Source organism: Cetorhinus maximus, chromosome 15, assembly GCF_964194155.1.
Source record: "Cetorhinus maximus chromosome 15, sCetMax3.hap1.1, whole genome shotgun sequence".
NCBI classification, from domain to species: domain Eukaryota; kingdom Metazoa; phylum Chordata; class Chondrichthyes; order Lamniformes; family Cetorhinidae; genus Cetorhinus; species Cetorhinus maximus.
In genome coordinates this window covers 61082583-61204597 of record NC_135893.1, presented here as the reverse complement: position 1 = coordinate 61204597, position 122015 = coordinate 61082583, and the positions used below count along the sequence as shown (strand labels likewise).

General features: G+C 44.7%; 1 protein-coding gene across 3 annotated transcripts; it reads left to right on the top strand.

Annotated features, from left to right (window-relative positions):
- Positions 1-1633: 1633 nt before the first annotated feature.
- On the top strand, positions 1634-94638 carry iqce (IQ motif containing E). Of its 3 annotated transcripts, XM_078558536.1 has the most exons (23): positions 1634-1778; positions 6046-6093; positions 8257-8299; positions 14775-14921; positions 21326-21457; positions 21973-22043; positions 23379-23492; positions 30750-30800; positions 39185-39255; positions 54119-54191; positions 66124-66173; positions 68158-68321; positions 71257-71312; positions 71430-71644; positions 73049-73147; positions 74235-74331; positions 74969-75124; positions 79062-79085; positions 80651-80764; positions 82061-82191; positions 84085-84182; positions 88987-89094; positions 94326-94638. In XM_078558536.1, the coding sequence occupies exons 1-23, from the start codon at positions 1743-1745 to the stop codon at positions 94439-94441; spliced, it is 2214 nt and encodes a 737-aa protein (XP_078414662.1). In that variant the 5' UTR covers positions 1634-1742; the 3' UTR covers positions 94442-94638. The 3 variants fall into 3 exon arrangements, with proteins under 3 accessions (XP_078414662.1, XP_078414663.1, XP_078414664.1); XM_078558537.1 differs by lacking the exon at positions 80651-80764 and having other exon boundaries at positions 94326-94636; XM_078558538.1 differs by lacking the exon at positions 74969-75124 and having other exon boundaries at positions 94326-94582.
- Positions 94639-122015: the final 27377 nt, after the last annotated feature.

Genomic DNA, 122015 nt, shown 5'->3' with positions numbered 1-122015 from the left:
GCTATCAAGTGGCACTTGCTTAGCAATAACCTGCTCACTTACACTCAGTTTGGGTTGTGCCAAGGCCACTCAGCTCCTGACCTCATTACAGCCTTGGTTCAAACATGGACAAAAGAGCTGACCTCCAGAGGTGAGGTGAGCATGTCTGCCCTGCACATCAAGGCAGCATTCAAACGTGTGTGACATCAAGGTGCCCTAACAAAACTGGAGTCAATGGGAATCGGGGGTAAACTCTCAGGTGATTGGAGTCACACATATTACAAAGGAAGATGGCTGTGATTGTTGGAGGTCAATCATCTCAGTTCCAGGTCATCACTGCAGGAGTTCCTCAGGGTAGTGTCCTAGGCCCAAACATCTTCAGCTGCTTCATCAATGACCTTCCGTCCATCATAAGGTCAGAAGTGGGGATGTTCGCTGATGATTGCACAATGTTCAGCACCATTCGCGACTTCTCAGATACTGAAGCAATCCATGTCCAAATGCAGCAAGACCTGGACAACATTCAGGCTTGGGGTGCTTAAGTGGCAAGTAACATTTGCACCACACAAGTGCGAGGCAATGATCATCTCCAACAAGAGATAATCTAACCATCACCCCTTGACCTTCCATGGCATTACCATCGCTGAATCCCCCACTATCAACATCCAGGGGTTTACCATTGAACAGAAACTGAACTGGACTAGCCATATAAATACTGTGGCAACAAGTGCAGGTCAGAGGCTAGGAATTGTGCAGCGAGTAACTCATGATCCTGACTCCCCAGAGCCTGTCCACCATCTATAAGGCACAAGTCAGGAGTGTGATGGAATAGTGTGATGGACCTGGATGAGTACAGCTCCAACAATACTCAAGAAGCTTGATACCATCCAGGACAAAGCAGCCTGCTTGATTGGCACCCCATCCATAATCATTCATTCCCCCCACCATCGACGCACAATAGCAGCAGTGTGTACCATCTACAAGATGCACTGCAGGAATTCACCAAGGTTCCTTAGACAGCAATTTCCAAACCCACGACCACCACCATCTAGAAGGACAAGGGCAACAGACACATGGGAACACCACCATATGGAAGTTCCCCTCCAAGCCACTCACCATCCTGACTTGGAAATACATCACCGTTCCTTCACTGTCCTTGGGTCAAAATTCTGGAACTCCCTCCCCAACAGCACTATGGGTGTATCTACACCACATGGAATGGAGTGGTTCAAGAAGGCAGCTCACCACCATCTTCTCAAGGACAATTAGGGCTGGGCAATAAATGCTGGTCTAGCCAGCGATGCCCACATCCCATGAATTAATTGAGAGAAAACTCGTACCCTATAGCCAACAATCTCTGGCTATAGGGGACAATCCCTGAGAACAGACTGCGATATGAAGGATCACAACCTGGCCCTTAGGGATAACGATAACAGTGGTGTTATTCCCAATTGCATCATGTGCAGGTGAATGTTTCAGCGACTGCTAGTTTGCAGGGGTTATCCTGTTCATTCAATTCCTCAGTCCCTCTCACCCGCACTTCGGTTATTGTTTTATTTTTTATAATGCACTCATACCGCTGACAGATTCATTCTCACACTCACTCCCCATAAACTGTCAGTCGGCCAGCGGTGTCGGGTCGGGACTCGCTCCCGTTGCTATAGCCTCGCCGACAAACACCCGGAGCCTCGACACGGAGCGGAAGCAGGGCCGCTGGACAGTCCGACCCAGACCCCACAAGCCTTGGTTATCCTCTGGCCGAGATGTCGTTCAGTGACGGGACCGAAGAGGATCTGGGAGTAAGAGGCCGGAATCGGGAAGAGACAGCTAGGATTTCATTGCCTGAATTCAGAGATAAACATCTAATTTATTCGTTCCCACCCCCCTTCCCTTCGCCATTCCCTTTGTCCCCTCGTCACCCCCTCCATCCCCTCCCCTCGTCCCCCCTCCCCCGCATCCTTCTTCCTCCTCCCCCTCCGTCCCCCCTCCGTCCCCCGTCCCCCTCCTCCCCCCCCTCCTCCCGTCCCCCTCCTGTCCCACCTCCCCCCTCAGTCCGTCCCCTCCCCCCTCAGTCCGTCCCCTCCCCCCTCAGTCCGTCCCCTCCCCCCTCAGTCCGTCCCCTCCCCCCTCAGTCCGTCCGCCCCCCCCCTCAGTCCGTCCGCCCCCCCCTCAGTCCGTCCGCCCCCCCCCTCAGTCCGTCCGCCCCCCCCCTCAGTCCGTCCGCCCCCCCCTCAGTCCGTCCGCCCCCCCCCCCTCAGTCCGTCCGCCCCCCCCCCCTCAGTCCGTCCGCCCCCCCCCCCCTCAGTCCGTCCGCCCCCCCCCCTCAGTCCGTCCGCCCCCCCCCCCTCAGTCCGTCCGCCCCCCCCCTCAGTCCGTCCGCCCCCCCCCCTCAGTCCGTCCGCCCCCCCCCCTCAGTCCGTCCGCCCCCCCCCTCAGTCCGTCCGCGCCCCCCCCCCTCAGTCCGTCCGCCCCCCCCCCCCTCAGTCCGTCCGCCCCCCCCCCTCAGTCCGTCCGCCCCCCCCCCCCCTCAGTCCGTCCGCCCCCCCCCCCCCCCAGTGCGTCCGCCCCCCCCCCCCCCTCAGTCCGTCCGCCCCCCCCCCCTCAGTCCGTCCGCCCCACCCTCAGTCCGTCCCCCCTCCCCCGCATCCTTCTTCCTCCTCCCCCTCCGTCCCCCTACCCCCTCCGTCCCCCTACCCCCCTCCGTCCCCCTACCCCCCTCCGTCCCCCTACCCCCCTCCGTCCCCCTACCCCCTCCGTCCCCCTACCCCCTCCGTCCCCCTACCCCCCTCCGTCCCCCTACTCCCCTCCGTCCGCCTACCCCCCTCCGTCCGCCTACCCGCCGTTCCCCCTCCCCGCCGTTTCCCCTCCCCGCCGTTCCCCCTCCCCCCCTCGTTCCCCCTCCCCCCCTCGTTCCCCCTCCCCCCCTCGTTCCCCCTCCCCCCTCGTTCCCCCCTCCCCCCCTCGTTCCCCCTCCCCCCTCGTTCCCCCTCCCCCCTCGTTCCCCCTCCCCCCTCGTTCCCCCTCCCCCCCTCGTTCCCCCTCCCCCCCCTCGTTCCCCCTCCCCCCTCGTTCCCCCTCCCCCCTCGTTCCCCCCTCCCCCCCTCGTTCCCCCTCCCCCCCTCGTTCCCCCTCCCCCCCTCGTTCCCCCTCCCCCCCCTCGTTCCCCCTCCCCCCCTCGTTCCCCCCTCCCCCCCTCGTTCCCCTCCCTCGTTCCCCCTCCCTTCCCTCGTTCCCCCTCCCCCCTCCTCTCGTTCCCCCTCCCCTCCACTCGTCCCCCCTCCCCCCACTCGTCACCCCTCCCCCCTCGTTCCCCCTCCCCCTGTTCTCTCCTCCCCCCATCGCCCCTCCCGTTCCACCTGGACCCGTTCCCCCTGGACCCGTTCCCCCTGGACCCCGTTCCCCCTCCCTTCGACCCCGTTCCCCCTCCCTTCGACCCCGTTCCCCCTCCCTTCGACCCCGTTCCCCCTCCCTTCGACCCCGTTCCCCCTCCCTTCGACCCCGTTCCCCCTCCCTTCGACCCCCCTCGCCCTCCCTTCGACCCCCCTCGCCCTCCCTTCGACCCCCCTCGCCCTCCCTTCGACCGCCCTCGCCCTCCCTTCGACCGCCCTCGCCCTCCCCTTCGACCCCCCTCGCCCTCCCTTCGACCCCCCTCGCCCTCCCTTCGACCCCCCTCGCCCTCCCTTCGACCCCCCTCGCCCTCCCTTCGACCGCCCTCGCCCTCCCTTCGACCGCCCTCGCCCTCCCTTCGACCCCCCTCGCCCTCCCTTCGACCCCCCTCGCCCTCCCTTCGACCCCCCTCGCCCTCCCTTCGACCCCCCTCGCCCTCCCTTCGACCCCCCTCGCCCTCCCTTCGACCCCCCTCGCCCTCCCTTCGACCCCCCTCGCCCTCCCTTCGACCCCCCTCGCCCTCCCTTCGACCCCCCTCGCCCTCCCTTCGACCCCCCTCGCCCTCCCTTCGACCCCCCTCGCCCTCCCTTCGACCCCCCTCGCCCTCCCTTCGACCCCCCTCGCCCTCCCTTCGACCCCCCTCGCCCTCCCTTCGACCCCCCTCGCCCTCCCTTCGACCCCCCTCGCCCTCCCTTCGACCCCCCTCGCCCTCCCTTCGACCCCCCTCGCCCTCCCTTCGACCCCCCTCGCCCTCCCTTCGACCCCCCTCGCCCTCCCTTCGACCCCCCTCGCCCTCCCTTCGACCCCCCTCGCCCTCCCTTCGACCCCCCTCGCCCTCCCTTCGACCCCCCTCGCCCTCCCTTCGACCCCCCTCGCCCTCCCTTCGACCCCCCTCGCCCTCCCTTCGACCCCCCTCGCCCTCCCTTCGACCCCCCTCCCTTCGACCGCCCTCCCTTCGACCCCCCTCCCTTCGACCCCCCTCCCCCTCCCTTCGACCCCCCCTCCCCCTCCCTTCGACCCCCCTCCCCCTCCCTTCGACCCCCCTCCCTTCGACCCCCCTCCCCCTCCCTTCGACCCCCCTCCCCCTCCCTTTGAACCCCCTCCCCCTCCCTTTGAACCCCCTCCCTTCGTCCCCCCCTCCTTCCCTCGTCTACCGCTACCTCCCTTGTCCTCCGCTACCTCCCTCCCTCCTCCCCTCCCCTCCTTCGCCCCCCCCCTCCCCTCCTTCGTCCCCCCCTCCCCTCCTTCGTCCCCCCCTCCCCTCCTTCGTCCCCCCCTCCCCTCCTTCGTCCCCCCCTCCCCTCCTTCGTCCCCCCCTCCCCTCCTTCGTCCCCCCCCTCCCCTCCTTCGTCCCCCCTCCCCTCCTTCGTCCCCCCCCTCCCCTCCTTCGTCCCCCCCCTCCCCTCCTTCGTCCCCCCCTCCCCTCCTTCGTCCCCCCCTCCCCTCCTTCGTCCCCCCCCTCCCCTCCTTCGTCCCCCCCTCCCGCTCCCTTCGTCCCCCCCTCCCCCCTCCTTCGTCCCCCTCCTTCGTCCCCCTACTTCGTCCCCCCCACCTTCGTCCCCCCCCTCCTTCGTCCCTCCCCTCCTTCGTCCCCCCTCCCCTCCTTCGTCCCCCCTCCCCTCCTTCGTCCCCCCCTCCCCTCCTTCGTTCCCCCCTCCCCTCCTTCGTCCCTCCCCTCTCCCACCTCGTGCCCCCGCTCCCCCTCGTGCCCTCGTATTCCCGCCCCCCCCACCTCGTGCCCCCCCCCCCACCCCACTAGTTCCACATTGTTCCAGCATGCCCTATTGCCCCACCACCACACCTTGGCCTCCTCCACACCTCCCCCCCTCCCGGCTCTGCCTCCATTTACCACCCCTGCACCCCTCACTCCTTGCCTTGTACTCCTTTCACCCTTCATAGCTTGAATTAAATGTGGTATCTTTAGTTAATCATAAATGTAGATGCCATCAGATGGCAATTTGTGACCAAACATAATGCTACTGATCTGAATAGGTATCCTCTCACATCACACAATGAGTAAAGTTTCATGGCGAATGCGCCAGCATATTTGAAGGCAGGGGACATATAAAAAACTTCGGGTGGGGGTAGCTCACCGCCTCCCCACCTGTGTCTCATATTTTGGGGGAGTGATTAATGGCTCTGCTCCGGCCTCTAAAACCTGAAGCCCATCACTACCCCACCCCCACAACCCCTGCATGCCCAACCAAAATGCTTGGACTTTAAGTCACCGAGTCCTTCTCAAGACTCCTTTGGTCCCAGTTCTGACCCTGCTGGGGCTACCTGAGGGCTGGAGGTCCCACATTTACCTCATTAAGGCTACCCCCAGAATATTATCGCTGCTGGGCAGCCAGTTTTAAAGTTGGTGTGGTGCCGACCAACCTTTCGACCTGGGGGGTGGCAAGGAATACGTCTCCCTTTAAAATTCACCCGACATATGGGGCCTTGGTTTAATTCAAATGACAGCATCTGGGACAGTGCAGCGTTCCTTCACTACCACAATCGAAGTGTCAATATATATCTTATACTCAAATCTCTGTAGTGAGACTTTAACCCTCAATTATCTGACTGAGGGAATAAGAAAATCCATGCTGCAATGGGAGTAAGAATGGGACAAAGAGCTGCTTTCCAGTGCAATGAAATTCAGTCCAAGCCCAATGATATGGTATTTTTCTGTTTCAGGGAGAGGATGAACTTTCGATCATCACATTGGAATCCAATATCGAAAAGGTACTGTACCGTGCAGTGAGAACTGCCTTTTGTTCATCTCGATTGACACACTGCCTGTAAAATCTCCTTCCCATACTTCCATAGATACTGACACATTCCTTGAAATCCCCCACCAATGTTGACATGCTGCTAGGGATCACCAACAAATATTGACACACTCCTCAGGATCACTCGTAGATATTGATGCTCAAAATTCTCCTCTCTTTCCCCTTCACCCAGAAGCCACTGGCACACTCCAGGGCTCCATTTGACAGACACTGCCAGTGCCAAAAGGGAAACAATTTCTATCATTCCAGAAAACATTTTTTTACAGCGTAGACCAATTTAAATATTGTGCTAGTATGTCAACAAAAATAGAAGGAAATATCAAATGTAGAATTCTGAAGATTGTGTGCTTACAGCTTATGATATGGCACACCCCAGGTAGGCAAATGGTTGAGATGAAATCTAATGACATTGTGAATCACACAGGATCTCCTCGCTATCCCCACCTCAGATCCCGAATCTGAACATCTCCGTTTTGACATGACGAACAGCAGCAGATCAGCGCTGAAAATAAGTGGGAAGGCTGTGCTAATTTAAACAACTAATTGCGAATGTAATTCAGGCAGCAACTACAGAGTCACCTGAAAGTGTCAGTAACTTTCAGGGTACAAATCAGAATTTAAAAAAGGAAAGAAAGACAGACCTGCATTTTAATAAGTACCCTTTATGATCTCAGATGATCACCAAACTTTACAGTCAATTCAGAATTTTTTGAAGCATGGAGATGCTGGAGATGGCATTACAGAAACCAAAGCCCCTTCTAATGGAGCACCACTGCTCCTCCAGCTACTTCTAGTGCGGCCTCCACTGCACCCCATTCTGAGAAGAGCATTCGCTTGGCTGTCCCTTGCTTATGGCAGAAGCTGGTGCTGTCGTGTACACCAATCACCCCTACTGGCTGATTTTATGGAGGCTGGTGGTTTATGAGCATGTGATGTGATGTGAAGACGCAGTTGCTAATCTTGAACACTCATGAAAGGTCATTAAACTTCTTTCAGTAGTGCTGCTCGGTGCTGTGGGCCAGACTTCAGCATCTTCCTCATTTGCCAGCTGCTCCCATCAGAGAATCTGTCGTGCGCCTGGCCCCTCATGGAAAGATGGCCTCTGTTCTGTCTATCTCTGTTACTAATGTCTCCAGTGCCGCATCTGTGAACCTGGAAGTCCTCTCTCTGGAGTGGTGTTCCATATCCCTTGCTCAGATTTGCATCAATATCAATCTACAGCAGCCTTCTGTTATCCAGTTCAGCTTCCCTTTAAGAAAGACTGCTTTTGAGAGCTGGAGACTAGCTGGAGTATGTGCTAGCCTCATACACTGTTAGGTTCCTTGTTAAGTGTGCAGCCAGCCAGCAGTGTCAGTAACTTTCAGGGCATAAATCAGAATTTAAAAAAGGAAAGAAAGACAGACCTGCATTTTAATAAGTGCCCTTTATGATCTCAGATGATCACCAGCAGTGCAGGTCACACCGGGCTACATGCTCCTATCAATTAAATGAGGAAGTAGTACAAAATTTGGGTGCTGGCTGACTCCAGGCAATGGGCATCCATAGGTCACAAACTACTGATCAATTTTGAAAAACTTTTTTTGATGTTGGTTAAGGGTTAAGCAGACGCCTCACCGCTCCCTTACCCTCTTCAAATAGTGCCAGAGGACAGATGGAACTTCAATTTTATCATCTGTTGTATGTTGGTTGTGAATGGCTAAGGAACGACTGCTGAGACATAGGTATGTCTGAACAATAATAGGTTTATTGGATGAACATAACGATATACAGATATACAAGACTTGGTGTTATTCAGTCTAAGCCATGAGCATTCTCCCTCTCTTGGTTGTGTGTCTCTTCTTACATCATCATGTAGGTGGTACTGTTTCTCCAGTGCCTTTCAACCCTGAACACCCTAATGCTACTTGAAAGGACAGACAGGACCTCAATTTTATCATCTCATACAAAAGGCTATACCTCCAAAAGTGCATCACACTCAGTACTGTACTGGAGTGTCAGCCTAGATTTTATGGACAAGTCTCAACACTCAACCTTCCGGTACCACTGAGCCACAGCTAATAACAAAGTGAAATATTCATAAGTTAATTTACTGATGCACTTTGTTTTTCATATTTAGAAACCCAAGAAGAAGAAATTAAATAAACCACCCTTGTCTCCAAGTGAGTAACACTAATTCAAGTTCACAATGCAACTGTATTCATATCCTATCTTTGTCGTTTGGTGGTACAGAACTTGAATATTGCTGAAAAAAGAGATTTTTTGTCAAAGCTTTTCGTCTTGCACTCATCAGGACATTTTGCAAGAATACAATTCCAAGAGGGACAACAAATTTATTCTGTATGAGAAGAATGTGCTGATTAGCTGGCAAGTGGACTCTGATTGGTAGAGTTATTCCCATGGAGAATGGTAACTGACAGTTAACTGCCAAACATTGTTTGAAATTTAACCCAGGCAGCTTGACTCTGATTGGTCAAGGCACTGCCCTGAGAAATGAACCAGCAAATGGCTGTCACTTATTTTGTTTAGCAGAAACAGGCACAATTTATATACATATTCTTTCTGTCTGCAAAGAACAGGGCCCTGTATGTTAATATATGCAGCTTCCAGTACATGCAAATGTGCCACATTGCGAGCCTGACTGCCAATCTTAAATTGGTTGTCAGCGTAATTCTCAGGATTATTTAGCAAATGTTGTCCAATCATGGAATTACATCTAATGTTGGACACTTTTTTGAGTTTTGCAAGCACGAGCTGGTTGGTTACAATCTGTACCTTCCCTGCAGCAAACAGTGGAAGGGACATTCTGCTTGATACAATCCGCCAGTCTTTGGGATGTATGGCCTAGATATCTAGCATCACACCAGCACTGAAATTCATATATCACGTTGCTCATTTGTGTGACAGGCAGAATGTCTTTTTGGCTTGACGGCAGCATCCTGTTAGTGGCGAATACCACTCATGTTGCTACTGCATCGTAGCAGCATGAAACAGCTAGCTTCACCTGTTGCTCCAATTTTTGAGATATCTTGCCCTTCTAGGGTAATCTGAGGTAGACTGGGCACTTTTCAGGGCCAAAAGTGATGGTCTTGGGGCCCGTTCCTGAGTTTGCGTGATATACAGCACAACATAATCTGATCAGGGTAGCCATTGTCCCGCACGATGCTTTTGATGTGCCTCATTTCAGCATCAAGCTTGCATGGTGAGCCCTATTTACGAGGTTGCTGATAAGTTCAATCTTATAGCGCATGGAACTGTAAGAATCCCAATGTGTTTTTGACCAGTGAAGGTAGGTTTGCGGTAGACCCTGCTAGAGAACACCCTGGCAGAGTTCTCAACTAGTATGTCAAGGAAAGGGAGTTCATTTGACGGCTCCATTTCAAAGATGAATTTGAGCTCAGGATGGGAGCCCATTAAGATATGTAAGGAAATTATTACATGCAGCTGCGGATTTAAAAATAGCAAACGTTTCATCCACTTATAAGAAATATGCAAGGGGTAGGAGGTTAGGTGTCATTCCATCGAAGACATGTTTTTCTTGGAACCCAACAAGATGTTTGCAAGAACTGGGCCTAGAGGAGATCCCATGGCAACACCACCTATTTGGGCATACATGGTGTTATTAAAACTGAACTGAACAGAATCGGCGAGCTGCCGAGTTCATGAGCTCAATGAATACTGATTTGCGCAATGGTGGCAGGTCTAGATCGGCTTGATATGGTGCTACAGCACAAATATCTATGGCTTCCTTAAGTGGAACATTGATGAATAGGCTAGCAGTGTCAAATGAGCACATGGACATGGCATTGCTATCGATATGCAAGTCCTGTATGACCTTCTCAAATGTGAAGGAATTCTTCACTGTGTATGTGGAAAACTTGTTCTAAACTGGTTGTAACAATTCACCCAACCATTTGGCCCAATTCTTGTTATGCAGAACCTGTCATAGATAAGACAGGGCGGAATGGGATATCGCTTTTGTGTGTCTTGGCCAGCCCATACATTGGTGGATGCAACGAGCTGTGAAGACGAACCCTGTTTATAAATATCACGCAGCAGCTCATCACTCTTACACAAGTCCAGCAAACGTTTTTTTAGCTTACTTTTGAGCAAAGCAGTCTGGTTGTGTTGAGTGTCAGGTCCAACGGATACAAATTTGGACCCATCATTAAGAGTGGTGTGCATTTTGTTGATTTAGTCACGCTTGTTAAGGATGACCATTACCACCCCTTTGTCATGTTTACTGATGTGTATGTTGTGTATAAGGTTGGTCTTAAGGCATCGCAACGCTGTAAGACATTAGCGTTGCATGTGAAAATCTGACAGCTCACAGAATCACAGAATTGTTACGGTGCAGAAGGAGGCCATTTGGCTCATCATACCTGCACCGGCTCTCTGAGCATTTGAACTTCGTGCCAATCTCCTGCCTTTTCCCCGTAATCCTGCACATTGTTTCTATTTAATTAATCATCCGATGCCCTCTTGAATGCCTCAATTCAACCTGCCTCCACCACACTTCCAGGCAGTGCATTCCAAACCCTAACTACTCGCTGTGTGGAAAAGTTTTTTCTCACCTCGCATTTGTTTCTTTTTCAAAACAATTTAAAACAGTGCCCTCTGGTTCTCAATCCATTTACGAGTGGGAACAGTTTCTCCCTGTCTACTCTGTCCAGACCCCTCATGATTTTGAAAACTTCTAAGCCTCTTCTTAGCCTTCTCCTCTCCAAGGAAAATGCTCCCAACTTCTCCAAACTTTCATCATAACTGAAATATCTCATCCTTGGAATCATTCTCATAAACCTCTTCTGCACTTTCTCCAATGCGTTCACATCCTTCCAATAGTGTGGTGCCCAGAACTGTACACAATACTCCAGCTGAGGTCTAATCAATGTCTTATATAAGTTCATCATAACCTCCCTGCTCTTGTACTCTATGGCCCTATTAATGAAACCTAGAATACTATATGCTTTAAAAAAAAAGCTCTCTCTACCTGTCCTGCCACCTTTAATGATTTATGTACATATACACCCAGGTCTCTGTTTCTGCCCACCCTTTAGAATAGTATCCTTTATTTTATACTGTCTCTCCATGTTCTTTGTACCAAAGTGTATCACCTCACACTTCTCCGCATTGAACTTCATCTGCCACCTATCTGCCCACTCCACGAATGTCTCAATGTCCTTTTGAAGTTCTACATTGTCCTCCTCACAGTTTACAATTCTCCCAAGTTTTGTGCCGTCTGCAAACTTAGAAATTGCCCTCTGCACACCAAAATCTACATCATTTATATATATCAAGAAAAGCAAGGGTCCCAATGCCCACCCCTGGGGAACTCCACTACAAACCTTCTTCCAGCCCGAAAAGTACCCTTTTTTTCATTAATTCACGGGATGTGGGCTTCACTGGCTGGGTCAGCATTTACTGCCCATCCCTAGTTGCCCTTGTGATGGTAGTGGTGAGCTGCCTTCTTGAACCACTGCAGTCCATGTGGTGTAGGTACACTCATAGTGCTGTTAGGAAGGGAGTTCCAGGATTTTGACCCTGCGACAGTGAATGAACGGCAATATATTCTGAGGTCAGGAAGGTGAGTAACTTGGATGGGAACTTCCAGGTGATGGTGTTATTTAACCATTAACTATTTCTGCCTGTTTCCTATCCCTCAGCCAATTTTGTATCCATGTTGCTACCGTCCCTTTTATTCCATGACCTATGACTTTCCTCACAAGTCTGTTGTGTGGCACTGTATCGAACGCCTTTTGGAAGTCCACATACACCACATCAACGGCCTTGCCCTCATCAACAGTCTCTGTTACCTCTTCAAAAAACTCCAGCAAGCTAGTTAGACGTGATTTTCCTTTAACAAATCCATGCTGATTCTTCTGAATCAATGCATATTTTTGCATGTGACTATTAATTCTATCCCGAATAATTGTTTCTAGAAGTTTCCCCACCACCGAAGTTAAACTGACTGGTCTGTAATTGCAGGGCAGGTCTTTACAACCTTTTTTGTACAAGGGTGTAATGTTTGCAATTCTCCAGTCCTCCAGCACCTCCCCCGAATCCAGGGAACATTGAAAGATTATTGCCAGTGGCCTCTGCAATTTCCACTCTCACTTCCTTGAATATTCTTGGATGCATCTCATCCGGTCCTGGTGCCTTATCAATTTTAAGTGCCAACAGCTTATCCAATACCCCCTCCTTGTTAATTTTAAACCCTTTCAGTGACTGAGTTTACTCCTCTGTCACCATGGCCTGGGCAGCATCTGCCTCATAGGTAAAGACAGATGCAAAGTATTCACTTAACTCCTCAGCCATGCCTCTTGCCTCTATGTGTAAATCCCCTTTTTGGTCCCTAATTGGCCCTACTCCTCCTTTTACCACCATTTTACAATTGATGTGCTTATAGAATACTTTGGGATTTCCTTTTATGTTAGCTGCCAGTCTTTTTTCATAATCCCTCTTTGCTTCTTGTATTTGCTTTTTCACATCCCTTCTGAACCTTCTGTATTCAGCTTAGTTCTCAATTGTATTTGCTACCTGATACCTGATAAGCACACTTTTTCTTCTTTAGCTTAATTTCTATCTCCTTTGTCATCCAGGGAGCTCTGGATTTGTTTGTCCTACCCTTCCCTTTTGAGGGAACATACCTTGACTGTGCCCAAACCATCTCCTCTTTGAAGGTAGCCCATTGTTCAGCTACTGTTTTTCCCACCAACCTTTGGTTCCAGTCTATCCTGCCCAACTCCGTTCTTGCCCCATTGAAGGTCATTTGGAATTCCGCAATATGCGTGTGCTAGATTAGCTAGGCATGCTTTCAAGGATTCTGCATCTTCAGTGGAAGCTGGTTTATGGAGGGATAGTTGGGAGTAGAAGAGTTCAAACTCAGCAAATACCTCTTTCCGCTTGATTTGGCATGAAGGTACACCAAAATTGAAACCATGTGCAAGAACAAGCTCCTCGCTTTCTGAGAGTACATGGTCAGAGAGATTTGTTATGTGTTTAGTGGCATCGTTAATTGTGTTGCCAAACCCCTTCCGCTTAAGTGAGTTTACGGAGCAGACATGTTTCAAACGGGTACTGTTTATGGTGCAGTCATCTTTTGAAGTAATATGGCGGCATAAGCGGATCAAATCGAAAAATTAAAGAAATTTGCGCACCTCAGACCAAGCGCAGTGAAGGGCAAGGCATAAATTAGTAACCCTATTAGCAATCTGTTCAATCTCATCTCATATAAAGGCTCGCTTGATTGTGGGACTGTCTCTCACTTTAGCATTATCGATGCATTTAGAAATGAAAACTGGCACAACCTTGGGTTTAATACACTGTTGGAGAATTTCAGTAGACAGCTTACCCATTCTTAACTTATCTGTAAATTGAACTATGTTGTTGGTATCCAGAATTTGGTCTTTGTTGTACTTTTGTCTCAGGTATACAAATAGTTGTTTGGTTGTACAGAACTTGAGTATTGCTGAAAAACAGACACTTTTTGTCCAAGCTTTTCATACAGTATATATACTCATACAGTATAAATTTGTTGTCTCCCTTGGATTTGTATTCTTGTGAAATGTCCTGATGAGGGCAAGACGCAAATCTTCAACAAAAAAGTCTCTTTTTTCAGCAATCCTATCTTTGATATATTTTTCCATCTAATTTTCTCCCTTCCTGAAACCATTACATTATATGTGGAATGTCAGGGTGCAGGAAGAGAGAATGCATGAGAGTAATCTCAACCTAACTGGCTGAGAGAAAATCCTACAGGATCAGATGGAATACAAGTTTTATATCCAGCACGATAATTCTAGTCCATTGACTTCAGTCGAGAGTAAAATCGGGTTAGTTGTAAAACCCACAGATTCATAGATGAGACTAGGCAGTAATTCATGTGAAGGTTCTCAGATATGGATCTTGTGCCACACAGCTCAAGTGTCCCTTCACTGGATTTTCTGTTTGTGTATTTGTTTGGATTCCATGTCCAATGTCATGTAAAGACCTGGCAATGGTGCACTGCTTTTTAATGGCTTCAGGTGCCCCAAAGTGCTTTGCAGCCAATTAAGTACTTTTGGAGTATAGTCAGTGTTTTAATGCAGGAAACAGATGGGCATAGACCAGGAGGAGAATAGGATTGATTGGATTACTCTGCATGGACTCAATGGGCTGAATGGCCTCCCTCTGTGCTACAATGACTCTATGACTCTAAATGTGTCAGCCAATTTACATACAGTAAATCACGCAATGTGCTAATAACCAGATAACCTGTTTTTAATGATGTTAGTTGAGCGATAAGTATTGGCAATGTTGGAGAATTCCCTTGCTCTTCTTTGAATAGTGCCATAGAATCTTTTCCATCCATATGTCAGGACAAATGGAGCCTTTTAATGCATCATCCGAAAGATGACACCTTCAATAGTGCAGCACTCCCTCAGTACTGCATTGGACTGTCAGTATGGATAATGTGCTCAAGTCTCTGGAGGGAGAGTTGAGCCCACAATCTTTTGATATAGAGACAAGGGTACTACCATTGAGCTGCAGCTGACATCTGGAGGCAGAAGAGCCACACTATATTGTTCCAGGTACAGCTGTCCGGGGCATCTTCCAAACCTTGCTTACTGACTGAATTTCACCTCATTCATCCTGCAGAATCCCCTTATCTGTCAAACACGTACCTGCATCCAAAGAAGGCAGCAGTATGGAGGCCATTGAAAGGCACAGGGCTCATGCATGTGGAAAACCCATCAGCCAAGGTGCCTAGAGAGATGTGGGTGGCATCACTAAGACAGGGTGTTGGTAAGTGACTGCAATATGGGTTCATCTAGTTTTTTCCTCTCCCCTCTCTTCCCCCTCCCTCTTAATTCTCTTCCCCCGCACTTCTCAGCTCTCCTCTCTGCCGTCTCAACTCTCCTTCTTCCCCATATTGATCTCCCCTACACTGCCCTCACCTTCACTGTCCTATACCCTCCTCCCCTCCTGCCAATACTCTTTTCCCCCTTTCCCAATCCCACTCCCTTCCCCCTATCATCTCCTTCTGCTTTCCACCTTTCCTCTCCCACCCTTCCATTCGCTCATCCTCCCCTCTGTCATCCCCCTCTCCCAGGTTGGATTCATGCTGGGGAACAGTACCCCCTGGTTCCTCCATAAAGTAGCCACTTCTGACTTGTCAGTTTGAACATTGAGGCATCACAGCTGAACCTGATCTTGTCCTTATGATAAAAGCAAAATACTGTGGATGCTGGAAATCTGAAATAAAAGCAGAAAATACTGGAAAAACTCAGCAGGTCTGACAGCATCTGTGGAGAGAGAAACAATTAACGTTTTGTGTCCGTATGACTCTTCTTCAGAGCTAAAGAGAATCAGAAAGGTAGAATTTATACTGTTTAAGGCAGGATGGAGCAGGTAAAGCAGGATAGAAGGTCAGTGATAGGTAGGGGCTAAGGAGGGAAGGAGAGATTGACAAAGATGTCATGGACACAAGACAAAGGCAGTGTTAATGGTAGTGGTGAAGACCAAAGAAGGTGCTGATAGTGGCATAAAGGTGAGAAAGTGAAATGTGTTAATAGCAGAACAAGGGTCGGCACTCTGTGAAAGAGCAACATAGAACAAGTGACATATGGCCATTTTGGAGGAGGGGGTGAGGAGGAAGGGGCGGTGGGTGGGGAAAAAGGATAGAAAATGGGATTAAAAGGCGATAAAGCAATGAGTAGAAATGAGTGAATAAAAAACTAAAATATATATTTTTTAAAAGGGGCGAAGATAGAGGAGAGATTTCATGGTCTGAAGTTGTTGAACTCAATGTTGAGTCCGGAAGACTGTAAAGTGCCTAATCGGAAGACGAGGTGCTGTTCCTCCAGATTGAATTAGGTTTCACTGGAACATTGCAGCGGGCCAAGGATGGACATGTGGGCATGAGAGCAGGATGGTGTGTTGAAATGGCAAGCGACAGGAAGGTCTGGGTCATGCTTGGTGGCAGGCAGAAGGTGTTCTGAAAAACGGTCAACCAGTCTGCGTTTGGTCTCCCCAATGTAAAGGAGACCGCATTGGGAGCAGCGAATGCCATAGACCGAATTGAAGGAGGTGCAAGTGAAGTGCTGCTTCACCTGAAAGGAGTGTTTGGGCCCTTGGACCTTGAAGAGGGAGGAGGTAAAAGGGTGTTGCATCTTCCTCGATTGCATGGGATGACGCCGTGGGAAGGGGATGAGGTGTTGGAGGTGATGGAGGAGTGGACCAGAGTGTCACGGAGGGAACAGACCCTATGGAATGTTGCTGGGGGGCAGGGTGAGAGGAAGATGTGTTTGATGGTGGCACCATGCTGGAGTGGCGAAAATGGTGGAGGATGATCCTTTGGAGGATGATCCTTTGAATGCGGAGGCGGGAGGGGTGAAAAGTGAGGACAAGGGGAACCCTATCATGGTTTTGGGCAGATGGGGAAGGTATGAGGCCAGAGGCGTGGAAGATGGATTGGACACGGTTGAGGGCCCTGTCAATCACAGTGCGGGGGGAGGAACATCGGTTAAGGAAGAAGGACGATATGTCAGAAGCGCCATGTTGGAAGGTGGCATCATCAGAACAGATACAATGGAGGCGAAGAAACTGAGAGAATGGGATGGAGTCCTTACAGGAAGCAGGGTGTGAGGAGCTGTAGCCGAGGTAGCTGTGGGGATTCAGTGGGCTTGTAATGAATATTGGTGGACAGTCTATCACCAGAAATGGAAGCAGAGAGGTCAAGGAAGATAAAGGAAGTGTTGGAGATGGACCATGTGAAGGTGATAAAGGGGTGGAAATTGGAAGCAAAATTGATACATTTTTCCGGGTCCTGACAAGAGCATGAAGCTCTTTTTTATGCTGAAAAAAAAGTGGTGGGAGGGGACCTGAGTAGGACTGGAGCAAGTAAAGTTCCACATACCCAATAAAGAGACAGGCATAACTGGGGCCTGTGCGGGTACCCATAGCCACATCTTTTATTTGGAGGCAGTGAGACAAGTTAAAGGAGAAATTGTTCATTGAGAGAACAAATTCAGCCGGACAAAGGAGAGTGGTGCCACTTCTCTTCCAGGATGTCTACCTTGAAGAAGTACTGCTCTTCTCTCCAAGAGGACTCCCGTTTGCCTCTTTCACCCTGTTCATCTTTATTGCTTTCCATTTTCCTCCTAGTGTTTGACATGGTGTTTACCAAAACTCACTTTCACAGTCATATTTCCCTCCTTAGCAACTGCCTCCATCTCCGACTTAGTCCACATGGATTCGAACTGATTCCATCCCTCATGTTTTGAATCTGCCCAGGATTACAGGTATCTCCGGGACATACAGCGTTCCTTGGACTGCTGTTCCTGGCGCATCCTGAGATCCATGCTCAGTGCCATGCGTCGCCATATGAACATACTCAACCTCTCTCTCCAGCAGCACCGACTCACCCTATCTCAAAGCTGTCCTTGTCCCCAGTTTCATTTTATTCTTCGTCTCATCCGATGCCTTAAGAAGCTTTTTCTCTTCCTTTCAGGTGGTTAAGGAACGCAAGCTCCAACAACTTATTGATACCAATGCTCATTCAGGACCCTCCACCATTTCTTGTCCCTCTGACCCCATCCCTTCTACTAACCCCAGCCCTTGCCATCTATTCACCAAACCCTTTGACCTCCCCCTCTCTGATGCTGAACGTTCTGTATTCAGCAAAGGACTCTCATTTTCATATTCTTATGCCCTTACCTTAATGAATTTTGGGGTTGGCACGATGTTGAACTCTACTTCCGCTACCTTCGTCTCCATGTTCATTTCTTTGGGCAGGAGTCCTCCCGCCATTCAATGGATCCTTTCACCCGCCTCCAGTATTCTCCCTCCACCTGGACCCCTCCCTCTGGCCTCTCACCTGCTCTTGATTTTTTCATTGAGAACTGTTGTAGTGACATCGGCTGTCTCAATTTCTCTGCTCCTCTCACCCACTCCAGCCTGTCTCCTTCTGAGCTTGCTGCCCTCCATTCTCTCACGTCCAACCCTGACTTTGTTATCAAACCTGCTGACAAGGGTGGAGCTATTGTTGTCTGGCGCACTGACCTCTACAATGCAGAGGGTGAGTACCAACTCTCACACACTTCTTCCTATCTCCTCCTGGACCATGACCCCACCAGCGAGCATCAAGCCATTGTTTCCAGGACTGTCACTGACAAAGAACCATCGAAAAGTTACAGCACAAAAGGAGGCCATTCAGCCCATCTTGTCCATGCCTGCCCGAGGACACCCAGGTGCCCTTTCTAATCCCACCTTCCTGCACCCGGCCCATAGCCCTGCAGCTTACAGCACTTAAGGTGCAGATCTAGGTACTTTTTAAAAGAGTTTAGAATTTCTACTTCTACCACCAACTTGGGCAGCGAATTCTAGACACCCACAATCCCCTGCATAAAAAAGTTCTTCCTCATGTCCCCCCTACACCTTCTGCCACTTATCTTGAATCTATGTCCCCTGGTTCTAGAATTCTCCACCAAGGGAAACAATTTTATCCTGTCCGCTCTATCTATTCCCCTCATAATTTTGTACACCTCAATCAGGAAAATAACCTCAACCTATCCAATCTCTCCTTGTAGCTACACTTTTCTAACCCTGGCAACATTCTTGTAAACCTCCTCTGCACTCTCTCCAGAAATATTACGTCCTTCCTGTAATGTGGTGACCAGAACTGCACACAATACTCCAGTTGTGGCCTCACCAGTGTTTTATACAATTCCAACATTATATCCTTACTTTTATATTCTATACCTCTGCCAATGAAGGAGAGCATTCCATATGCCTTCTTTACAACCTTGTCTACTTGAACTGCTGCCTTCAGGGACCTGTGTACATCATCAGCTGTGGAGATCTTCCCTTCACATCTTCCAACCTCATAGTCTCCCAACCCCGGACAGCCCACTTCTACCTCCTTCCCAAAATCCACAAACAGGATTGTGCCGGTAGACCCATCATGTCAGCCTGTTCCTGCCCCATGGAACTCATTTCTTCCTATCTTGGCTCCATTCTCCATCTACGGCCGCGATTCCTCTGATGCCCTATGTCATATCAACCATTTCAGGTTCCCCAGCCCTAACCACCACCTCTTCACCATGGACGTCCAATCCCTCTGAGGGCTCTCCTCTTCTTCCTTGAACAGAGGCCCGAACAATCCCCATCCACCCTTCTCCTCCATCTGGCTGAACTTGTTCATTCACTGAACAATTTCTCCTTTAACTTGTCTCACTACCTCCAAATAAAAGGTGTGGCTATGGGGACCCACATGGGCCCCAGTTATGCCTGTCTCTTTATGGGATATGTGGAACATTCCTTGTTCCAGTCCTACTCAAGCCCCCTCCCACAACTCTTTCTTTCGGTACATGGATGACTGTATTGATGCCGCTTCATGCTCTCGTCTGGACCTGCAAAAATTTATCACTTTTTCTTCCAATTTCCACCCCTTTATCACCTTCACATAGTCCATCCTTGCCACTTCCCTTCCCTTCCTTGACCCCTCTGCCTCCATTTCTGTTGATAGACTGTCCACCAATATTCATTACACCCCACCGATTCCCACAGCTACCTTGACTACAGCTCTTCACACCCTGCTTCCTGTAAAGACTCCCGTTCTCTCAGTTCCTTCACCTCTGTCACATCTGTTCTGATGATGCCACCTTCCAAAACGGCACTTCTGACACGACTTCCTTCTTCCTTAACCGATGTTCCCCCCCGCACTGTGATTGACAGGGCCCTCAACTGTGTCCAACCCATCTCCCACGCCTCCGGCCTCACCCCTTCCCTTCCCTCCCAAAACCATGATAGAGTCCTCCTTGTCCTCATTTTTCACCCCTCCAGCCTCCGCATTCAAAGGATCATCCTCTGCCATTTTCACCAACTCCAGCACAATGCCACCATCAAGCATATCTTTCCCTCACCTCCCACCCCCGTCAGCATTCCATGGGGACCATTCCCTCCATGACAGCCTGGTCCACTCCTCCATCACCCCAACACCTCATCCCCTTCCCACAGCATCTTCCCATGCAGTTACAGAAGGTGCAACACCTGCCCCTTTATCTCCTCTCTCCTCACTGTCCAAGGGCCCAAACACTCCTTTCAGGTGAAGCAGTGCTTCATTTGCACCCTTTCAATTTGGTCTACTGCATTGGCTGCTCCCAATGCGGTCTACATTGGGGAGACCAAATGCAGACTGGGCGACCACTTTGTGGAACACCTTCAGTCTGCCCGCAAGCATGACCCAGACGTTCCTGTCGCTTGCCATTTCAACACACCATCCCGCTCTCATGTCCACATGTCCGTCCTTGGCCTGCTGCAATGTTCAGTGAAACCCAACACAAACTAGAGGAACAGCACCTCAACTTCCAATTAGGCACTTTACAGCCTTCTGGACTTAACATTGAGTTCAACAACTTCAGACTGTGAACTGTCCTGTATCTTCATCCTTTTTTAATCCCTTTTTAAATGTATTTTTTATTTACTTATTTTTTATTAATCTATTCATTGTTTTATGCCTTTTAGAATCCCTTTTTCTATCCCTTTTCCCCAAACACCGTCCCTCCCCACCCCCCCACCACCACAAACAAAAGGGCCACCTGTCACTTGGTCTATGTTGTTCTTTCACAGAGTGCTGACCCTTGTTCTGCTATTAACACATTCTGCTCTCTTACCTTTATGCCACTATCAGCAGTATCATCATTACCATTAACACTGCCTTTGTCTTGTGTCCATGACATTTTTGTCAATCTCTCCCCACCTATCGCTCACCTTCTATCCTGCTTTACGTGCTCCATCCCCCTTAAACAGTATAAACTCCATCACTGCTACTTCTCTTTAGCTCTGAAGAAGAGTCATAAGGACACGAAACATTAACTCAGCAGACCTGCTGAGTTTTTTCAGCATTTTCTGTTTTTATTTCTGACCCTGTCCTTGCTCAACATTCCCACATCTGGGTTCTGAGGCAAGTGTGTTTGCAAAGCTGAAACTTAAAGGAACTGACAAAAGAGCATCAGCAGTGGAGCCTATGGCTTCATTTGACAAAACATGGGAAACCTCACCCAGCCCACTTTGTGTGCATGTATGTACATGTATGTGTACATGTACACATGTGTTTGATGTGTTAGCATTTTTGGGTGTAAGGCTTTAGCATGGAATGTTATGATCCGCACTCTTACCACATTTTAAAAATATAATTGTTCCCACAGCTCTGTCCCAGTCACTGAAGTCTGAGTCTGACTCTGTGTGTAGTAGGAACTCAAACTACATAAGTACACCAGAATATCTGAAAGAGGCTCTTGGTATGAAAAAACCAAAGCATTCCCGGTCAGCCAGTAATGGTGAGTATCCTGCATGAACTTCTCCCTTTAAGAATAAACCCAAAATGAGAACTCATCCTTTCTAATAGTTCACTTCAGATGGAAGTTTTGCAAGGGTTTTTCAACCTGTTGCTCTCCACTCTCCAACACAAATAACTGAGTAACAACAGACAAGGGCACAAGGTGTTTAAAGATAACGGGCCATAAAGCTCATCTTGGTTCGTCCGTCCAAAAAGAATCAACAGTATCCACATCACTACGTCCGACCTTTCTTGAATAATTACATGGTTTTGGCCTTTTCTGCCCTACACTGAAATCTTTTCCATGGTTCCATGGGATGTTTGAGGAGCCTTGTAATTCAGCTCACTAGTAACCATCCATTGTGTTAACTCTGTCTCTTTTATTTTCCTTTCTCTCTCGCTTACCCTCTCACTCCTGCTTCCTTCTCCAATTTTCTTTCTCCTTTCTCTCTCATTTTCTCTCTCATTTCCCCTCTCTCTCTCCTTGCTCTCATTCCTCTCTCCCTTGCACTGTAGGTTATGTCCCTGGCACTCCTGACTACAAGGAGAGAGAGGACATGTACGATGAGATCATTGAACTGAAAAAGGTAAGTGCTGTCCTATTGGGGACCAAAAGTTCCTCACTAGTTTACAGTTGATGGGATTCTTGTAACAGGGTTGAAGAGGGGCATTGAGCACTTTTATGTTGCAGCACTGCTACTTGAGACTACAGCAAGAATAGCAACCAGGAGGAACCACAGTGTCCTGCAGCATGAAAACTGTATGATTGCTAATGCTGCCATCACCAGCAAACACAAACAATATCTCTAGCAGTGCTGAATGCCATGTGCCTTCAATTTTTTATGAACTGCAAGCAGGACTTCCTACCCATTTGTATGGACAAAAAATGGCATTTTTGTTTGCATCAGGGATAGTCAAACTATTAAAAGAAACATTTGCATTTATGTAGCACCTTTCACAACCTCCAGACATCCCAAAGCATTTTATAGTGAATGAAATACTTTTGAAATGTAGTCACTATTTTAAAGTAGAAATTGATGGTAATTAGTTTATGCACAACAAAGTCCCAGAAGCAGTAATCTGTTTCAATGATGTTGATTGAGGGATAAATATTGGCCTGGACATCGGAGAAAACTTTTCTGCTCTTCTTTGTAACAGTGCCATGAGAGGACAGTCAGATCTTGGTTTATGTGTCACTGCTATCCTACACCAACATGATTGATTCTTAACTGCCACTCAGTTGTATCAAACTGCTGCAAAGAATAGCTACTCCCTACCTAACAGCACTGTGGAAACACCTTCACCACACAGACTGCAGCAGTTCAAGATGGCAGCTCACTACCACCTTCTCAATGCATCTTGGGATAGGCAATAAATGCCAGCCTTGACAGGGATGTGTGTATTTCGAATAATTATTTTTTTTAAATACAAATGAATTGGACTCTGTTGAATAGCCCCCACCCTTCCTGCTTTCCCCCTGGCACTCATTATCCCACATGGATAAGAAGCACCTGGGAAAATGGAGAATACCTGAGGAATACTGTCACTTCTGACAGCAGAGTTTAATTACAGCATGATAAGCTTATATACGCAGATTTTATGATCAAGTCTCTGGAATGGGGCTTGAAGCCACAACCTTCTGACTCTAAGGCACAACTGACACCTATGAAAGCTAGTAGGGTGCTATTCAAAGAACAACAGCTTTCCTCCCTGAGCCAATACCACCTAAGGAACAATATCTAAGCCTGTCAAATCCTTTCAGAGAGTAGAGAGAGGGATAAAATGCATCCAAATTCAAAAGTGGAATTATTACTTGTGATATAAGCATGTGCAGCATCTTTTAGACCATCCATTGCAAGCACTCGGTGACTAATTTCCCTCAATGTGCTGCATTCGTCTCCAAACTCCCCTGCTGCCCACAGATGATTCAAGCACAGAAGACTGAGAACGATACCTTGAAAACAAAGCTCAGACGATCAGAAGAGGAAAATAGCAGAAAAGAGAAACTGATTGACCAGCTGTTGGACCCTTCCAAGGTAAATGAGACACCTGCAACAACCAGTGGTCTAATCAGGTTACATAGAATTATATAGACTGTGGAGCACAGAAACGGGCCATTTGGCCCAACTGGTCCATGCTGGTATTTCTGCTTCATGCAAGCCTTCTCCCGCTCTATTTTAGCTAACCCTATCTGCATAACGTCACTGATCTCATCTTCTCAGGAGATCTTCCCTCCACAGTTTCATTGACCCCTGAACAATCTGCTTGTCCAGTCTCTTACACCTACATCCATGAATGACTTTTTCAACACTCTACGTCATTTCGACAATTTCCAGTTTCCTGGCCCGAACTATGTGGATGCCCAATCTCTCTACACTTCCACCCCCAAGGGGAAAGGCCTGAGGGCTCTCCGCTTCCTCCTTGAACAGAAACTCAACCAATCCCCATCCACTTCCACCTTCCTCTGCCTGGCTGAACGCTTATTGAATAATTTCTCCTTTAACCTGTCTCACTTCTTCCAAATGAAAGGTGTTGCAATGGGTGCCCATGTGGCTCCTAGTTATGCTTGTTTTTTTGTTGGAAATGTGGAAAATTCCTTGTTCCAGTCCTACTCGGGCTCCCTCTCCCAATGTTTTTTCCGGTACCTTGATGACTGTATCTGTGCCTTTTCCTGCTCTCACCTGGAACTGGAAAATTTCATCAAATTTGCTTCCAATGTCCACCCTTCTCTCAACTTCACATGGTCCATCTTAACTTCTCTGTCTCTATTTTTGGGGATAGGCTGCCTACTAATATTCACTGTACGACTCCCGCCACCAGCCTCCACATTCAAAGGATCATCCTCCACCATTTCCATCACTTCCAGCATGATGCCCACACCAAACACACCTTCCCCTCCCCTCCCCTCAGCATTCTGAAGGGACCGTTCCCACCACAACACCCTGGTCCACTCCTCAATCACCCCAGCACCTCAAAACCTTCCTAAGGCACCTTCCCATGCAATCACAGGAGGTATAGCACCTGCCCTTTTACCTCCTCTCCTCACTGTCCAAGACCCCAAACACTCCTTCCAGGTGAAGCAGCAATTTACTTGCACTTGTTTCAATTTAGTATACTGTATTCACTGCTCACAATGTAATCTCCTCTACATTGGGGAGTCCAAACGCAAATTGGATGACCACTTTGTGGAATACCTCCGCTCAGTCCGTAAACATGACCCTGAGCTCCTGGTTACTTGCTATTTCAATTCACCACCTTGCTGTTACGCTCACATTTCTGTCCTGAGCCTGCTGCAGCGTTCTCGTGAAGCTCAATACAAGCTCGAGGAACAGCACCTCATCTTCCGATTAGACACTTGACATCCTTCTGGACTCAAAATTTAATTCGACAATTTCAGACCATGAATTCTGTCCCCATTTTGATTCTATTTTTTGCCTTGTGCGGTCCTAATTTTGTTTTTTATGTTTTTGCTTTCGGACAGAGCTGTTCATTATTCTGGCATTTACACCCAGGACAAATGCTTTCCCTCTTTGCTACAACCATTACCAATCCCTTTGCCTTTTGTTTCAAATACATCTTTGTCATTTAAACTTGCGCTTCCTCTGCACTAGCCCAGACCTTCCCTTTTGTTCTTCCTTCCCCTCCCGCCTTTCAGCTGCATTCAGTAAATGTATGGTATAGCCAATACATATTGTGAAGATGCCCTAGGTAGCAGTGATCATAACATAATTGAAAAGAGAACCCAAGGCAGTCAGCAGCACCGAGAAAAGCTATCCAATCCAGTCCAGTCTGTGGCTCCAGAACAGGGCAGCCACATTCTGAGAGAAAGTATGACATCACAGGAAAACAGATAAGTGATTGGTGGTGAATATTTTGATCGTTTTTCTTTAAAACTTATGTAACTTATTAGTGGTAATTCTTTAATTTATTAGTTGTGAGGTTTGCTAGCAGTAGTAAAGGTTATTGGGAATAGCAATGTTTGTTAATTATAAATTTAATTAAGAAAAATAAACTAATTAACACATAATAAAGATGGCAGGGCAGGTGATGTATTGCGACTGCAGAATGAGGGAGCACCTGGATGGCAGTGTGAGCCAGGGCAAAATGTCTGCAGTAAGTGTCTGAAACATGAGGAGCTTCAGCTCAGAGTCATAGAGCTGGACGCTGAGCTGCGGATGCTGCAATGCATCAGTGAGGGGGAAAGTTACCTGGACACTTTGTATCAGGAGGCAGTCACACCTTTAGGATAGGGTCTTCTGATTTGTTCAGTGGTTCGGGACAGGAGGTTGTGACTGCGAGTGACGCAAGTATGGGGCCCAGAAGATAGAAGTGGAGGAGCCTCAGTCTTTGCAGTTGTCCAACAGGTTTGAAGTTCTTGCAACCTGTATGGATAAAAACAGTTCCTGCAGGATGGATGTGCAAACTGACCATGGTACAAGAAGCCATTCAAGTGAAGGGGTTAATAGGAATGTAGTGGCAGTGGGGGATATTAGGGGATAGAACAGAGAGAGGGATAAAATGCATCCAAGTTCAAAAGTGAAATTATTACATGTGATGTGAGCATGTGCAGCGTCTGAGGTATTGCACATCTTTTAGAGCATCCAATGCAAGCACTCGGTGAATAATTTCTCTCAGTATGCTGTATTCATCTCCAAACTCCCCTGCTGCCCGCAGATGATTCAAGTCCAAAAGACAGAACAATAGTATGGTCAGGGGGAGAGACATAGTTCTCTGCAGTTGAGAGTGGGAGTCCAGATGGCTGTGTTGCTTGCCTGGTGCCAGGATTTGGGGCATCTGCTATGGACTGGAGAGTAACTTGCAGTGGGAGGGGGAGTATCCAGCAGTGATAGTCCCTGTAGGTACTAATGACATGGATAGAATTTGGAAAGAGGTTGTGTTGAGGGAGTATGAGCAGCTACGGGCTAAATTAAAAAGCAGAACCTGAAAGGCAATAATCTCTGGATTACTACCTGAGCCACAAGTAAATTGGCATGAGGTAAATCAGATTAGCAAGTTAAATGCTTGGCTCAAAAGATTGGTGTGGGAGAAATGGGTTTGGATTCATGGGGCACTGGCTCCAGTACTGGAGAAATTGGGAGCTGTACCATTGGGACAGTCTTCACCTGAACAGTGTTGGGACTAATGTTCTGGCAAGTCGTAAACCTAGGGCAGGAGAGAGGGCTTTAAACTAAATAGGGGAGGCAAGGGATCAAGTTTGGGAAGAGAGAAAGGTAGGGATAAGGGAAATGATGATCAGAGCGTGGCAAGAAGGGGCAGAGTGTACAAACCTAAGAGTGCACCAGCAGATAAGGCTAGAGGTTACAAAAAAAGTAGAAAGACAGATCCAGAGGCTCTGTATCTGAATGCATGTAGCATTCATAGCAAAGCAGATGAATTAACAGCGCAAATAGAAATAAACATGTATGATCTGATAGCCATTACAGAGACATGGCTACAGGATGACAAAGACTGGGACCTGAATATTCAAGAATACATGACATTTAGGAAGGACAAGAAGCTAGGAAAAGGTGGACGGGTAGCTCTGTTAATTAAGGATGACATTGGTACAATAGAGAGATGACCTTAGTTCTGGAGATCAAGATGTAGAATCAGTTTGGGTAGAGATGAGAAATAGTACAGGTAAGAAATCACTTGTGGGAGTGGTTTATAGGCCCCCTAACAGTAACCACATTGCAGGATGGGGTATACAGGAAGAAATAATAAGGGCATGTGAGAAAGGTACAGCAATAATCATCATTGATTTTAATCAACATATAGATTGAACAAATCAGATTGGCAATGAAAGCCTGGATGATGAGTTCATAGTGTTTTCAGGAGAGTTTCTTAGAGCAGTACATTCTAGAGCCAACCAGAGAACAGCCTATGCTAGATCTGGTAATGTGCATTGAGACAGGACAAATTAATGACCTCATAGTGAAGATGCCCCGAAATAGCAGTGATCATAATATGATTGAATTTCACATTCAGTTTGAGGGAGAGGGGAGTGGATCCAAGACTACTGTTTAAACTTAAAGAAGAGCAATTATGAGGGCATGAAGACAAAGCTGGTTGAAGTGAATTAGGAAATTAAGTTAAGGGATAGGTCAGTAGAGATGCAGTGGCAGACATTTAAGGAGATATTTCAGAATACACAGATACATTCCAGTGAGAAAGAAAGACCCTAAGGGAAGGACGCACCAGCCATGGCTAATGAAGGAAGTTAGAGATAGTGTTAAATTGAAAGAAAAAGCCTGTAATTCCGCAAAGATGATATCAGTCTGTCATCAGTGTAGAGGATACAAATAACATCCCAGAAATAATTGTGACTCAGGAGATGAAAGGGAGGGAGGAACTAAAATAATTACAATCACCATGGAAAGGATACTAAGTAAATTATTAAAACTAAAAGCTGGAAAGTCCCCAGGTACTGATGGATTTCATCCTAGAGCCTTAAAAGAAGTGGCTGCTGAGATAGTAGATGCATTGGTTTTAATTTTCCAAAATTCCCTAGATTCTGGAATGGTCCCATCAGATTGGAACATAGCAATTGTGATTCCTTTATTCAAGAAAGGAGGGAGACAGAAAGCAGGAAACTATAGGCCAGTTAGCTTAATATCTGTCATAGAGAAATTCCTGGAATCTATTACTAAGGAGGTTATAGCAGGGCACTTAGAAAATCTCAATGCAATCAGGCAGAGTCAACATGGTTTTGTGAAAGGGAAATCATGTTTGTCTAATTTAGTGCAGTTCTTTGAGGAAGGAACAAGCAACATGGATAAAAGGGAACCTGTGGATGTGATTACTTAGATTTCCAGAAGGCATTTGACAAGGTGCCACATCAAAGAATCCTCCACAAAATAAGAGCGCATGGCGTATGGGATAACATACTAGCATGTATAAAAGATTGGTTAGCTAACAGGAAACAAAGAGTCGGTATAAATGGATCTTTTACAGGTTGACAAGATGTAACGAGTGGAGTGCCACAAAGATCAGTACTGAGGCCTCAACTAATTACAATCTATATCAATGATTTGGATGAGGGATCAAATGTATAGTTGCTAAATTTGCTGATGACACAAAGGTAGGTAGGAAAGTAAGTTGTGAAAAGGACATAAGGAGTCTGCAGAGGGACATAGATAGGTTAATTGAGTGGGCAAAAAATTGGCAGATGGAGTATAATGTGGGAAAAGGTGAATTTGTCCACTTTGGCAGGAAGAATAGAAAAGCAACATATTATTTAGATCGAGAGAGCTTGCAGAACTCCGGTACAGAGGGATCTGGTGTTCTGATACATGAATCTCACAAAGTTAGTATGAAGGTACAGCAAGTGATTAGGAAGGCAAATGGAATGTTGTTGTTTATTGCAAAGGAAATGGAATAGAAAAGATGGGATGTTTTGCTGCAGTTGTACAGTTGGTGAGATCACATCTAGAGTACTGTGTACAGTTTTGGTCTCCTTATTTAAGAAAAGGCATTATTGCATAAGAAGCAGTTCAGAAAAGGCTCACTCAACTGATTCCTGAGATGAGGGGGGTTATCTTATGAGGAAAGGTTGGACAGGCTGGACCTATATCTATTGGAGTTTAGAAGAATGAGAGGTGATCTTATTGAAGCAAATAAGACCATGAGGGGACTTGACAAAGTGGATGCTGGAAGGATATTTTCTTTTTGTGGGAGAGACCAAAACTCGGGGACACAGTTTAAAAATATGGGGTCTCCCATTTAAGATGGAGAATAGAAGAAATTTTTTTCTCAGAGGTTCGTGAGTCTGTGGAACTCTCTTCCCCAAAGAGTGACAGAGGCAGGTTTATTGAATATTTTTAGGCAGAGGTAGATATATTCTCGACTAACAGGGGAAGCAAAGGTTATCAGGGGTAGAAGGGAAAGTGGCATTGAAGCCACAATCAGCCATGACCTTATAGAATGGTGGAGCAGGCTCGAGAGACCGAAAGGTATACTCCTAATTCCTACGTTCGTATATAACCCATCACATTTCTACCCTCCTTCAGTTCTGAAGAAGTGTCATATTCGACTGGAAACATTAACTGTTTCTCTCTCCACAGATGCTACCAGACCTGCTGAGTATTTCTAGCACTTCTGGTTTTTATTTCTATCTGAATATCCTTCTATTCCTTTCTTCCTCATGTACTTATCTAATTTCCTCTTTAAATGCATCTATGCTCTGATTTAAGAATTTCTTATTGGATTTATTAGTGACCATCTTGTATTTACAATCCCTAGTTTTGAACTCCCTCATAAGTGAACATCATCATCCCTGTGTTTACCATATCAAACATCTTCAGAACACTTTCAAAACCTCTGTTGGTCACCCTTCAACCTTCTCTTGTTATAGAGCAAAGAGACTCAGCCATTTTCAAATTCAGTCTTTCCTGATAATTAGAAATGCTCAGTTCAGGTCTCTCATTTTTGCACCTTCTACAGTGCCTCTATATCATTTTTGTAAAAGGAGACCAGAACTATGCGCACAACATCAAGTGTGGTCTAACCAAACTTATAAAGTTTACCATAACCTCTTTGCTTTCCAAGTCTATTCCTCTGGAAATTAACTCAGTGTGCCTTTTTTTTTAGGGCCTTACAACCTGCATTGCTACCTCTAGGGTTCTCTTTATCACTTCATGATTTATGGACCTGATGTTGAAATATTTTTAACATCATTTTTTAAGAAATTACTAGTCAATCTTCCATGTCAAATCCAAGTTTAGCCTTCAAGTGAAGCAGGACCAGAGGGCAGGGTGGTAATTGCATCCAGATAAGCAGGCATAATTTAGTCCCATTTTAAAATCATACATTCCATCCTTATTTTGTATAATTGATTTCTTGTTATAGCAAAGCTTGCTGCCATTTGAGAACCAGCAAAACAGAGTTGGTTATAACAAAGGAGCTTCTTTAAGGTGGAAGATAAGGAGCAAGAAGGTGCAAAACCAATATGCTACTGTGCCACTTCTGGCAGCAGGATGTAATTACAGCGGGATATGTTTACATAGGCAGATTATGTGCTCAAGACTCTGGAGTGGGGCTTGAAACAATGACCTTCTGATTCAGAGGCAATGGATCAAAGTGCATTGGAGTGCAGCCTATTGTTATGCAGATATACACAGCAACCATTGTGCACACAGCTGAATCCAATAAGGAATGAAGGAATGGCCGGATACTGCTGCTCATGATGAGAGTTATGAGTTTATGATAAATATTCCCAAGGAAGAATTTTTATTTTAGCAAATGACCATTTGTATTAGTGCTGTAAAATATCTGTGCATTTTCTTGTTTTACAGAGTTTAGAATATGCCAGGAGTTTGATCGATAAAAAGAACGACACGAGCGGGGTAAGACCCCTTCCCTGAAGTCTGGACTGCTCCCTCTTTTTAAAGCCCATGTACTTTGGTCAAGAATTATATTTATATAGTCCCGCATACAATTGTAAATCTCTTATCAAAACACAAACTAGATTATCCTCTCACCATTTATGTCATTTTAGATTTAAAAAAACACATTTTTAATTCATTCTTGGGATAAGGGCACCAATGGCAAAATTGGCATTTGTTGCCCATCACTAGTTACCTTTGAGAAGATGATGGTGAGCAACTTTCTTGATCCACTGCACTGCATATGATGAAGGTGCTCCCACAATTTTGTTAGGTAAGGAATGCCAGGATTTTGACTCGATGACTATGAAGATCTGACTCATACATCTCCAAAGTCGGATGGTGTGACTTGAATGGGAGTCTGGGAGTGATGATGTTCCTATGCACCTGCTGGCTTTGTCCACTAGGTGGTTTAGATTTAGCCAGCTTGAAGATTTCATCTTTCCACGTACTTTCTCGTCCAAGTTTGAGATGTTTCTTCTTCTCTGCTGTTGGCTCCCAAGCTCACAGTGCTATAGCTGTCTCAGGGCATGAGGAGGCACAAGAGAGCAGCCTGCGGTTGAATCATCTGTGGTCTCTTTCCTTTTGCTTGGGCCCCTATCAGAGCAGTGCAACTATGGACAAGAGCTCCTGCAGAATGGGCTCATTTATGCCTTACAGATGCACACCCACTGTCCTGTAAAGGTTGTTACAATCAGGTGAGGAACAGTCGAATAGCTCCCCTCTTTTCCCCATCCTCATTTGACTGCAACAGGCTTTTTTAAAAACGGATAAAATTAACAATTCCCTGAGTGTTAAACTGTTTACATTATGTGACCATAAAAGACACAATCATACCGATTTTCTTTTTAAAAAGAAGAGGATAGTTTTTAAGGTACTTAACCTGATTGAAGTAAAATATTAAAAATGCTCTGGCACTCGCATTCTCACGCGCACACGTGCACATACACACACACACACACACACTCGAAGTTCACACATACAGAGTGGGAAGGATAGATTAAGCAATTAGGGTACAGTAAAATTAAAGGGAGTACATGGCTCTTGAAGGTTGGTTACTTGGCTGGCTTTAGGCTGAATTCAGTGGTCCTGCTGCATTTGCTCGGTGATCCTGCCGTTTTCGGCATTAAAACAGTTTGAGGCTGTCGACAGATGATTTACCTGTTCTTCTGGAGACAGCAGTGCTGGGTTGAGTTCTTTTTAAAATCTCTGCAGCAGCTGGATAGTCAAAATGAGTAGAAAGGGTTCAAAACTTGCAAGTTGGATGGAGAAAGAGAGGGGAAGGAACCCACTCGTTCCTTCAGTGTCTCAGCTGTTTGTCCTGTTCTGCAGAGAAAGCAGGCGCTTAGAACATACAAAGGGTTGTCTTGTCATGCGACCTTCTCGTCCCAGCTGCCCAGTGGCCCAAATATGGTTGTGGCTGATGTATTCCTGTTACCTTGATTAGATCATGGCTGGGAATTCCTCTCTCAACCATGGTCCCGTTGTCATCATGTTGAATGGTTTGTCTCTACCCAGTTGAATACTCAGGTAATTCTCTGGATACTTTACTGATGGGATAGGGGATGGCCCCTATTTATCTCTTTAAAGGCAATTGTTCCTAGTGTGACTTTGCAGCCAGGTGCTCTCCATTTCACTAGTTTTGGATGCAAATGTGCAAACATCTTTGACTGCAATCTTAAGTCAATGGAATGTGGCTTTAGTCGTCTTTAAAAAAAAGTTGGGGTTTCCAGCCAGTAAATTCAAAAATCATTTTTTGGTATAATTAAGGTTTCACAACACCTTCACATCACTCAATAAAATGCTACAATGTTAGTATTTCATTACAAGATTGTTCAAAAATAAACAAAGATACACATTCATACTTAAACACTCACTCACACCTACATCAAACACCATGGCTATGTTCTGTATAGCTTGGAGCTGGCTTCCCATTATGCACAGTTTTCGGGATGATTCTGTGCTGAGTTAAGCATCAGCTGTCAGATGTTTTTTCCCTGCAATGTGGGTCATCTTTAAATGATATGGTTGCAAAGACAGGCTCCATTCAAATAGCCTTGCATTATGTGTTTTGAACTTCTCCACAAATGTTAAGCGGCTGTGATCTTTGTAGATTGAGATCTCTCTATATCCATTTTGGACATATATTTCAAAGTGTTTGAGAGCCAGTAACAGTCCCAGAGATTCCTTGTTCTACAGTGGAGTATCTCTTTTAATGTCTGTTCAGTGTCTTTGAGAAATACCTAACTGGTCTTGTGATGCTTGAGCCATCATCTTGGAGAATGACGGCTCTAGCTTGTGATGCTTGAGCCATCATCTTGGAGAAGGACGGCTCTAGCATCGATTGCCACTTTAAAGAGCTGGTTAAAGTTTGGAGCTGCCAGCACCGGTTCCTTGTTTTATATGGCTTCAGCCTTTTGAAAGCTGTTTGGCACCTCCCTAACCACACTACCTTTGCTTTTTTCTGTAACAATTCTGTCAGTGGAGCAACTATAGTACTGAAGTTGGGACCAACTTGTATTAGAATCTGCACATCCCCAAAAATCCCATTATTTAGTCATGGGGATGGGGAAATTCATCAATGCCTATACCTTCGCTGCCCTGGGTAACACCTGCCCTTGACCCACAACATGCCCTAGGTAGATGTTATGACCACAGTCGATCTTAATTGCTGTGCAAACCAAATCCCAGGGGGAAACTTGGCTTACGGGCCATACTCTTTTTTTGTATTCTGATAATGAGAAGAAGACATAACGATCTCAGCAGTAAAAAGTCCAATAACACTTTTGGTATTTTGAAAATTAAAAGTAAAAGTTTTATTAACAAGAATAAAAGAAAGCTTAAGCACACAAGATTACAGTTGCATAATTAAGGTTAGTCTTGCAAAACATTCCCTCAAAAGGACTCTCCATTTGGTCAGACCCACAAGTAAACATCTTCTAGGCAACACTCCCTAATAGATGTTTAACTGTAAAAAAAAAATCCAGTAATATCACCCAATAGAAACTGCTGTAGCTTTAATAGAGGCATACGACTCTCAACTCTCTTCCACTCAGCTGTGGAATCCAAACTTCAGAATAAAGTTGCTTGTCGCAGTCCAAGACTTTTCTGGCTTGTCTAAATGGCTGTTTCAAACCTGGATCTTCTCCCAGTCCAGAGCTAACAGCTCCCAAGTCAGCTCTAGCTGCTACCAACAGTTCAAACAGCTATAGCCCAATAGCTACCCTAAGCTCTCCACAGTAACTATAAAATACCTTTTTTTCCCTTTCATCTCAAGTTCCATTGTTCTCACACTTCTTTGAAACTCAAATCCTTCCAAATATAAAATCTTTCATGTCTCTATCTTGTCTTTGTTTCTGGGTCAATAAAATGTAATATCACCACTACAGTTTACTTATGGAGCTCCTGCAAGATGCAAACATGTTCCTTGACACCTCTGACTTCCTAAGATATTCAAATGAACTCTCAACTTATCTAAAAATGCAAATGTTATATCTAACATATTTACTTGTACTTCAAACCTCACACTCTATCCTTTTCATGTTTTACACCCCCAGACAACCTGTCTCCTATTAATCTCTGCCCAGTTTCATTAAATCATACACACGCGTGCACACACACACACAAACAAACAGTCTTTTCACGGAATAACACAATATTCCCCAAAAATATTTTTAAAACATCCATTTCTCACAGTAGATTACCTTGCTTTAGCGAACTAGCTCTTTGCGAGATTTACCTCTAGATCAGTCAACTGTAACCTTTTGAATAGCACTTCTAACTGGTCTAGGTGGTCTCTCCAGGTGTCACTGTAAACTAGCAGATCATCCAGGTATACTGCATGGCTAGTAGGTGAACCACTTCCTGGTTCATCAGCCTTTGGAAGGTTGCTGGGGCATTTCTTAATCCAAATGGCATAACTCAGCATTGGAATAAGCCATCTGGTGTGACAAAAGCCAGATCGCTTTAGCTCAGGTGGTTAAGGGAACTTGCCATTATCCTTTTAGCAAGTCTATTTTTCTTATATAAATGGTGTTTCATCCTTGATCAGTACAGTCTTCCAGGAGGAGAATTGGGTAAGAGTCAGCTCTGGTCACTGCATTAACCTTTCTGTAATGAATGCAGAGCCTTGTTGAGCCATCAGGTTTTAGGGACTGAGGAACTCCAGTTGCTCTGGCTGCACTCAACCAAGTTGTGCTCCAGCATGTACTGAATTTCTCCCTGAACCTGTGTCAGTTTCTCAGGATGTAGGTAATAGGGATTTTGGTTTATGGGAGCGATCTCTCCTACATCCACATCATGCAGGGTTAGGATCGTGCATCCTGGTTTGTCCCTACAGATCTCTTTAAACTCCTTGAGCAGCTTTGTCAGGTCTCCTTTCTGCTCTGCATTTAAATAAGAGCACGGTATCTAATCTCCCTAACAGTTCCGTGTTGACTAACCAGACGGTAGGGAGTTTGATTTGGGAATCGTGCATGCTTCCCTCTCCCTCTAACTCATCCTCACTGTCGCCTTCACTCTTCTCTTTCCTCACTGCCTGACAGACTTGTGCTTGTTTGTTCCTTTCCCAGCTGTGGTATTGCCTTAACATATTGATGTGACACAGCCTTTGCTTCTTCCTACAGTCTGTGGAGTCAATCAAATAATTCACCTCGCCAATCCCCTTTACAATGCTATACAGGCCACTGAATTTGGCTTTCAGTGGTTCACCCTGTATTGGTAGTAGCACTAACACGTGGTCTCCTGGCTTGAATGTTCTGGCCTTGGCATGTTTATCTACTTGCCATTTCATAGTTTTCTGGGAGGTCTTAATATCCTCCTGAGCCACAGCACAGGTGCTTGTGAGCCGCTGACGGAACACAGATATGAAGCTCTTAGCTCCGAGAGCTCTAAAAAACCTCTCCTTGATTAGTTTAAGAGGGCCTCGCACCTCATGCCCATAAACTAATTTGAAGGGACTAAAACCGTTAGACTCATTGTGAGTCCCTGATAGCAAACAGGAGAAATACCTGCCCTTTGTCCCAGTCAGGGGAGTACTTATAGCAGTATGCCCTGATCATTGTTTTTAGGATCTGTTGGTACCATTCCAAAGCTCCTTGTAACTCTAGGTGGTAGAATGAAGTCTTTAGCTATGTTATGATTACTCATGATCTTTTGAAAAATATTGAACACAAAATTCATGCCCTGTTCCGACTGGATCTCAGTACGCAGCTGTATTGGTAAAAAATTGAGTTAGCCCCTCAACCACTACTTTGGCTGAGATAGCTCTTGGGGGAATGGCCTCTAGAAATCAGGTAGTCACATCCATGTTGTGAGGGAGACACTGGTAAACCCCTTTTGTTTTCTGCAGGGGCCCCAAACAATCAACCAACACTGCTGAATGATCACCCAAAAGCTGGTATGGGAACTAGTGGAACAGGTTTTATTGCAGGTTGGGGCTTCCCCACAACCTGGCATGTGTGGCAAATTTTACAGAACTCCACCATATCCATGTGGAGTTGTGACCAATAAAAGTGATGGCCTATGTGAGTTTGGGTTTTTAAGATACCGAATCTCCAGTCATTGGGACTTTGTGGGCTATCCTCAATATTCCCCTATGGTACCTCGATGGCACCACTACCTGGTGAACCACTGTCCACTCTTTGTCCGCAGGTCTATGAGGAGGTCCCTACTTCCTCAACAATACCTATTTTTCAAATAGTAGCATTCTGGAACTTCCTCTGCTTCAGCTTCAGTCCGGACAGTCTGTGCTAACTTTTTTAACACTGAGTCGGCTTGCTGAGCCTCGACCAAGGAAGACCTGTTTAATACTTTCTTTGGCTTATCTAAATTTCTCAAGAACATTTTGGATAGCCAGACAGCAGGGTCATTGGTCTGTAGTGACAGGTCAGCCTCCTCTGACTGAGCTTGTTTGGCCATGGACCGGGTCACCACATAGTCAGGGAAAATACCAGAGACCTTCTCCTGTAATTGCTCTTTCTCCCTGACGTCATTCAGCCTCTCTAAGACCACTGTGGAAGCTATCATCTTCATCCCTGCTAGGTCATTACTGACAAGCAGGTCAATCCCATCCACTGGTAAACTAGGGACATCCTCTATAATTACTGATCCTGAAATTAGGCTGCAATCCAGATGCACCTGATAGAAAGATATGGGCATATACTAACCCCTCTTTCCCCATACCCCTCAGTAATGCTTTCTTCTTTGGTTTTTGGAACCTGCTACTTGCAGTTCCCTCTCTTGTCCTGCTTCTGCTGGCCACTGCTTCCAACTTTACTTTGGGACTTGCTGTCTGTCCCTCTCTTATGCTGCTTCTGCTGGCAACTCCTTTCAACCTTGGAGCACACTGACTAACTGAACTCAAACTGAACTGAAAATACTTTTCTGTCTCTGTGGGGGCCGCCTCCTCTCGACCCCTGTTGCTAGGCAACAGCACAGTTTTTTTTCCTACCTTGTTTGTTTTACCTTCCCTTCAAGGGCCATAAAATCTCATTAGAATGCAGGCACAGAAACAAAGCCTTAGACCAGCTGTCTCCACTCTAAAATGAAATTAGATCCCATGTCTCACCTTTTTAACCTACAAATAAAAAAATTTACATTAAACTTAAAGCTAAAACTTAAATTTAAAGCAATAGCTTATTCCTAACACCCACAAATAAAACTTAGTTAAACTGTCTCTATTTCCTAACAGGGAACAGTGGGCCTTCCCCTACTCAGTTCAAGCTGCCTTTATTCCTTATCTTGCTTTTCCCCTTTGGAAAACTTGCTCTTTCTCCCTTTCCTGGAATTCTCTCTCCTCCCTCCATTCCTGTCTCTCTCTCTCTTTTCCTTTTGCTTGGAATTTGAGCTCTAATCTCTGTTGTTCCATCTTTGCTAATGCTAGTCTGTCTGTTTCAGATTCTATGCCTGTTTCCTGTTCTTCAAGTTCAATTGCAAAATGGCTAGCCACAAGTTTTAGCATTTCGGGTTTCCTAGCTTTTGGGTGGATATTTATCTCTAAATGTCTAGCCACGCTCCTTAACTCTTCATTGTATAGTCAAAATAAGCAGAAAGGGTTCAAAACTTGCAAGCTGGATGGAGAGAGAGAAGGGAAGGAACCCACTCAGGATCTCATTCCTTCAGCATTTCAGTTGCTTATCCTGTTGTGCAGAGAAAGCAGGGCATAGATCACACATAGTTGTCTTGTCACATGTCCTTTCTCCAACTGCCAGTGACTAGAATATGGCTGTGGCCAGTTACCTTCGTTAGATCATGGCTGGGAATTCCCCTCTCAGTCAGAGTCCCATTGTCCAAGTGATCATGTCTAATGGTTTGTCTCCACCCAGTTGAGTACACAGGTAATTGTCTGGACGCTTTGCTGATGGGATAGGAGATGGCCCCCATTCACCTCTTTCAAGGCACTTGTTCCTGCTGCGGCTTTGCAGACAGGTTGTCCTCATTTCAATAGTTTTGGAATGCAGTAGGTGATGCAAATGTGCAGCTATTTTTGACTGTGATCCTAAGTGACTGGAATGAGGCTTTAGTCTTTTTTTTTACAGGTTTTCAGACAGTAAATTCAAAAATATTTTTTTGATATAAAGCATGGTTTCACAATAATGTATTTGTAGAGCATTCATGCTCAGCTTTTTACTCTTAGCTGGAACAGTTCTCAATGTCTGTCTTTTACATGTGTAAAACATTTGATCCAAGCTTGAAACATTGTGGTTATAAGAGTGTTAGAAAATAACATAACAACAGTTGAACAGAATGCACATACCAAGAGAGATCTTTTCACAGGATTTAGATCAAGCTGTGAGTGATGAGATTGCCTTCCTTATATTTGCTATTTCTTTTAAATTGTCTTCCAGTTTTCTCAACCTTTCAGTTTTCTCCACCCTTCTTCTGAATGCACCCACTTTTGACGGGGTTCACCTTTAGCTGCCTAGTAGGTTGCCCATTTATTACATGTGAACCTAGACCTCGAGTGTCAACGGGCTGTATCCACTGTGAAAAGCATCACTTGTCTTACCCAATCCAATCCTGAATAGGCAATTTTGGCATAAGACTGACCAGATCATATTGTGGTGGCCAAATATATCTGAGAAGCCCCTTCTGCCTGCATCAGAATATCCTACCTGAGACTGCAGAATGGATTTGGATTAAGATAACCATTTGGTGCTTTTAATCTCAGCCTTGCAGCATCGCAACTCTATTAGAACTTTAGCATCCATCTCCACATAGACATGCAGGTTTAATGACTTATCTGAAGAACATAATTCCCTACGTGAAACAGAACTCACAGAGTCTGCACCCCCAAAACTCCTCAAAGTGCATCATCAATATCTCTGCCTTTTTTTCTCTCCCAGATTGTTAATGGATTAAAGAAGAGAATCTATAAATTGGAGAAGCAATGTAAGGAGAAAGACAGCATCATAAAGTAAGTTACATGGCAAGCCATTTACTTCAAATACTGGACATTAGTTGTTTTCTATCATCTCTTCATTGCCCTTTGTACTGCGTTTGCCAGCCCCACACCTCCCACTTCCTGCTGTTTTAAATCTGAAAACCTTATGCACTGCAGTGTCAGTTCCAGACTTGACTCTTATTGGAGTAAAGTTCTACTTGCATCAAGGCTTTTGATAGAGGAGGGAGGATTAAAGAGAATTTTCACAACAACTTGCATTTATATGGCACTTTTAACATAGTAAAACATAGCAGGTCCTTCACAGAAGTAATCAGCAAAACTTGAAAGCGAGTAACATAAGTGGATCTCAGAGTAGATCAAAGAGGTAGGTTTTAAGGAGCATCTTAAAAGAGCTAGAGAGGTTAGAGGGGGAATTCTAAAGCTTAGTTCCTCAGCAGCTGATGTCACGTTCACTTGTGGTGCCTGATTAGAGTTGACAACCCTCCAGGGTTATTCTGAAATTTGCACGAATTGAAGATTAAACTCCAAGACACTGCGGCAAGCAATACCCAGGGCATAAGTTATAGGGGCGTTAAACAAATTTGCGTTTTTTTCATTTTCTTTGAACAGTTCCATTTATTAGTTTTTAAAATATTGGAAATAGGGGAACAAAGGCTACTTGACTGATAGTGAAGATTAATCCAATTGGATTACAAGTAACCTGTTCCCTTTCTCCATGGTAATGAGAAGGAGGTGCATCTAGAGGGTGGACCAATGGTGGGAGTAAAGGGGGGCAGTTCAAGGCAGAAGGTCATGCGATGGAAACTCCAGGAACACACTGAAGCAGAGTTGACAACCCTAGACCTGACTCCTTTTCATAGATTTTATTTATTCATTATCAAGTCGTGGACATCACTGGCACAGCCAGCATTTATTGCCCATCCCTATTTATAGCTGCATTAAGTTTCAAGGGAGTAAGGCAAGGCTGGATGGCCTCTACTTTAATGCCATGAGTATTACAGGTAAAACAGATGAGTTAAGGGTGAGGATTGACACGTGGAATTGTGATATAGTAGCCATCACTGAGATGTGGTTGAGGGAGAGGCAGGATTGGCAGCTCAATATTCCAGGATATAGAATCTTCGGGTGAGACAGGGGAGGGGGTAAAAGAGGAGGAGGTGTTGCATTATTAGTTAAGGAGTCAGTTACTGCAGTAAGGAGAGATATCTTGGAGGGGGCATCAAATGAAGCTTTGTGGGTAGAGCTTAGGAATAAAAAAGGGGCAGCCACATTATTAGGTGTTTATTATAGACCCCCAGATAGTCAGTGGGAAATTGAGGAGCAAATATGTGCACAATTTGCGGAGGTGTGTAAAAATAATAACAATAGGGTAATTATATTAGGTGATTTCAACTTTCCCAACATTAATTGGGATAGACATAGCGTTAAGAGCTTGGATGGAGTGGATTTGTTGAAATGTGTACAGGAGAACTTTTTAGGTCAATATGTAGAGGGTCCAACAAGGGACGGCGCAGTGCTGGACCTAATTCTGAGGAATGAAGCCGGACAGGTGGCTGAGGTGGTGGTGGGCGAGCATTTTAGTGATAGCGACCACAACCTGGTACAGTTTAAGTTTGTTATGGACAAAGAAATCGACAAGTTGCAAAAAAATGTTTTGGGTTAGGAGAGAGTGGATTTTAGTAAAATACGGCAGGATCTGGCCAAGGTAGACTGGGAACAGCTACTTGTGGGGAAATCTACAGAGGAGCAGTGGGGGGTGTTCAAAGAGGAAATGAGGCGGGTACAGGCTCAACATGTTCCCTCTAGAGTGATAGGAAGGAGTAACAAGCCCAAAGAACCTTGGATGACCAGGTTACGATGAGAAGGAAAAGAGAGGCTTTTAGCAGGTACAAGGGAAGCAAATCAGCAGAGGCATTAGTGGAGTACAGAAAGTGCAGGGTGGAGCTTAAGAAAGCAATTAGGAGAGCAAAGAGGGGATATGAGAAAGCTCTGGCTTGTAAAAGTAGGGAAAATCCCAAGATATTCTATAAGTATATCAATGGGAAGAGGATAACCAGGGAAAGAGTAGGGCCGATAAGGGACCAAGGGAGCAATCTATGGGTGCAGCCAGAGGACATTGCTAGAGTGTTGAATGAATATTTAGCATCTGCCTTCACCCAAGAGAATGAGGATGAAGGTATCGAACTCGGGGAGAGAGACTGCGAAGTTCTTAAGCAAATTGATATAAAGAGTGACAAGGTATTGGAGGTGTTGGCAGGCTTAAAAGTCTGGACAAATTTCCAGGTCCAGATGATTTGTGTCCCAGACTGCTGAGGGAGGCAAGGGAGGAGATTGCAGGCGCTCTGACCCAAATTTTTAATTCCTCTCTGGCCACGGGGGAGGTGCCAGAGGACTGGAAAACAGCTGATGTGGTTCCGCTATTTAAGAAGGGTTGTAGAGGTAAGCCAGGGAACTACAGGCCAATAAGTCTCACGTCAGTGGTAGGGAAACTATTGGAGAAAGTTCTGAAGGAGAGTATCTATCTCCACTTGGAGAGGCAAGGTTTGATCAGGGATAGTCAGCATGGCTTTGTCAGAGGGAGGTCATGCCTAACAAATTTGATTGGATTTTTTGAGGAGGTGACCAGGTGTGTAGGTGAGGGTTGTGCAGTTGATATAGTTTATATGGATTTCAGCAAAGCCTTTGACAAGGTCCCACATGGGATAAAGAAGGCAAATGCATATGGGATATAGGGTAATTTGATAAGGGTGGATTCAAAATTGGCTTAGTTGGAGGAGACAGAGGGTGATGACAGAAGGATGCTTTAGTGACTGGAAGCCAGTGTCCAGTGGCGTACCACAGGGATCTGTGCTCAGTCCCCTATTATTTGTCATTTATATAAACAACATAGATGACGATGTGGGGGGGTAGGATTAGTAAGTTTGCGGATGACACAAAGATTGGCCGGGTGGGTAACAGTAAGGTTGAGTGTCTTGGGCTACAGGAAGATATAGGCAGGATGGTCAAATGGGCACATAAGTGGCAGATGGAATTTAACCCTAAAAAGTGTGAGGTGATACACTTTGGAAGGAGTCATTTGACAATGAAGTATTCAATGAATGGCATGACACTAGGAAGTTCTGAGGAACAAAGGGACCTTGGCGTGTGTGTCCATAGATCTCAGAAGGCGGAGGGGCATGTTAGTGGGGTGGTGAAAAAGGCATATGAGACACTTGCCTTTATCAATCAAGGCATAGACTACAAAAGTAGGGAGGTCATGGTATAGAACCTTGGTGAGGCCATAGCTGGAGTACTGTGTGCAGTTCTGGTTGCCACATTATAGGAAGGATGTGATTGCACTGGAGGGGGTGCAGAGGAGATTCACCAGAATGATGCCTGGGATGAAACATTTAAGTTATGAAGAGTGGTTGGATAGACTTGGGTTGTTTTCGTTGGAGCAGAGAAGACTGAGGAGCGACCTGATCGAGGTGTGCAAGATTATGAGGGGCATGGACAGGGTGGATAGGGAGCAGCTGTACCCCTTAGTTGAAGGGTCAGTCACGAGGGGACACAAGCTCAAGGTGGGGGCAGGAGGTTTAGGCGGGATGTGAGGAAAAACTTTTTTTTACCCAGAGGGTGGTGATGGTCTGGAATGCGCCATCTGGGAGGGTGGTGGAGGCGGATTGCCTCACATCCTTTAAAAAGTACCTGGATGAGCACTTGGCACGCCATAACATTCAAGACTATGGGCCAAGTGCTGGTAAATGGGATCAGGTAGGTAGGTAGGTCAGGTGTTTCTCATGTGTCGGTGCAGACTTGATGGGCTGAAGGGCCTCTTCTGCACTGTGATTCTGTGATTCACTCGAGTTTGATATGTCTGAGATTATAGGCATTCTGGAGGACATTTAGGCAGGGCTTTTCCTGCGGGCTTTTGAACCCCACATTCAGACTGAAATGTGGGTCAGAAGCCTACACTATGTGGGAAACGGTCACTTATTGTGATGTTCTCCACAGTGTCTAATTAATGGCCAGAGGCCAGGCTTGCCATCCACTTAGAAATGGTGGGCGGGCTCTTGGAGCTGGAGGACCAATCCAAGGCCTTCCAGTTTGACAGGCACAGCAGGCTGCAATGGAAGGGTAAGTAAAGGAGAGGCTGCTTCAAAACGCAGGTGCCCTCTCACCAATTTTTTTAAAGTTTAAATTAAAAATGGCTTTTGCAGCCAGGCCACCACAATGTGGGGAGGGAGGGGGGTGGGAAACTCAATGGGGTAGCCTGTGGCTGCTGCAGCTCTCCAGTCGGCCACCAGGAGACCACCTCCAGGCACCTATCTGGCCCCGGTCCCCTGCGGGAACCAGGAGGCCAACTGAAAAATCCCAGTCAACCTTTTTTAAGTGATCTTAAATAGCCAAATCGGCTACCTACCACATGTGGGCAGGTAGCCCAGCCACCTCCCCACGCCGCTTCTGATACCAGCTCTTTGTTTCCAGATTTATTTAGCATAAACTGAATTCAAATTCTCAAACTGCCCTGGAAGGATTTGAACTCAGGTTCTCTGGAATATTATTAATACCATGGCATTCACCTACGCACCTTCCCACCATAATATTACTCGGCAGTAGGAATTTACAGCATTGCCTTTCAAAAATTAGCCTTGTTTGGGGCCCTTTCTTTAGAAAAAAGAAGCTGAAGGGTGACCTGATAATGGCCTTTAAAATTATGAAGGGGTTTGATAGCACAGAGATCGAAGTAAAGAAGATGTTTCTACTTTCAGGTGAGACCAAAACCAGGGCCATAAATATAAGATGGTCATCCAGTAAATCTAATTGGGTATTCAGGAGAAACTTTCTTGTGTAGAGTGGTTAGATTGTGGAACTCGTTGACACAAGGAGTAGCTGAGACAAATAGAATAGATGTATTTAAGGGTAAGTTTGATAAGTACATGAGAAAGAAAGGAAAAGAAGGATTATACTGATAGGGTTAGATGAAGTAGGGTAGGTGGAGGCTCAAGTGAGGCACAACACTGACATGGGTCAGATGGGCTGAATAGCCTGTTTCTGTGCTGTAAATTCTGTGGGCTGGATTTTATAGTCCCCTGCTAGGCGTGTTTGCTACAGGGGAAGCACGTAAAATATGACAGTTGGGTGGCTCTCCGCCTTCCCACCCACTCCTGACCCACGCCAAAATCAGCAGCTCACCCACCATTTTTAAATAAATAAGTACCGAGCAATTGAGCTTGTTACTAAGCCAATTGCCCTGAATGTTGTGCTGCCAACATCGTAATATGTTTGGCGTGGTCAGGCAGGTGGGTGTGAGATGGCCTGTTTTTTATTAAAACTTTACTTCGTGGAGAAAGAGGAAAGGAATGGGGGCACTTCATTCTGTGTACGATGGGGACAACCCCCCTCCCCAAGATGTTACCCCACTTTGTTCCTCCCTCAATGGCCTTCAAAGCCTGCTCTCCTACCCCTCTCATCCCTTCCCTAGGCTCATCAATCCCTCCCTGAATTTATCTGTGTTCGAACACCATGGCTGTCTTCATCCGGGGGCCTACTTGCAGTCTCGGCAGCAACTCAATTCTGGTGCTGCTGGGACTGCTAGAGCTGCCGGTCATCAGATTTTGAAGCATAATGCTGTAAATTTCTACTGCCAAGTAATATTATGGTGGGAAGGTGGGTAGGTAAATGCCATTGTATTATTAATATTCCAGAGAACCTAAGTTCAAATCCTACCAGGACAGTTTGAGCCCACTGAGGGGCAAAAGTCCCACTCTCTGTTCGTTTTGCCTACAGGCAGGGTGTTATTTTTGTGGGACAGGCTTTTTTTAGGTACATCAGAAAGAATATGGGAACATCGGAGCAGGAGTTGGCCATTTGGCCCCTCAAGTCTGCTCCACCATTTAACTAGATCATGGATCATCTTCTACCTCAATTCCATATTCCTGCGCTATCCCCATATCCCTTGATGTCATTGGTATCTGGAAATCTACTGACCTCTGCTTTGAACTCAATGACTCAACTTTTTAGGTTGGTTGCCTGGCATCCGACTTTTTTTGGTTTTAGTTAGTTTTAATTTTATAGGGTGAGACGTGAACAACATGTGCCCTGGTGAAATTCATTGTAGGGGAGGGTTAGGCAGAAAGGCTTACAAAAGTTGATACCGTCTCCCTAGAATTAATTTTAAAAAGCATCTCCAAGTTGAATAATCTTACTGTTCTTACAGAAGTTATTTATTTGAAAAATTATTATTTTTGAGTCTCAAGTATCAGCCTAAATTAGAGAAAGGCAGCAGCCGTGTATTCAACTCAGTATTTATTTTAAATATTACAGGCTTCCCCAGAAAAACACTTGAGAAACCCTTTGAAGAAAGTTCCCTCAACACCACTACCACCGCCTCTGTGGCCAGGACAGGACCCCAACACCCGATTTCAAAGCTACTCAGAGTTGGGTCATGGAAGGGAAGGGTGGGAGTTCTTAGGATATCTCCAAGTGACCATAATATGATAGAATTCCACATTAAGTTTGAATGTGAGATCGTTCATTCTGAAACTAGGGTATTAATTCTGAAAAAAGGAAATTATATGATTTGAGGGGCAAGTTGGCTATGGTGGATTGGGAAAATACACAAAGACATGACAGTAGACAGGCAATGGATAGTATTTAAAGAAATATTGCACTGTCTACAACAGATATACATTCCTCTAAGGCACAAACACCCAAAGGGAAAGGTAAATCAACCGTGATTAACGAAAAAAGTTAAAGATTGCATTAAATCAAAGGAAGTGGTTTATAAGGATGGCAGAAAAAGTGGTAAGCCTGAGGTTTCGGAACAATTTAGAACTCAGCAAAGGAAGACCAAGAAACTGAGTAAGAAAGGGCAAAGAGAATATGAATGCAAACCAGCAAGGAACATAAAGGTGGACTGTAAAAGCTTCTTTAGATACGTGAAAAGGAAAAAATTAGCTTGGACAGCTCATCACAGGTGGAGACAGGAAAATTTATGGTGGAGAATGGAAATGGCAGGGAAACTAAACAGTTACTTTGCATCTGTCTTCACAGAAAAAGATGCAAAAAATCTCCCAGAAATACTAGGGAACCAAAGGACTTGTGAAACTGAGGAACTAAAAGAAATTAGTATTAGTAAAGAGGTAGTACTTGAAAAGTTAACTGAATTGAAGGTTGATAAATTCCCTGGACCAGATGAGCTTCATCCCAGTGTGTTGGAAGAGGTAGTTAGAGAGAGAGTGGATGCATTGGTGGCTATCTTTCAAAATTCTATAGTTTCTGGAAATGTTCCTGCGGACTGGAAATTAGCAAACCTAACCCCACTATTTAAGAAGGGAGAATGGAGAACTACAGACCTGTTAGTCTGATGTCGGTAGTGGGAAAATCTATTATAAAGGATGTGATAACTAGACATTTAGTAAAATTGGGCAGAGTTAACATGGATTTGTGAAAGGAAAGTCATGTTTGACAAACTCTTTGGAGTTTTTTGAGGATATTACTTGTAGCATTGGATGTGGTGTATTTGGATTTTCAGTAGGCTTTTGATAAGGTCCCACACAGGAGGTTAGTAAATATAAAGTTAGAGCACATGGGGATTGGGCGAAATACGCTAGTATGGAATGAGAATTGGTTAGCAGAGAGTAGGAATAAATGGATCATTCTCAGGTTGGCAGGCTGTTAGTAATGGGGCACTGCAAGGATCAATGCTAGGTCTACAACTGTTCACAATTTATAGAAATGATTTGGATGTGGGGACCAATTGTAAAATTTCCAGATTTGCTGATGACACCAAACTGGGTGGGAATGTAAGCATGTGAGCAGGATGCAAAGAGGCTTCAAGAAGATTTGGACAGGCTAAGTGAATGGGCTAGAACATAGAAAATGGAATGTAATGTGAATAAGTCTGAAGTTATTCACTTTGACAAAAAAAACCAGAAAGGCAGAATATTTCTTAAATGGTGAGAGGCTGGAAAGTGAGGTGTCCAAAGCAACCCAGGTACCCTTGTTCATGAGTCACTAAAAGCTAGCATGCAAGTGCAGCAAGCAATTAGGAAGGCAAACAGTATGTTGGCCTTCATCACGAGGGGATTTGAGTACAGGAGTAAAGATGTCTTGCTGCAGTTACATACAGCCTTGATGAGACCTCACCTGGAGTATTGTGCACAGTTTTGTTCTCCTTATCGAAGGAAGGGTATACTTGCCATAGAGGGAGTGCAACAGAGGTTCACCAGATTAATCCCTGGGATGGGAGGATTGTCGTATGAGGAAAGATTGGATGTGTATTCCCTGGAATTTCGAAGAATGAGGGGTGACCTCATTGAAACTTGCAAAATTCTTACACGGTGTGATAGGGCGGGTGTAGTTAAGATGTTTCCCCTGGCTGGTGAGTCTAAAAGCCAAGGGCATAGTTTCAGGATAAGGAGGCAGCCACTTAAGACCGAGATGAGGAGAAATTTCTTCACTCAGAGAGTGGTGAATCTTTGGAATTCTCTAACCCAGAGGACTGTGGAAGCTCAATCATTGAGCATGTTCAAGACAGAAATCAATAGATTTCTGGAGACTGGGTAACTTCAAGGGATATGGAGATAGTGCGGGAAAGTGGCATTGAGGTCAATGATCAGCCATGATGTAGTTGAATGGTGGAGCAGGCTCAATGAGCTGAATGGCCTACTCCTGCCCCTATGTTCCTGAATGTTCCCGCATCCTGCCTTTGCTATCCCAGGTCTGCCATTCAAAGTTCACCATTGCCAAGGTGGCACACTCAACACCCTATTAGTTCTGTCATACTCCCAACAATAGCCATCTCCCACTTCTACTTGACCTCAGCATCAAACTCCTAGTACCCCCACAACTCCTACCCAGACTCTTGTGTTCACCCCTATGCTTTTACATCCCATAATGACCATTCCTAAACTCTAGAACCATTCTCCCAACATATCCAACCCACATACCTCTCAACCTCACCTAGAAACTCTCCACCTCTGCTACAGGCAATGCTTAACCACCTGCATCCTGGAACATCTACCCTATCGCCTTCCTCTGTATTCTGAGTTTCATAAATAATGGTAAGAGATAAAATTAACTAAATACAGTTAATAATAATCAAGGCCACGGTTTACAGTTTCTCTGCAAGTACTTGTATTATCATAGAATTCCAACCCAAAAATGTCTCTCAGATTCCTTTCAATATACTCTAACAAACGGGCAATTTGATTTGTTCAGTCATTGTAAATCATGGTTCCATACCACGATGTATATTGCATAATATAAAACACCACACCCACGACTCACCATTGGCAACACCAATGGAGACCTATATAGTTACAATTCCCGTCGAGACTAATAACTTCTAAAAGAGAGATGAATTTCCCAGCAACCAACCTACAGAATTGTAGGACAAGATTTCACATTTTAAGACTTCTACTGTAAAAAGAAACAAACTAAAACCAACATAAGGCACTACTTAATAAGCAATTAATACATTAACTTAAAGAAAAAGTACTTTTGTATGAACTAACTCAATCGAAATACACCATACAGTAAGTTTTTATTTTACATTTGTTTTGACGCAGCAGATGATGTATGCCAGGCAGATCAAACCCATGAGGGAAACTTGATCATGCGGTCACAAAGATTTTGCAATTTGTATTATAATTTGAGATGCGTGCCCTGAATTCAGTAGTAATAAGACCACCAAGACACTAGAGATTTTTTACAAAACTAAATTAAACATTTATTAACAAAAGAAAGGATTTCAAGCACATACATAGGTATACAAATTACTACAATAATTACTCCTAAAATCCCTAATTAATCTGGCTTCCAGTTACACCCCTGTAAGGCAACAATAAACAAAAAAAAAAGCTTTTAAATAGATTCCAGCCAGTTAGCACAATACTCTGGGCAGTAGAATTCAAAATGGCTTTTCCCAGCTTTGGTTTCTGTAGTCAGCAGTTTAATGCACAACTACTGGAGGCTTTTCACACTTCTGGTAGATCTTACAATGCCTTCTCTGACACACAGCCTCATTTACCTTTATACATGTTTCTCCCTTTTAATGCAAATTCCATTGTTCCTATATGTCTTTGGAACTTTACTTTTCTCATAATATAAATCTATTCATGGTGCTAATATTGTCAGTAACCTTTGGGAAAAATAAACACACTGTTTGGCCTAGCTTCTTTGGCTAGGTGTAACATCCTACCATCTCTTTGAAATTCAAACTACCCTGATTTATCTAAAAATGCAAATTCCCCTCAATTTACTTTCTAAAATCTCAGCCATGTTTACATATTTAACATTTCAAACCTAGTTTCTTTTGATGAGTCAAAGCCTCCAGACCAGCTGTCTCCAATTCAATTAAATCCCACATACAAACACACACAGACAAACTATCCGAACCCCACCATTAATCTACTTTTGCTAGAATATCATGAGAATTGTTATACTTTCGTGGCACACTGCGCTTCTGGCAGATGGGTAGCAATACAAGATTAAATCTCAAGCTTCTGACAGGCTCACTTCTTCCTGCCACATCAGGTAAAATCTTCCAGTGTCCTTTAGAAATTGTTCACTTAGAGTATTTCAGAACATACTTTTGCCAGGAAGGCTCATCTTGGTGACTCCTTGTTTCTTAAATCTCAAAGTCCCATCAGTCTTGTTCCCTTCCTTTTGTACAGAAAACCAATTTTCATAAGCGTTCTGCTTAGCTGTGAACACAAAATCAGTTCACCCTGCTCTTCACAGCAACTGTGTTTCTACCTCTTTTGACCATTTTGTAAAGTCTCTCATTCAACAAAAATATTTTTATATTTCCCCAGTGGCAATGGCTGCACCCTAGTGATGGAGGATGGGGCAGACCACGACAAACTTGGACACCCACTCCATTGTGTACTAGAGGGCTCCCCTGAACAGTCCCAGCATGGGAAGTATTGCTTCAATGTGCCAGTGGCCTATTCCACAACGTTGTAGGTGATTTCATGGCTCTTGCTATGCATGCATTGTCCTTGTGTGGTCAGTTGCCAGAGAGGAGCCATGAGCCACATGTACAGGGGGTAGCTTTTGTCCCAAGTAGCAATCCTCTGGTTCTCCATAGAAATACAAAGTCGGGAACAGTGGACTGCTTCAGTATGCAGATATTGTGGCTGCTTTCAGGATAGCGTGCCTTCACCAACATGATGTACTGTACGTGAAAGCACTCCAATTACATGTTTATGGTAGTCCTAATGATTCCTGTACCTCCCTATTGATTGGGGTACACCACACCTACGTACGTGTAGTCAATGGCACTCTGCATCACCATGATTCCTGCTATCCTGGCAAAGTCACGTGTCCTCTCACCCTGCTTGTCCATGCTGAGGGAGAAAACGATATATTAATTTCTCCTTGCATAAATCGTCTCCATCATCTCCTAGTTGCATCAATGGACGACCTACGGGAGATGCTGGATATGTCACTTGCCCCAGCATGCAAAGATCTGTTTCCACTTCAAAGCACTTCCCTTCTCTGCAGTCTCTGCTCTAGTTCTCGGCCATTTGCAAACCAAGGGGCACTGCAACTACAGCCACATATTTTGTGCAAGTTGGTTCACTAGATCCTCTGGTCACCCTGAATGAATGCAGCAACTCACCACAAAACCTCAAAAAGCAAGTAACAGCACTAACTCCTGCTGTGACACAGCTAGTGGAAGTCAAAAGCTGCTCACTGGCAATTGCATACCAGCCCTTCAAGTAACACCAGTTGGTGGTGTCTCATACTGCTCAACACATCTTCAGCTGAGAGTCATTAGCACAGGCATCCAGTAGACATGCACAGACCATGTTTGTGAAATGTGCGTCAATACAATCAGAACTTTCTTTACTCTGCTGACACATGCACAGCACACTTCAGCGAGCACCCTACCACACAAGGGATGTCGCTCATGATGTGGCAGAAGTATCCAGCTATACAGTCCATGCCAATTTATTCCTTTGAGACTTTTGTAATGTAGTGTTACAGAACCCAAAAATGTAGTCTATGGATTTCTGTTCCATGCAGTGACTAGTCACACGTTTATGCTGCTCCTTCACTTGACACTAGATGGCGCACTTGACTCTCAGCAGCTTCCAGTCCTTGCAAATGTTTCAACAACTGCATCTTGCATTCATATAGCACCATTACTATATAGAAAAACAATTCACAAAGTGCCTCACAGAGGTACTATCAATAAATGGATTCCAAAAGAAGTTATTAAGCAGGGTGCCTAAGAGCTTGCTGAAAGAGTAGGGTGTTAAGGGAGTTGGAAAGTTGGAGGTATTCAGGGAGGGAATTACAGAGCATGAGGCCAACGTTGAAGGCACAGCTGCCAATGGTGGGATGAGCATATGGGAGGGAGGAGGCATGGGATGAACAATAGGGCAGGACCAAGCAACGGAGAATTGGGATATATCTGTACTGAAAATGCAGTAAGGTCCTGTCCTTCTGAAACAACTGTCAAAAACTGATCACTCAAAATTGAAGACATTACTGTGTTTTTGCTAATGCAGCATCTACACTTTTAAATGGGGCCTTAGCATGGAATTTTGCTTTAGTACTGGACATCCAAACTATCATAATTGGGGCAATTAATGTGCTAAACAGAAGAATTAAGTGTGGTCTATTCTTATCCTTGGCTTTTTTTGTCCTTGGGAGTGTGGTAAACTGAAGAGGACAGTGCAGAACTTCAAAAGGACATAGACAAGTTGATGGAGTGGCACATAGGTGGCTGATGAAGTTCAATGTGGAGAAGTGTGAGGTGATGCATTTTGGTAGGAAGAACATCGACAGACAATATAAAATAAGGGGTGAAATTTTGAAGGGGGTGCAGGAGCAGAAAGACTTGGGCATATATATATATGCATAGATCATTGAAGGTGGCAGGACAGGTGGAGAGAGCAGTTAATAAAGCATATAATATCCTGGGCTTTATTAATAGGGGCATAGAGTACAAGAGCAAGGAGGTTATGCTGAATTTATATAAGAAGCTCGTTCGACGTCAGCTGGAGTATTGTGTATAGTTCTGGGTGCCACATTATAGGAAGGATGTCAACACATTGGAGAGAGTGCAGAAGAAGTTTACAAGAATAGTTCCAGGGATGAGAAACTTCAGTTACGAAGATAGATTGGAGTGGTTGGGACTATTCTCCATGGAGAGAAGAAGATTAAGCGATTTGATAGAGATGTTCAAAATCATGAGGGGGCTAAGCAGAGTAGATAGGGAGAAGCTGTTCCTGTTCATAAAAGGGCACAGATTTAAAGTGATTTGCAAAAGAAGCAAATGTGATGTGGGAAAATTCTTTTTCACACAAGTAGTTTGAGTCTGGAATGCACTGCCTGGAAGTGTGGTGGAGGCAGGTTCAATCGAGGCATTCAAGAGGACATTAGATGATTATTTGAATAGAAACAATGTGCAGGGGTATGGGGAAAAGGCAGGGCAATGGTACTTGGTCATAATGCTCATTTGGAGAGCCAGTGCTGACACGATGGGCCAAATAGCCTTTTTCTGTGCCACTAAAATTCTGTGATTTTTCCCTAAAAGTGCATATTCTCCGCAGAATTCATCTTCATTAGGCTGGCCTCAAGTTCCTAAAGAACGAAAGAAAGACTTGCGTTTAAATCGTGCCTTCCATGATCTCAGGACATTCAAAGGTGCTTCACAACCAATTATATGCTTTTCTGAAGTGTAGTTAGCCAATTTGTGTGCAGCAAAGGCCCACAAACAGCAATGAGATAATGACTAGGTTATCTTATCTTCAGTGATGTCAGTCAAGGGATGAATATTGGCCAGGTTCCAAGAAGAACTCCCCTGCTCTTCTTCAAAATAGTGTCATAGGATAATTTACCTCCACCTTAGGGGGAGATAGGGCCTTGGTCTAACATCTCATCTGAAAGATTGCACCCTTGACAGTGCAGCACACACTTTGTACTACACTGGCATTTCAACTTGGATTATGTTCTCAAGTCTCTGTGCTCAATCTTTACATCAGTTAAGGCTGGTTTAGTTCAGTATTGGAGGGGTGGTGCCAGTGCATGAGTGCATGACCCTGGGATTGTGAAACAGAATGTAACACGATAAGCCCTGATGTTTAGGAACATTCTGGTTGTCCTTTTCCACAGAGAAATAGGAACAGGAGTAGGCCATTTAGCGTCTTGAACCTGTTCCACCATTCAGTTGGCTCATAGCTAATCTGACCTGAACTCCATTTCTCCACCTTTGATCCATATCCGTTGGTATCCTTACCTAACAAAAAATCTATTGATCTCAGAGCTGAACGGCCCAATTCACTTCCAGCACCCACTGCCTTTTGGGGTAGAAAGTTCCAGAGTTCCACATCCTTTTCTGTGAAAAATGCTCCTTGATTTCATTCTCGAATGGCCTTGCTTCAGTTTTAATGATATGTCCCATTATTCTTGATTCCCCCACTGAGGAAATAGTTTCTCTCTGTCTAGTTTATTGAATTATTTTAACATTTTAAGCACCTCGGTCAGATTGCTCTGCAATCTTCTATATGCGAGGGAAGTTCCAGCTACTTCAGGAGTTATTCTTGGATAGACATTTGGTTTCACCATGGGTTATTTTATTGGCTGCATATGGTGAGACTACTATTTCTGACCAGAATGGAGGTGACTGGGTAATTCCTCTATCAATAACGCCTGGAAACCAAACTACTGTAAGTAACTGGGATTGATTTTACTCATAATCCGGGCTATGTTACTATCCTCCCCTCACTGCATTTTACTGGAGAAATAATCTTGCTGAGTTTGGGCGTCTGTTTGCTGTGGTCACAAATGTCCCCACCACCAACTCATTGGCTGACACACTGCTGCCAATATTCACTCTGAATTTAATTTACCAGTTTATCATTCTAATTTTCAGCAAACTCCAAACTGATTTGAAGACCACTAACATTGAAGAGATGAAGATTGCCACAGAGGCATACTACGAGGAAGTAGGTTCACAGTAGGGACTTGGCTCTTTTTGACAATTCACTGCTTATAAGACAGCAGGGGTCTTATGAGCTGATAGTTTTCCAATTCACCTCTATTGTTCTTTGAGCTGTACTTTTGTGATATTCTACTCACTCATTGGTAATTTTACTGAACATAAAGAAACAATATTTTATGTGCCAGGATCCTTTAACAAGTGGCTATAAAAAACCAATAAACCAAGCACTGGCATCCATTGCTAGAGGAATAAAATTGAAAAGCAGGCAAGTTATGTTAAACTTATATGGAGCCTTGGTCAGATCACACTTGAAATACTGTGCACAGTTCTGGTCTCCATATTATAAAAAGGGTATATAGGCACTGGAGAAAATGCAGAAAATAATTACAAGGATAATACCAGAACTGAGACGTTATAATAGGAAAGACTGAACAGATACAGGTTCTTTTAGGGGAGGCAATGGCGTAGTGGTATTGTCACTGGACTAGTAATCCAGAGACCCAGGATATTCAAAATTTGGAATTAAAAGTCTAATGACCATGAAACCAATGTCGATTGTTGTAAAAACCCATCTGGTTCACTAATACCCTAGGGAAGGAAATCTGTCATCCTTACCTGGTGTGGCCTACATGTGATTCCAGACCCACAGCAATGTGGTTGACTCTCAACTGCCCTCTGAAATGGCCTAGCAAGCCACTCAGTTGTAACAAACCGCTACAATGTCACAAAAAAGGAATGAAAACGGACAGACCACCCGGCATCAACCTAGGCACCGGAAACGACAACGGCAATTGCAGCCCTGTCAACCCTGCAAAGTTCTCCTTACTAACATCTGGGGCTTAGTGCCAAAATTGGGAGAGCTGTCTCACAGATTAGTCAAGCAACAGCCTGACATAGTCATCTTCACGGAATCATACCTTACAGATAATTTCCCAGACACCACCATCGCCATCCCTATGTCCTGTCCCACAGACAGGACAGATCCAGCAGAGGTGGTGGCACAGTGGTATACAGTCAGGAGGGGGTTGCCCTGGGAGTCCTCAACATCGACTGTGGACTCCATGAAGTCTCATGAAATCAGGTCAAACATGGACAAGGAAACCTCGTGCTGATTACCACATACCGTCCTCCCTCAGCTGATGAATCAGTTCTCCTCCATGTTGGACATCACTTGGAGGAAACACTGCGGGTGGCAATGGAGCAGAATGTACTCTGGGTAGAGGACTTCAATGTCCATCACCAAGAGTGGCTCGGTAGCACCACTACTGACCAAGCTGGCCAAGTCCTAAGGACATAGCTGCTAGACTGGGTCTGCGGCAGGTGATGAGGGAACCAACAAGAGGTAAAATCATACTTGACCTCATCCTCACCAACCTGCCCATGTGCATGACAGTATCGGTAGGCGTGACCACGCACAGTCGTTGTGAAGGCGGAATTTTGTCTCCACATTGAAGATATCCTCCATCGTGTTGTGTGGTACTACCGTGCTAAATAGGATAGATTTCGAACAGATCTAACAACTCAAGACTGGGCATCTGTGAGGCGCTGTGGGCCATCAGCAGCAGCAGCAGAATTGTATTCGAACACAATCTGTAACCTCATGGCCCGGCATATCCCCCACTCTACCATTACCATCAAGCCAGGGAATCAACCTTGGTTCAATGAAGAGTGCAGGAGAGCATGCCAGTAGCAGCACCAGACATACCTAAAAATGAGGTGTCAACCTGGTGCAGCTATAACACAGGTCTACTTGTGTGCCAAATAGCATAAGCAGCAAGTGATAGACAGAGCTAAGCGATCCCACAACCAAGGATCAGATCTAAGCTCTGCAGTCCTGCCACATCGTGAATAGTGGTGGACAATTAAACAATTCACTGGAGGAGGAGGCTCCAGAAATATCCCCATCCTCAATGATGGAGGAGCCCAGCACATCAGTGCAAAAGATAAAGCTGAAGCATTCACAACAATCTTCAGCCAGAAGTGCCAAGTGGATGATCCATCTCGGCTTCCTCCAGAGGTCCCCAGCATCACAGATGCCAGCCTTCAGCCAATTAGATTCACTCCAGGTGATATCAAGAAACAGCTGAAGGCACTGGATATTGCAAAGGCTATGGGCCCTGACAATATTCCGGCAATAGTACTGAAGACTTGTACTCTGGAACTTGCCGCACCCCTAGCCAAGCTTTTCCAGTACAGCTACAACACTGGCATCTACCTGGCTATGTGGAAATTTGCCCAGGTATGTCCTATACACAAAAGGCAATACAAATCCAATGCAGCCAATTACTGCCCCATCAGTCTACGCTCCATCATCAGTAAAGTAATGGAAGGGGGTCATCAACAGTGCTATCAAGCAGCACTTGCTTAGCAATAACCTGCTCACTGACTCCCAGTTTGGGTCCCACCAGGGCCACTCAGCTCCTGACCTCATTACAGCCTTGGTTCAAACATGGACAGAAGAGTTGAACTCCCAAGGTGAGGTGAGAGTGACTGCCCTTGACATCAAGGCCACATTTGACCGAGTATGGCATCAAGGATCCTGAGCAAAATTGGAGTCAATGGGAATCAGGGGGAAAAATCTTCTCTGGTTGGAGTCATACCTAGCATAAAGGAAGATGGTTGTGGTTATTGGAGGTCAGTCATCTCAGCTCCAGGACATCACTGCAAGAGTTCCTCAAGGTAGTTTCCTCGGCCCAACCATCTTCAGCTGCTTCATCAATGACCTTCCTTCCATCATAAGGTAAGAACTGGGGATGTTCGCTGATGATTGCACAATATTCAGCACCATTTCGACTCCTCAGATACTGAAGCAGTCCATGTCCAAATGCAGCAAGACCTGGACAATATCCAGGTTTGGGCTGACAAATGGCAAATAACATTTGCGCCACACAAGTGTCAGGCAATGACCATCTCCAACAAGAGAGAATCCAACCATCGCCCCTTGATGTTCAATGGCATTACCATCACTGAATCCCCCACTATCAACATCCTGGGGGGTTACCATTGACCAGAAACTGAACTAGACTAGCCATATAAATACCGTGGCTACAAGAGCAGGTCAGAGTCTAGGAATCATGCGATGAGTAACTCAGCACATGACTCCCCAAAGCCTGTCCACCGTCTACAAGGCACAAGTCAGGAGTGTGATGGAATACTCCCCACTTGCCTGGATGAGTGCAGCTTCCACAACACTCAAGAAGCTTGACACCATCCAGGACAAAGGAGCTCACTTGATTGGCACCACATCCACAAACATTCACTCCCTCCACCACCACCACCAACGCACAGCAGCAGCAGTCTGTACCATCTATATGATGCACTGCAGGAATTCACCAAGGCTTCTTCAACAGCATCTTCCAAACCCACAACCACTACCAGCTAGAAGGACAAGGGAAGCAGATAGATAGGAACACCATCACCTGGAAGTTCCATTCCAAGTCACTCACCATCTTGACTTGGAAATATATCACCGTTCCTTCATTGTGGCTGGGTCAAAATTCTGGAACTCCCTAAAAGCACTGTGGGTGCACCTACACCACGTGGACTGCAGCGTTTCAAGAAGGCCGTGACCAAAGACAATGGGTGGAATTTTTTTCTCCCACCAGTGGTGGGAATCACAGCGGACAGGGGCACTCAATTTGGCAAGATGGAAACAGTAAATTTCCCACCTTTGGCAGGTAAAAGGCAGGTCAAGTTTCTATGTCAGGAACCGCATTTGCATTCATTTGCATCTCATAAATGCTCATTAAAAGGCCAACTCCGCTGGAATTATGTTCCCCATCCAAATTAAGTCAATAAATTAACCCAGCGGATAATTAGAATTGTCTGTTTCACGACAGAGTATAAGTGGCATGCACCTGGCGAACTTCAGTTCATCAATGACTTTGAGGCATGTAGACGTTGCTTTCACTTACCTTTAAGAGCGTTGGCTGCGAGCTTTCGGGTACCTGTAGCACAAGCTGCGCCAAGGCTGGGCATGGGAGGCAATATTAGCAGGGAAAGGGGAGACGGAGGCAGGACTGTGTGTTATGGAATACTGGAGGAGAAGGGAAAGACAGAGGCAGGCCTTGGGGGGGATTGTGGAAAATCGGGGGGAAGGCGGAAGACAGAGGCAGGACTAGGGGATGATCAAGGACAAAGTTGGGTAGTTAAAGGCTGTCCTGGGGCAAAACTATAAGACGGTCCAAGGAAGAGTCCAAGACTATCCTGGGGCTGAGGCTACACTGTCTGAGGCATATTGAAGAGACTGTCCTGGGACCGAGGCTATGGCGGGGGAAGCATGTTGAAGAGACTGTCCTGACGCTGAGGCCACACTGTCGGGGGCATATTGAAGAGTCTGTCCTGGGGCTGTGGGACCACGTTAGAGGGCTCTGCATAACATGTATGTCTTGGTCCTAGTCTTGAGTGAGAGAAGGCTTCTCTGGGCATCGAGGGTCATGCACAGTCTGGTGTGTAGGGTACGGGGTCAGTCACCTAAGGAATTTGGTCCCGAGGGTTAGTCATTTTACTGTGAGGCAGATGGCACAGTCACGGTCAGGGGAGGCATCTGTATCCTGTAAGTCAGTAGCTGAAAAGTCACGGCGGGTATTGAATGGTCTCATGGGTGGGGGTGGGGCGGGGGGGTGTCCCAGAAAGTCAGGGTGCATGTGGCCTCAAGAAGGGGAGGGGTCAGGTCGACAAAAGGCAGAGAGACATCACCATTAAAGGGTTCGGGGGAGAACAGGAATATCCACATGGATAATGATGGGTTCAAGGGTAACGGGGGGAGGCTGGATAGTGATGGGAGGAAGGGGAATTCAGAGCATGAAGGAGGATAGGAAGGACTTGGTGGGTGATAGGGGGAGGTTAGAAGCTGATCTCCCAGACAAAGATCAGCAGCACCATTTTCAAGCTTACTTTACAATGACGCAGTTCAAAAAAACAAGCTAGAGAAAGATCAGGCAGGGAAAGATATCAGGGTGTGTGGGAAGAGTTCAGCACAGCAATTAATGGCCAGTTGAAGGGGGCACCCTTTAACTGTCTTGCTGAAACTATGGAGAGCATAGCTGAGCTGAATGCTGGACTCAAGGGTCTAATGTACAATGAATGAGCTTTACCAATGGTGCGCATTCAGGTGAGAATCCATAATGTTTAGGTGCTGCAGTGCATATGGTCTTGATTGGCATCTGATCCTTACAGAGGCATGTCAGAATGGATGTAGGGTCAAAAAATCAATGGCCATGTCTGCTGCGCAGTGGCAGCATAGGCCCTACAAGCCTCCATGTTCCCAGTGCACTAGTCATGGCAGTCAAGGCACAATGCTTGCAGTCAGGACATCATAAAAGCAAGGACTGGGTATCCATAATTATTAAGGCCACTGGAGGACAGCCAACACAAAGCTGATTATGGATCCTAGGACTTGGGTCTTTTGAATTGAATTAAGACCCTTGTGGATGTGCAGTCATGTTTGAGGGGAAAGCTCAGCCACCTATCATCCTCCAGAATGATATCATCCTGCCAGGAGTGGCCTTGGTATGAGATGTGCAGACTGAGGGAAAGTCAAAGGCTGGAGACTCCATTCCTGCCTTCTATATGGAAAGGGACCATTCCAGGGAAACTACCATTAATTGCTCAATTGTATGCATCCACAGATACAAGGAAGAGTGGAGAATGCAGAGTGCAGGCAATGCTGCCTTCTTGATAGCTGTGATTAAAATGAGGAGAAGGGCCTGTTGCCAATCAACACAGCTCAGGAAGACCATCGCCCTGAGGAACAAGAGCCAGTTGGGCCCCAAGAAGACCCAGATGCTGATGAGGGGCCAAATCCATGAAGAGGTTTGGCGCGACCAAGGGTCTGCAGAAGACGCAGCTCATACACGGAGATGAGCAAAAGACAGTGCTGTAGACGCCTTCAATTGTCTAGGGATGTGGTAGCTCATACTTGTCACATTCTCCATGAAGAACTGACGCTGCACAGACTTGGAGGGTTTCCAATGCCGGTTGCTCTGAAGGTTACCACAGCATGGAACATTTTTGCCTGCAGATCCTTCCATGGTTCCACAGGGGAACTTTGCAGAATCCACAATCCGGCAATACACAAATCCATAAGGGAGGTGACAGATGCCTTCTTCAATAAATCTCACCATTACGTGCAGTTTGGCATTGATGAAGCAAGCCAGGTTGCCAGAGCTGTGGGATTCACTGCAATCTCACAATTTCCGCAAGTGCAGGGCACCATCAAATGCACAGTGGGCCTTGAGAGCTCCCTGGTAGCAGCCTATGTGATTCAGTAATAGAAAAGTATTTCACTCTCTGAAAAATTAACAATAAAGGGTTCACGTTTAAATATACAAGTCACAAGATCTCATCATTGAGACATGTAAAGAACCCATATTACGACAAACAAGTTGTTGTGAGCACAGTTCTTTTCATGCTTCAATGCAGGGGACACATCAATACCTTTATTGTCACCTTCAACCCTAATTATGGGGTCTTCCTTGGAAGGCGCAGTAGCTTAGGGAACATGTGGCCACTGCGGAATGTGCTTAGCATGCTACAAGCGCACATTCTTAAGCAACTATGCATGCAGCCCTTTCAAACATGGCACCAACAAGTCAGTGGCCATGGCATCCTTCAAGAGCCTGAAACACTGTTGCACACAGATGCATTCATGCCTGCCTGACAGCAACTTAGCAAGGCAGCTCTAAGACGAACAACGTTTGTCAATGGTTAGGGCTTGATCATCTCAAGAGGAAGGTACATCCAGACAGCATATCTCTCCAAACGCCAGCTCTCATGCATGATTAATGCAGAGGCTGTATCTTTAAACTGAGCCCCAAGATGCCATCGGGTATCAGGACACACTGATCTGAAACACGGCAGCATGCACCCAAAGCTGGGAGATAAGTTAGCATTGTCCTCACAGAAAGTGGTTCAGCAGGATCATCGTGTGATTATTGACAAACACTCATAATCCTACATTTGTCAGAAGCCTGTCAACTTTATGTCCTGCATTGTCTTCACTTTTGGGAGAGGCATTGCCCATTCAGTTTTGACACAGCAGTCAATGATAACTGATTCCCTTCATCAATACTGCTGAGCGCTCAGGAGATGTGGCAGAGCATCACTTTCATAGCATTGCAGTCCTCGACATTGTCCATCTCACAAAAACCAATCATTTCTAGGAACCCTAAGTCAATGAGTGCATAGTCATGCCATGAATTACATATCGATTTGCGTTCTGTGACTTCACAGGGGGATTACAAGAAGCACTGTTCAGCAGCCGTTCAGGAGCAAACTATGATCCTCACAAGTAAATGGATGGGTTCATCAGAATGAGCACACACCTCTGACAGCACACGCTCATTCCCTTCTAGCAGACATTTCAAATGTTACCGAGTGGGACCAACTTCCATCGCTCAGTGTCATGCATGGGGAGAGTGGGGACTAATAAAGGAATAAAGTTAGCCTTAAACATGGTGACGAAATTATGCTGCAGGGAGGCATGAAAGGCTATGGTGCTTGACAAATACTATTTCAATCAAAATCTCTGAGTCATAAAATAAATGCCATTGCAAGGTGCATTTGGGTGAAAAGATTCCAACGTTGGTTATGACAAATAATTATAACATCCACAAACTGCAGACGTCAGTACGACAGCATCAGGATAATTACTAACCTTGATGAACAATTCTCATGAGGTCACATAAGTCTGCCCAAGATGCAAGAATTACATGTCCCTTGGCCAGCTATCATTTTCATATAGGAAGTGCCTTTGTTCATGCTACTGATGTGGGACTAAAGGCAATTCACCGTGATGAGATTGAGTGAGACTTCATGAAACTGAGCGACAAGATGGGAGATAATTATGGGGGGAGGGGGTGGGGGGGTGGGGGGCACGGTCAGGTTTCATTTTGTGCCCTTGAATGAACACGGGATCTTGCATCACAATGATTAGCCATTCAATGCCTGAGACTTGGAGAGGGATATATTTATAATAGTGCAGATTATGTACAATGAACAAATGCCCATGCCACTAACGTGCATTCAAAACTTATTAATTTTCTAACTCTACCGCTATGTCTAGGTGCAGCCCCAACATTTGCAGCAGAGGTGGAGGCAGCCTGCTTACTGCTATTCCCTGTTGTCTGAGATGACTTTGGCATGCATCCTATGGAGACCCGAGGCCTGGATAGCTCTGGCCTGCTAAGGGTCTCCTGCTTTGGGCTCCTGCTTTGGGGCACCCTACTCGGCCTGATCTTTTGGAGTTGATGGGGTCACTGGCAGAAGGGATTTGGAGTGGCAGGACAACCTTGGAGTGTCCTGGATGGATGTCCCCAGGGTGTCTGGCTGGTACTCATCCTCCCTTTGGATGCCCAAGAGCACCTGGAGAGAGGTCGAGGTGCGCTGGCCCCATCTCATCTAGCCACTGGCGGAACGCACCCATGGCTGGAGCGATGGTGTGCAGGCCTGAGCGCAAATCGGCAGAAACTTCTGAACCTGAATCTCCAAGGCAGCTGCTACCCTTCCCCTAAGGTCCTGGCGCCATATTTAAACAGCACTCACACAGACATTCGCTCACTGCAGACCAGGTGTGGAATGAATGTCTGCATTACCATGGCAACCAGCGGTTCAGCAAGGCCTCCCTGGGGATTCTCCTCCAGGCTGTTCAGGAAAGCGGGTGGTCCTCTTTTCAAGGGATGGGAGCAGAAGGTCCTCCCACCTGACCACGCTGGCCTGGGAGGAGGTCGCCAGGGGATTTTGATGTGCTCGTATGTCAGAGCCATGACATCAGATAGGACATGGATGGACTCTTCCAGCCTGGTGACGGCCTCTGACAACTCTGCCTGATATTTCCCTGCCTGTCTTTGCATCTCCAACAGTTCTCTCAAGGCCGATTGCAGAGGCTTGTCATCGGACTCGGATTTTGCAAGGGCCTGGTCTCCAGCAGTTCTCCAAGTGTCAGAGATTGTGGCTGTCACTGCCTCCGCCTGCTGTGGACACATATCTGTGAGATAATCACCAGATTGTGACCCTGAGCCTACTCTAGAACTAGCACCCACCGAAGTTTGTGTATCTGCGTTGGTGGAGGGTGCAGGTGAACAGAGTGACTGGTCTTTATCTGATGCTTCCTCTGCCTCCCCATCTGAGGTGCTCAGGCTGAAGCGCTTGCTTGGCGTCTTCCACCTTTTCTTGTTGGTGGCTGGAATGGTGAGAAGAGATAATTAGTGGTTTACTAGGCAGGCTCCTACACTGTAGGTCACTCACTGCCATTGTCCACATGTGGCTGATGTATACTGGATGGATCCTCACTGGCTTTTTGAGGAAGACTGATCTTGCCTTCCCCACAGGAGCGATTGCTGTTCTCACCAGCAAGCTCTGCTTCATGCTCCTCATGGGAAGAGAGTGTCCTGAACTCTGTGGTTCCCCTCCAGTCTTCACTCTGTCCTGTCAGTTGTGTGCGATTTTGTCCTGCATAAAGACAGATGGTTTACTGTGAGCACTATGGATGAAAGAGCATTTCAGAAGCATGCATGCCTGTTGTGTGTGCTGAGCCCTCCCCAGCAAAGGATTAAGATCATGTTTGTGCAGGATTTTTCATGAGATGGTAATCTTAAGATGGCTGGCAGGCATTCAGTGCAAATGTCCCATCTGTTGGTAGTGTGGATATCCCTGTGGACTCTGACCCTTAGACTGCCTGATGCCCTTATGAGAGTATGAGTTTGGAGTGAATAGAAGTTTCACTTATCCTGAAGGAGCGCACTATAGCATTAATTTGCTTCCTGCGCTGCAGGATGACTCTTTTTTGTTGGCCATGGATGCTGACCTCCCTGGCGACCTCCTCCCAGGCCAGCGTGGTCAGGTGGGAGGACTTCCTGCTTCTATCCCTTGGAAAGAGGACCCTCCTGCCTTTCCTGAACAGCCTGGAGGAGAATCCCCAGGGAGGCCTCGCTGAACCGTGGAGCTGACGGTTTGTTACATTTGGTTGCCATGGTAATGCAGGCATTCAGCCCATACCTAGCCTGCAGTGAGTGAATTTCTGTATGGATGTCGTTTAAATATGGCACCAGGACCTTAGACCCCATGAGGTAACAGCGGGGTGGATGAATCACTATCTGTGCTGCCACAAGATGCGATGAGTTCGAGCTCCTTGAGGCGCAATTAATGAGCTGAAAAGCAGAAAGTCGGATGTGAAAATCCGCAGGACTTTCCCACCAGCACCACATTTAGTTCCCAGAATGGAAAGTTCCACCCAATGACTTTGATCTTCCAAAGTTGGAGGAGATTTCTGCTCATTCAATACTTGATGTCAGTCAATGGAATGGTCAAGAAAGATGGTGAGATTGAGTTGAGTATTGTCAGCATACATGTGGAACCTGACCTGTTTTCAGATACTGCCTCTGAGGGGAAGCATGTAGAGAGCACTAACACATTTAAGTGGAAGCTAGATAAGTGCACAAGGGAAAAAGGAATAGAAGGATACGCTGATAAAAGTAAGATGAAATAAGGAGGGAGGAGGTTGGTGTGGAGCATTAACTCTGGCATAGGCTGGTTGTAAATAGGTTTACCCTGCTCTCTGACCAAAGTTGATTATATTTAATCTATACATATATTCCCTCATTCTTGGGTCCCTTCAATCACTGGAAATTTCTATCTATTCTGCCCTATCCCGTCACCATTTTAAACACCGCTATCAAATCGCCCTCTAACCTCCATTGTCCCATGATAACAAAATTTCCACAGAAAGGAATCAGATTGTCTTTTTTTTCAAAAAAGTATGAGAAAAGGCACTATTTATTTGATTTCCCAGGTGTGCTCCTTGGCTCTGCCTATAAGCTTTCAGTTCAGCACCCTCTGATAGTAACCCAAATAGCCATTCTTTATTTGTGAGAAATGTTCCCTCTCATTTTTTGAGTGCACGGGCAATTTGTTTAAGTTCTCAGACCATTGAATTTTTTTCTGCAGTCGCACACAAGCAGTAACTTAAAGGAGTTGATTTGTCCACCGCCTCTGTGGAACCTTTCGATTGCTGTGCAGTTTAGAGGGAACAGTGTTTTTGAGCCTAGAACTGAGTGTGAACAGGCACCTGAACACTGAGCATAGGAGGGGACGATTAACAGCATAATCATTTATATCTGTTACTGTTGTCTCACTATGTCCACAATGCATACACATATGCACACAACACATGCATGTATTCACACAGTTATACATGCATACGTGTACACAGGTATACGCACGCATATTCGCACATGTATGCATACACAAAGATGCATGCACCAGTATACAAATGCCCTCATATACGCCCTAACCCATACACTCACAAGTACACACTCATTAACCTATACACACACAGGTATACACTTGTACATGTATACAAATGCACAGACTCATGCGCGCATGCATGCACCAGTATACAAGCAGCCTCAAATGCACACAAGTATACAAACACTAACACATACACACACAGATATAGACTTGTGCATGCACTCAAGTGCAAGCACACAAACATGCACGCAGACACATGCACACACACATGCACAAACATCCTCATACACACACTTACCTTTGTGTGCACACGCGCACATTTGCACGCATACACACACTTGTCAGTGGGAGCCATTTGATGGTTATCAAGAGCAAAAACCAGGGCTGATCTTTCTCCTATACCAGTCCGAAAGGTTAATTGTAAAGCCATATCTGCTGACCAGCTAATAGCAAGTAAATCAGCACTGATTAGAGGTCGCAACTGGGCTCATAAGATCATAAGAAATAAAAGCAGGAGTAGACCATTCAGGCAATTGAGCCTGTTCCGCCATCATATCACACACTATATTCGCACACAACATCGGAGGGTTGGGGGGGTGGGGGAGTTTGTTAGAGGACTCCTAATCATTAAGAAGAGTTTTACTTGTTAATGTATCTTTATGTTTTATATACGTTTTTCTTTTTTTTAGATTCAGAGACTTCGACTTCTGTTGACAGATAATGAGACAGCAGACAAAAAGTAAGCAGAAATGCAAGTATTCAGAATAGAAACAGGAAATGCTACAAATATTCAGCAGGTCTGGCAGCATTTGTGGACAGCAAAACAGAGTTAACATTTCAAGTCGAATATGACTCCTTAAGAACTTCTATGTTCTCCTTCTAAAGAATAGGCATGTTCAACTTGAAACATTGAGCCGTAACTTCTGAGCTCCCCCGCGTTAGATTTGGGGGTACCCCAAAGAAATGCTGGGAAACCCCTCTCAGAACTTTAAAGATGAGGGTTTGCACGGCGATTGCTCAGAAGTGAAAATTCCCTCTGGGCAGTTGCCCTGCTCTGGGAACTATCTGAAAATGCGATTTAAATTGCAAACTTCGGATGGTTCCGGCTGTGTAACATAAATAGTCACTCTGGAAAAAGTTAGAAGAATTAAAACCTCTTCTAAGTTCTGGGTAACTATTGTAAAGAAACAAACCGCCCGGCCCCCACCCCACAGGACTCCCCACACACCCCCGACCACTCCCCCAGGGCCTCCCAGAGCCCCCCAACTACGCCCCCACATGGTATTCCCCAACCTCCCTGACTCCCCATGGGATTCCCCCCCGACTTGACCCCATTCCCCGCAGTGCCGACATCCCCCCCACACCCGACCCGCTGTACACCCTGCCCCCTGCAGGGCCTACCCCCTCCCGATCTAACCAGACCTCCCACAACCCCCCCCACCCCATCCCCTGATGTCCGCCCCTCGTCCCCCACCAAACACTCCAGCCCCCCGCTGTCCGACAGCCTCCCCCCCCAATGTCTGAAGCCCCCCACCCCCTCCGATCCCCACAACCCCCCAAATCCTATCCAATTACCTTAGAGACTTACCTTCTCCCTGGCCTGTCAATTTCAATGGGACCTTTAAACTTACGGTTTACTGGTTTACGGCAGCTAGTGCCATAAAAAGGGGGCGTCTCCTTCTTCAATCCAACTCTGCTGGACTGCAATGCCGGACTTTGAAGACAGCTGCACTGCCTGGATCTCGCCCGGCCTGAATCGGAGGGTCGGGCGAGACAGGCACGAAAGAAATTTCCCGTAAGTAATTGGCATGGAGTGGCAATCCGATGCTGATTGCCACTCCAAGTAAGTTATGGCCCATTAACTCTGTTTCTCTCTCTACAGATGCTGCCAGATATGCTGAGTATTTCCAGCACTTTCTGTTCTTATTTCAGATTTCCAGCTTCTGCAGTATTTTGCTTTAATCTATTATTAGCAAAGTATTTGATTTGGTCACTGGGAGAATCAATGCCAGATCAGTGGGTGAAGGCAGTGTGTCAGTGATCCAGACAGATCAGTCTGTGCTGGACTAGCATATCTCAGTCACTGTGTGAAGTCATTCTTGGATTGATGTCCCCAGCTAGCAGTGGGGAGACATCATCCAAGGGATCCGTTGCAGACTGAGAAAAGACTGGGCCATGATGCCCTCCATAGTTGAATGACCTACTGAATGCCATGGGGAAATGCAACAAGAGGGACCAAATGTGGAGAATTTCTGTAGGCAGTTTTTAGAAAAATAGCTTTAGAGCTTTCTCAATAATTGAAAGAAAGAACTCAAGTTTATATAGCAGCTTATTACACCCTTTCAGATGTCCCAAAGTGCTTATTATCTATTGAATTAAGCTTTAAAGTGCAGTCACTCTTGTTAAGTAGGCAAACAAAGGACCTGTTTTATGCATAGCAAGCTCCCACACATAGATAGGTGACCAATTAATCTACTTTTGATGATGTTGGTTGAGGAAGGAACATTGGCCAAGGTCATTGCAAGAACTTGATGCTCCCGTTCAGATAACACTGGAATTGTTTATATCCATTTTTTGTCTGTCAGTCATGAAATGGTAGCCTATGGCAAAGCCTTGGGCCTTCCCTCCAAACCAAAAAGAAGGTGGAAGCAGAAACAAGACACAACTGCATGTTAAAATTTGGTTTGTGACGAGTAATTACTTCTGTTTCATTTTCTTTTTAGGTTGATAGCAGAGAGCAAAGAATCGCAGAAACAACAGAAAGTACTCAACTCGACCATCCTCAGATTATCCAAAAGCCTCAAATACCTCCAAGAGGAGAATAAATCTTTGAAGGTTGACCTGGACCAAGCACCACACAGCTCTGGTGCATCCAGTACAACCCAAGGTAGGCGTTGTACGTCATTTTACAGCTTCCTGCAGCTTTCACCATATGAGCTTTCGATTCCTGCTTAGCACTCTGGCTCAAGCATTGCTTCTGCTGATATGAGTGATGTCCTCACAACCGAACAAGTGCAGGTACAGGGAGCCTCTAGTCTCCACTTAGTTATGCCCTCTGTTGGCTCAGCTGTGCTTCATTGTTGGGTGCTGAACTAAATGGATTTTGCATTTGTAGAAACAGGAATAGGCCATTCAGCCCCTCAAGTCTGTTCTACCATTCAATCATATTATAATCATCCACAGACCTTGACTTTGTCTCCCTTAATGCCCTTGCCTAAAAAATACATCAATTTCAGTTTTAAAAATTTTAATTGACCTCCAGCCTTAACAAGGAAAGAGTTCCAGATTTCCAATGCCTTTTGTGTAAATGGATGCTTCCTGACATCACACATGAATAAAAGCAAAATACTGCGGATGCTGGAAATCTGAAATAAAAACAAAAATAGCTGGAAAAACTCAGCAGGTCTGACAGCATCTGCGGAGAGGAATACAGTTAACGTTTCGAGTCCGTATGACTCTTCGAAACGTTAACTGTATTCGTCTCTGCAGATGCTGTCAGACCTGCTGAGTTTTTCCAGCTATTTTTGTTTTTGTATCACACCTGATTGACCTAGTTCTAATTTTAAAGTTATGTCCCCTTGTTCTAAACTCCCCACCAGAGAAAATAGTTGCAAATTATCTACGCCATCAAATCCTTTAATCATCTTAAACACCTCATAATCTTCTATATTTGAAGAAATACAAGCCTGGTCTATGCAATCTTACATATAATTATGTAGATTTTACAGCACAAAAACAGGCCATTCAGTCTTTCCGGTCTGTGTCAGTGTTTATGTTCCACATGAGCCTCCTCCCATCCTACTTCATCTCATCCCATCAGCATATTCTTCTAATTCTTTCTTCCTCATATACTTATCTAGATTCACCTTATATACTATTTGCATCAACCACTCTACGTGATAGTATGCCATATTCTAATCACTCTTTTGGTGAAGAATTTCCTAAATTCCTAATTAGATTTATCAGTCACTATCTTGTATTAAGTTTTGGTCTCCTCTGCAAGTGGGACCATCTTCTCTCTGCCTAGCCTATCAAACCCTTTCATAATTTGAAAGAACTCTATGATGTCATCCTTCAGCCTTCTCTTTTCTAGAGAAAATAGCACCAGCTGTTACAAGGATGACACCAGAACTGAGAGGCTATAACTATTAGGAAAGACTGAATAAGCTGGGGCTGTTTTAGAGAAAAGCAAAATACTGGATATCTGAAATAAGAATGGGAAATGCTGGAAAAACTCAACAGGTCTGGCAGCATCTGTGGAGAGAGAAACATAATTAATATTTCAAGTCCGTATGAGTCTTCTTCAGAGCTAAAGAGAAGTAGAAATGTGATGGGTGGAACAGGTGGAAATAATAGAAGGTATAGGTGGGAACTAAGGAGAAATTTGACAAAGATGTCATGGACACAAAACAAAGGGAGTATTAATGGTAGTGTTAAAGACTAAAGAAGGTGCTGATAGTGATATACAGGTAAGATAGCAGAATTTGTTAATAGCAGAACAAGGGTCAGTGATCTATGAAAGCAAAACATAAGAACAAGTTACAGATGGCCCTGTGGCAGGACAGGGCGGCCGGGGGGATACTGGTGGTGGTGGTGGTGGTTTGGGAGAAAGGATTAAAAAAAGAGAAAGTTGAGGGGTGACCTAACCATCCTTATAATCTAAACATTTTTAGCCCCAGTACTATTCTGGTGAACCTGCACTGTACTCCTTCCAATGCTAATATATCCTTCCTGAGGCATAGTGCCCAGAACTGAATGCAGTGTTAATTCCAATAATTGTGTGTTGAGGAAGAATGAGTCTGAATCTAGCCTGTATCTTAAAACAAGTTTGTTTGCAATACAGCAAAGTAAAGTCACAGACTCTCCCAGGTGCCCAGAGTGAACTGGTTTATATACTCTGGCAATGATTCCCTAATCCTTCTCTAATTGGGGATAGCTGTGCTTAATTACCAATTTAAAGTGTGTACTCTATTGCAGCACAAATTGAGGTGTCAGCTGTGGCTCAGTTCATAGCACCCTCGCCTTTGAATCAGAGGGTTGTGGGTTCATGTCCCACTCCTGGAAAAACCAAGAACTGTGATTGTACTCGAAAGAAGTTGTAATCTGTGACTGTTGGTAACTCGAAAGAGTTTCCCACTCCCGGAAACCAAGAACTGTGATTGTACTCGAAAGAGTTGCAATCTGTGACTGTTGATAACTCAAAAGAATTTTTGATGGGAGAGGTGTCAGCTGTGGCTCAGTTCATAGCACCCTCGCCTTTGAATCAGAGGGTTGTGGGTTCATGTCCCACTCCTGGAAAACCAAGAACTGTGATTGTACTCGAAAGAGTTGCAGCACAAATTCAACATTAACATGCAGTACTCCAGATAGAGTATAACCAGAGCTCTGTACAGCTGTGACATTTTTTTCTTTATTCTTTCACGGGATGTGGGTATCGCTGGCAAGGCCAGCATTTGTTGTCCATCCCTAATTGCCATGAACTGAGTGGCTTACTTGACCATTTCAGAGGTCAGTTAAGAGTCAACCACCTTTCTCTGGGTCTCGAGTCACATTTAGGCCAGACCGGATAAGGTTGGCAGCTTTCATTCCCTAAAGGACATTTTTACGACAATCAATAATAGTTTCATGGTCACCATTGTTAACACCAGCTTTATATTATATATTTATATCATGTATCATATGTTATATCAAATTGCACTGTGCAATATCATTAATGAATGTGTTAATACATTAAATGAAGTTCCTATATAGTCCTTTAAACTTTAGTTATCAATGTCACACAACACGAAGTACTCTCTATATCTATATATGTTTCCTTTCAGGTTATAATGAGTGGAGCAAACAGAGGCTGGTGAGAAGGGTTCTGGAACTGGAGAAGGTGAGTGTAGCATGGCTAAGGATTCAGGGAGAGTCAGCGGGATTTAAAGGTTAAATGTGTCACTGGGGGAGAGGGTACCATCTGCCAATGATGCCACTTTTTTCTTGAATTTCACAGAAAGTCAGCGATCAGGAATTAGCCATCTCACAGTCCAGGACAAATAGCAGGGCCACAGAGCGAAAGCGCCCACAGGCTGGATGCGCCATGGACCAAACACAGCAACAAGACGAGCAGCATGTCGATCAACAACAGGAATGTGGCCGCCTCCGAGAACTAGTGAAGAAGCTGAAGGAGGATCGCAGCCATCTGCAGAAACAGCTAGCCACCAGGGAGTGAGTATCTTGGAGTAAGAGAGGCTGGAGCCCCACTCCACAGACCTGAGCACAATAACTAGGCTGTGACAATCCCAGTGCAGTACTGAGGGAGTGCTGCACTGTCGGAGGTGCCATTTTTCAGATGAGATGTTAAATTGACACCCAGTCTGCCCACTCAGGTGCATCAGGTTTAAAAGATCCCATAGTTCTATTCGAAGAAGAGCAGAGGCTTTGTGTCCTGGCTCTTATATTCAAGAAAGCAGTGAAGGACAGAACTAGAGCCAATCTTTACTCAGTGTAACATTAATTTAGAGTGAAACATTACAAACATACACCTCTTAACTCAGTTACACTCCAGTTTCTGTTCGTGTCACTTTACATCTTTATATCAAGTGAAACTGCAATTAATGCCCTTCACAGGCATATAATTAAAAACAATTGATGTGCAATTAATACTGGCCAACGTTTATCCCTCATCCAACACCTCGAAGAATATATTACCTGGTCATTATGCTGTTTGTGGAAGCTTGCTATGGACTTAGCTGCCACACTTCCTACATTACAGCCCAGAGGGAGAATTTTCTCCCCGTCAGGGGGGGTTGGGCGGGAGCTGTCACGGGCGGGCGCGCAGCCAATCGACGCCCGTGATCGGCTGCGCATCGCCATTTTACGTGGGTGAGCCCGCCCAGCGTGATGCGCACCTGGAAGCGCTGAGCACTCCCTGTGCGGGCAGGGGGGAGTAGGCTGAGTCGGGGCCTGCGCTCTTTCGCGCAAAAGAGCGCAGAAATCTCCCTGAGGCACAGAGCTGCCTCAGGGAGATCAGTTTGGTGTTTAAAAATTTAAATAAAGGGGGAAAAAAAATTTTAAGACATGTCCCCTCATGTGACATGTCTGTGAATTTTTTTGAAAATGTTTATTAAAGTTTAAAAACATTCATGAAACCTCATCCCGCCTTAAAGGTTGGACGGGCAGCTCAGTTAATTATTTTAATTGCTGTTTAAATGGCCTTAATAGGCCTTTGACAGTTTGGCAGGCGCACAGCCCGCCCCCGCTCACCAACCCGAAGATTCTGGCCCATGAGTTACTTTTAGGTGTGTAAAGTGCTTTGAGATGAGCTGAGGTCATAAAAGGTGCAACAGAAATGAAAGTCTTTTTTTAATATGATGAAGGTGGTGAATTTCCACACATTTTTCCTGGGGGTTGGTGGGGGGTGCTGGGTGATGGGAGTAGGAGTGCTATGGAAAATATTCGGGAGTAGGATCTCGGGTTTATTTTCTCCTCCCCAGATAACCAGGTTAGTATTTATTTGTTTCAAACCCTTTGGACTGGATTCAAAGCTATAACCAAAAGATGAGAGGACAGAAACCCAACTCACTGAATTTGTACACCCTACTGACTACCAGCCATGTGTTTGCTCTGCAGTACTGAAGTGAAGCAACTGATTCAGGAAAAGTCAGAGATGGAAAAAGAGCTGCAAAGACTTGGGGCAACTCAAGCTGATAAATCCCCCGAGGAATACAGGTGAGTGCACTCTATCAAACAATACAGGATCTTTCTGCTTTAGAATATCCATTCATGAATTCCCATTAATTGAGTATATTCAATCAGAAGCTCCTATTGGGAACATAGAAATTGCTAGATGAAAAATCCACCTAGCCTTCCACTATGCTGACAGTCTCATGATACAAAGATTATGGAGTTCATAGTATCATAAAGAGTCTTAAAGCACAGGATGCCATTCAGCCCATTGTGTCTGTGTTGGCTCCAATTAGCCCAATTTCCCTGCTCTTTTCCCATAACCCTGAAAAATGTTCTTTTTCAAGTAATTATCCAATTTCCTTTGAAAGTTATTATTAAATATACTTTCACCAGCCTTTTAGGCTTTCCAGATCATAACAACTCACTGTGTAAAAATATTCTTCACATCCCTCCTCTGGTCCTGGTTGTGGAATAATCATAGCAACCAATCTCTATTAGTCTATAACAGACCAAGATATGAGGTGAGGAAAAACCCAGTGGTGGAGAGCTTTGGGAACCATTGGTCCAAAGTCACCTGTTTCTGCCAAGCATGTGACACATTCCACACATCATATCTCAAATTACTTATATTCTTATCCCAAAACATAGGTTTCTTTCAGAAAATAATCTTATTTGCATTTGAATGAGTCAATACTAGCTACTTTCACTCTCACATTTCTCCTAATCTCCCTTATTCACCTTGGGCTCGTTCCCATTTTAAGCGTGCTTATAACCATGGGATTAGATCATTGTCCAATTCTCATTCCCCCCTGTGCAACACTGAACCAGTCGCATTGCCAGGAAAAGGGACCCATGCATGCATTGGATAGCAAGATTTAGCCAACACAGAGGCTAAAGCAAGTTTATTCCTTGAACATTCTGGAGCAAAGCAAAGCAGCAAGCACCCCTAACACATTAGTATTATAAAAAGAGCATTAAACCAGTTTCGCCAGTTTCTTGTGGACAAGAAAAAGGAGTGATCTGAATGGTAATCCAGAGGTATAATAGGCCTGGGATTGTAATCACTGAATGTTAAATTTTAATCTCCTGCTGCAATGGGAGTGAAAACCTGATCTGTCCTGTGCTGCAGGGGGGAAATCTGCTCTCTGACAGAAAAAATAAAGCAACTGGAAGCAGAGTTTGAAGATTATCGGAGAATGAAACTGCACTGCAACGACCTTGCTGAGGTAAAATTGGAAAGGAAATTCCCAGCTAGGTGGAGCGGGGGGTGGTAGGAAGTGTATTTCTAATAGCACCTTTCATGACAGCAGGATGTGCCAAAGTACTTTACGGCCAATGAAATACTTTTGAAGTATGTGAAGTTCTTGGGACAGTGACATTTAGAACTGCACGAGCTGTTAAACATAGATCCTTTATTATCTCTTCCTAGCAGACTCCCTCTGCTGGTACATGTGTATGGTAGCCCCAAATGAACAAAATGCTGAATATAATTTTCAAAACACTATATAGTCACTGTTGTAATGTAAGAAATTTGGCACTCACTAACTCAACTTACAGCATGTGTTCTCATAAACCTCAGCATCATTAATCCTGATGCACAGAAGAGAGTGAGAAATGGCAAAAGTGGGCTTTGCTGGATAATGTTTGGCACATCAGCCTGGCCCCGCAAAAGTGATACAACACTTTCTAAAGCTTTTAATTAGATCTAATGTCAAGTATTTTTTCTGTGGCAAAGCTATCTTGCGAAAACACACAAACACAGACAGACGCCACATCAAACATGACACTGGGCTTTGTATGTCACTGATTTTGCAAAATGACTCTATTAGTCTGTGAATATTAACAATGCTGCCCACCTCACAGGTCCGCAGTGCAAGCAGTCAGTCCATTCTGGGTTTGGCCAGGAATCACCAGGCTACCCAGGCCACTTCTGCTAGTTCCAGTCAGCAAAAACAGGAGGGCAGCAGAGAACAAGCAGCAAAAACAATCCAGAAGCACTGGCACCAATATCGAAATCAGGTATACACTGATCGTAGACAGGGGGGTGGGGTGGGGGGTGGAGGGGTTTTTGGGGGTGGCGGTGGTTTCAAAGCACGGATTTTCACCTGATCATGTCATAACAACAACTTGCATTCATATAGCGCTGTTGACATAGTAAATGTACCAAGGCATTTCACAGGAGCATTGATGGATCAAATTTGACATCGAGCCATATAAGGAAATCTTGGGAAAAGTGACCAAAAACATAGCTAAGGGAGTAGGTTTTAAGGATCATCTTAAAGGAAGAAAGAGGTAGAGAGGCAGAGAAGCCGAGAGGCTTAGGGAGGGAACTCCAAAGCTTAGGACCTTGGTAGCTAAAATCACAGCTGCGAATGGAGAAGCAATTAAAATAATGAAGGCCAAAAAACCAACATTGGAAGACTGCAGATATGTAGAAGATTCAGGACTGGAGGAGAATAAAGCAATACCAGGGTGAGTGGAGGAGGGCGGGGGCTGCAAGGCCACAGAGGGTTTTGAAAATAAGGGTGATCATTTTAAATCTGAGGTGTTTGCTGAACCGGGAGCCAACATAGGTCCATTTTCACAGAGGTGATGGGACAATGGGTCTTGATGTGAGTTAAGATATGAGCAGCACAATGCAATTGTTAGGCCACCACTTTGATTACAATTCAGGACATTATAATGCTAAGAAGCCACGAGTCTCGTGGTTCATTTCCACTTGCCACCATGAGCACAATGCTAAGCAATACACTCCTATTAAAAGGCAATTAGTTAATTTGCAACTCCACGGTAACAACTTGAATCTTTAACATCATCTTTAACATGACAAAACAACCCTAAAGGAGGAAGAGAATAGACACGAAACAAGGTGATTGAAAACAAATATTTTGAGGAGGCTTTTGTTGTTGATCAATTGAAATCTCTAAGATATTTGTTGGGTAAGAGTGTCAAGGGTTGTGGAACAAGATGCGTAAATAGAGTTGAGGTAAGATTGACCATGATCTATTTGGATGACGGAACAGGCTCAAGGGGCTGAGTGGCCTACTCCTGCTCCTGTGGTTCTTGATGTATGTATGTTCTTCAATGTACCAAAGACAAAGGGATTTAGGAAGACAATTCTAAAATATGGGGTTGGAATAGGGGTGGAGGTCAGGGGTCATTTCTGTACACTGTGGCACTAATGATAGAGGGGAGATTGTGTGGGATACAGTAATTCTGAAGATTGGGTCAGAATTTTTTTTTTAAATGGTGTAAATGGCTGACTTTATCCAGCATCTCTTTTTGATTGGAGGATTCCAATTGGCTCCCGAGCACAAATCTAAAGAATGTTCTGTAATGAGAACTGAAATTTTAAAGTGGCAACACCATAAGGGTTGTATTAACCATCTTGTTGCTTGCAAAAAAACTTAAATGAGTATTCCTTTGTGTATTGAAAGGAGGGCTCTATTGGCTTGTCACATCTCTCAGAAATGTTTCAAACCACTTCATATGTAATCAGCTACTTTGTTGTACAGTAAGTGTGGCAACCATTTTCTGCATTGTGGATCCCTTAAACAGCAATGACATATTGACAGCAATGAAGGCAGGTGAATGGAGTGGAGGTACAGATTACACATGATTGAATAAAATAGTGAAACAGATTCAAAGAGCTGAATAACACACCTGTTCCTATTTCCTATGAGATGAATGACCACAACCTTCTGCTATTCTTCAGATATGCCTTTTAAAGTTCCCCTGAACTACCAGAGCAAGCACAAACAGTTTCATTAAAACATCTCATCTGTAGGAAGGTACCTCCAATAACATAGCACTCCCTCAACATTGCATTGGTTTATGGGCTCAGGTTATGTGCTCGCAAGCCTCTGGAGCATACCTCGAACCCACAACTTTCTGACTTAGAGTTGGGAGTGCTACTGACTGATACTACAGCACTGTGATCAAAACAGGGCTTCTCTGGATGTTCCCCATCAATATTAATGGCTGTTTCCATTATTTATCATACTAGAAGACTTGGTGGAAGGAGTTAAGTCTTGATTATTGTTGAGTATTCCTGCTTCCACATCATTCTCTATTTTACTTCATTTTTCCCAAGGCTCAAAAAGGTGAAATTCTTCACCTCCTATAGTCTTCTCTTTGTGCTACAATCTAAAACCTGAACTTAGCAATACCTAATCATTTTACTTGATAGGCTTCATCTTTTATCAGTTTTCTTTTTCCACCTGATCTATGGACTCTAATCTTTCATCTGGTGATTTAAGAAAAAAAAGTAGGAGGATTTCCACTGTCAGAAACTATTAATCTGACTGACTGGTTGACAATGATGTGCTTGTTTATAATTGTGCATACGCGAGCTTCACATTGAGAGAGCTGGTGAGCTGGGTCTGATTCTTTGGAATTGGAGCCTCTAAGTTCAAGATCTGGCAGCACTGGATTTTCTGCACCTACGTTGTACATATTAGCTTATTTGCTGATGCAACATGATAGATAGGGGGATCACAATCTTTAATTTGCCACGAACAAATTTTAGATTTTTATATTTATTCTTTCACGGGACATGTGCGTCACTGGCTAAGCCAGCATTTATTGCCCATCCCTAATTGCCCTTGAAAAGATGGTGGTGAGCCTCTTTCTTGAACTGCTACAGTCCATATGATGTAGGTACACCACCATGCTGTCAGGCAGGGAGTTCCAGGATTTTGACAGTGAAGGAACCGTGACATAGTTCGAAGTCAAGTTGGTGTGTGGCTTAGAGGGGAACTTGCAGGTGGTGGGTTCTCATTCATCTGCTGACCTTGTTCTTCTAGGCAATAAGAGGGCAAATTCAGTGAGTCTGTGCTGCTGGAATATGACCTAGCTAGATTGATGTACAAGTCAAGATTGTGTTGTTTTCGTCCTGTCTCCAGCCCATGCTCCCTCGGTTTAATGTCTCATTCAAAACACTCATGCTTCCATCTAATGAAGCTCCACTCCAAGGCCTCAATCTCACAACAATCCTCAGCTACAGTAAATATACAGTAAAGAGATTAATCTGTTTTTGGTGATGTTGATTGAGGAAATTATGTTGACCAGGAAATCAAGAAAACTTGCTTTCTCTTCTTCAAATAGGATCTTTTCCACCCACATGAGAGAGCAGGCATGACCTTGCTTTAATGTCTCATCCGAAAGATGGACCTCTGGCACTGTAGCACTACCCCAAATGCTTCAGTGATGTTTTATGCTCAAGTCCTGGACTGGGGCTTGGACCCACAAACTTCTGACTCAGAGGCATGTGTGCTACCCACTGTGTAAAGTTGACATTATGTTGTAAACATATTGAAAACAATTATAATCCTGAGTTCTGATAGTCTAAGTAAATAATTAAGAGCTTTCTGAGTTTAATTCTTCGTGACAGGGGAAGATCAAATTAAAACAAATTGTGCGTAATTGAGTGGTACTCATGCCACTAAATACTGGAAAGTCTTTTCCTCAGCTATAACAAACATGAAAGGCTGAATATGCTGGGGCTCTTCGCTCTAGAACAGAACAGGCTGAGGGATGACTTAATAGAGATTTTTCAAATTATGAAAGGGTTTTTTAGGTAGCTGTAGAGTAGATGTTTTCACTTGTGGAGAATCTGGAAACTTGCAGTAAATCTACTTTATTTTTAATTAAGAATCTCAAGGCATAGACATGGCTCATCCTTATGAACCTGTGAATGGGATGCAGTGTTACGTTACCTGCTGATTCTATCTTTCACAGCCCAGAACAATTGTGTCTGAATGTTTAACATTTGACAGTGTTGTTATCATTGCAATGGGGGCATGAGGCACATTCTGATAGTCATTTGTAGAAGGAGAACTGTCTTGTAAATCAATATGGAGGAAGTATTTTTGGGAAGTTGCGGGTTTTAAGAACAGTTTAGTCCATTTCGTATCACTATAAGCAAGTTTCAATTATGCTCTTTTTTCCTGTATAGAAAGAAGACACAGACATGGAAGAGGTAAGCTTTATGTGAAATAGTAAACAATATTTTAAGTAATGTCAAAATTTGCAACTAAGTACAATAGTAAGATTATAAAACTTCAAGACTTTCAAACCCTTCGCTTCCCTATGATCTGCCTCCTAAATACCTGAGTTTTGTTTAAAATTCTTAGAGACAATGAAAGTGACGGTCGTTAGGTGATACCAGATCCCTCACTCTGCTCTGAACTCCATGTCAGAGTCACGTCAGGTATCGTGACGGAGTCCCAATGTGTAGCACCATGCTGCAGTGGAACATATGTCTGATCCTGTACCCAGCTGAGCTCCCAATCTAAGTCTTGCTTCTACAAAGAGGCACCAAGTGGAGACCATCCGTTCCCAACAGGAAAAGAAAGTCTCAATACAAGAATGTAACTCTGCCTTGAATATACTTAATGACCCAGCCTCTGCTGCCCTCTGTGAAAGAGAATTCCACAGACTAATGACCTGCTGAGGAAACAAAAAATTCTCCTCGCCTCAGTCTTAAATGGGAGCCCCCTAATTGTTAAACTGTGTCCCCTAGTTCTAGATTCCCCTTCAAGGGGAAAACACCCTCTCAGCATCCATCTGTCAAGTCCCCTCAGGATCTTATAGGTTTCAATAAGATCACCTTTCATTCTTCTAAACTCCAATAGGTTTAGACCCAACATTTCAAGGGTAGACAATGCACACCCATGGTCTCAAGTCATTGTCCTTAAACCCTTAGCTGATCCAGATTGGAATAATGAAATAGAAATAAAGTGATGCTCCTGAAGTCAAAGTAGGATACTTAATTTTGTATAGTCCTCTTTCTAGGTAAAGAAAGTATAAATGAATGGTCTAGAGAAAGATTTATTATTCCCAAGCAGCATGGACAAAATCACATGATGGTCATTTTTTTAAAGAAATCATTGCGCAGCCCAAGTATAAAATCATCTGAACAACTGACAACTGGTCTGTTTTATACTGGGGAAAAGCAAACTTGTTCAAGGTTCTAGTCCAACCTTAGTTGAACTTTCCCAGAGCAGTTGACTTAAAGATACCTTTACCTTCCCAAGAACCATTGTTAAATGTACAGAAGTGTCAATCTACTCAAGCATGAGGACATAAACATTGGTTACAGAGCAAAGGCAAGTTGATGGACTTAAGATATAGATCAGCAATGATCTAACTGAATGATGGCGGAACAGGCTTGAGGGGCTGAATGGCCTACTGCTGTTCCTTTGTAACTTCCATTGCTTTAGAACTGATGGTAGAACTTGCACCATCAAAAAGTTTAACCAGTCACCTTTTATAAGAGTGAGTGAAAGTGGAGTTACAGGATATGCTTCTGGGACAGAATACAGAACTTTACTCTGCAGCTGATCCATGCTTTACCTGTGGTGCAAGAACAGTAGTTCATTGAAAATGAAAATGTCCTTTTTCTCAACATTAAGACAATGCTCAAGATTAAGGAAGCAGATTACCCATTTAAACCAACCAGGGTGGAAATTCTGTGTGTTCTGCTTAAAAGTAGACCTGAATCTTTCTGGAATCAAAATTCTGCCCTTCTGGTTGTACTTATAGGCAATTACTGTGATACAAACATCTGCACGGGGGCATTTAGCACGGAAGAAGCTTGAGGGCGCACACTCTGTAGGTCTGAAGAAACTGCCTGTTGCCTATCCTCAGCAGAACAAGGTAGTTAACATCTTCCAAGAATTTCCACAATCTTATTGTCTTAACTGGACCTTTAATGCAAGGAGAATATTCCGGTCATCATTGTTACAGACCTCGCTATCAACAAAAAATCTAAAGGAGCTAATCTTGACATTGTTTGCCAAGCAAATAAGTTTGTATAGTCTCAACTCAGGATCTCCCAAAGCACTTTTTAACCAAAAGGATTACTTTCTGAAGTGCAGTCACTGCCGTTATACAGGCAAACACAGCTGCCAATTTGTGCACAACAATGTCTCACTCACAACAGTGAGTGAATGACCAGATAATCTGTTATTGATGGTATTGGTCAGGAGAACTTGTACTTGGAACAAAGCCATAGGAGTTTTTTTTGTCCACCTGAGCAGGTATACAGGACCTGTGTTTAATCTCTCCTTTGAAGGTTGGCAACTCTGACAGTGCAGCATACCCTCATTGCTCAACTGAAGCACAGCCTAGATTTTATGCTCAAATCCTGAGCAGGCTTGGACCCACTACCTTCTGACTCAGTCGAGAGTGCTACTAAGAAACCAAAACTAGCACCTCCTTTAACCAGTATCACCACCATCAACACCCCTTCGACCTTTTGTTTATGACATCTTTTGCAATCTCTCCTTTGCCTCCACCTATCACTGGCCTTCTATCCTGCTTCACCTGTCCCACCCCCCCTTAAACAGTATATATTTCACCATATTTTTACTTCTCTTTAGTTCAGAAGAAGTCATACGGACTCGAAACGTTAACTCTGTCTTTCTCTTCACAGATGCTGTCAGAACTGCTGAGTTTGTCCAGCACTTTTTGTTTTTGTTTCAGATTTCCAGCATCGGCAGTATTTTGCCTTTATCTGAGGCTTGCATATTGAATTAGGTGCTGTTTTTGGACTAAAATGGATTAATTTCCTACTTGACAGCCCTGGCCTTAGGATTAGACATAGTGGGGAGGAAGCCAAAATAAGTGGCAATAAGTATGGTAGTCATTAAATTAACCCAATAGAGAATTCAGGAGAAATTTATTTACCCGAAGAGTTGCAAGAGTGTGGAACTTGCCACTACAATGATTAGCTAAGACAAATATCATAGTTGAATTTAAGGGGAAGCTAGATAAGTGCATGAGAAAGAAGGTTATTCAGATATTGAAGTACAGTGGGAGGAGATTTGTGTGGACCATAAATGTGAACATACACGTGCTGGGCTGTTTCTGTGCTGTAAATTATATGTAATTGTAAATAGTGTTGCGTATTTTACACATGTGTTTTTATACAGATATAATAATTTATTCCAGAATCCTCAAGTTTCTCACAGCAACAACATTCAGAACCAACTTCTGGCAGAGGATGAGAGGGATGAGGCTATCTCTTTTATCCAGTCCTCCTTCAGGGCTCATCTGACTCGAATGCAACACCTCAGAGATAGGTAAGAGCTAGGGTTTGCAAAAATAGGCCCATTACATTATCAGCAGAACAGTCTCTGTGCACTGTGCATTCACATTGCCATGCTTTGTCAGCTGTCAGTCTCTTTAATGAAGATTTTCCCAGATCGGAAGATTGGTGTGGACACATGGAAAGGAACCTGCCAGATGTTTTTCATATTTCTCGCACCCAGCCTTGTTGTGCAGACACTGGTCTAGAGGAAAATCTCTACTTACAGGTCCACTGAACTCTATTGCCCAATACAGAGGTCTGATTGTGGAGATGTGAAGCCACGTGGAACAGGTTTCCTTTGTTCAGCTTGCACCAATCCGATGACAGATTTACATTTTGTTTATACTTGGGAATATAGGGGGAGTGGCTGAAAGAGAAAGACAGGTCAGGTGGAGGCCTGCATCAGAACTGTTCTGTCCTGAAACATACAAATCTCCAGGTACAAATGATATTTATCTCAAGAGAACTAAGAGGGACTAGGGAGGAGATTTATGAAGCATTGACAATCATGGTAAGGGAGTCACAGGATACTGGGGAGATACCAGAAGTTTGGAAATAGGGTAGCATTGTGAGCATGTCAAGGACTCCTTCAATTCTGTGTAAAACAATGGAATTTTTATCAGGAATGAACTTGATGATTTGTACAATAATGACCTAGTAAACAGCAGTCAGCATGCGTTTGGGAGGGAAAGGTTCCAAGCTCCTGGACCTGGATGCCTCGTCCTTTGATTTCCAAAAGGTATTTGACAAAGTTGAACACGGAAAAACTTTTGGTTAAACTATTACCTGTGAAGATTCAAGATAAACCGTGGGAATAAACAAGAACCTGGCTGACGGGTAGAAAACAAGAATGCTTATTAGAGGATTATTTTGGGGTTTGGAAAGGACTGAGCAAAGTGTTTCAGGGATCGCAGCTGAGCTTTCAAAACTTCCATCAATGATTTGAACACAGACACAACAGACATTGTCAAATCTGCACAATTCCAAACTAGGAGGAACCGTGGAATTGGAAAAGGCAACTCAGAGATTGCAGAACAAACTAGAGAACTAGAAACTAGAGCAATGGCAAAAGAAATTTAATGATGGCAAATTTATAAGAAGGCAAAATGGTACTGGTGAAGGTGAGAAAAAGAGACTCATGACTAAACATGCCCACTGAGTTATCTAGCCAAACAATAGGCTAAATTAAGAATAAGCAGTCAAACCATGCCATGCTTTGACCACGCATTGAGTTAAGTTCAGGCCACTGAGACAACGAAGACATTCATGTACTGGAGACAGTGCACAGAAGAGCCATGACGCTGATCCTTTGTATCAAAGGTCTGAGATATGAGGGAAGAGTGGAGACATTTGTACTTTTCAGCCTTGAAATGGGTCATTGAATGGTGAACTTTTAGAGGTACACAAGATAATTATATGGAAAAATTATTTTATACAAAATTGAGTAGAGAAAATGGACAAATGTTCAAACTAGTAAACTAGTGATATCTGGAAGTCTTAACTAGCACTGAGTGATCAACACTTGTCAAGGATTTCAGAGTGAAAACACAGATATGATTTAAGAAATAATTGCATGCTGCAATGGTTGGACTTCAGACTTTCTAGTTCCCATAAACCAAGACAGGCTAAATGTCCTTCCTTATCCATAATTATTTGGGGGGCGATATGAACCTGTCTCCTTTTTTATATGTCGACTAATGCATTTTTGCACTTTGACCTTCACTACCAGGATTCAAATAACCGAGGTACTGAAACCTCTTTCTGTCTTTTAGATGATGATGAACCTTCTGTGCATTTCCAGCATTGTTATTTGTTGTTTTCTATATTTGGAAAATCTAAAGCAAAGTTGCCATTTGCTTAGGTTTTATCTGTTTATCATTCATAGTGCTGAGCAAAGAAAAGGCACATCTGCTAGAGACACAAAAGAGACCACAATTACAGTGAGGAAATCCAGCAATGTCCAGCGATGGTCGAAGTACTCTGGTAGGTATAGAAATCTCCTAACTTGTAGACTAGCAACCATTCTTCCACCAAAATTAGCTGGATTTATTGTGACATAGTAAAGCTCCTCACCAGCTTGTGCCTACCCTACACTTATGGATATTCATACACTAATCACATCCAATTGCATTATTCACACTGGCTACAGGATTTGGAGGTCCTGGTTGTACCAGCTAAAATAAATACCTGTCTATTCCCTTTCTTTGCAGAGGGATTGTTTTCAAGGGCTAAAGAAATCAAGGGATATGGGGACAGGGCAGGAAAATAGAGTTGAGGTAGAAGATCAGCCATGATCCTTTTGAATGACAGAGCAGGCTTCAGGGACCTTATGGCCTACTCATGCTTCTATTTCTTATGTTTTTATGTCCTATTTAATTTCTTACATTTAATTTGGGGTAGGATTTTTATCAGGGCTCTCAAGAATTGAAAAAAATGAGAGCCTTCAAACAAGTAGTGCCTTATCAAAAGGTTAATGAGAACAAGTTTCATTCCCACTCACCTGAGGATATGTAAAAGAAAGAACTTGCATTTATAGAGCACCTTTCACATTCTCAGCATACCCCAAGATACTTTACAACCGATGGATTTCTTTTGAACTGCAGCAATTGCTGTTATGTAGGCAAACTCAGCAGCCATTCTGCACATAGCATGGTCCTACAAAGAGCAAATAAATGTTCTTGGCATTGGTTAAGGCAAGAATGTTAGCTAAGACTTCAGCAGACTCCCTAGTTGTCTTCAAGTGGTACTACAGATCTTTTACATCCACTTGAACAGAGCGAGACAGAATAACATCTCCATCAAAAGACAGCATCTTGAACAGTGCAATGCTTCTTCATTGCTGCACTGAAGTGTCAACCTAGATTATATGCCCAGGAATGTAGCAGTGTGAACGTACAACCCTCTTAACTCCCAAAGTGAGTGTGTGACCAACTAAGCTGCAGTTTCTTCATTTCCACTTCTTTTCTCCTATTAAAATCCATGGCCAGGATATTGGGGTCGGCAAGTGGGGGGCGGGGCCCACTCGCGATGCGTAAAATGATGCGGAATGATGTCGGGCAGAACTCCTGATGTCACCCTGCTTCATTTCAATTTTCAGGTCAGCAGGGGCGCAGCCGAATCAGCTGTGCGACCACCGACCTGTCAACGGCCAATTGAAGCCATTTAAAAAGTAATTGAACTAGTTAATGGACCTGCCCATCCAATCTTAAGGTTGGCGGGCAGGCCGGGAGCCCTGGCGGGCTTCAGAAAAAGCATGAAACCTCATCCACGGGCAGGATGAGGTTTCATGTAGGTTTTTAAAAATTTAATAAAAGTTTAAATGAAAATGATGGACATGTCCCAACTCATGTGACAGTATCACATGAGGGGACATGTCAGGGAAATTTTAATTTTGTGCATTGACCATTTTTGTATTTGGCTCCAATCTCCCTGAGGCAGCACTTAGCCTCAGGGAGATGAGTGCACTCTTTCACGCACATGCGCGAAAGAGTGCGCTCCTGGCTGAGGGAATCCACCCCCCCCCCAGCCCGCACAGGGAGTGTATAGCACTTCCTGGCGGATGTCACGATGGCATAAAATGGCAGCACACCCCTTGGAGGCGCGCCTGCATGCGCCCACTCCTGCACTTCCCCCCCGACAGGGAGTAAAATTCTTCCCTATGTTAAGCTTCCATCCGGCAGGTTACGGGGAGAAAGTGAGAGAATGACACTAAGTGACTTGCTCATTCGGAGAGCCAGTGCAGACACCAATGGACTGAATGGCCTCCTTCTGCACTGTCACAATTCTGTGATCCTGACCAAAATTAACTATTCCTCACCCGCCACCCATTCCATGCAGTTGGAAGCCAGATAACTCCATTCAACAATAGAACTGGAGAACTCAGTGTAGCCCAGCAAAGTTAATTGAAAAGTAAAATACTGCAGATGCTGGAAATCTGAAATAAAAACAGAAAATGCTGGAAATACTCAGCAAGTCTAATAGCATCTGTGAAGACAGAAACAGTTCATGTTTCAGGTTGATGACCCATTATCAGAACGTTCCCTCCACAGATGCTGTCTCACCTGCTGAGCAGATCCAAAGTTGATTAAATCTATCTTCCCTCCATACTCTAGGCCATTATGTGTAGTCCTGGTAGCTCACACATCATACTATTTTGATTCATAGCTTAAATTACCATGTGCATTACAAAGATGATACCAGAATGGAGAGGTTATATCTATCAGCAAAGATTGAACAGCTGAAGCTTTTTTCTCTTAAAAAAAAGTGAAAGCTGTTAAGAGGTAAGATTGTAATAGGGCTTGATAGGGTAAACATAGAGAAAGTGTTTAAACTAGTGAGGGACATAAAATCTAGGGGCCATAAAAATGAGACATTCCAACAAGGGTGAGAGGTAAATGAACCAAAGCCAGGGTTTCTTGGAAGATGAGGAAGATGGAGAATATGATGAAACAAAAAATGAGGATGCATGTTAGTTGAATTCTTCAACCAAGAACAAGGCCAAATACAATAAGTTTGGAGGGGATGTGAAGAGGAAAATAAGACTGGCAGAGAAAGAATATGAGAATAGAATGGCAGTTAACATAAAAGGGAACCCAAAAATCTTCTACAGGCATGTAAATAATAAGCATATTCTATGAGGTGTATTCGGGTATATTAGGAACAAAGGGTGATCTCTGCTTAGAGGCACAGGGCAAGGTTAGAATACTGAATGCATACTTTAGTATCAGTGTTTACCAAGGAAGAAGATGCTGACAAAATATCGGTAGAAATGTAAATGGTAGAGGAATGCATAGGGTGAAAATTGATAGACAGGATGTACTGGAAAGGCTGGCTGTGGTTAAAGTGGATAAGTCACCTGGTCTGAATGGTTTGTATCCCAGATTGCTAAAGGAAATGGGAGTGGAGATGATCTTCCAATCTTCCTTAGGTACAAGGGAGTTAACAGAGGATTAGAGAGTGGCAAATGTGATACCCTTGCACCCTGTCTTGAATAAGGACATTCCTAGTAACCACAGAAATGTTTAACATCATTGCTGGGTAAGGTTTTAGAAAAATAATTATGGAAAACAATCAACAGGCACTTGGAGAGGTTTGAGTTAATTGAGGAGAGCCAACACAAATTTGTAGAGGCAGGTCGTGCTTGACTAATTGGATTTTTTGATGAAGTAACTAAGAAGGATGATGAAGGGAATGCAATGGATGTTGTCTATATAAATTTTAAGAAAATGTTTGACAAAGTATTACATAAATGGCTGGTTAATAAAATTGAGATCAATGAAATAGGAGGGTCAGTGACAGCTTGGATAAAAAAAAATTGGCTGAAAGACAAAACTGCAAGTCATGGTAAATGGTTGTTTTTCAGATTGGAGGATGGTAGACATCTGCGTTCCCCATGGATCAATGCTATGATCACTTTTTTTGACATATATAAATGACTTGGACAATGGAATACAAAGTTAATACAAAATTTGCCAATGGTATCATACTTGAAGGTGTAGAAGTTGATGATATCAATTAACTGCAATAGGACATGGATAGGCTAACAGAAAGTGTAGACAATGGCAGATTTGATGCAGAGAAGAGTGAGGTGATGCAGTTTGACAGAAAGAATTGGAAGAGGCAATATAGACTTAATGGCACAGTTTTAAAGAGTTTGCAGGGGCAGGGGAACCTGGGGGTTATTGTGCATAGACCTTTGAAGGTAGCAGGACATATTGAGAGAATAATTAGCAAAGCATAGGACTCTTGGGCTTCATAAATAGAGGTATTGAGTACAAAAGCAGAGAAGTAATACTGAATAAAAGCAAAATACTGCGAATGCTGGAGATCTGAAATAAAAGCAGGAAGTGCCGGAAAAACTCAGCAGGTCTGGCAGCATCTGTGGAGAGAGAAACAAGAGTTAACGTTTCGAGTCCAAAATGACTTTTCTTTGGAACTAAAGTTATGCTGAACCTATATAAAGCTTTGGTTAGGACACAACTAGAGTATTGGATCCAATTCTAGTCACCACACTTTAGGAAGTATATGAGGGCTCTTAAGGGTGCAGAGGAGATTTATCAGAATGGTTCCAGGGATAAGGGATTTTAGCTGCAAGATTAGATTGGAGAAACTGGGGTTGTTCTCCTTGGAGCAAAGGAGATTGAGGGGAGATTTGATAGAAGTGTACAAGGTTATGACAGGTTTAGATAAACTAGACAAAGAAAAGCTGTTTCCATTAGCTACGTGTACAAAGACTAGAGAACACAGAGTTATGGCAAGAGATATGGAGAAATTGTATAAGTGGAAGAACTTTTCTATGCAGTGACTGGTAATGACCTGGAACCTGTTACCTACAAGGGTGGCAGAAGCAGAGACAATCAATGATTTCAAAAGGAAATTGGATGGGCATTTGAGGGAAATAAACTTGTAGGGCTACAGGAGTAGAGCAGGGAATGAGACTAACTGGATTGGTCTATATAGAGCTGGCATGGATTCGATGAGCCAATGGCTTCTTTCTGGGCTGTAATGACTCTGACTCGAATATATCCAAGAAGAAATTCAGGAGGAACTGCTTTATCCGGAGAATGTGGATCTCGTTTGCACGAAGAGTAGTTGAGGCAAATAGCACAGATTTAAGGAGAAACTAGTTAAGTACATGAGGGAGAAAGGAATAGAAGAATATGCTAATAGGGTTAGATGATGGGAAGAAACTCATGGTGAGCATAAACACCTGTACAAACCATTAGGTTCAAATGGTCTGCCCCTGTACCTAAAATTCTATGTATTCTTGTTACACAATACCTTAAAGATGATGAATATAGTGATGAAATAGAAGAGGATATATTCGAGATTGAAGACCAAGAAGAGGCAGAACCTTTAAAGAAGCTCAAGATATCACCAAATAGACCTTCATCGTGTAAGTATTCCTGCAATTGGGTCACAGGTATTTTTATTGACAATTCCTTTGTAAACAGTTTCCTTTTCCTTCATTTCTCCAATTTTTGCCTTCCTTCTCCCAAAGAAGTTGATCCTATACTAGCCTTTGGTTCCATGGGCACTAGGTGTCCGTTGGTAAAGGGAGCAAGGGACTTGGTGAAGAAATTACTAAACATCTTGCACAGATATTAGTTAAGGAATTACTAAACCTGACTTGCCCTAGGGATGTTAAAGACATCTGTGAGGAATCTCACAGGGTCTCAGAGGTTTCCGTTACCGACATTAGACATACCAAGTGGAACAGGTCACTGGCTAGGATCACTGCCGTGGTTGCAGCGCAGACGTTGAAGCTGTGGTGGGGAGAGTTCTCGATTGTTCGGTGATTGGAAAAAACACAGAAGTAGTCCAACACAAGTACCTCATTTGCTCACCTGCTCCCAGGATAAGTCCCATGTCAACAGGCCCTCTCATACAGTGTGAGTGACAAAATCAGATTGAGATATTTGCTTCCCCCACCCCCCCCATCACCAGCCCCTTCACCCCCCACCTCCAACAACCTCATGATGGCATTGATCAGTTGGGTTTTGGGACACAGAGATCAGAGGGAGGCAATCCTTGTCCGACTCGTTCGAAATACCATCTAAAACAATAGTGTAACTGGTAGTGAAGTCACATGAAGTCAGTAATAAATTAACAAATATGAACATAAGAAATTGACAAGCAGGAAAAGACCAGCTGGTCCACTAAGCCTGTCCCATTCCATGATGGCCAGAACGACATGACAGCTGAACATTTTTTCTCTCACAGTGAGTGTCCATTGTAGACTGGGCAAATCTGGTAATGGTTTAGTGGGTAAAATAACAGAAGATTTGTGGGAGGTGTTCAAAAATAATGTAAAATGGTATAGAACCAGTTTATACCTAAAGGGAAAGAGTTCTTGCCAAAAAAGACAGTCATGGACAGATAAAGAGGTAAGAGACAACATAAAGCTAAAAGTAAAAGCATATAAAAATGCAAAAGATAGCACAGATCCTGGTGAATGGGAAAGGTACAAAACACAGCAAAGGTTGACAAAGCAGATAGTAAGAACTACAAAAAGGGAGTATGAAAAGAAACTTGCAAGGGATATCAAAATCAACACAGTTATTTTTACATTTCATATCATAAAAAGAGGGTGGTCAGAAGCAATTTGAGCCCCTTAAAACTAGTAATGTTGATATTGTCAGTGAAAATAAGGAAATGGCATACATGCTGAATAATTACTTTACGCCAGTATTCACAGTAGAGGAAGAGGTCAGCATGCCAGACATTTCAAATAAACTACCAATATTACCAAATCAGGGACTCAACAAAATTAATGGAAGCAAAGTAACAACAGTGGATAAATTAATGGCACTACAGAGTGATAAATCCCCAGGACCTTAGAATCATAGCATAGCTACAGCATAGAAGAGGCCATTCGACCTGTCATGTCCTTGCTGCCTCTTTGCAAGAGCAATTCATCTAGTGCCACTCCCCTCACCTTTTCCCCATAGCCCTGCAAATTTTTTTCCTTTCAGATAATGATCTAATTCCCGTTTGAATACCATGGTTGAATCTACCTCTACCATACTCTCAGGCAGTGTATTCCAGATTCAAACCACTGACTGCATAATAAAGGTTTTCCTCCTGTTGCTGTTGCTTCTTTCGCCAATTACCTTAAATCTGTGCCCTCTGGTTCTTGCCTCAGGTTCTCATTCCTTCCGCCAATGGGAATAGTTTCTCTCTCTACTCTATCCAGAACTCTGGTGATTTTGAATACCTCTATCAAATCTCCCCTCAACCTTCTCATCTCCAAAGAGAACAATCTCAGCTTCTCCAATCTATGTACATAACTGAAGTCTCTCATCCCTGGAACTATTCTTGTGAATCTTTTCTGCACCCTCTCCAATGTCTTCACATTGTTCCTGAAGTGTGGTGCGCAGAACTGGATGCAATATTCCAGCTGAGGCTGAGCCAGTGTTTTATATAGGTTTATCATAACTTCCTTGCTTTTGATTTCATGCTCCTATTTATAAAGCCCAGACTCCCATAAATATTATTAACCACTCTCACAACCTTTCCTACTACCTTCAGTGATTTGTGCATACGAACATACGGGCATACGAAAGAGGAACAGAAGTAGGCCATTTGGCCCCTCGAGCCTGTTCTGCTATTCAATACGACCATGGCTGATCTGATTGTGGCCTCAACTCCACTTCACTGTCTACCCTCTATATCCGTTGACTCCTTTGTCAATCAAGAATCTATCTAACTCAGCCTTAAAAATATTCAATAATCCTACCTCCACTGCTCTCTGGGGAAGAGAATTCAACAGACCAATGACCCTTTGAGAGAAAAACTTTCTTCTCATCTCCCCCTTTAAATGAGAGCTGCCTTGTTTTTAAACTGTGTCCCCTAGTTCTTCACTCCCACAAGGGGAAACATCTCCTCAGTGAAGATCACCTTTCATTATTCTAAACTGGAATGGATATAGGCCCACCCTGTTCAGTTGGTTTGTTTTTTAACCTTTTATTTGTATTTTTATTTACTTTTATTCCTAACCCTTCCTCATAAGATAACCCTTTCATCCCAGGAATCAGCTGAGTGAACCTACTCTGAACTGCTTCTAATGCGATTATATCCTTTCTCAAGAAAGGAGACCAAAACTGTACACAGTACTCCAGACGTTGTCTCACCAATACCCTGTACAATTATAAGAAAACTTCCTCTTGCAATAAATAAAAGCATTCCATCTGCCTTCCTAATCACTTCCTGTACCTGCATACTAACTTTTTGTAATTCATTTTTGTGCACCTTCCAGGTTCCTCTGCTCCTGCACCCCGTTTAGAATTATACCCCGTATTCGACCCACATGAATCCCTTCCAACCGAAATGAATCACTTCACACTTCTCTGCATTAAATTTTATCTGCCATGTGTCCACCCATTCCACCAACCTGTCATGTCCTTTTGAAGTTTGAACACTATCATCCTCACAGTTCATAATACTTACAAATTTCATGTTATCTGCAAATTTTGAAATTGTGTCATTAACACCAAAGACTAGATCATTAATATATATCAGGAAGAGCTGGGGTCCTAACACCAACCCCTGGGGAACTCCACAATAATTTTTTTTTCTCCAGACTGAAAACCAACTATCCAACACTACTTTCTGTTTCATGTCGCTCGGCCAATTTCATATCCATGTTACTACTGTCCCTTATATTCCATGAGCTCTAACTATTCCCACAAGTCTGTGATGGTTTGATCAGATGGTTTCTATCTCAATATGTTAAAGAAATAGATGAGAACATTTTGGATGCCCTAATTATAATCTTCCAGAGCTCTGTCAATTCGGGAACCATTCCTTTAGATTGGAAAATTACGCATTCCACTATGCTATTTAAGGAAGGTGACAGAAGAAAACTAGGGAATTATAGGCCAGTTTGCTTAACATCTGTTGGAAAATTTCTAGCATCTATAATTAAGGATAAGGTGTCTGATCATCTTGAATATTTTCAGCTGTTCAGAGAGAGCCAGTGTGGATTTTTAAATGGTAAGTCATGCCTGACGAATCTGATTAAATATTTTGAAGAGGTGACTAAAGTAGGGAACAGAGGAATGGCTGTAGATGTTATTTATATGGACCTTCCAGAAGGTATTTGATAAAATTCCCCATTAGAGACTTTTAGCTAAAGCTGAAGCTAATGGAATTGAAGGCAATTTATTGACCTGGTTAGGAAATTGACGAAATGATAGGAAACAAAGGGTAGGAATCATGGGCTGGTATTCTAATTGGCAGGATGTAACTAGTGGTGTCCTGTGTTAGAGCCTCAACTATTAATTGTAATCATTAACGGCTTGAACGATAGGATTGAAAGTCACATATCTAAATTTGCTGATGACAGAAAGATAGGTGAAGTTGTAAACATGAGGGAAGCATGGCATTACAAAGAGATATTGATAGATTAAGTGACTGGACAAAACTGTGACAAATGGATTTCAATGTAGAAAAATGTGAGGTTATCCACTTTGAACCTAAAAGTATAGAATATGGTGCTTTCTAAATGGTGATGTCCAAAGAGAATTTAGGGTTCATGTGCACAGATCATTAAAATGTCCTGAACAGGGACAGAAAATACCCAAAAAGTCTAATAGAATTCTGGCCTTTATATTTAGAGGAATCAAATACAAAGGGATAGAATTCATGCTTCAGCTATACAAAGTCCTGGTTAGGACACACCATGGAGTACTGCAAGCATTTTTGGCCACCATACCTAGGAAGGATATTTTTGGCCTTGGCAAGAAGACAGCATACATTTACTAAAATGACATCTGGACTCCAAGGGTTAAACTACCAGGAGAGAATAAACAAATTAGGGTTGTATTCCCTGTATTTTTTAAGTAAATAATGATTTGATTGAAGTATTCAAGATAGTAAGAGAAGAGATGGGGTAAATTGTGAGAAACTATTTCTGCTGGTTATGGAGTTGAGGACAAGGGGGCATAGTCTAAAACTTACAGCCAGTCTTTTCGGGAGTGAAATTAGCAAACACTTCTTCACGCAAAGCATGGGAGAAGTTTGGAAATCCCTTCAGTAAGCAACAATTGATGTTCAGTCAATTTTTATTTTAAAAAGGAAATTGATAGACTTTTGTTCACCATATTAAGGGATTTGGGAAAAGGCCGGTATATGGAGTTAGATTGCAGCTTAGCCGTGATCGTGTTGAATGGCAGAACAGACTTGAGGGGCTAAATGGCCTCCTCCTGTTCCCACCTCCCTCTGTTCCTATGTTTTCACCCATTCTCTGCAGCTCTGTAGTCTCAGAGGAAAGGCAAAACAAAGGAAGGAAAACTCCAGGGTCGATTTAAAAAAACAAAATGGTCTCTGGAAAATTTCTCTCTGACCTGCTCAGGCAATTGAAACAAGTCCAAGAGATCACATGGACCCTGTCTCTTTGATAAGGATACCTACTTCTATATGAAATTATTGCCACCCCAGTCAGGAACCAGTCCAGCTCCCTCTTGTCATATGAGAGTCAGAACCCACTTCATTAGCCACCAATTTATTCCAAAGGCCCACAATTTCAGGGAAAAGAATATCCTAACATGCAGTCTATTCCAACGCTTACAGTGTTTAAATAACAGCTTTGCATCCAACAATGCATATGGTTTTCTTCACTTCCAGCGAGGTCCAGCCGATACCTGCCTCAGACATCACGAGAAGTGGAATCGGACGATTCGGACAATGTCATTGTTGCTTCATCATCACGGCCACCGAAATGTCAGGACTCCAACTTCTAAAGGCAGGTTGTTCTACCCCAGGGGTCTGCCAATCATTCTGAACATACATGGAGGTGGTTGGGGAGTCAAGGGAGTGATGAGGGAGTTTGTAGTTTTATAGGACTGCAGAAATCATGGTATATGGAGTGGGTAAATAGTTAACAAAAGCTTAATCTTATTTTTGCATAAAATACATAAAACAGATTATTGGATTTCATAAAAAGAGAAAATTCTGGAAATAATTAGGTAAAGCAACTTCTGTGGAGCGAGAATTTGAGTCTCAAAACAGGCTAAGTTTTCCCCAAGGGGGCTGGGACCCCAATTTTGTGACCATATGCAGGTCCAGAGCCTCTGCATGCCCTCAGCCTGCTTGCTGGAGTAACTTTACATGAGGCGACCTCCTAATTAGCTGCCTCCACATTCACCATTTAATTAAGGACAGTGGGAGGCCCAATAGTTGGGCCTGCAGCAATGGTCCAGATGACAGCCTCAACAGAACAGCTGAGCCCCACTGGAGAAGAGCGAGACCTGGGGGCGCCTAAAAATGGAGATGCTCACAAAGGTTTCCCGCTTCAATGGTGAAAAAGATGTCAAAGTACTGTGAGGGACTTCAGGACGGAGCGTTAATCCCATCAGAACAGCGCCTTCAGCTGCTTCTGGACCCCTGTGAGCATTGCAGCCCCCTAATGCTGCCAATTAATTCAGCCACCCATAGCCAGCTGAGAGGGTTGCTCCCAGCTCAGAAGAAGGCCTGTTGCTGGGTGGTTATGGGGGAGTTGTAACACTGCGGTAAAATGGCCTGTGAATGGGGCCAAAATTGCCTGCTCACCTCCAAGAAGCAGGGTACCAACTCACCTGGCAGCTTGACCTCAGAAAGCCGAGTGCAAAGCAGAACAGAATCAGGAGCTGTCCTGATGGGGATTCCTGCTACATTCGCGGTCCCCCACCTTCAAACTCATCTCCACAGGGCCGGAATAATTCAGTCTGACATTTGAGGTTAGTGATCTTCCATTGGAACTCACAAAAGGTTTGATGAAAGGTCTTCAACCTGAAATGTTAACTCTGGTATTCTCTCCACAGATGCTACCTGACCTGCAGAGTATTTCCAACATTTTCTCTCTCCTTCAGATTTCCAGCAACTGCAATATTTTGCTTTTCCTTCACTCATTTAATAATTTTCTTTTCAATTCTGTTCTGGAAACTGCCCCTTGCGATGTAAAAGGGGTAGATTCTCCAGGACTGCACTTTGACACAATATTGCACCGTCACTTTGAAATGAAGCAGCTCTGTAGTATGTACAGCACCAGCTATATCACCATTGAGTTCCGCACAGGTTGGTGTCTAAAGGCTATGACAGAAGTGTTGTGGCTGGAACCTCTTAGGTCATTGTATCAATCCTTGCACTTCCATTCTTGTGCTCAATACCTACCCAGCTTTGGGCACTGGATTATTCAACCAATCAAAGCTGTGATGTACTATTTGGTTGTGGGTCAAATCCTGCTCCTTTAGCCCTCAACAAACAAGTAATTTTTTCCCCACCTTTAGAACTGTAATTGTTGATCATTTGAATTCTACGCAACAACCTTGTTGGTTCCAGAAACAAGTTTTGAAATAAAAGCAGAAAATGCTGATTATGAACATATAACAGATATGCATCCAACATCTGAAAGTTTGAGTCGTATTGTACAATTACCAAATCCTGTTGCCTTTTAGCAGTCAGAGTGTGCGCAAGGTGTGTCTTTCCCACCTTCAGAAGCAGATTGTTGTATATTTTGTTGCACAAATCTGAAATTGCTTGGAAACTAGTTTCAAAATCAGAGAAAGTATTGATGCTTTGTGTCAGCCAATCATGTCCATTCTGGCCAGGACTTGTGGTGTCACCAAAAGCAGACTTATTTAAACAGAGAAGCTCAAACTACACAAACATAACTTGTGAGTGAAAATTCTCCCAGAGTCACTGATAAAAGTATGATTATTTCTGTAGTGAAGTGCAGTCAGTGCAGGATAATTACAGCATCCAAATTAAGTACGTAAAAATCGATCCCAGTTACATACACAATTGTGTAGTCTCCAAGTGTGATTGATCAGGGAATTACCCAATAATCTCCATGCTGGCCGGGAATACTGTTGTCGCTATATGCACCTTTGAAAAGATTCTAAAGTGTAGTTCATAAACTGCAATCTGACGCGAATCCTACGGACTAGGGCCAGAACTTTATGTTTGGCGTGCGGGCTTGCGCCTGACATGCACAAGCGTAATATGTAATAGTCAGCTGCGCGCCCAATAATTGAAAGGCCTATTAAGGCCACTAACGAGCTAATTAACTTGAAATTTACGTTATCCGTCTAACCTAATGGTTGGCGAGCAAGCGAAAAGGCCAAGCGGCCTTTACATTTTTTAGGAAACCTCATCCACGAGCAGGATGAGGTTTCCTAAAGCTAATACAAATTAAATAAAACTTCATTTTGAATTTAAAAACATGTCCCACCTCATGTGACTGTGTCACATGAGGGGACATGTTTCATTAAACTTTTATTGTTCTTATTAATTTTTTCAAAAAGCGCTTCAATCTCCCTGAGGCAGCTCCATGCCTCAGGGAGATTGAAGTGCTCTTTCGCGCGCACGTGTGAACTGCGCACCAAGCCCACTCTCCCTCCTCCCTCCACCCACACAAGCAGCGCTCAGCGCTGCCGCTTGCGATCCATGCAGGGCAGGCCTTAATTGGCCTGCCCGCGTGAAATAGCGGTGCGGAGCCGATCGCAGGTGGCAGTCGGCTTCCCCACCACCCCCGCCCACTCCCACCGAGCCAGCCCGACTAGGGAAAAATTCTGGTTTAGGAATATTATTTGGAAAAGTAGCATCGGATTTGAAACTTCATGCATTTGATTTGAATACTTGCCACCAGGAAATGTCATGCAAAGTAACATGCAGTGTTACAGTGCAGCAGGACATATACCTATTCCCGTGTGAGCCACACAGAGTGTGGATACCAGATAGCTCCTTGCATGGGGACTGTAAAATATTAAATTGTGATGCCATACTAGATGGGTATTTAACACCTCACAGTGGTAACCAAAATGGGCATGTGCAAGATTTAGAAATGTGCTGGAGAGAAAATGGATTATGTGCCTATCATTCACGGGTAAATAGTTTGATATAAAGTACTTGCTACCTTTCTCATTTCTGTGCTTGGTGACATTTTTTTTCTATGTTTTGGAAGTGGTGTACATAGTGTTTCTTTGATTCATTCTTGGGATACATGCATCACTTGCAGGACCAGAAGTTATTGCCCATCCCTAATTTCCCTTGAGATGGTGGTATGTTGTCTTCTTCCGCTGCACTATGTTACTATGTGGTGAAGGTGCTGCTTCAATGCTGTTAGGCAGGAAATTCTAGGATTTTGATCTAGTGACAGTGAAGAAACCATACCTGTCCCAAAGTATTAGACTTGAAGGAGAACATGGAGATGGTGGTGTATCCATGCACCTGCTGTCCTTGCCCTGCTTGTTGGTGGAGGTCATGGGTTTGGGAAGTGCTGCAAAGAAGCCTGGGTGAATTTCTGCAGTGCATCTTGTAGACAGTACATACTCAAGCCACAATGTGCTGGCTGTGGAGGAATGTATAACGTGGTGGATAGGCTACCGATCGAGCCAACTGCTACGTCTCACTATTAAACTTCTTGAGTGTTGTTGGAGCTGCATCCAGTCAAATGGAGAGTATCCTTTCACATTCCTTGTTATGCCTTGTAGGTGGTAGAGAGACTTTGGTAGTGTGGAAGACTGTGTATTGGTATTTTGGGAGATTTGCAATGAGAAAATTGGATTAAGAAGTTAAGTTGCATCTTTTGAACAACATGTCCTAAATGTTTTATAATGTTTTGTAATCACCTGTGCCTTGTGATTTATAGTGAGAGGGAGATATTTATGGAATTTTCAGACTCTTGTCAATTGTTATATTTATGATGCATAATTTGTGCTGTATTTTTGTAACATATGATTTATTTTTAATTTTTATTATAGATAGAAACTTGAAATAAACTTCCTTTTCATATTTTAACAATGTTTATGTACTATTTAAGGAGTTTCATTGTATATATTTAGTATGTGAATTCAAATGAAATCTAACCTAATTGACCTTTAAACATGGTGGCGTGGCTAAATTGTCTAGTCCCCAAAAACGGGCACAGATAATACGATGCACGATTAACCCCCATCCATTGGTTGCAGTGCAGGCAGCACATCAACTTTATGAATGATCTCTGAGTCCAGCCAGCATTAACTGTGCTGTTCATATTATCAGGGGACCAGCATCATGAATGTGCAGTGTTTCTTAAAACTAGCCTGCACCTCTTAAAGGGGAGGTGCACTTCACAGGTAGCATTAAGAACCACAAATCAATTTAAGACTGCAGTGAGAATTGTATATAGGTTCCCTGGTAGTAGCTCTGAAATGGTAGCTGGAATTAATACTGAGATTAGACATGCACATAGCAATGGTTTTAAAAGGGGTTTTTAACATTCATATAGATTGAGTTAAACACAGGAGAACAGGGGGAGGTGTTCAAAAAAATACAGTGTGATATGAAGCCAGTTTATACCACTAAAGGGCAAGAATTCTACTTGTCAACAAAAGACAATCAGGGACATCTAAAGCGGTATGAGACAAAGAAAACTAAAAGATAAATATTACGGACAAAAGGGGCATCAGCTCAAACAGCACTGATTTTTCCTCTCATCACCCATTGTTATGACCACAGCAGATGTTAATTGCTGCACAAACCAAATCCAAGAGGGAAACTTGATTTACAGGCCATATCCTTTTTTTGTATTCTGAAAATGAGAAGAAAACATACTAATCTCAGCAGCAAGAAGTCCCGTAAAACCTTTGGGATTTTAAAAATGAGAAGTAAAAGTTTTATGAACAAGAATAAAAGAAAATTTAAACACAAGATTACAGTTACGCAGTTAAAATTAGTCTTACAAAACTTTTCCCTAAAAAGACACTCAACTTGGTCAGCCCCACAAGTAAACACCTTCCAGGCAACACTCCCTGATAGATGTTTAACTATAAAATCCAGTAATATTATCCAAGGTAAACTGCTGTAGCTTTAATAAAGGTATACCACATAACCTCTTAAACTCTCTCCCATTCTACTGTGTAAATCCAAAACTTCAGAACAAGACTGCTTTTTTCAGCCCAAGACTTTACTGGCTTGACTGGATGGCTGATTCAAATTGCAACTTATCCACAGCCTAGAGCTGTTTCGAGGAGACCTTCCTCACATAGCCAATGGCCTACAGCTACAGCCAACAACCAACAGCTACCGGCTACCTTAAGCTTTCCACAGTAACTCTAAAATACTCTTTTCCTCCTTTCATCTCAGGTTCCATTGTTCTCACACCTCTTTGATACTCAATCCCTTCCAAATATAAAATCTTTCATGTTTCTATTTTGTCTCTGCTTTCGGGTCAATAAAATATAATATACCCTCTTCTATTTACCTATGGAACTCCTGCAAGATGCAAACATGTTTCTTGGCATCTCTGACTTCCCTTTCAAACGAACTCTCAGCTTATCTAAAAATGCAAATGTTAGATCCAAACTATTCACTTGTACCTCAACCCCTCATAATATCTTATTACAAATGCGCAAACCTAATGCCTCTATTCTTTCATGTTTTAAACATTCCCCCAGACAATCTGTCTTCCAGTAACCTTTCCCCAGCTTAATGAAATCATTTACACACAAACACAGCCTTCTTCACAGGATAACACAATATTCCCAAAAATATTTTTTTTTAAATCCATTCTCCCACCATCAATAAACAGAAGGTGTTTTGAATTGTTTTTTTCTTCTTAATAAGTGGTGGCATATTTCCCAACCCCTCAGTTTTTCTGTGATCCAATTTCTACTGATAACCCCACAGCAAACTTGCAGTAGGATTAATTTAGAAGGTTAGTTTATTGCACACATTCAAAAACCACAAAAAGACTCCGCAACTTCCCCCTCCCCACACACAGTAAAGAGGAGAAAGAAAAGAAGGCTTTAAGGTACAGAGACCACAGAGAAAATAAATATTGGTTTACATGAGGTCCAGAGTCCAGAATCAAAGTCCCATGAGGAATTCCTTCATGGAGGTCGGCAGGCTGAAAACTGGTGTTGTAAAACTCGTTTTTCCGGTGGCGCTGATGTCACAAAATGAAATAGGCACACAAAGAGGAATCATTTTTTGTAGACAATGGTGCAGAACTTCCAGCAGAGTCAGGATAGATGGGGCCAGGTGTCCAACCTGACCAGAGCTGATTCTATACTTCTGTATGGCCTACTAGTCGGATGTTAAAGCAGCAGAAACAAAAACAAAAAATGCTGGAAAAACTCGGCAGGTCTAGCAGCACCTGTGGAGAGAGAAACAGAGTTAATATTTCAAGTCTGTATGACTCTTCTTCAGAAGGGTCCTCGGACCCTTCTGGGGTCATATGGACTCGAAACGTCAACTCTTGTTTCTCTCTCCACAGGTGCTGCAAGACCTGCCGAGTTTTTCCAGCATTTTCTGTTTTTGTTTCAGATTTCCAGCATCCGCAGTATTTTGCTCTTATCATTTATATTAAAGCAGCAGACTGCGCTTGCAGCATCAGAAGGCAATATTAACCTGTTCAACAAGCCAGAGTCTTAGGTCATGTGACCTTATTTCTCCACAATATCTTCAACAAAGAATATCCAATGTCTGGAAATTGGCTTTATGTTTCAGGCTGATAACGTCTCAGCCATTATGGGTTGAAAGAGGTGCTATTTGTTGAGGGTCTGGATTTTGGGAATTCATTGTCTCCCTGGACACACTGACTCCACTGCCAAGCCTGGGTTATCAAATACAAATGGCTTTGTGTAGCTTCCTTTGAAGTTAGGCTGTGCAGTCCCCAGGTGGCCTGTTAATAGCTCCTCAGAAATAACAAGGTGTGACATTTCCAAAACTGCGAAGTGGCTTCTTTTATTCTGGGGTCTCATAAACAATAACTCTCAGACAGAGGGTCAGCCATCATAATGGTCTTTGTTCAGCCGAAAGGTCCTATTTAAAATTAAGAAATAGCCATGAGGATATATTTTTATAAAAACATACAGTGTTAGGTTCTGTTCCATCACAGTTTTTCTGCCCTCTGAGAAAAAAAATGGATTCTATTTCATTTTTTAAAAATTACATGGTCTTGTGAAAGAAAAGCAAGAAGGAAAGAGATAGGCTTTCATTCTCTCATTCACACTGGAAAGTCACAATCACAACTAGCAGGGCCAACGGCAGTTCCCTGCTGCATTTTTGAAGTTTAAACCTGGGATAGGGTGTCAACAAGGACATTGTCCTTTCCTGGGATGTGGAATGTTTAGATGACCTGGGAAGATTCAAAATCTATTTTCATTGGGGCGCCTATTCGGCGGTTAGAGCTCTAAATTATTCACTGTTGGGAATCAGGCATAAGCAAAGCCATTATTTTCAGAACTCAGTGCCTATCTAAGTCCTGATTAGGTAACTTCTAAAAGGTCTGGGAGCTTTTCAAAATGGTTAGCTTTCAGGGGGTTAATAATGGTCAAGCTGTTCTGGGCTATCTGCAGGGGAATGCTAGGTATCTCACTCGGTGAGTGCAAGGTCTTTTGATCGTATGGCTGAGCTGCTTTTGTCCAGTTTAACTCCTCCCTGTGCACCTTGGTAACTTGTAGGTTCAATTGTTCAAACCCAGGCACTGTGGTCAAGGTGAGTGTGGGGTTTTTTTTAATGGGTTTTTGGCCTCTCTCGGGGCTTCCGATTCAGTGTCCAACTCAGGCACAAGCACAATTGAGGTGTTCCAGTTGCTGTTGCTAGGCGCTATGGATTGATACTACAACAGGTGGGTAATCTTCTCCTGAACTTGATCCAAACTTTCTGGGTCCGGATGATAGGAAGACTGCCTTCTGAAAGGGATCGCTCCCACATCTATACCAGGTAGGGCTACAGTGATGCAGCCAAGTGGGTTGTCACAGGTCATTTTAAATGCTGCAGAAAGCTCTGTCAGGTTGCCTTACAATTTTGCATTAAGGTGGGTGAGTATGGGGTCCAATCTTGTTGGAATCCCTCTGCTGGTCAGTTGGATAGTCGGGGTTTCAAAGTGGGCTTCACCTGGGTCTCCCAGCAATCCATTGTTACTGTTCCATGTTTTCTCTTTTGCCTTGGGAATGAGTCTTCCTCAGAGCTGTTCCGTGTCTTTTGGAACACCACTGCCCTCTGGTCAGCTCTCGCTGCACCTCCCTGTGGATTTTCAACTAAGTGAGGCATCACCCTCATGCTTTCCAGGTTGATTTGGAAACTTTCTTGGTCCCCATTTAAATTTACTATAAAGCTGTCAGTTAAACCAATCATTGACTCATTGGGTGGGGCCTTTGGCTTGGGAGTGGGCGCTCTCCTAACTTGTTCCATGTTCCCTGGAACACTTCTGCCCTCAAGTGGAGGTGCAGCAACTTGTGGCTTTTCACCCGAGTGAGGCATCTCATTCCCAATCTGCTCATCTGTTTGGGGACTCCCTTTGTCTCTATTTAAATTTGGAAAGGAGGTTTCTACCAGGCATACTTCAGGCGATTCCTTAGCTCTTTTCTTTCTGGTTTTAGTAATTTGCCTTTCCTCAGGTTCTTCAACTATGTAGGGCATTTCCCTCACTATCTCTTTCCCGGCTCTGGGACTTCTCTGGTCCCTGTGTAATCTGTTTTTAATTCTATTGGCCCTCCCTGGACCTCTTGTAACTCCACTGGCTTGGCTTTGGCATTATTAAATTCAGGCAGCTCTCGCTCAGTGCTTTGGGATTCTATTTCACCCTTTCGAGCCTCAGAACATTCCCTAGCCCTCTGCACTCCTGCAGATTTCTGCTGGCTGATGTTGGCCTCTTCCCTTTCACTAGCTCACACTTTGCTGCTAGTCAAATCATTTCCAAGGAGGAAATGATTCCTGCTACTGGTAGTTTGGGGACAATTCCTACTGTGACAGGGCCTGAAACGAGGCCACACCGTAGATAGACCCTATGGAGGGCTGCAAACACAGATCCTCCTCCCACTCCTTTGGCCTTCAGGGAGGACTCAGGGGACGGGGTGTGGGGGGTGGGAGTTTATGCTTCCCTCCAACATTAAGAACTGAGTAGCCTCTGTGTCCTGGAGTAGTATAACGGACTTGCTCACATCTTGAGATGGGTACACTGTTCCTGAAAGGACAAAACTCTGTAAGTTCTCTGGGAGTTTGTCCAACTCAGACACACATAGTGCCATACATTCCAAGGGGCAAGTTTCTGCAGCAAGGATCTCTGCCGCGCTTCTCATTGGGGCGTCCTTGGGAGGACTATTCCTACGGAGCCCTCTTGAACCCATGGGCTTTCCTCGCAACTTCCAACACTCAAGTCTAGAGTGGCCTATTTTATTACAATGGAAACACACCGGTCTCCGGCTGTTCTCCTTTCGGGCTGCTGGAGGGCTTCTTGCACCTTCTCTTGTGTTTTTTTTTCTGGATAAGGGGCCTATCCTATCGAGGTCGCCCTGCTTATCTTTCCAATGGATATGGGAATGGTTTGGAATGGGTCTGTCTGAGTTCCAGGCCTATGGGTGAGGTCGTAGCTGTCTGTTGTGATGGCTGCATCCCTGGCTGTGAGGATTCTCTGCTCCTCTAAGTGCATCCGCAGCTTGGAAGGTAAGCGATTTTTAAATTCCTCTAACAACATCAACTTGCGCAATTCCTCGTAGGTGTGCGAGATTTTTGACAACTGTACCCATCGGTCGATAGCAATTTGCTTCTGTCTTTTGAACTCAATGTAGGTTTGTATGGGTTTCTTATGAGCGTTCTGGAATTACTGGCAATATGCCTGCGGGACTAACTTGTAGGCACTTAGGATAACAGCCTTGGTCTGTTCGTAATTCATAGACACACAGGGCTTTCCCTGACAGCTGCCCTTGAATTAAAAATGTCCAGATATCTGATGGCCATTTTAGTTGTCCTGCTACTTTCTCAAAAGTGGCAAAAATGACTCGATGTCACTCTCAATTAAATTTGGGAATGAATCATACATATTTGAAGGCCTCAGAGAATGGTTCTGAGGTAGGGAGAAAGGGAGTGCTACTGGGTAGAGAAAGATTTTCCCTCGCAGCATCCAGCTGTTTGGTCTCTCACTCCCTTTGAGCTGCTAACTCCATTTCTAATTTTCAGAGCTGGAATTGTCTCCCCCTTTCCTGAGGATGAAACAGGCAGCTGAATTTCCCTGATTCCATCGAAGCATGGCACATTTATGTGCATGATAAGTCTAGCTGATCACCAAAGTCATCAGTCATGTCATCAAATGATAGTCCTTGTCACCCAGTAAACCTTTTGGTTTACTGTGGTGATTCAAATGCAGATGGTACAGTGGACAGCCACAGAATGAAGGCATCATGACTGCTACCAGAATACTGAACATTGGCCTGCATGATTCAGTGTCTGTGGTCACACACCAAATGACTGTTGATGGAGCGGAATCCTTTTCGGTTACGGTATAGGGCAGAGTTGGCACCCCCAGAGCGCTGTGCATGCAGCTAATGGCAGCCTGTATCATGGGGAAGACTGCAATTCCAGCAAAGCCACGTGCTCATTGTTGTTTGTCCCTGGCAAGAGAGAATAAAATGGAGTTTGCCATTTGAATAGAGATCCTTACTGACCTCCCTTAAATAACTGCAACATGTTGCAAATGTCTCCAGCTTCAATCTCGAAGGAGCCAAACGCCTAAAGGTTCATTGGCACAGTCACCTTCACAGCCACTGGCAATACAGTCCTGGTCTTGCTCTGAGGTTGAAGTTGTGGTTGCAGTAGGTGGCATATTTCAGTGAGCATGTCCTTACTAAAGCACAGGCATCTCACACATTGCTGTTTGCTAATGACCCCTTTAAATCATGTTGGTGCAGGGGTCTTCCTACTGCTGAACTGTGATATTAAGAGAGGGCACTGACAGAAGTGTTGAGTTTCAAAATGGCACAGCTGGCATCAAATTAGCATTGCACACTGTTTGATATCATGATTTGCCTGTCCTGTGTATTTCCGGTGGATGTTCACTATACACATGCTTTTGCCTAAATCATATGGTGTCCACTGTCTGGCACAATTCCCCCACAAGTGTGTGTCACGGATGCCATTTTGGAAGTTTAAGTGCACTCATAGTGCTAAATAAAAAAGATACTAATAAGCCCAATTTCTCTCTTGGGATTCTTAACTCATGGCATCAGATCCTGACTGGATTGGCAGGTCACAGGATTATCATTAAAAGGAAAGAATATGCACTTATATAGTATCTTTCACACCTCAGGATATCTTACAGTGCTTGACAGCCAACAAAGTACTTTAAAAATGTAGTCACAGACTCGTTACAGCATAAAAGGAGGCCATTTGGCCCAACGTGTCTGCGCCAGCTGTCCATAGGAGCAATTTACCAAGTAGGATTTTTGTGACAAGGTGGGAAGACGGGGCCTGGCAACCTGCCCGATTCTGAGCAACAACCAATTAAACCTGTTAACAAGCTTGTCAATTTGTTAAGGGCCAGCCAGCATTTTTTTGGAAGGGACAGAATCCACATTGGATCCAGAACAGGCCGAGTAGAAGGAGGCAGCAATGTATTGGGGTGCCAGTCATTTCTGTGCCATTCTATGAAATTAATTCATAAAATGGTGCACAGCTGAGGGAGCACAAGTCGCCATCAGGCGAGCTGAGTTAGTGGAACAAGTGGTCTGTGTGTCTGCTTGGTCAGTTGAGGGGGTTGTGACCCTCCAGGGATCATGGGGCCGTAAGAGGGGTTCAAGTATGCATTGTAAGTGCAGCTGACCACAAGCAAGGCAACAGTTTGACATGGGACTAAGATACTCTGAGATAGGGATGAGTAGTGATGAGGATCAACATCCAGAGAAGCAGATGCAGAGCTCTGGGCATGAGGAAGGCAGGGGAGAGGAACAAAGGGCAGGAAGGCAACAAAGGCCATACCCTCAGCATCGAGCTTACTGCCAAATAAGAAACTACCTGGACATGTCAGAGAATCAGTGCTGCAGGAGACTGCACCTATCTCTGCTGATAGTAACTGAAATTTATGCCCTTGTTGAGGAAGACCTCAGACCCCACAAGACTGGTCACCGTGCTGTACCAGTAGCTGTTAAAGTCACTGTGGTCTTGAACATCTCTGGCTCATTCCAAGGACCTTGGTGGCATCTCTCAGGCAGTAGGACATTGGATCTCTTAGGCCACTGATGCCCTATTTGCAAAAGCTAGGCAACATATATGATTTCAAACAGGTGGTGCCTTACAGGCATGTTGTGATGGTCTACTGCACTCTTCACAACATGGCTCTCCAGAGAGGTGTGGACTTGAAAAGAATGATGCACTAGATTGACATAGTTCATCGGAGGAGGAAGAGGAAGATGCAAAGCAGAACGGTGCCTATGCTTTGCATGGAGATGGCGGAGACTGTCCTAGCAGTCAAAGCTCTCATCAGGAAGGTGCGAATGTCAGGGTACATCAGATCCAGGCACGTGTTCACCTAAGCACTACTCATCCAGCTGGACTGCGTGCTCTGGTGGTCACTTGCTCTGACAGTGAGAAAACATCTATTGAACACACAACTTTAAATAGATTCATTCTAACCATCAATGCCTGATACACATCTGTCCAATGGTCTTCGTGTTCCCATTCAAAACCATTGCTTCCCTTTATAACTTCTTCCCTTCCATTTTTGCCATTAAAGAATGGAAGCTCACAAAGTCTACATCTCCAATGTAATTTTTAAAAATGACAATTTACACCAGTACAAATGAAAGTCACCCAAGTGAACCACTCAGTGCAGTGAAAAACGCAGTGAACTTTGCTCTCAGCCACTTCTGTGCAGTTCTCCCCTTGTGGCCTTAGATGAGATGGAGGCAGACTGCTCGCGTGGATCTGCTTGTAGCCCAGTTGCCCATGAACAGTCAACCTCGTCATGGAGGTGCTGATGGGGGCATCTCCAAAGACTACTGCACCGGCGTCATTGCAGGGGCTGCACCGGCATCATTGCAGGGGCTGCACCGGCGTCATTGCAGGGGCTGCACCGGCGACATTGCAGGGGCTGCACCGGCGTCAATGCAGGGGCTGCACCGGCGTCAATGCAGGGGCTGCGCAGGCCTCAATGCAGGGGCTGCGCCGGCGTCATTGCAGGGGCTGCGCCGGCATCAATGCAGGGGCTGCGCTGGCCTCAATGCAGGGGCTGCGCCGGCCTCAATGCAGGGGCTGCGCCGGCCTCAATACAGGGGCTGCACCGGCGTCATTGCAGGGGCTGTCCCTGCGTCAATGCAGGGGCTGCACCGGCGTCATTGCAGGGGCTGCACCGGCGTCATTGCAGGGGCTGCGCCGGTGTCAATGCAGGGGCTGCGCGGCCTCAATGCAGGGGCTGCGCTGGCCTCAATGCAGGGGCTGCGCAGGCGTCATTGCAGAGGCTGCGCCGGCGTCATTGCAGGGGCTGCACCGGCGACAATGTAGGGGCTGCACCGGCGTCATTGCAGGGGCTGCGCCGGTGTCAATGCAGGGGCTGCGCGGCCTCAATGCAGGGGCTGCGCTGGCCTCAATGCAGGGGCTGCGCAGGCGTCATTGCAGAGGCTGCGCCGGCGACAATGCAGGGGCTGCACCGGCGACAATGCAGGGGCTGCACCGGCGTCAATGCAGGGGCTGCCCCGGCGGCATTGCAGGGGCTGCGTCGGCGACAATGCAGGGGCTGCACCGGCGACAATGCAGGGGCTGCGCCGGCGACAATGCAGGGGCTGCGCCGGCGACAATGCAGGGGCTGCGCCGGCGACAATGCAGGGGCTGTGCCGGCGTCAATACAGGGGCAGGTCCTTCACAGGGCCCTGCTGAATAGATGGCCCCTCAGTCAGAGGGACCAAGACAGCCAATGATGATTATGGTGCCCCATGAGGGGTGGCACCCTCCTTCTCCTCAGTGAGTGCCTCAACCCTTTAATGGCGTTCCAGATCGTGAGAGGGGACCACCAGCTGGGCCACAACTGCCAAGATAAGAAACATTTGCAATAATCTTCAGCCAGAAGTGCCGAGTGGATGATCCATCTCAGCCTCCTTCAGAGGTTCCCCAGCATCACAGGTGCCAGTCTTCAGCCAATTTGATTCACTCCACATGATATCAAGAAATGGCTGAAGGCACTGGATACATCAAAGGCCCTGACAATATTCCAGCAATAGTACTGAAGACTTGTGCTCCAGAACTTGCCATGCCCCTAGCCAAGCTGTTCCAGTACAGCTACAACACTGGCATCTACCTGGCAATGTAGAAAATTACCCAGGTATGTCCTGTCCACAAAAAGCAGGACAAGTCCAATCTGGCCAATTACTGCCCCTTCAGTCTACTCTCAATCATCAGTAAAATGATGGAAGAGTTTTCAATGGTGCTATCAAGCAGCATTTGCTTAGCAATAATCTGCTAACTGACGCTCAGTTAGGGTTCTGCCAGGATCACTCAGCTCCTGACCTCATTACCTCCTTGGTTCAAACATGGACATAAAAGCTGAACTCCAGAGATGAGTTGAGAGTGAGATGAGGCAGCATTTGACCCAGCGTGGCATCAAGGAGCCCTAGCAAAAGTGGAGACAATGGGAATCAGGGGAGAAAACTCTCCGCTGGTTGGAGTCATACCTAGCACAAAGGAAGATGGTTGTGGTTGTTGAAGGTCAATCATCACTGCAGGAGTTCCTCAGGGTAGTGTCTTAGGCCCAACCATGTTCAGTTGCTTCATCACTGGCCTTCCTTCTATCCATAAGGCTAGAAGTGGCAATGTTCACTAATGATTGCATTATGTTCAGCACCATTTGCGACTCCTCAGATACTGAAGCAGTCCATGTCAAAATGCAGCAAGACCTGGACAATATCCAGGCTTGGGCTGACAAGTGGCAAGTAACATTCACACCGCACAAGTGCCAGGAAATGACCATCTCCAAAAAGAGAGAATCTAACCATCGCCCCTCGACATTCAATGGAATTACCATTGCTGAATCCAAAACTATCAACATCCTGGGGGTTACCATTGACCAGAACTGGACTAGCCATATAAATACTGTGGCTACAAGAGCAGGTCAGAAGCTTGGAATCCTGTGGCCAGTAACTCATCTCCTGATTCCCCAAAGCCTGTCCACTACCTACAAGGCACAAGTCAGGAGCGTGATGGAATACTCTCCACTCACCTGGATGAGTGCAGCTCCAACAACATTCAAGAAGCTTGACACCATCCAGGACAAAGCAGCCCATTTGATTCACACCCCATCCACAAACATTCACTCCTTCCGCATTGTGTACCATCTACAAGATGCACTGCAGGTATTCACCAAGGCTCCTTCAACAGCACCTTTCAAACCCACAACTGCTATCATCTAGAAGGACAAGGGAAGCAGACACATGGGAACACCACCACCTGAAAGTTCCCCTCCAAGCCACTCATCATCCTGACTTGAAAATATATCGCTATTCCTTCACTGTCGCTGGGTCAAAATCTTGGAACTCCCTTCCTAGCAGCACTGTGGATGTACCTACACTACATGGACTGCAGCGGTTCAAGAAGGCGGCTCACCACTACATGGACTGCAGCGGTTCAAGAAGGCAGCTCACCACCCCATTCTCAAGGGCAATTAGAGATGGGCAATAAATGCTGGCCTAGCCAGTAACACATACATTCATGAATGACTAAAAAAATCCATTCCATGTATCTATGCGCCATCAACACCATTCTCTTGTCTAGTCAATGCTACAGAATATTGCATACATTTGGTGCTTGTCAGTGCACTGTTCCTACATCCACTCCGTGTGTTGCCACACATGGGCCACCTTGAGGTTGGCCACTTTCTCAATGGAGTAGCTCATGCATTCAAAACCCTCAGCCACGGTGGTGCACATGAACTGAATGGACTCCTCTATTCTCAGCCCATGACTCCACACTGCCTCAGGGAGCTTCAACATGTGGGCACACATCTCGCACTGATAGTCAAAATAGAGCCACTTTACTTATGACTCCCAAGGCCCTGTATCTGCATCCAGCTGAACATTGCTGTGTCTGTCCTCAATCCTCTAAGTGGTCTGCCAACAGCTGCCTCTGTCTCTTTCACTGCCTCCTGCTCACTCTTCATCCAGTGCCACCTTTTCTAATCACATACAAGGAACCACCGATGTGTGTATCTGTACTGGCGGAGAGTGCACTTGAATGATGTGACTTGCTGGCTCTATGGCTTCAGTCTCATCTGAGTACCCCAGTGATATTGCTACGGTACTGGCGTACTCCCACCACAACTGGCCCTGTGGGAGACATAAGAAGATGATCATGAGAATTCACTCTGACAGCAGGTGCCCCTTCAGAGCTACAGCTGATGTTTTGGCATACTGTACACAGGGAGGAGTGTACTTCATCCCTATCATCTACAGAATTCAATATCTTTTAACCCTCTCCTACAGCTATTCCCATCTCTCCATCACACACTTCCTCATGAGGAGCAACCCTTGCAATGTCAAATGCTGCCTCATCTATTGCAGTCAGGATGATGAGCAGGGGCTACTCCTCCTCTCCCTGGGTTTGTGCACTCTCTTCTCCTGCAAGGACAAAAGAGAGAGAGAGAGAGAAAGCAATGCTGGCCTCTCTCACCAATTCCAATAGCTCATTTAAATGAGGTGCTGCATTTATCTGTGCTGCCTACTCCTCAGTAGCTTTAGGGATTTGAGCCTTCCTGACATAAGAACATAAGAATTAGAAACAGGGGTAGGCCATTCTGCTCCTCAAGCCTGCCCCGCCATTCAATAAGATCATGGCTGATCTGCCTCAGGCCTCAACTCCTCTTTCGTGCCAGCTCCTCATGGCCCTCAACTCCCTGATATTTCAAAAATCTATCTACCTCCTCTTTAAATACTCTTAGTGATCTAGCCTCCACAACTCTCTGGGGTAGAGAATTCCAGACATTCACTCCCCTCTGAGAGAAGAAATTCCTTCACATCTCAGTTTTAAATGAGTGTCCCCTTATTCTGTAGCTATCTCCCCTAGTTTGAGATTCCTCCACTAGTGGAAACATCTTCTCAACATCTACCCTGTCAAGCTCCCTCAGAATCTTGTACATTTCAACAAGATCACCCCTCATTCTTCTAAACTCTAATGAATAAAGACCTAACCTGTTTAGCCGTTCTTGACAAGTCAACCCCTTCATCCCAGGAATCAGCCTAGTGAATCTCTTTTGAACTACCTCCAATGCCAGTGTACCCTTTCTTAAATACGGGGACCAAAACTTTACACAGTACTCCAGGTACGGCCTCACCAACACCCTGTACAGTTGTAACAAGACTTCCCTATTTTTAAACTCCAACCTCCTAGCAATACAAGCCAAAATTCTATTTGCCTTCTTAATTACTTGCTGCACCTGAATGCTAACATTTTGTGTTTCACGCACAAGGACACCCAGATCCCTCTGTGCTGCACTTTTTTAGAGTCTCTCTCCATTTAAATAATAGTCTGCCTTTTGATTCTTCCTACCAAAGTGCATGACCTCACACTTTCCTAAATTAATTCCATCTGCCAAGTTTTTGCCCACTCACTCAACCTATCTATATTCCCTTGCAGATCCCTTATGCCCCCATCACAACATGCTCTCCCACCTATATTTATATTGTCAGCAAATTTGGATACATTACACTCTGCTCCCTCTTCCAAGTCATTAATATAAATAATAAATAATTGAGGCCCTAGGTTTGATCCTTGTGGCACTCCACTAGTTACATCTTTCCAACCTGAAAAAGACCCATTAATCCCGACTCTCTGTCTTCTGTGCATGACGGGCAGTAATTATCCAGGGAAAATATTTCCACACGTTCAGGACCACCACATGCCTACAAGCTACTCAGCTGGTGTGTCTGCTGGTGGCTGTCAACCAGGAGACCTGTCATTTGGATGTGGCATTGCACTTACTTTGCCAGAACAAAGAACCGTTTATAGCACTGCATCCAGGTCCTTCTCACGATACTGCAGCTGCCTATGTGCTCTGCCACCGCTTGGCCTGCTTGGTTTGGCTGGGTGGCCTTCTCCTGCCACTCTCCAGAAACAATACATCTCGCCCTTCTCGCACCAGCATCACTTCAAAGGCAGCATCACTAAACCTTGAGGCTGCGCTTCCAAGGATTCCTGGCCTCTGCCTTTCCTGTTCCTCATTTCTCCCTAGCATTGCAAGACGGCTGCCATAATATTAGCTGCTATTATTCCTTTAAATCAGAACCGCACTTTCAGCCTCCCACTTCCTTCCTGCGCCTGCCACCTCTAATTGGCCATCAAACCCACTCCCCAGCTAATTAGGCCAACCCCTAGGAAAATTACAACCTGTGACTGCTTCCCCCTCAGAGTGGGATCAAGACCTAGAAACTATACAAACATCGGCGGGGTCTCAATCCCAAATGGAAAATCCTAACCATAATATGCTCTCTGATTCTACAAATTGTAGCCATTTTCTGGCAGTTATTGCATTGGCAGGAAAGGTAACTCTGAGATTAAAATAGAGGCCTTGCATTTCTTTGCAACATTTATAATGTGAGCACATCCCAAAGTGCTTTACAACCAATTAGGTACAATTAGGGCAGATGAAGTCTCGGATTAGCATTTCATCCAAAGGGCAGAAACTTCAACAGTCCAGCACTCCTTCAATACTGGTACTGAAGAGTCAATGTCACATTATTAGTCTGTCTATTGCATGACTGGAGAAGCACATTTGATGACATGTGAGAGGTGATAGTGTCCAGTTTATTTAACGCAAGGTTTTTTTGTTGCAGCCCCCAGGACATGCTATTGTATGACTGAATCTTGGACAATAAAAGTGAACTCCTGATCGTAAGGAATGTTGGGTCCACTTATGGAGAAACGCTGAAGCCAAATAGATTTCTAGGCCATGCTTGAAATTTGTAGCAATAATATATACGTGGAAGTTATTTTTAAGATCAGGCTTGACACACTAGCCTTCTGCATTAAATATTATGTGAACTAAAGGCTCTTATAGCATAATGGATATATTACTGGACTAGTAATCCTGATGTCTAGACTAAAGACCTAGAGATATGAGTTCAAATCCTGCTGTGGTAGCTGAAGAATTTAAATTTTACCAGCATGGACTGGTTGGACCAAATGGCCTGTTTTGGTGCCATATATCCTATGTAATTATTTACTTCACACAAAGGATAGTTGGAATTTGGAATTCTCTACCTTAAAAAGCTGTTGAGGTTGGCGGTCAATTGGAAATTTCAAAACTAGGGTATGAAGGGTTATGGAACTAACGTGGGTAAATGGAGTTAAGATATAAATCAACCATGGTTTAACTGAATGGTAGAACAGGTTGAGGGACTGAATGGTCCCTCCAGGTCCAAAGTTCCTGTCATGCCTCATCTGAAGAATGGCTGTATGGGATTAGGTACTGACGGGATGGAGGGAGACTCTGATCCCAATAAAACCATACACCTGAACAGGAGTTCCACAGCCTCTTGGTGGTCCACAAAAAGGTTTCAAGGGTCCATCAAAACATGGTTTACACAAACTAAAGCTTACACTGCTTAATATCAGTACAGCAACCCGGGGAATTGCAGCTGTAAGGACCTCACAGTCAGCACAATTTTAGACTCTGGTTTATCCATTTTAACAGGGTCCTCGACTTTTCCATGATCTGAACTACACAGGGGTAGAAAACCACAATTTTCCTTAAGTTGGGGCCTATATGATTGGATCTGGTGAACTAGGGGAAGCAGATAAACAATAGCTCAGGTTCATCCATTTGTATTGTGTTTCTGGATGTCACATTTGATTGTTTCTGCCTCTACTGTAAAATGTCCACAACAGAACACCAGGATTTACAGTCATGGAGTTCTGAAAATCTTTCTGCTACCGTTAAATCTCTACATCATGAATGCTACTTTCCATGGCCAACAGGTCCTGGAGTGGGACTTGAACCCAGAGTTACCTGGGCTATGTCAAATATCCTCACTGTAGGATTTATTCTCTTGCCTGATTACTTGATTACAGTTTGCTTTTATCTAGTCTTCTCTTTTTTTGCCTGAAATCTATCTCATAGCTTGGTTGTAGATCTGGCAGATGGAGGAGAAGAAGTCCTTCTGCTGCATTTCTAAGTGTTCAGATCTTCACAATGTTGTTCCACATCAGCAACAAATTTCGCATTAAGTAAGGAAAACAAGAATAATAAATATATGTTTAATTATATAACTGATGTTTAATGCAGAAAACGTACTTGTCTCGCATTACTGTGGAATTTTTAGAACACACGAGCGAACTTGAAAAGCAGAAAGATTGCGAATCACTGCCCTAGAATAAATAAACTTGTTTAGAAAAGATAAAATGAAGTAGAGGGAGGCAAGGCTTGTGCAGAGCATAAACACCAGCACAGACAAGTTGGGCTGAATGACTTGTTTTGGTACTGTAAATTTCTCTGTAAATTTTGACGGGAGAAAGAAACTAAAATGGAAATATAGCTCTGCTGGATGGCATATTTCTCTTTCACCAGTGTCATGTCTGCAGGCAGCAGTGGCTTGGCTTTTAATCAGAAATCTCTGATGTATTGTTAGCAGCGTGTGATCTGCCTGCTGTTGCCTAGTTCCAACCGGAAGTTTCTATGGTAATGCGTAACCTCAGTGAAATGAGAATTGTGGAACACACATGTAAACATCAGGGAAATGTGGTTCCTGTGTCAATGCCACATTGGGGGTTATTCTGTTTAAGATTGTTCATGGGTGTTTCTTACATCTTGTCAATTGGACATTTGTATTATAAGCATTCAGTGAGGCTTAAATGTTACTTTGAAAGAACTACACAGCTGGAAATTATAATATTACTGTAAGGCAGCTAGCTCATCCATTAAAATAGTAAACAGCCACCCAGAAAGAGATGAGACCTGTTCTTCATTTTTGAAGGTATCAGCCATGGCATAGTCAGTAATTCAGTTTCATCTAAGTCAAAAGGTCATGGATTCAAGCCCCACTTCAGAGACTTGATCACTATTTGCAATCTGATATTTCCAATGTAGCACTGAGGGAGAGTTGCTGCTCTTTGGATGAGATGTTAAAACAAAGCTCTAGTTACCCTCTCAGGTAGATGTAAAAGATGCTGTGGCACTATTCAGAAAAGAGCAGGTGAGTTCTCCCCAGGATCCTGGCCAATATTTATCCCTCAGCCAACATCACTAAAACAGGTAATCAAGACATTATCACATTGCTATCTGAGGGAGCTTGTTGCATGCAAATTGGCTGCTGTGTTTCCTGCATTACAACAATGACTACACTTCAAAAGTACTTAATTGCCTGCAAAGTACTTTGGGAATCCTGAAGAGGTGACAGGCACTAATTTTTCTATATTTCTCTTGTGAGGGCACTGTCTTTTGTTTGGGACTGTGGGCACTGGCAGTTCTCAGGTACCTCGCCCAAGAGGCCCATTAGTCATGTATCAACACAGGCAGGGCTAGTTGGCTGTGTAGACAACAGTCCAGATCCAACATTATATCCAGCAGACCCATCTGCCCCTCTTCTCCACAGGAGAATACTATTGAATGGAGAGGTTTTTCAAACATGATTTCCCTTTCATAAGTCCATGTTGACTCTACCCAATCCTACCATTATTTGCTAAATGTCCAGTTATCACATCCTTTATTATAGATTCTAACATTTTCCCTACTACTGATGTCAGGCTAACAGGTCTGTAGTTCCCCGTTTTCTCTCTCCCTCCTTTCTTAAATAGTGTGGTGACCTTTGCCACCTTCCAATCTGCAGGAATCATTCCAGAATCTATAGAATTTTGAAAGATGACCACCAATGCACCCACTATCTCTACAGCCACCTCTTTCAACACTCTGGGATGTAAATCATCAGGTCCAGGGGATTTATGAATTTTCAGTCCCATTTTTCTAGTACAACTTTTTTTTACTAATAGTGATTTCTTTCAGTTCCTCGTTCTCACTTGTCCCTTGGTTCTCTAGTATTCTTGGGAGGCTTTTTGTATCTTCCTTCGTGAAAACAGACACAACGCATTTGTTTTGTTTTTCTGCCATTTTATTCCCCATTATAAATTCTCATGCCTCTGCCTGTAGTGGGCCCACTTTTGTCTTTGCTAATATTTTCCTTTTTACATGCTGAGAGAAGCATTTACAGTCCATTTTTATGTTTCTCACTGGTATATTTTTATATTCTATTTCTCTTTTTTTATCAGTTTCTTGGTCCTCCTTTGCTGAATTCTAAAATACTGCCAATCCTCAGGTTTATTACTTTTTTTTGGCAACTTTATAAGTCTCTTCCTTTGATCGAATACACAATGGGCAGAATTTTACGCCTTGCAGGTGGGCACGCGCCCGACTCAATAGCATGAGAAGACGTTGGGCAAGCATCCTGACGTCATCCCGCACAATCTTCAGGTCAGCAGACGCACACGGGTGTCAGAGCCACATCCGCCATCAATTAAAAGGCCACTTAAGGCCATTAAAAAGGCAATTGATCTTGATTTTACATTGCCCATGCAATTTCGTGCTCATCGCATAGGCAAAACGGGCAGCCCACATTTTGCAAAACCTCATCCAAGAGGGGGATGAAAAGGGTCAGCTGCATTGCCAGTGTGAGTAGTGAGGAGGTTAGGAGATAGTTTGCTGCTGGTTGCTTATTTGAACTTGACAGCTTCACCTCTGTTTTGAGCTTCATTCTTAGCATTTCTAGGCTTCATTTCAGGACTCATTGGTGTCGCCAAGGCACCCGGAGGATTTTGACCCTGTGGACCCTTCCAGACAGCCTTCTGTTTCCCTTGTAAAGGGGATTTTGGCCATCAACTTCTATGCCTCTGGCTCTTTCCAGGGGTCAGTGGGGATCTTTGTGGAGTCTCCCAATCAGCTGTCCACAGTTGCGTCAAGCTGGTGACAGAAGCTCTGTTCAGGTGGGTAGTGACGTATATTCATTTCTGTATGGATGATGCCAGCCAGGCTGAGCGAGCCAGAGGGTTTTCAGTGATTGTTGGGTTCCCCCACATCCAGAGTACAATCGACTGCACACATATGGCCATCAAGGCGGCAGCGGGTCAGCCGGGTGCCTTTGCCAACAGGAAGGGATTCCACTCAATGGATGTCCAGATAGTGTGTGACCACAGGAAGCAGATTCTGCAAGTCTGCGCAAGGCATCCTGGCAGCTCCCATGATGCTTATATCCTGAGAAACTCCCAGGTGCCGAGGCTATTCAGTGCTCCAGCCCGACTGGATGGATGGCTGCTGGGTGACAAGGGCTATCTGTTGAAAAGGTGGCTTATGACGCTTCTCCGCCAACCAAGAACAGAGGCAGAGCAGCATTATAACAGGAGTCATGCCTCCATAAGGGCGGTGATAGAAAAGACCATAGCTCTTCTGAAGATGTGCTTCTGATGCCTGGACCGTTCAGGGGGAGCATTACCATACCCCCAGAGCGGGTGTCACTGATAGTGGTTGCATGCTGCGCTCTCCACAATCTGACACTGGCAAGAGATACTACGGCTGACATCTCCCCAGTCATCGCAGCCTCATCAGGTGCCATGGTCACTGGCAGAGGGGCGGAGGAGATGCTGCCATCATCCAGAGTGCCCTGAGAGGAGCCCACAGAGACAACAGGTAGCTCATGTGCCAACATGAGGTCACTCTGTAACTCCCTGCTCTCCATTGATGGACGGGCACCTAGCTGGGATACAGGGTGCCTCATCCATCTCCCACAGTGACACTGCCCACCTGAGGTCATTGCCTGTGTGAGGGTTTGCAGGTCTGAGCACAACCCCAGGAACCCCTGATCCTGTCCCTGGAGCTACCTCTCCATGAGAGTCGCCACTCTCTCAATGGAGGTGGCAGTGCGCTCGACCATGAGGGTCAACGAAGTGCATGGACTCCTCCATACTCTCTGCCTCCGCCTGCTCCTCAAGCGAGTGTGAAGTGCCCTCACCACTGTAGCTCTGACATTCTAGCTGAAGATCTAATGCCCACTGAGGTGCTGGTATCTGTGCTGGTGCCTGGTTCAGAGAGTGGGTGTGACACTGCTGAAGCCCGGCAGTCCTCTGGCGTCTCTTTGGGGTCGTGCGATTGGGTGCATGCTGACAAATCTAAGGGAGAACAAGGACATGTCATTACTTAAAGTCATCATACTGTCACTGTGTATGCCAGGCACCCTGGTGAGACAATGGAGATCTGCATCATGGTGCCATCGTCTTTCAATGATCAATGGGGACTCCAGTTTTGAGGCTCTCATCAATGAAGAGACTACACAAGAATGTTTGCACCATCTGAAACTCTCGCCTCTGTGCACTGCACTCTTACCTTCGTCTGACACACCAGCATCTCCGTGACCAGCTGACCTGCTCAAACCTTGTAAGGATCAGGAGGGACGGGGGGGCCTCCGCCTGTCCGTTACCTCTCAACGTTGTTGTGGCTCGTCTTCACCTGAAAGGACAGAGGAGCATTGATTAGTCCACTCTCTACCTGCAGCACCATTGCAGCCTAGCCAACCCCACCTTACAGGGCACATCCAAGTCGTGGCCCTTGAGGCGCAAGGCACTCAGTCCAAGCAGCCAGGGCTCACTCCCTTGGCCATCTCCGGCGTCATTGACAGTTGGCACTCTGACTCTAACACCCCTGAGCTCCACGGGGGGATGACCAGACCTTAGCACAGCACCACATTGTTACATGCCAACACAGTACTCACCTTTCCCGAGCACAGCAGGTCGTTGAGTCTTTTGTGGCACTGCACCCATGTGCGCTGCACAACGTCATGGCTGCTGACCTGGGCTGCCACCTCCTCCCAAGCTTTCTTTGTCAGGTGCAGTGGCCTCCTCTTTCCATCTCTGGGGACAAGGGTGGCCCTCCTAGCAGCCACCTGCTCCAGGAGGACCGCAAGGCACTCATCCGAAAACCAGGGGGCTGAGTGCCCACCCGACCTGCTCTCCCGCCTGGCGTCTCCAGCCGCTGTAGAGGCCATAGCTTCAGTCTTAGCACACAGATGATATGTTCTTCCCTGGCAGCCTTCAAAGAGCTGCCTGTGCAGTTTTTAAACTGCCTGCTGGGTCGCCATTGGACCTGGCACACGACAGGCCCCGCCCCTGCCCAGCCCTTCCCGACCATTGGGAAGATACGATTCACACAGGGTGGGCCTAATTTTGCCAGCATGAAATTGTGGTCGGGGACCAATCGCGGGCGACGGCCCGTTTCCCTTCTGGTCCCGGGCCTGCCGATCGTACGCACCCACCAAGTATAAAATTCAGGCCAATCTTTAACTTCTCTTGTTAAGCATGATTGGATCACCTTTCCTGCTGGGATATTGTGCCTCAAAGGAATATAAATTTGTTGTGCACCATATATTAATTCTTTAAATGCTGGCCATTGCCTGTCTTCCGTCATACCTTTTAATATAGTTTCTCAATCTACCACAGTCAATATGCTCCTCATAGCTTTGTAGTTTCCTTTGTTTAGATTTAAGACCCTAGTTTCAGATTGAACTACATCACTTTCAAACTTAGAGTAAAATTCTATCATATTATGGTCTCTCTTCCCTAGAGGCTACTTTACAGCAAGATTATTAGTTAGCCCTTTCTCATTGCACAATACTAGATCTAAAATAGCCCGTTCTTTGTTTGGTTGCTCAACATACTATTCTAGAAAAATCATCTCATGTACATTCCAGGAATTTGTCCTCCACAGCATTAGTGCCAATTAGATTTACCCAGTCTACTTGTAGTCTATATGTCTATCCATGATCACTGTATTACCCTTGTTATATGCACCTCTAATTTCTTGATTTACACCATGCCCTACATTACCACTACTGTTCAGTGGCCTATAAACAACACCTACCAATGTTTGCTGCACTTTGCTTTTTCTTAGCTCCACCCAAACTGTTTCCACATCTTGATCTTCTGATCAAAGATACTTTCTCATTAATGTACTGATCTCATCCTTTATTAACAGTGCTACACCACCTCCTTTTTCTTTCTGCCTATCCTTCCTAAATGTCAAATACTAATGAACATTCAGTTCCCAGTCCTGGTCACCCTGCAGCCACATCTCCAGAATGGCAATTTGATCATACCTGTTTACTTCCATTTGTGCCATCAATACCTTGTTGCAAATGCAGTGTGTATTCAGATAGAGTGCCTTTAATTCTGTCTTTTTATTATTTTAACAACCTCTAGCCTTATCTGATGGTGCACTGTTAAGTTTGTACACTCTGTCCCTTCCTGCCATACTCAGGTTATCAATTCCTTTGCTCTCTTGCCTTGTCCTCTCTCTTTAATTTATCACATCTTCCTTCACCTGATCCCTCGCCCCCACTTTTTAATTTAAAATCCTCTCTACCGCCCTAGTTATATGACTTGCCAGAACATTGGTCCCAGCATGGTTCAGGTGAAGCCCATCCCAGTGGTACAGATCCCACTTTCCCCAATACTGGTGCCAGTGCCCATGAATTGAAACCCATTTCCCCCACATCAGTCTTTGAGCCATGCATTTAACTCTGTAATCTTATTTATCCTACTCCAATTTGCTCATGGCTCAGGTAATAATCCAGAGATTATTACCTTTGAGGTTCTGCTTTTTAATTTAGCTCCTAGCTGCTCATACTCTCTAAGCAGAACCTCTTTCCTGGTCCAACCTATGTCGTTGGTACCTACCTGGACCATGACAAGTGGATCCTCCCCCTCCTACTACAAATTCCTCTTAGATGTCCAGAACCCTGGCACCAGGCAGGCAACACAGCCTCTGGACTCACGCTCTCGACTGCAGAGAACTATGTCTATTCCCCTGACTATACTATCCCCCGCTACCACTATATCCCTATTAACTCCCCATGCTTGAATGGTTTCCTGTACCACTGCCATGGTCAGTTCACTCATCCACCCTGCAGCCCCTACTTTTGTTCACACAGGCTGCAAGAACCTCGAACCCATTGGACAATTGCAAGGGCTGAGTCTCCTCCATTTCTACCTTCTTGATCCCCATACCTGCCTCACTCGCAGTCACACCCTCCTGCCCCTGACCATGGACCAAATCCTAAGGGGTGTGACCACCTTCATTGCATGGCCTGCGAGCCAGTGGCAGCTCCCATCAACGTGAAGTGCAGCTCCCTGACCAGTGATGCTCCGGCACCTCCTACCAGGGCCTGGAGAGCAGAGTGCAGCAGAGCAGAATGCTGGGGTCCTGGGGAGGAGAGGCTGGCTGTGAGGTCCAGGGCCCTGGGGAGGAGAGGCTGGCTGTGAGGTCCAGGGCCCTGGGGAGGAGAGGCTGGCTGTGAGGTCTGGGGTCCTGGGGAGGAGAGGCTGGCTGCAAGGTCCGGGAGTGAGCCACTGCGGCTGTGAGGTCTGGGGCTCCAGGAAGAAGAGGCAGGCTGGAAGGCCCGGGAGTGAGCCGCTGCGGAGTGGAGCCCCAGGTCATGTGGTGGGTGGGTTGGGGGTGGTGGCAGGAAGAGGCTGAGTGTTTGTGTGGGAGTGAGAGGGTGAGTATGTGTGTAAGTGGGAGATCCATTTGTATCCAGGAAACGGACCCACTCCTTCAGCTGTGAGCCA

Excerpts from the sequence above, each read along its gene's own strand:
- iqce (XM_078558536.1), top strand. The coding sequence starts at position 1,743 with ATGTCGTTCAGTGACGGGACCGAAGAGGATCTGGGA. Across the intron at positions 21,458-21,972 it reads TTCCCGGTCAGCCAGTAATG|GTTATGTCCCTGGCACTCCT; the intron begins GTGAGTATCCTG and ends CTTGCACTGTAG. Across the intron at positions 54,192-66,123 it reads CAGAGGCATACTACGAGGAA|ATTCAGAGACTTCGACTTCT; the intron begins GTAGGTTCACAG and ends TCTTTTTTTTAG.